The sequence below is a fragment of the Tiliqua scincoides genome, chromosome 3 (genome assembly GCF_035046505.1).
Source record: "Tiliqua scincoides isolate rTilSci1 chromosome 3, rTilSci1.hap2, whole genome shotgun sequence".
NCBI lineage: Eukaryota > Metazoa > Chordata > Lepidosauria > Squamata > Scincidae > Tiliqua > Tiliqua scincoides.
In genome coordinates, this window is record NC_089823.1 from 239,868,625 (window position 1) to 239,998,714 (window position 130,090).

The 130,090-nt window shown below is 49.2% G+C and overlaps 1 protein-coding gene across 2 annotated transcripts; it reads left to right on the forward strand.

Annotated features, from left to right (window-relative positions):
- The first annotated feature begins 8,271 nt into the window (after positions 1–8,271).
- Positions 8,272–113,892, forward strand: TP63 (tumor protein p63). Of its 2 annotated transcripts, none has more exons than XM_066618917.1 (13): positions 8,272–8,405; positions 9,379–9,511; positions 50,408–50,662; positions 89,765–89,951; positions 91,078–91,193; positions 93,154–93,263; positions 93,810–93,946; positions 97,819–97,901; positions 98,969–99,105; positions 110,569–110,726; positions 111,555–111,699; positions 112,139–112,232; positions 113,596–113,892. In XM_066618917.1, the coding sequence occupies exons 1-13, from the start codon at positions 8,332–8,334 to the stop codon at positions 113,890–113,892; spliced, it is 1,926 nt and encodes a 641-aa protein (XP_066475014.1). In that variant the 5' UTR covers positions 8,272–8,331. The 2 variants fall into 2 exon arrangements, with proteins under 2 accessions (XP_066475014.1, XP_066475016.1); XM_066618919.1 differs by having other exon boundaries at positions 8,284–8,405; positions 93,810–93,934.
- The last annotated feature ends 16,198 nt before the right edge of the window (positions 113,893–130,090 follow it).

The following is a 130,090-nucleotide window of genomic DNA, read 5'->3' on the forward strand; positions in this document are numbered from 1 at the left end:
GTAGCCGCAGTAGCCAGGGGCACCGAGGAGAAGCCAATCCTGCCAGAGGCTGGGGCCTTGGAAGGTCTGCTTGGTCAGACCCCCTGGTCTTCAATGGGCCCTCTTGGTCCCCTGCCTGCTCTCCCCTACTGCCACAACACTCCCTCTCCTTGCTTCTTCTATTTCTGTCTCTAACTCTCAAAATGTGGGTCACACTGTCACCCCACCACACTCTGCCCCCCTTTCTCTTGGCCTGTAAGGAAAGAAGGGGCAGAATGACACAGGAGCAACACATGCTGGGAAAAGCAGAAGAGCCATGGTAGGAGGTCTGGTCTAGAGGGTAGAGCCTCCATTTGCCTGAAGATTAACATCCACAAGGTCGCCAGTTCGAGGCCACCGGCACCGTGCGACCTTGAAGCAGCTGGCAAGCTGCAGCTGAGCTGTTCCATCTGCTCGGAGCGTGGGAGGATGGAGGCCAGAATGTTAAACCAGATCGGAGTGTAACAGCTCGAATGTGGTGGTTCTTGAAAGAGAGAACCTTCTTTCAATTTGTAAAAATCCCTGCGTGGATTTAATAAGCCTGCCTATGTAAACCGCCTTGAATAAAGTCTTGAATAAAGACCAAGAAAGGCGGTATATAAATACTGTATATTATTATTATTATTATTGCCCACATGCCCATCCTTCTGTCTGCATTGGGTAACCAGGATGCTCTGGGAAGGTGGACCCCTGCTCCCAACATGTTGCAGCCCATTGACTGAGAATATCTGACACTCTCCTTTGGCCCTTGAATGTGTCTTATCTTGCAGTATGCTTGAGCTTAAGCACCCACCACATGCCCAACCTGATCAGAGGCCTTTTTGTTCAGATGCACATTTCACTATATACAGTATTATGAATGGTGGGATAACTGAGGCATGAAATATCCTGGGACAGGGGGCTAGACTAGAGGACCTTTGGGGCACCTTCCTGCATGACAAAAGCAAGAGCATATCTTGTGCTTTGCTAATTCAATGGGACCAATCATTGCCTGTCTTGGCTACCCACTTGCAAGGGCAGGTGAGTAACCCCACTTATTTAGTTTGCAACACAAGCCTGTGCATGTTTGCTCAGAAGTAAACCCCGGAGTGTTCAATAGGACTGACTCCCTAGAATGTGGGTGTGTATGTTAGTATTGCCGTTTTCTTAATTTATTTCCACCCCACCTGTGAGGAAAGCTTCCAAGCTAGCTAACAAAACACCAGAACAATTCACCCAATCAAGGACACTAACTAAAATTACATTTGAAAACAAACGAAGTAAAACACAAGAGCCAGAGACAACTAGCAGGTAATGAGGCAGGGGCAGTGCAGACTCCCAGCTGGGAAATCAGGGAGGGAGAAGCCTCTTCCTTGTCTGGGTTCTGACCTTGAGTCTTGGTGTTTTTCTCTATGGGGTGGAGCTGACTTTTGCCACTCCCCTATATAAATGGGAAAGAGGGCCTTCCCCTAAGGCTGCCTTACTTGAGGTCCAAAGTCTTGGTCATAATCTGTAGTAAGCAGCGGAGAGAGACTAGTCCCCTAGGAGGTAGATAGGAACCAAAGAGTGACTCAAGTTTGAGGGTAAGCCAAGGATTTGATTTTGGGATTGAGCTTCTTCCTGACAGGCTTGTTTTCTTGCTGAAGTCATTTCTGGGCTTTAAGGCACTGCTTCAACAGTTTGGCTATTGTTGTGGGCAAGCAAAATGTACTGTCAATGTTAGTGGTTTAAAAAACAATTGAAGGCCCTCCCCTTCATTCCCTGCCTTTAATGGCAGGGAAGAGATAACTGATGTCAAAAACTCTGTGTGTCTGAATTTTTAAACTTGCAAGTTAGCCTCTGTAAAGCTCCTCTGAAGAGGTGATAAGTATAGCAAGTTGTCCCTGGAAATGCCAAAGCAAGCAAATGGAAAATAAGCTCAGTATGTTTGCTCCCATAATACAGGTGAGAAAACTGAGCCTGAACTGCAGGTTCAGTTTTCCCAACATTTGATTTCATGAAGCTGATGCAAGCCACTGGCATCTGCTTAAAAGGATATCTTTCCTAGTAGGCAAGGATGGGCAGTTGTTCAAAATTGCAAACCATCCTCAAGGGACCAAGTCTGCACACTCTCCCCAGCCATTTGCTCACTGGGGTAGCCCCTTGGGAGTCCTCCTGCATGTCCCAGAGAATGTATCTCCGAGCAAGTTGGGTCTTCTTATCTGGACAAAGGAAGTTGTCAGCTCCATTTTGTCAGTCCTGGCTGGCAGCGGCTCTCCAGAGTCCCAGGTGGAGAGAAGCCATGCCAAGTTCTGCCAGGGTGCAGCAGGAGCTCTGTTGCATGCCATGCAATGGGCCCACTCCTGATGGTTACAGTCCCTTTCTGAGATACCCAGCAGGAAGTTGGCACTGTGCTCCATGAGGGTGCTGTGATGGAACCGTCATGGAAGTTCTTGGTCACTAACCCTGATTAATTAACACCCAAGGGAGCGATTTGTGTGTGATCATTTGGATTAGGGAGTTCTCTGTTCATTGGAAACTCTGTGGATGGTCTTGAGAAAAGCCATTGCTTCCTGTACTCTGTATTTTCTGTCAGGTAAAGGTGGGCAGTCGTGATCTCTCTTGCAGGGCCACTTAAATGGCTATTAAAGAGTAAACAGGGTGACCCATTTGGAACAGTGAAAATCTGGTGGGAACGGCTAAGCTGATGATGACTTTGCTTATATTGGCCAATATGACTCTTAAGTTGGAAGGAGAGAAAATGTACCTGAGGGGACCGGGGAGGACTGAGGTTCTCATCAAGGATGCAGCAGAAGGGCTGATTCAGACATTGTCAACCAGTGGTGACTGGCATGTGTGAATGGATCCTTGCCCCCCCCTCCTCCCTTTCCTACTAGGTCTGTGTGCTTCACACATTCAGCTGCAAGGCACTGGGGTTTAACTAGCTTGTTTTGTCTGAGATGAGGCATCTGCAGGTGGGAGATTGTGTGAGGAATGCTTGTCTGCCAATATCCCTGACAGTAGAAGAATATTAGGAGTTTGGAGGGAAAGTACTGCACTCGCTGATTCCTCTTTGACATTCTCGTTTTCTATATGTGGTGATCTGGGGGGCTTGGCGAGGAGATGTTTCTTCCTCCGTGGAACTCTGAAGCATTACAGGCCAGGAACCCTGAGGACCATGTGAGGAGGAGCTGTTTGCCTTGGTTGTGATGAGGGTTTGAGTGAAGGACCTGCAGCTTTGAACCCCTGCCAAGAGCAAGGGGTGTTTGCAACCTGCAACAGGAAATCCTGTGCCTAAAGAAGCAGATGCCGTTCCTGTACTTGGAAATGGTTCTGCTGAAGTCAGCAGCAGCTGGGCCTGGGTCACGTTTCCCACTGTCCTTGGCTCTGCATCTCAGCAGGGGTTCCTGGCAAGGCGTTTGTGATTCTGTCCCCAGTCCCTGTCCTTGTACTGGGCGCCTGTCAGAGTATGGGACACCTGCTCCCAGACCCTGCTCACCCCAGGGGGCCACAGCTGTCCCTGGGCGACCCTGTGCGTGTGTGCTGGAGGGAGGGAGGCAGGCAGGCAGGCATGGGTAGAGGGCTTCTGGGGGTCCCTGTGTTGGAGACCCCAGGGCAGCTGTGGCAGCTGCAGCACATGGCCTGGCTCTCTGGTATCTGCAACACAGGGATGTGTGCTGGGTGGGTGGGGAGGCAGGAGAGGCAGAGCCTCCCCTCCAGAGTCCTTTGAAAAGCAGTGGGTGGGGAGGCAGGTGAGGCAGCGCCTCCCCGCAGCCCTTCGAAGGCTGCAGCACTGCACGAGGCGCCCAAGCACGCTCCACCCCCGCGCCCGGCTCGAGCACCTCCCACCAGGCGGCGCCTTCGCGGTCTCTGGCGGGCAGGCTCTGCCTCGCCGGGCACGTGCCGGTCCAGCCCCTGCAGGGTCAACCGGCGGCAGCGGGGGGGGGGGGGCTGCTCCTCCTCCTGCAGGCGGCTCTCGTGCTGCGGGGCGACTGCCCTGCGCGCGTCGCTCCGGAGAGCGCGGCTGTCCCCGGGGATGGGCCACCTCGGTTCTCCGAGCGCCTTCTGGCCTGCAAGGAGCGGCTGCTGCAAGCCTGCGGTCCCCACTGGCGGGGGGGGCAGGCTCTGGAGTGCCCCCCGCTGCTGCTGCTGGTGGACCTCTGCGAGGGGAGAGAAGTCCTCGTGGGCAAATCTGGGGAAGGGGATCCAACCACTCATTCCCTGTGCTGCTGGCTTTCTCCTTGCAGAGAGTTTTTGAAGCGGCAGGGCCATGAGAAGAGCGTGGCCCCTGCTGCCACCAGAGAGCACAACTCCTCCTGGAGGCCTAAGAACATAAGAACAGCCCCACTGGATCAGGCCATAGGCCCGTCTAGTCCAGCTTCCTGTATCTCACAGCGGCCCACCAAATGCCCCAGGGACCACACCAGATAACAAGAGACCTGCAAGGCTTCCTGGGAATTGTAGTTTAAGAACATAAGAACAGCCCCACTGGATCAGGCCATAGGCCCATCTAGTCCAGTTTCCTGTATCTCACAGCGGCCCACCAAATGCCACAGGGAGCACACCAGATAACAAGAGACCTCATCCTGGTGCCCTCCCCTACATCTGGCATTCTGACTTAACCCATTCCTAAAATCAGGAGGTTGCGCATACTCATCATGGCTTGTACCCCATAATGAATTTTTCCTCCAGAAACTCGTCCAATCCCCTTTTAAAGGCGTCTAGGCTAGACGCCAGCACCACATCCTGTGGCAAGGAGTTCCACAGACCGACCACACGCTGAGTAAAGAAATATTTTCTTTTGTCTGTCCTAACGCGCCCAACACTCAATTTTAGTGGATGTCCCCTGGTTCTGGTATTATGTGAGAGTGTAAAGAGCGTCTCCCTATCCACTCTGTCCATTCCCTGCATAATTTTGTATGTCTCAATCATGTCCCCCCTCAAGCGTCTCTTTTCTAGGCTGAAGAGGCCCAAATGCCGTAGCCTTTCCTCATAAGGAAGGTGCCCCAGCCCCGTAATCATCTTAGTCGCTCTCTTTTGCACCTTTTCCATTTCCACTATGTCTTTTTTGAGATGCGGCGACCAGAACTGGACACAATACTCCAGGTGTGGCCTTACCATCGATTTGTACAACGGCATTATAATACTAGCCGTTTTGTTCTCAATACCCTAATGATCCCAAGCATAGAATTGGCCTTCTTCACTGCCTCCGCACATTGGGTCGACACTTTCATCGACCTGTCCACCACCACCCCAAGATCTCTCTCCTGATCTGTCACAGACAGCTCAGAACCCATCAGCCTATATCTAAAGTTTTGATTTTTTGCCCCAATGTGCATGATTTTACACTTACTGACATTGAAGCGCATCTGCCATTTTGCTGCCCATTCTGCCAGTCTGAAGAGATCCTTCTGGAGCTCCTCACAATCACTTCTGGTCTTTACCACTCGGAAAAGTTTGGTGTCGTCTGCAAACTTAGCCACTTCACTGCTCAACCCTGTCTCCAGGTCATTTATGAAGAGGTTGAAAAGCACCGGTCCCAGGACAGATCCTTGGGGCACACCGCTTTTCACCTCTCTCCATTGTGAAAATTGCCCATTGACACCCACTCTCTGCTTCCTGGCCTCCAACCAGTTCTCAATCCACGAGAGGACCTGTCCTCTAATTCCCTAACTGTGGAGTTTTCCAGTAGCCTTTGGTGAGGGACCGTGTCAAACGCCTTCTGAAAGTCCAGATATATAATGTCCACGGGTTCTCCCGCATCCACATGCCTGTTGACCTTTTCAAAGAATTCTATAAGGTTCGTGAGGCAAGACTTACCCTTACAGAAGCCATGTTGACTCTCCCTCAGCAAGGCCTGTTCGTCTATGTGTTTTGAGATCCTATCTTTGATGAGGCATTCCACCATCTTACCCGGTATGGATGTTAGGCTGACCGGCCTATAGTTTCCCGGGTCCCCCTCTTTCCCTTTTTAAAAATAGGCGTGACATTTGCTATCCTCCAATCTTCTGGCACCGTGGCCGTTTTGAGGGACAAGTTGCATACCTTAGTCAAGAGATCTGCAACTTCATTCTTCAATTCCTTAATAACCCTTGGGTGGATGCCATCAGGGCCCGGTGACTTATTGATCTTTAATTTATCAATGAGGTCTGAAACATCTGTTGGTGCCTGGGGAGCAGCTGCTGATCTGAGTGGGCAGGGTCAGGCCAGGTGAACCCAGGCAGTGACTCCCCAGGCTCTGGCACGTGAAAGGGACTGGCCAACCAGGGGCGTGTGGTGGGTGGGGAGGCAGGTGAGGCAGAGCCTCCCCACCACGGCCCTTTAAAAAGCGCCACCACGCTCTGTGGGAAGAACCCAAGCACTCTCAAGCCACTTGTGTTGAGAGTATTTGGACTTCTTCCCTGGCGGCTGCGCTTTTCGAAGGACTCCGGTGGAGCGGCTCTGCCTCACCTGCCTCCCCACCCAACACAGGTCCTTGCTCTCAACTCCCCCCCCCCACCCAACGCAAGGTATCCAGGTGGCATTTTTTGGCCAAGGCCCTTGCAGCTGGCCTTGGGTTGATCTACAAATGGGTGTGTTTCTGCAAGGATGCATGGAAAGGAGCGAGCCTAGCACCCTTGCAGCTGCACTGCCCGTTCATGTGTCTGGTGTGTCAAGAGCATGCATGTGCGCTTTGTGGCAGTGCGTGTTGTGGTGTGGTTTGGTTTGTCGTCTTAAGTCATCAGGGGCCATTTGCTTGTCAACAGCCAGCACACAGAAACCTTCCAGGAGCCTGGGATAGTTCTAGAAACCTTGGTTCTTTTGTGGTCTGTTCGGAAGCAGGTGGGGAAGACCCTGTGTGGGTTTTAATTTGTATTTATTTATCCATAGATTCCTACCTATCTGTTTAACCTCCAAGGCAGTTCACAATGCATTTAAAATAATCCAATAACGTAAAAACAATGGGCTCTGCTTTGGGTGGTATGAGAGACAGGGAGAGGGGGCTAGGCAGCTGAACAAACCTGTGCCTGTCCAAAGGCAGGGTTGGGATGGTGCTGAATCTAGAAAGGGCGGGCAGGGATCCTAGGAGCAGGAGGTAGAAGACCTCCTTGCTTAGCCCATCTCCTCATCCTGGGCTTAGTCAGTGAACCTGGAGCAGGAAAACCTCATTTCTGTCCAGAGAACAAAGTTTTATCCCAGGGAGTTCAGGGCGGACGATCCTTGGCTCACTGGTGGAATCCGTGCGCTGGGTGGGCACCTGGGCTCTGGATTGCATGTGTTGATCTGGGGGTGCATCAGTAATGGGCTGAAAACATTTCTGCTCTGCTTTCCCATCTCATTCTTGAGCTCTCCAAAGCAACATACTGGGGGAAAAAAAACCACTAGACAGCCAAAGGTACAGTTTTTGCCTGGTTCTATTAAATTCAAAGCTCCCGTCTCTGGGATTCCAGGAGAAGGTGGGAGTTTTAAATGGAGTGTTTGAACACATGCAGCAGGTCAGAGGTAGAAATGTTGGTAGAGTTCTAAGGTAGTGGAATAGACTTTGCCTCTTCAGAAGGGTATTTATGAATATCGCACTACTGTACATCAGTCTGGATTTTTTTTTAACAGAAAGGCAATTTGTGTTTAATAAAGAGATGCAACAAATAAAATCTCAAGACATGAGCCAATCTCCCTGGTGCTATTGCTACCTTTCTACATGCAGGGACCACCAGAGCACCACCCTCCCATGAGGCTGTCCTCCCAGATTAGCTCACACAAACCAGCGCTGGCACATCGATAAAGGGAAAAGAGCACCTAAGCTGTATACTGTTTTTTACTTGGACTTCCTTCAAGGGCCTTTGGGGCCAGCAAATGAGTACTCATCTGAGGTACCGGCCAGTGTTGCATACTGTGTGGCTGTTTTGGGGCTGTGGAATGCCCATCCCCAGGAGATCTGTGTGGCCCTTGCACAAGCAGAGCTCAGGTGCCATCCAGAGAACTGTCTTCATCCCAAGGTACTAGTGGCCTGGCTCTGCTTGGCTTGATCCCTCAGACCTGCCTTCTCCACTCACAACTGGAAAGAGGGCCTTATTGGCTGCTTTCCATTTTTTTTTAATTGCTGTTTGATAGCAAGCATCACTGTGTGTTATCCCCACAGCTAAGAATGTGTGACTTCTGTATTCAGAAACACTTGCTGTAGCTGCTGGTAGATATGGCCACTGTTCATTGTCCCAGGACTGCTAGAACTTTAGACTGAGCAGCTCTTTGGTCTGATCCGGTATGGCTGTTCCTGTGTTAAGACCTTGAGTTTCCATCTAAAACTTGGAATGTCTTTGTAGGTTTGTGGACACCCCGGGCCATTTCTCTTGGACGGAGAACTATTACCGCTCCAGCATGTCACAAGGCTCCCAGACTAGAGAATTCCTTCACCCAGAAGTCTTCCAGCACCTCTGGGATATCTTGGAGCAGTAAGTAGAAAGATGGATTCCTGAGGAGGTGGGATGGGATGGGTTGGTGTGGCATCGTATTGGAGGGCTTCCAGGCCTGGCTTGCAGCAGGGAAGGTCATGAACTGATTTGGACCAGGTTTATCTCACTTTTTCATTCTGCAGGCCTAGTTCAGGTGTCTGCTTTTGTAGCCTGTACTGTGCTTGAGAAGCTCTTGGATCATTCCAAATTCTGCAGTTTAGCAAACTTGGATATATGTTACATAATTCTGCTTTTGGTGGAGAGAGGCAAAGTTGCAGAAGTCTTGCCCTAAGTCAGTTAGAGCCAAAGCAGACACGGGGCACTCATGCAGACAAGACAGTGAAAGCCCCTTTTTTCATCCCATCTCCCTCTTTAGGCTGGGTGCCTACTGGGAAGACTCTGTTATCCCAGGACTCTTTGTGTTGCAAATCTTTAATTAGCGCATTCTGTAAGTGGCAGCAAAGTCACTAGCCTTTGGCCCTGGTCCTTGAGGAGCCAATTCAGTGAAGACCGATTCTTTGGGTTCCACCTTTGTTTGCTGTCTGAATTAGCTGAGAGGAGAGGAGGAGACATTCAGTGCACGTGAGTGCTGGCCTCTCCGCTGCACCAGCTTGCATTGAAAAGGTAGGAGTTGCTTGGGGACCAGTGACAATAGTGCAATGCTATGGGTGAGCATTGTGTGAATGATGGCATAAGTGTCCACTTAAAAAGTAAACACAGGAAATGGGACCTTGACCAGTTTAGGGTACTTCTGGACATACATAGAGTGTAACATGCGAACCACTGAATGCGTGTATGAATAATCATGTGTACCAGATTGTACCCTGTTTAAGAAGTGTGACTCTGGATTGAGTGGTAAAAGGAAAAAAGAGGAGCAAATGTCTGGTCTGTTGGCTGAGAGTGTTGTGGATTTCTTTGAAGGAGCACTGAAGCATTGCTTTGGTTCTCCTCTGCTTTCTGTTGTATTTTGTAGACCAATCTGTTCAGTGCAACCCATTGACTTGAACTTCTTGGACGAGCCGGCAGGCGATGGCCCAGCAAACAAGATTGAAATCAGCATGGATTGTATTCGGATGCAGGATTCAGACACAGGCGACCCAATGTGGGTAAGTGACAAACTAAATGGGGGGGGGGGAGAGAGAGAGAAATGAACAGAAAAATGCAAGCTGTGAACTGGGGACTTCTGGGGGTCCAGAGTGGAGAGGCGTCTAGTTGCAGGGAGGCGGTCCTGGTCTGGCTTCTCTCCCTGGCGTTGTGAGCGTGTGATTGGCTGCTGGGAGCTTGCGCCTCTCTTCAGAGCCGAGCTCTGGGCTGCCTGCCGCCGCGGTGGTGGCTGAGGAGCGTGGGCCTTCCTTCCAGCCCGCTGCCTCTGAGGCACGCTGCCGCCTCGTAATGCAATTCAGCGCAACTCTGGCGTGTGGCTCTAATCTGCTGTTGACTCAAGGCCCGCCTAAGTGCTCTCTGCCCCCGTGTTCGCACACAAATATGCCACTCTCCTGGCGCTCAGCAAACGCCCCCTTCATTCAGCCCGTCACAAAAGGCTTTTGCTATGGCCAGAATCTGCTCCCTCCGGGACTCTGTGCAAACAGTTTGCTCTCGAAGCAGGGGAAGATTTGTCTTCCCCCTTTTTATGAATTGTCAAACATCTCTTGACAGGAGGCCGCCCAACCCCTCCGAGCAGCCTGGTGTTTGCTTTGCTGTTCCAGGGAAGGGAATGAGGAACCCGTAGCCCCAAGGGAGGTGTTTTGTTGTACTTAATCAGCATTGCTGCCTGAGCCCTCTTCCCTCTTTCCCCTCCGCCCTTCCTCTGCGTAGCCGCAGGCGGGTAGGCGTCTGCCCAGCACCTGTCTCCAGCCGAGCCCCTGCGGTGGCACTCGAGAAACAGAGGCCTGTGCGTGCCCACGACTTTCTCTCAGGGTTGACGAGTGGGGCAGATACACATGAAGGAATGTGCCAGAAAGAGTCAGGCACTGCTGGCGCACCTTTGAGCTGACTGAACAAGATATTGGGGCAGCCCTGATTTCAGTCTTGCTCTGGTCAGGTTGGTTCCCTTCCCCCAGCCTTGGCAATGCGGGGATGATTATAACACACGTCATGATACTCCCCTACCTGGCAGGGTTGTTGTCAGAGTCCCACGTGAGGTGCTTTTATAAAAGTGCTGGAGAAGCATAGCTGAGTCTGAGGAGGTTGGTGTAACTTGTGCCTTGGCTTTGTTAGCTGCACTGGACTCCTGATGCTCGCTCCTCCGTGAGGCGGCTGCCTTCAGAAACCACCTGGGCACCTTGGTCTGAAATGAGCTGAGTGCTTGGAGGAGTTTCTTGGCTCCCAGCAGAACAGGTACAGGGTGGGCTCCATAGACCAGATGTCCCCGAAGTGAGAGTTGTGGGGCTAGTTCACACGCAAGCATGTTCCATAATTTGGTGACTACAGTGTGGAAATGGCAACCAGATCGTGTGAATAGGCCATTGTGGATCAAACACCACAAGCAGGTTTTTTTTCTGTTCTCTGCAGTCCCAGGGCCTTTCAGAGGAGCCGGTTCACACATTCAGCTTCCAGTCATCAGGCACTGAGCAGTGATTTGTGCCCATTTCAGGCGGAACTTTCAACTATCCATAAAATTAAAGAGCCTCTATAAGATTAGAGGAAACCACTTTGTTTTTCCTCCTCCTATGTATGGCACAAAGAAAGACAGATTGGTGACTGCATGTGTGCAGGCTGGTTGTCTTCGATGATGGGGCTAAATTGTGGTTGTAGAAGATGCATCAGGGGCTACAAGTACAGTAAACTTTCTAAAGTTGGAAGAGTGGTTGCAGAGGAGCCAGAAAAATACCTCCCTGGCCCAGCATTTGACCTGGGTCTGGTCCTGTATATGAGACGAGTTGCGGACCTGGCCAGCTGGATGTGGGACTCCTCAACAGAGTTGATGGAATGACCTTTTGCTGCTCACCCTTAAAATGGCAGTATGGAGTAGCTTTGAACGCCTTTGCTCTTGGCATGAGATTAGGATGGAAACGAAGAAGAATGGAGATGTGTTGAAATATTGGTCCTTGTTGCCTGGGGCTTCAATTCGTGAAATGTTCATGATTCAGGGGAGGAGCCCTTGCATCCTCTCTCTTTGGAATGCCCAAAGCAGCACAGGGTAGGGGTAGGCTTGCTGGACATGGTGGGCGGGCAGGGGATTGGGGTGAACTAAAGCCTGATTGTAGGATGTGTTGTGGTCTCATGCAATAATAGTTGTGCCAAGAGTTTAGAGTTTTGAGAGGGTATCGTGTTATTGTTGAAGTGAGACATAGACGATTTTCTAATAAAATAAGTCATCCTTATGACATCCCTGGAGGGTTGCCTAGTTTAACCTCCACCGTGGAGGTGGTGATAGTGAGGTTAGTGTTATGGCAGAAGCAACACTTGAGCGGGGAGAGGAGGAATTCTGTTTCTGAACTGCACTATTCCTTGGCCACCTCCTCCTGCTGCTGGATTTTCTTCCCATCCTCTTGACTACCCCATGTTTTAGACTCCCAACACCTTTGGCTGGTGCTAATGGGGACAGGGCTGTGGTCATGTAGAAGTTCTGTGCAGCAGCACTTGGAAGGAGGTCAGAGACATGCTGTGTGGTTACCTCTTGCAGAGGGGCTGATAGCCAGCTTCCCTGGGACCCCAGGGGTTCCAGAAGAGAGTTCAAAAGCCCCTGGCCTTAGAGATCTAAGCTGAGCAAGGCCTAGCATAGGGATGGGGAGAAGAACCCCCCACCCTGCTTTGCCCGCCCTTCCTTTGATTTTTGGCCTCCCATCCCTACCTGCTCATCTTCCCTGCTGCCTTCAGGCAGTCTAGCCTGGCTGAACCGGTTTGACGAAATACCATCTTGCAGAAAGTTTTCTTCTTGGTCAGATCTTTCTAATTTAACACCGGTTTCATCAAATATATGTAAAAAGCTGTATTTTTAAAGACTAAAATGGGCTTTCTGTCTCTTGATTTTTAAGCCTCTTTGTCCTGCTGTGACAGAAGTAACAAGGGAATGTAGGTATCTGATTTTTCTTAGACCCAAATCTCCCTACTTTGCCACGATTCCACCAGCAGAATCACAAGAGTAGAAGGAGTCCTGAAAAATGCCTTCTTGCTTGCCTCAAAGCTTCCTCTTGGGGTTCCTCTTTCTTCGGGTGTTGCTCTGATTGTCCAGACTTCTCTCCATGCTGCTGTTCTCCATTCCCTCCAATATGTGATCCTATGCAAGCCTGCTCAGAAGTAAGTTCTGAGGGCCCAATTCAAGGTGCTGGTTTTGACCTTTAAAGCTCTATACTGCTCTGGGCAAGGGTATCTTAGAGATCGCCTACTCCCGTACAATCCAGCTCGTCCTCTTAGGTCATCAGAGAAGGCCTTTTTACAAGTGCCGCCACCTAGGGAGGTACGTGGGGTGGCGGCAAGAAATAGGGCCTTCTCAGTAGTGGCACCAACACTGGAATTCCCTTCCCCTTGACTTAAGAACTGCTCCCTCTCCTGAAACCTTTCGGTGAGGCCTGAAGACCCTTCTGTTTAGACAAGTCTTCTGAGTTCCTGGCCCTTTTAACATCTTTTTAACATCTTTTAATATCTTTTTAAACATCTGGTTATAGGCCTGATCCTTTTTAAATTTGCTGTGCTATGCTCTTTTACCTGACTACTGTTTTTATGATATGTCATTAAGTTTTTATCTGTTTTTAAATTATGTTTTTAAATTTGTTTTAACCTTGTTTGTAAGCCGCCTTGAGTCCCTCCGGGGAGAAAGGCGGGGTAAAAATAAAGTTATTGTTATTGTTATTAAGTTCCACTGAGTTTTGTGAGTCTTACTGCCAGGTAAGTGTGTTTAGGATTGCAGCTGAAGTTGCACTGAGGAAGCCAATTGGTGTCAACTTTGGAACTGAAATCTCATCATGGGAATTCTTGGGGTCACTTCCCCCTGGTGTCTCTGCAGGTTTTTGAGTCTGTGGCTCAGATCATGCGCGCTGCTAGACGGTCCACCTTTCAGTCCTGGGCACTTCTAGTTCAAGGTGGGGAAGAGGCCCCCTGCTGCATGAGTCTCAGATGGGCAGAGTCTCCGGGGCAGTCCGGAGCGGTTCCGGAGCGGCCTGGGCACAAACGACGCTCAGCAGACTCACCGGGGTGTTTTGGCTAGGGCAAAACTTGGCACAGCAAACTCAAATCAAACAGCTGTGCTCCGAGCTCATAACCTGTTGCGTGCTGGGCCCATAACCTTTTGCGGGCTGTGTTGTGCCCAGGCCGCTCCGGAACCAAGCGCTCCGGTCTGCTGCTGGAGCTCCGCCAACGGCTTGGCACGGCAGACAGCTGCACAGCTGTTGTTGTTTCTGTACCTCAAGGCCGAAGCACTATCACCCCCGGTGACAAGGAAGACTCAGAGGCAGAAGTTCTCCACCACACTTCTCCTTTACTTGTGTACAGATATTTACAGAGTCCAAGTAGTACAAACGGTACACGATTCACTCTTCCAACCAACGTAGCCTCCGGCTCACAATGTTCTGCTTCTCCCACACACTTGCTTGCCTCTGCTGGACATTTATACTTCCTGCATCCAATCAGTGCGTAGGAAATACTGCACAGTCATGCTGACTCTGCAGCTGCTGCCACACACACACACATACACACACACACTCATGAGATCACCTGATGCAATATCACCAGATATTGCATCAGCATGGAGCTCCCAGGATGCAGTGCACTCCTGGTTTGGCCAAGGCTTCAGGCCTGTTACTGTGCAGCCAGTAAATTACCTGTCAGGTCTGGGGTTCAACCCGTGACAGACAGCTGTCAACACCAGAGCCTTTTGGCCCCGAGAGCACCAGTGGCCCGATGGACTGTTGGTCCCATTCATATTTGCACTGTAGATACACACTGGCCTTACATTCATCCCCTCTCTCTTGGAAACCTGGCCCTGCAGTCAGTTGGCGCATCTAGTCTGACTTGTAGTAGCTTTCTGGGACCTCAGGCTTTTCCCAGTGCTGCTCTCCGAGATCATGCCTGGGACCTTCAGAATACAAAGTGTGGGGTCACCTGCAGACAAGCAGCCCGTCTTCAGCAAGGGAGCTCTGGATAGGAATCATCAGCAGAGAATTGCTGCTCCTTCTAAAGTTTGCTTCCCAGGATTCTTTGCAGGGCACAACAACTAAGCAGTATAAAAACAATGGAAGTTTGTAGCATTGCTCAGGCCTCAGTACAAGACGCACTTCTTCATCTTGGTTGTTGTTGTTATTATTATTATTATTATTTTATTAATTTGTACCCCGCCTTTTTGCCCAACGGGCACACAAGGTGGCTTACATCATTTAAAAAAAACACAACAACATTAAAAACAGTTAAAAGCAATTTACATAATTAACAATTAACAGCAATTTACATAATTAAAAAATCTAAAAACAAACAAACCCTGTGGACGCCAGCCAGCCTGTCAACAATTAAAAGCTTTTTGAAATAAAAAGGTCTTCAGTCCACGCCGAAACATTAGCAACAAGGGAGCAGTTCTCAGTTCTAAGGGGAGGGTATTCCACAGTTCGGGGGCCACCACCGAGAAGGCCCTCTTCCTGGCCGCCACCCCTCTCACATCTTAGTGGCGACACAGTCAAAAGGGCCCCCCCCAGATGATCTAAGAGCACGGGCAGGATTGTAGGGAAGGAGGCGGTCCCTCAAATACCCCGGACCCGAGCCATAAAGGGCTTTAAAAGTCAAAACTAGCACCTTGAATTGGGCCCGGAACAGAACCGGCAGCCAGTGTAGCCGCCGGAGCAACGGCTCGACAGAGTCAAACCAACGTGCCCCGGCAACCACACGAGCAGCCGCGTTCTCTACTAGTTGTAATTTCCAGACCGTCTTCAAAGGCAGCCCCACGTAGAGCGCATTGCAATAATCTAATCTAGATGTCACTAGGGCATGGGTTACTGTGGCCAGGTCCGCGCAGCTCAGGTATGGTCGCAGCTGGCGAATCAGCCAAAGCTGAGCAAAGGCTCCCCTGGCCACAGCCACCACCTGGGACTCCAGGAGCAGCTGTGGATCCAGGAGAACCCCCAAGCTGCGGACCTGCTCCTTCAGAGGGAGTGCAACCCCATTCAGAGCAGGACGATAGTCCAGCACCCGAGCTGTGGATTTCCGAACCAAGAGCACCTCTGTCTTATCCGGATTTAATTTCAGCTTGTTCGCCCACATCCAGCCCCTAACCGCCTCCAGACAGCGATCCAGGACCCCAACCGCCTCCTCAGAATCAGGGGGAAAGGAGAGATAAAGCTGGGTGTCATACTGATGGCAACCCACTCCAAACCCCCAGATGACCTCTCCCAGCGGCTTCATGTAGATATTAAAGAGCATGGGGGATAAGATGGAACCCTGTGGCACCCCAAACCTAAGAGGCACCCCACACCTAATCTAATTAAGTGTACGCAGAGGCATTTATTTACTTAAAAGGTGTATATCCTGCCTTGCCCTGCAGTGTGAGGTGCTCAGAGCAGCTTACACCTTGTCAGTAAACAAAATAAAACACAATCATAATAAACAGTGAGTGAAAAACAGAAATCAATAAAAGCAGCCTACGAAAAAGATGAGTAAAAATATATAAAACTATAAAATGAGAGATGAGCTCAAAGCAGCGGCAACCTATAAAGGGGACAGGCCCAATGAATTGAAAAGGTTTTGGCCCCATTTGGTTTTGGTCAAAAGGGTTTTGGCTCCAGTGGCCCAATGGCAGGCCATAGGGGAGGGTGCAGTTCTCAGCTCTAATGGGAGGGAATTCCATAGCTGTGGTGCCACAGAGAATGCCATCCGTCCCCTTGCCTTCAGCTGGGCTTCACCCAAAGCTGGCACACATAGGAGGTTCCACCCAGAAGACTTCAGGGGCAGGTTGTCTGCTGTGGAAGGAGCCAACAAGAGCATTAACAGTCCAAGCCAGCATCTTGAATAGTGGCTGCAGGAGTAACGGTCTGACAGCCAAGCTGCTGCTCCTGCTGACATTCCTGTTCCTGGAGGATGGCAGGGGCAAGGGGCCTATTTTCTCTGAGCCCAGAAAACACTTCTGAGTTCTCTCCCATGGTTGGGGTGCACATGCCGAAGATGAAAAATACAGTTGCATTTCAGCCTTGCTCTTGTGTTGGTGAATAATAATAATAATACAGGTATTTATATACTGCCTTTCTTGGTCTTTATTCAAGACTTTATTCAAGGCGGTTTACATAGGCAGGCTTATTTAAATCCCCATAGGGATTTTTACAGTTGAAAGAAGGCTCTATCTTTCAAGAGCCACAACAATTCAGATGTTTTGTTCTGATCTGGCCTCCATCCTCCCATGCTCAGAGCAGATGGAATAGCTCGGCTTCAGTTTGTCAGCTGCTTCAAGGTTGCACGGTGCCGGTGGCCTCGAACTGGCCACCTTGTGGATGTTATCTTAAGGCAAATGGAGGCTCTACCCTCTAGACCAGACCTCCTGCCCACTGTGTTTTCTCCATTTTGAAGGGTGGTCAGAAGTCATGTGTCAAGGGCTAAAACTGTACAGATTTGAGGATATTTTTCACACTGTCAGCTGTTTGCTTCTGAATGGAGATTTTTTTTAGGCACTATGAGTTAATAATGAGTATGTTGATGCTCCCATATCTAAGTCTTCCTTGTCCAGGATTCTGTGAATGAGTGAGATAGACCAGTGCTCTGACTTAGGATGAAGTAGCTCAGAATAAAGCCATGCTCTGCTCAAGCGCAGTTTTTTGGTATCCAGTTCAGAGCAGCGGTACAATGTCAGTTTAGGAGAAGCTCTGATCTCAGGATCACTTCTACAGGGAAAGGGCCCAGTCAGATCTACCAGCTTTCCCCAAAACAGAGACTTAGCCCACTTGGGGGGAAAACTCTTCCCAGGACAGACGGGACTTTCTCTCCCCGATTCCTCTGCACATGTCACTGGCTTGCACTATGAAGCAATCTCCCTGCCATGCTACTTAACACTCAGACCCACATCTTCAAAGTGCTGCATAAACATTTAATTAAAAACGATCTTGATCTTAGAGCAACAGCCTTGCAGCGGTTTGGCCTCCGGAGGTTGGAAGCAGAGCAAAGAGGAAGTGTTCGCAACGGCCTTGCAGGAAGCCTTTGCTGTGCCCTGATAGTCTCAAGCCCTCGGATAGTTTCTCTGCTGCTTAATTGCTTCTGAACGCGGCTGAGGCTGAGGCCAGAGGAGACGCCCATCCTTGCAGTCTACTTTGGTCACCTTAATGGCTCTTGAAGGCTGTTAAGTGTGGCACCATTAAGGGAATTGCTGCCTCTCTGGGCCTGTAATTCTGTGTGCAATTAAGCACACTCAGTTACGTGAACCCGTTGGAATGCGTGACTGTTCTGTGTGGATGGGATTTCTGCCCAGATCTCTTCAGGCATACCCACAAGTGACCCTGACTTAGGAACCAGGTTGCTTTGGTGTATTTGCGCCTTGCTAAAGGGCTGTAGCCATTTGGTGTGACCAGCTGGACAGCAGCCACTTGGCAAGCGGAAGTCCCATGTTCAATCACGACATTCCTTGCCAGCAGCGTCCTCTGCCTGAAACCTCAGGAATTTGCTGTCAGCTGCAGTAGATGGTCCTGGGGTGCTAATTAGATCATTGTTCAGACAGTACAAAGTACTTTCTGGTGTGGGAGCCTCAGCTCAGTGCTAGAACTCAGGCCTCGCATGCAACAGGTTCCTGATTCAGCTTCTGGCATCTCCCATGAAAAGGATCTAAGGTGTAAGAGGTCTGAGAGAGCCACTGCTAGTTGTCATGGTCTGGCAGGATCTGTAGCAGCCAGCCCTGGTGGCAAGTGGTCAGTCTCAAAGGATACGAGCGCCCCGCCCTGCATAGCTTCTCCTGGGATTTGGTTTTGCTCAGGCAAAAGAAGGCAGGCAAGAAGCTGGTACTGTGGCCAGGTCTGCTGGCCCCTTCTGTTCCTGTGTTTGAGGAGTGCCACAAACCCACGCTGCCGAGTTATACTGCAGTTGCCCTCCTCTCGAGACAGATGGATCTGTGCTCTGCCTTGGTCTGAGGCTGCTCTGTGTGTATCTTAAGATCCTCCACCACCTGCCAGACCCTTCTGTGGAGCTTGACCACTGTGCACTTCAAGCAGACAGCAGTCTTGCAGTAAAGAAAGGGGTCTGCAAAGCAGCTAGTTCATTCAGTTGGCTCCAAGCAGCATGCAGTAAGGAAAACCCACAGGTCACTAGCCTGTAGCAGCTGGGATATCTTTGTTCTTGACTTCCGCAATGACCTTTCAACTCCAGCTGAGGCAATGCAAGCCTCTGTGTTGCTGCTGGAGCTTGTGAGGAGTGTTTGGCCTGCAATGCAGCAAATTAGTAGCTTCATCTGCGTTGAAGGAGGGGGGGAGATAAGGCAGTCGGGCAATGTGGCCATAGCCTAGATGAGACTGGAAATGGAGCCTGGGAAAAAGACGCAAGTTTCTCAAGAAAGATGATTGCATATGAATCCCCAGCACTTGACAATGCCGGGGGCAAGTCCATAGAGGTATTTCTGGTTGTTCATTTCTCTAATGTGTGAACTTGCCTCTATACCTGCCCTGCAAAGGAGCAAGGCTGTCATGGCAGTGCTAAATTGCCCAATAAATGGAACTGTGGTCTGTGATTCATGCCCCAGCTGGCGCTGAACACAGACCTGGTTGGCCAGAGCGTCCACCCGGGTGCCAGGTTTTCTTGGACCCTGTTTGTGGGACTGCATCTGTGTAAGTGGTGGGAAGAGTCCGGCTTCTGGGTCCGAGGTGAACCCAGTGCCCAGAGATCCCATGGACCGGCTTGGCTGCCTGGCGCTGATGTTATGGGAAGCACTGTTTCCAAGGTGGAGATTAAAGGAGCTCAGCAGTGGGTGGGGAAGCAGAATTTGTTAAATTAGCCTAATTAGGGGTGGGAGAGATGTCTTTTCAGAAATCCAAAAAGCAGGGAGAAAATGGGCCATTTGAGCTCTTAATTAAGACTTGCACGTTTATGGTGGTAGCTTCAGATTTCCAAGGGTGGGGAGAAGGCTGGAGGTTAGGAAGGGCTTCTTTCCATGAGAAGGTGTCTGCCTCCTTGGTGCTGGGTACTCACATCTACACAGAGCCTGGATGGCCACACAAATTGGGCACAGCTGTGGTGCTTCATGGGGGGGGGGAGTACCTCTCCCCAATGCTAGCTCAGGGTAATGCTTTTATTCTTACCAGCTAACCTCCAGTCTGAAGAACTCTGGAGAACTTGGAAGCTTGTTCATGGGTTGGTCCTAACCAAGGTGTTTCCTTGCTGCAGCCTTTGTTCGTTGTGTCCTCCAGTGGCATAGCTAAGGAGGTGCAGGGGTAGCAACTGCACTGGGCAACACGCTTTAGGGGAACAACAATCTGAGCTTGACACTAGTGGCCAAAATTGTGAAAACCTTGGTATTATCAAATAATACCATCAGGTTATATACCATTTGATGCAGAAATTAATGCAGAATACAGTTAAACAAACCATGTCAAAATATCTCTGTTCTATCAAAAGTTATAGCCAAATAACCAGAAAATAAAAACACAACTGCATTATGTAACAAAAATTGGGGTTTTAATTCAAAACTGACCAAAGAGACTGATTGTTGCAAGAGCCAAAATGTGTTATGATACAGCAGGGAACCAATGTTGATATGAGTCAGTTCTCATTTCCTTGTATCATAATACAATTACCCCTGCTAACTGGGTAAAGAGGCACTTTTTTCAAATGGTGCCTCTCTTAATATTTAGACGAGGGAGAATAACTGTCCCTATTCACCCCAGCATAGTGTCTCTAATCCAATGTTTCTCAAAGTGGCTCGGGACCCACTAGATGGGTCATGAGCCAATTTCTGTTGGGTCCCCATTCATTTCAATATTTTATTTTTAATATATTAGGCTTGATGCTACCCTGGTATGCGACTGCATTTGGGGGAAATGTTACAGACCCGTACTTTTAACAAGCTGCTATGTATATTCTTTTAACTACAATAGTCAATGGGACTTACTCCTGGGTAAATGTGGGTAGGATTGCAGCCTAGGATTGTTAAAAATTTTGCTGCGTGATAATGTCACTTCCAATCACAACATCCCTTCTGGTGGGTCCTGACAGATTCTTATTCTAAAAAGTGGGTCCTGGTGTTAAATGTTTGAGAATCAATATGGGGCACACTTCTTATTTATTTACTAAATTAATTAAGCTTAATTTTGTTACTGAGGCGGGCTACAAAATCTTCTTTGACCCCCAGTAGCAGATGCCTTAGCTATGCCAAGGGCTGGGGGAGAGGCGGCAGCGGCAGAGCAAGTGGGCAGTGAGCTGCCCGGGGAGGAGGCAGGTGTTCCCTCCTTTTCACCTTGTTGAAAGCCTGAGCACGATGCCACTTCCAGAGCATCATTTTGAACTTGGCACTGGGCTACACAAGCATTAGCTACGTCACTGGTGTCCTCCCTGATGCCTGTTGCTGTCGCTCTGGCTCGGCCCCTTCTCCAACAAGAACTAAGCTGCCAAGTGCCCCTCTTGAGTCTTGCTGGCCCACTGCTGCATCCTGGTCGATGCATGAAGCAAAATCATGACGGGGTCAGGTTTGGACTTGGGGCCTCTGCAGGGGTGGGGAACCTGATGAGATGATGCGTACCTGGAGGCTGATGGATTCCTGATGCCTCTGGGGGAGCCTACTTCGCCTTGGCAACAGTGGCAAAGAGCACTCCACCTCCACGGGTGTATCTGTGCAGTGCCATCCAGTGGCTCTGTTTAGGATGGTCTTAATCCTGGTTAGGCTGACTTTGCTGAGCCGTCGGGTGGCCGCTGTGACCAAGTTGTAAATAATGTTGCAGATAAAATGGCCTCTGCTCTGTCTTGGGACATCTCCATTGCGGCGGAGTTGGGGATGATTGTGATCGGTTCTCAGCGCATATTGCCTGAGAACCTGGACAGGTTTCTTGGTGTTCTGTGGCCTTCTGTCTGTGCGTTGGATGCTGGTGTTTCCCAGTTAACGGAATCTTTTCAGGTTGGACTGGGCTCATTGGCTCTGCACAGTCACGAGTGAACGGCAATGATGCGGTCCAAATTTGCCATTCCTGGACAAGGCCGTCTTGGGGGTGGAGGAGGGATTCGGTTCCAGGTAGTTGGCTTGGATCCATTCCAGTCTGGTTGTGGGCCTTGGTATGGGACAGAAACCGCCTTGAGCACCCTTGCAGATGTCCTGAGCTGGGAGGACTCTGAAAAAGTGTGTGAGCTGTGCAAATCTTGCCTTTGCCATGAGTCACTAAGAGGCTTTGGGTGTGGGGGGGGGGCAGCGGGTGAGGCTTCTATAAATGGTATTCAGTAGGTTTGTTGTAACTTAGCAGATTGTTCCTTTTTAAATTTCTTGAAGAATAAGGAGGGTGGGGGGGGGGGTTGGTGTTTTGTGAACCAAGGTGTGTCTCTTGTGTGCCAGCTGCCCCCTTGATCATGGGTTTTGTTATACCCTTCTTTTCAACTTGGGCTGGTTTCCAAGGCAGCTTGCACTTAAAATCTGCAAGCAGTTACAAGTGAGGGGTGCAGGGTGAGTAGCTGGAGGACATCTCATTGGCATCTCCTTCAGAGTCTTCTGTCTTCTGCATTGAGTTGCTTGTGCCTACTTCTGGGTAGCTTATCCCTCTCTGCTTTTGTAACACAAGCCATGTTTACTCTGCCAGCACATCTGTGGCTCAGACAAGGAGGAAGTCATCACATGGAATGTACTGCGGGTCCTCTGTATAATGTTCCCAGACAGAGATTCTTGGGGTGGTGGTGGTGATGTGGCTGCTTCATCATTCAAGATATGTCTGGGTGGGAGAAGAAATAACTGCAGTCCATATATTCACTGTCACACACAAGGGGTGGTATTTTCCCCTTTAGCCACAAGAGTGTCATGACCAAATGTTGGACTCCTGGTGGTAGTTGGCTGCAAGGGGGATCATCATGTGTTCTTAAAGTGTCATTGCCTGGAGTTACGTAGATGTAGTTTTGTGTTTGGATTTCATGGCTGTAACTTTAGATACAATTCTGTTTCTTGACTTAGTGCTTGTAGTTTTCTTACGGCCCAAGTGCTGTATTGTGAATAACTGTTTGGGTTTGTGTTCTTTTATTGAAAACCCATTTTCAGAACATAGCCAAAAACCACCTCCTGATGACTGCAGAGAGATGCACAGCTCCGTTATTCCAACATGACAAATCCTGTAGCATTGATTAGTCTGGTGGGACGCTGAGGTGCTGAAGGGGGTGGGAGATGGGAGCACTGGGGTATGAATCTACTGCTTTCAGCCCCATCCTTCCAGCTGCCGGGCCTTTGATGCTGGGCCGAAGAGGGACCTTTCTCAAGAGGAATTCAGCAGCTGCTTGGATGACCTGGTGAAATCTTGCTGGGCTTCTGTCTGAAATCACAGGGGTTTCAAAGTGCTTTGCTGAAAGAGACCCAAAATCCCAACCTGCCCAACTAGATGCCTTTCAGACTCCACAGTCAGTGCAGGCCAGGTGACACCCATGTTCCTCTGTCCCTTATCTCCAAGTGACAGAGTTTGTCTTGAGTTTGATACTCGAAGTGTGTTGCCCCTCTGTAAGGAGGTTCCATTCTGTGCATTACGGCTGGTGGTTACAGACAGATGACAAATGTAGCTATCCCAGATCCATCTTGCCCAGAATTCTGTTTCCAGCAGTAGCCAGTCAAATGCTTCTGGGAGGCAGCAAGCCCCTCCTCCTTGTGTTTTGTTCCTCACACCAGGGCTTCAGAGGTTGACTGCCTCTGAACATGGAGGTTCTGTACTAGCCAGTAGCTGTTGATAGACTTATCCCCCACAAAGGTCTCTCATCCTAAGCCCCTGTGGTAGTGCCCCATATTGGATCATGCAATATTATCTTTCCTCCTTCCTATTCCATGAGATGATTTTGCATGGCCTGAAGCAGTCTTGTGGCCCATCCCAGCCTCCTCCTGCTCTGTCCCCTTCTAGTGTTGAGAACAATTTCTCAGTCTTGATGCTGCCACTCGCACGGCAGGCAGGGCCAGCTTGAGAGATGCATGCTCATGTGTGACACACCTGTGCCACCCCACTCCCTTCCAGGGAACCTGTTGTGCTGGTGCTTCAGTGCTGGTGGCACCCTCTGCGCGGTCAGGGCAGAGCTGTCTCCCTTTGAAGTGCACTCACCTGCACGATGCCAGTGGAAGCGTAGCGGGAAATGGCCAGGGAGACCGACAGGAGCGCTTTGTTTTGCTTGGTGCAAGCGACTGCCTTGCCTGGGGAAGGCTGGCCAAGTGCCCGTGTTTCTAAGAACTCTTATATAAATGTTTATACTTCCTGTCTGAACTGCATACAAGATAAGAGAAGTTTGCCTTATCTCTAGTTACCTGTGGAAGAGTCGCTTTGAATTGTCAGTCGTCTCTCTCTCTCTCCCTCCCCTCTGGCAGTTCTTAAATGTGCAGGGAACCACAATGCATGTTTGAGTCAAGACCTCTTCCCGGAACATTCCCTCAGCCCGGAGGTCTCCTTTCAGAGGAGTGGGGGGCTGGGTGGGTGGAAGATGCCTGGGCTTCTGGTTCCTTCTCCCCATGCTGCTCAGGTTCTTGTATTTTAGCTCAGTGCAGGTTTCTTGGCTAGGCTGAGTTGGCATTTTGAGTTACTGTGACATTGTCATATGTCGGTGACATAGTGTGCCCTGCTCTCTTGTAGTGCAGCGGAGGGGGGCTCTGAGTTACTGCAGGGAGTCTTCTCGCCTCAGATGTGTTGTCCTGCAATCCAAGCCACGCATGAGGAAGCAGAGCTGGTTTTCCAGCAGGTTCACACCTGGCAGGGAGCTGCAGCCCAACAGCTGGTGGGTGTTCTGGCCTCCCAGACACATGACCTCTTAAGTTGTGCTCTTAAAGTATAGTCATAGGTGTGCATCTAGGAAGGGAATGCATCTAAGAATTGACTCTGGGGTTTCTCATTTCTGATTATTGTTTTTAGCCCAATCTGTCCTGCATGGAACTCCTGATAGAGACTGGGGTCAGACAGGCGGAGCTTGTTTTTCCACGCACGGTGACTTCTTCCTTCTCCATGGGGGTTGAAAATGCAGCTTGGATGTGAGAGTGGCGCTCACAGGTGTGGAGATAAAATAGAACTATATAAAGGGATCGGATGATGTTTCTCATACTCAAGAGCAAAGCCCAGCTGTGAACTATTGACAGATTTCAAGATGGGAGAAATTTCTTACACCTCTGTAAATTCTAATTTAGTTTTCTGTGCACATTTTCAGTGTTTAGATTTGAATCTGGGTCTTTGGGAGTCGGAAGTGCGCTTCCGCCTTGCTATCCCCCCATCATTTTAGCTCAAGGGTTTGCAAGCAAATCCAACTTTCTTTGTGAAGTGGGAGAGCTGTGGCTCCACGTACTAAGAGATGCTGCAGCCTACGCTGCCCATTTACTTGTCTTCCTTCTGCACCATTATGGTACAAGGCGGTGAGTGGAATGCAATGTTCTTACGTAGTGGAGGTGACTAGTTCCATCTGTCTGGGGAAAGGCTGACTTGTCTCCTAGTGCAATCATGGGGCACAACCCAGCAAGAAATTCTCCTCCTGCCCAAGCCCTGTTGACAGGAATGGGGACTTGCCCCGAGCAAGTGTTTCCTGAACCTCATTTTCATCCCTATGTTTTTAAATTGTGCAATCCTCTCCCACACACCCTTCCTCTGCCCCTCCTCCTGCCGTGGTGCTATTTAACTTTCTCCTTAATCCCAGGAAGGAGGGATGCTGCGGACAGGAGGCCCCGCGAGCCCAGCTAGCTTGTTTTTGCAGAAGCCTCAGGGCGGTGCTTGCTGTCTTGTGAGCGAGGCTGCACTTTCAAGAGCAGCCCAAACTGGGCTGAAAGTTGGCAGAGCAGTTTGACTTTCTCTGAATGTCTGCAGCAGGGAAACTGCTAACCTCTTCCCGCTTTTGGTGCACGTTGGGGAGGAGAAGCCGTCTCGCTCTGGTTATTTGAACCTTTGGTGTTTGCTGTTGGGATCTGCAAGCTGCAGATCGAGTAGGGCAGGGGTGCTCAATAGGTGGATCGCGATCTACCGGTAGATCGCGAGGCAAAATGAGTAGATCGCGGAGTGCTGACCCCCCCTTCAGGTGCCTCTGGGAGGAAACGCCGGGAGTAAGGCCCATTGTACTCAATGGGGCTTACTCCCAGGTAAGTGTGGCTGAGATTGCAGCCTCACAGCCTAATCCTAGGCATGTCTACTCAGGAGTAAGTCCTGTTATACTCAGTGGGGCTCAAGGTACACCAACATACATTGCACACATAAATGTTATATGTTATGATGGCGCGAACATTGTAAAAAAAACTCTGGTAGATCTCCGGGCCTTGCTGGGTTTCAAAGTAGCTCTCGAGCCAAAAAAGTGTGAGCACCCCTGGAGTAGGGCATCCAGCCTGAGTTGAGCAAAGGCTTCCTAGCCACTGCTGTCACCTGAAAAACCCCTAAACAGTAAGCTGCTCCTTCAGCATGAGCACAGATCCGTCCAGAATAGCTGGCAGTACAACACCCAAGTTGCAAGTCTCCAGGCCAGCACACCCAGATTTAGTGTCAGCTTGCCAGTCCTCATCCAGTGTCCCACCGACATCATGCAGCGATTCAGAACTTCAGCATCTTCCCTGGCATTTGATGAGCTGGAGAAGTCGAGTTTCTGCCATGATACATCCAGTTACCTGGACTTTTGGTTTTTTTTTTTTTTTTTTTTTAAGAGCTGCCTGGGTTTTCTTCTAACAAAACTGCTTTCTCTCCATGCAGTGCCAAAGTTTGGGTGTTGAGAGTGCTAAATTTGAAATTCAGCACATTTCTGGTGGCAGTGGCAGGGGCATGAAAGCCACCATAAGCTAATTGGGTTGTTTACTTGGCTTGCGCAGTGGCTCCATGGCAACCACGTGTCTGTGGTGTTGGTTACGCTCTTTCTCCTCGAGAGGAGTGTGCTGTCTGCCTAGAGGAGACTGGGAGCTCCTTGGCTATCAGGGAAGTGGTCACGCTCACCCCCCCTTTGTGTGGTTAGCAAATACATTGGTGTTTCTGGTTATTGGGGAAGAAGGGAATTGTGGCCTGGAGGGACCTGGTCAGGACATGGAGAAAGTCACCCTTAGTCTCTCCTGGGGCTGAACTCTCCCTGCCTCCATATGTGGGTCTCTGAGTAGGAAGTACTGAACATCCAGTTCAGGTGTCTGGAGGGGACTCGGAGATGTTCTTCCAACCTTGCAGCTCTTTTGCAAACCAGCTCTGTTCAGGCTGCAGCGTCTGGGGGGAGGAATGATGTGGAAAAGCAGAGAGAAGCTGGGTGAGGGTGGGAGAGATTCACTCAGCGAATCCTCTGGTGCGGAGCAAAGGTGTGCAGAGGTTCACGGGGAAGGAGGCCGTTTCTTTCGGGCCCTGCTTCTGGACTCTTTGGGATTTCAGAGTCACAAGTGGCCCTTTGGATTAGCCCAAAAAACAGAGGTGAAGAAGCAGTCCTGGAACACTCTGCTCTATACTGCAACATAAGAACATAAGAACAGCCCCACTGGATCAGGCCATAGGCCCATCTAGTCCAGCTTCCTGTATCTCACAGCGGCCTTTTAAAGGCGTCCAGGCCAGTCGCCATCACCACATCCTGTGGCAAGGAGTTCCACAGTCATGAACATGAGCCAGTCAGTGCTGTGCTGCTGTCGGGAACAAGCTGCAGTTCTTAGAAGGCAGCCCCTTCTCCTGCACACCAAGGGCAAAGAAACCAGGAATCTTTGTCAGGCGTTTGAAATTATCACAATGCATAGCGCCTTTCGAGTCCTTAAGTCATTTGACGGACCTGTCTGGTAATCTGCAACAGCCCAATAAGGTAGATCAGTGCCTTAAGCCTCCCCTTCTTGCAGGTGAGAGGCTTAAGAGATGAGTATCTGCCTCAGGCCACCTGGCAAGTTCATGGAAGAGGTGAGCTTTGACCAGGAATTCCTGGCCCTTGCACCTTGTCTTGGTCATGACGCCATGCTTGCCAAATCTTATTAATTCTTGCAGTTCATTAATGACTAACTCCGCATACGATTATGTCTGCTGTATCTACGTAACTATCTGTGCAGACAAGGTGGGTCATAGATGTTGGCCTTTCAGGAAAGCTGCAGTAATGGAAAGACTTCTGTGTCACACAGAAAGCGTCATCAGATGGCATGTGGGTGAACTGATTGAGAATCATTGTGGCTACACTGATCTTAATGGAAAGTTCTGCATCTGCCACTAATGTTCTTGCCCCTTCTGCCCAAGAACTTGTCAAGAGTTCTGTGTAATCTGAAACTGGTCTGCTGTGGCTGTATGATTTGGGGGGGGGGGGATACTGTACGTCTCCCTTTCTTGGCTGCCCAAGATTCCTTGGATTTCTGTATCCTGGACTAAACTGTGCTAAGCATCATCAGGTTGTCTCCGGAGCAAATGAAGACCACCTCCTGCACTTCCAGGCACTTGACTGCCAGTGTTGTCCACTAGATTCCAAGCTGAATCTGAGTCTGGCTGAAGCCTTTTCTTTTAGGTAGTACCAGTGCCTGACCTGAGACCACTGCTGGATTAGACAGAAAGTCCAGCAACTCACACTACAATGGCTGAGCGAGGCTACACTAAGCAGCAGAGTCTGAAGTTGCCCTTTCCCAGTTATCACTCCCAGCACAGGGCGTTCAGTGGTACACTGCCTCTGAAGATGGCAGTTCTGTTGAGCTGTCATGGCTAAATACCTATGGATAGACCTAGCCTTGGACAAGTTATTCTGAGCATCTGTAAAATGTGAAAGGTGTATGTTACAGAGTTCTTTCCACTGGGCCATAATGAAAGCAAAATTCAAAAGGAATTTTGGGGGTCTGGGAGGGAGTCTTAGGAGAGGACAGCATTCAGGCCAGGCAATGCGTCTCTGGGGAACCTCCCAAAGCGTTGAGATGTTTTTGCACATCTTTTGTTCAGAAAGTTTTAAAAATTGGTACGGATGCTTGTACAGAATTTTGCAAATGCCGATAATTGGCAGTACTTTTGGGAGAAGGATTATCCCTTGAGATGCTTTTGACAAATGGCTCCTTTTTGTGTCTGTGTTTGTGTGTTCTGCTTCCAAACAAAAGTGACTAGCGAAAGTTGTCAGCCTGTTCCTCTGTGGCCCCCCCTGCTCTTTTGCTCCCCCTCTGGCATGTGCGCTCTTTCATTACTTCCTCTCCTCTCCTTTCCTTTTAGAGATTGGTGATAAGGATTCCTTAACCACTTAATGAGCTGGGAGAGGCCTCACTCCATTGGAGTGGAGGAGTCCAGGTGTGCAACATTTTGACAGGTAGAGCCTCGCCAAGTCCGCCCCACCTCCTCCTTGCCCAAAGAGAGGTATATAAGGGAACCTCAAATTATGTCGAGAGAGACACACACTATCCTTGCCGCCTGCAAGCAGAATCACTCAGTTTTTTCCCAGAGAGGTCTCATCGGGGGTGGGGGGTACTGGTGGGAAAGGAAAAACACCCTGGAGCCTGAGGAGGAGAGGACGGCAGCGCTGCTTAACCTCACTGCTAACATGTTGTACCTGGAGAATAATGCCCAGTCCCAGTACAATGAGGTAAGGCAGCCAAGGTCTCTGCAGACAGTTTCTCCTTTCTCTCGCCAGTGCGGACTGAAGACGGTCTCTGGAAGGCTTTTGTCCCTCAGGAACAACAAATATTTTCAGTGCTTAAACTTTGCTTAGGCTTAATTGATGGGAAGGGGAGAGAAAAGACTATTTGGATTTGTCTGGTGGACTAGCCTTTTCACGGGCTCAGAGAACTGCAGAAAACATTTATCAGGTGTTCGAAGTGCTGGGCTTTTATCTGTGTTGACTGTAAACCACCTTGACTGTCTTGCTGTTGCCATAATAGATGGTTAGTGTGAAGAAGTGTATCGAAAAAGGACGTGTCTCATTTTAAAAGTGGTGCACGCAGAGCTCTTCCTTTGGACATGAGGTGTTTGCAGATAGTGAAGTAAAGAAGTCAGTTTTCTTTAATGTAGTTAATGGTTTGCCCACCCCCGTCCAGGCGGAGAAATGCCTCTGAGTCTCTGTCAACAAGCTGTGTTTATAATGTGGCGGAAATGTCTGTGCACCATCACCTGGATTGCTTGTTTGTGGAGCAGTGATTTCTGCAAGTGAGATGCTCAAAGTGTGGACGTGAAATATTGGATTGGTTCTAAGACCAAGGAAGCTAGTGTGCAAGTCTGTCAAGGCGGCGGGAGGAGGAGGTGTGATGCTACATACTGAGGAAGTAAGACTTACTTCAGGTTGACAACAATATTAGCTTGCACTGCAGGGAGACAGCTATGTTGACCCCATCAGAAAAGAAGGCAGCCAAGCCCTTGAGTCTCTGGGATGGCCACCTCTGTTCCCTGTCCAAACTGTGTGCTTTTGCAGGTCTTGCAAATACACAGAGTGGGTCTGTTGGGGAAGACTGAAAAAAGTTGCTTTGAAGGGTGGTGATGGAAGAAGAAAGAGGGCAAGAAAGTAAATACATAAATTTCCTTGGTGCAAAATTTCCAACCAGTTTGGGTCAAGAAGCTCAAATTAGGATTATGAAATAAAAACTCAGCTGGATTAGACCAGACGTCCATCTAGCCCTGTGCTGTTTCCAGCAGTGGCTGAGAGCTGGATGCCTCTTAGGTTAAGTTACTTGGAACCTCAATGCCCTGTCTGTAAAATGGAAATAAAAGTAACATGACATGGTTATAGTGAACCAGAAGGTGTTTGCTGGTCCTGATCCTTGGGCTAGAGATCCTTACAAGCCCTCTGGAACCCATCAGACTGGATGGGGCTTGAAAAAGCATCTCTTGAGAGCCAAATTCAGCAGTGGTCCTCTTGCAGGCTCTCTTTGTAATATTTGTACTCATTGATTCCTGCTCAGTATTTCGTCGGCTGTGCCTCTGTTGCCTGCATGAAACAAATATTTAAGAGCTGGTTTTGGCTCTGCTTTTTTCATGTCTCGTTGCTGTCTGATCAACTTTCATTGCCTTTTTGGAAGGGGAGGGGATTCTACACACTTGATATTCCTTCCAGGGCTTTCTCACCTCTTTTCCTGACAGTTGACTTAGTGGCTTTCATTCATCAGCTTAAATGTTGTATACATCACAGCATGATAGCAGCACTTCTTTGTTAAAAGAAAGCCTTCAGCTCCCCGAAAACGGGTTTTTTCCCTGCTGAGTGCAGATGTGCGCACAGTGGAAAGTGTAGTCTTTGAACTTTTTTCATGTTCAAACTGGTGTCCAAAAAAGCCCAGGTTTTTAAAAAAAATCATTCTTGCCCCTGTAGTGTCATAGCCATAATTTAAAAAAGGAAAGATGCTGAAGAAAATTATATGGCAGGGAGAATTGTGGCAATTTGTGCTATTTTTGTAACATCATTTTGAATTAGGATCCATTTTTTTTTTGCAGCGCCAGGTAACATGGACATCTCTAAATGTCCGTTGGTTGACATTGCCAAGTCCTCATCGGGGCTATAAAGCCATGGGAAACATGGAGATGTAAAGTTTTAGCATGTTCAGTTGAACCCATTTCCAGAATGCAGAAGCCAAAGGCCAAGTGGACTGAAGCGAACAAAGTTTTCTAGAAAACTTTTATCCCACGTCTTTGCTTAGGGCTGAGGAATTTCTTTAAAAAGCTTTGGGGGCACTGCAGCATAACCAGCAGTGCTGCACAGTCTGGCTGTAATCCTGACCTCACTTTCCTGGGAGTAAGTCCCATTGAGCACCATAGGATTTACTTCTGAGTAGACCTGCTTAAGTTTGTGCCCTGTGACAGTGAAACAGTGCAGCCCTGGAGAGCTTCAGGATTAGGAGGGCAAGACTGGATGGGAAGGGCAAGGTCAGAGTTGGGTTGGGGGCAAGAATCCATGGATGATGGCGATGCAGGAGAGGCCAGGCCAGGATACTTCAGGAGCAAGTTCGCTGGAGAAATGAGAGTAGGGATGTGGCTCCCTGAGCAGACGGGATGGCACTACTCTGCATGCACCAGTGTAGGAGTAGTCAGGGGGGGGATGAGTTTCTGTTGAGTAGCAGGAAAGTTGGGCTGAAGTGATAAATTGTGGAGCCCTAGTCTCCCCCCCATGCTATTCCTTTTCTTGTAACTCCTGCCCCATCTGCAGTTCCTCCCCCTCCTCTTTATTTTGTGTGGATGAGAGGGATTGCCCACATCTCTGACCCCAGGTTTGCTGTGAAATTTAACCATAAGCTTGGGAGATGCTTGTATGAGTGGTATTGAGGGGCCTGGGATGAAAAGGGGGTCTGCTGGCATCGCTGCCAGTGTGCATCCCTTGTTTCGGCTGAGGCTTCCTGGCTCCGTGGGTGCTCGTGCAAACTTTGTTCCATGCACATCCAAGTCCAAATCCCGAAAGTTTGGCTGGGCTTGGGAAAATGGCGCCTCACTATGCTCGAAGGAGCGGACGGCCTTTTTGAGTTCAGAGCAGGGCACCTTAGGAGTTGGGTGACTAATCCACTTTCAGAATGTGACTCCCTTAAGTTTGGGGGATTTGGGGGGGGCAGCCAACTTCGTTGCAATAGGAGTGAGGCAAGAGGATCAGGCAGACAAATGGCACCTTCTCTGCCCTGAGTCACCCAGCACATGGCACTGGGGAGCCAATTACAACCATTAGGCAAGGCGACAAGGGAAAATGCCTCCCGAAGCACCAGGAAGGGCTGAACCCTCTGACCCTGTGGGGTGAAGGTGGGGTGATTGGGCAACCTCTGGTGATCCAGTGCTGCTCACCTTTTATTTTGGGGGAGGAAGGAAGGAAGGAGATTTCCAGGCTTGCTCAAGGAATGGAAGGATCTGCCCTCCTTCCATCCAGATACTTTCTTGCTCAGAGGGGGTTTCAGCTGCAGAGGGGGTTTCATCTCAGAGGGGGTTTCAGAGGCAGGAGGTCTGGTCTAGAGGGTAGAGCCTCCATTTGCCTGAAGATAACATCCGAAGGTCGCCTGTTCGAGGCCACCGGCACCATGCGACCTTGAAGCAGCTGACAAGCTGAGCCGAGTTATTCCATCTGCTCTGAGTGTGGGAGGATGGAGGCCAGAATGTGAAACCAGATCAAGAAAGTAACACCTGAATGTTGTGGTTCTTGTAAGATAGAACATTCTTTCAAATTGTAAAAATCCCTACGGGGATTTAATAAGCCTGCCTATGTAAACCGCCTTGAATAAAGTCTTGAATAAAGACCAAGAAAGGCGGTATATAAATACCTGTATTATTATTATTATTATTATCATCTTGAGACTCCTTTTAAAACACAAATACTATAACTGCAGAGATGTTAAGACACAGATTGAATTATTACTTATAACAGACCTAGCACAGGATGTGCATTTCTTTAAAATCCACTGCTGAAATGAACCTGGCTACTAGACAAGAGGTGAATGGAATCTTTAGGTCTGCCCCTGAGAAGCAGTTACTGGGGAGGAGGGCTTGTCTCCCTCACATACAGCTTCCCCTTCTTGGAAACAGGATGTCGGACTAGGTGGACCCACTTTGATGTGGTCCAGAAGAGATTTTCTTGTGTTCCTGGCAATGTTTTCCAAGGCCATAATTTCTCACATTAAAGTGAAGTCCATGTGTGTGTGAACCAACCTTTCATCTCTTCTCACTGAGAAGTTGCTTTGCAATGCACCTTTGCCTCTCCCCCATCTCCATGGTCAATCCCTTTCCTTGGACTGGCTAAATATTATTGGCTATTGGACTGGCTATTATTATTGATGTCCAGGGTGTATCCCCAGGTTGTCATCTTAGATCCTTAAATCTCTTGGGGTCATTTTCAACCAGAAAATTCTTGTTCCTCTTAGTGCATTTTTTGTGTGTCTTTCTAGATGTGTCTCAATTTTTGTATCTTTTAAAACAGCAGTAACCCAGGAATAACTTTTCAAGCCAGCCCCTCTTCTCTCCCCCTGCACCATGTTTTCTGGGGGAGGGGGGGTTAGAAAGGGATTTAATGACTGTATTCCTTCCATGGAATGAGCTGCACCACCATGAAGGTGTTGACAAGGAAATTGGTGTGACTGCGTAAATATTGATGCCGCTGTCACTCCTTGGCCGCACTCACACACCCCCTTCCTCTGACCAGATGCAGTAGAGCACGCTGAGATTTGGGGACGGTGTAGCCTGGCAATTGCTGTTGTGTTCATTGCCACATCACTTGAATTTCAGGCCTTACTGGGGAGCTCCGAAGCGTCTCCCAATCTGAAACAGCTCTGCGTTTGCACAGGGAACTGAAGTGGCGAAGGGAGAGCTGCTCGGTACATGGGAGTACGGCTTGACCCCAAATCCATGTGCTGTGCTCTACATTGGCCTGTCCATGCCTCTGTCTGCCCCATTTGTAGGACTTCGGTAGCTTCTCAAATTCTGTCTTGGAAATGAGCAGGCAAAAGAGTGTAAATTCTTTAGTTGTCCTGCATTTGTTCATATTAGTTTCTAGTCTGCAGTGGAATAGCTGTGTTGAATGCCATTGTCCTAATTGTTTGGCCTCTTTTGGAGCAGTTGCGGCCTTTTCTTCAACCACCTGTGTAGGTGGGTTAAGCTAGAACTACCAAAGCACACGTTTTGGGACTGGCCTGCTTGTCTTGCAATGAGTAAATGGCCAGATGGGGACCAGTGTGGAACTAAACCACTGGCCCCACCACAGTTCCAGTTTGGATCATCACAGCTCCCAGTTGCTGTTTGCCCCGGGGGGGGGAGGGGCTCCCTTTGACCCTAATAGGCACATAGCAACACAGTGAGGGTCCTTTGCCCTTTGGTCTGATTATGGCAGAAACAGTTTTAACCCATTTTTGCCCAGCCCACAGGTGTGCACATTTGGTCCCTGTTGCGTATGTGTAACGTTGGGCAGAAATGGTTTAAGTTGGTTCTAGCTGAGGAGGCCATGTGCCTGGGGAATGAGTTTTCATGGGCTGGGTTTTTGCACACTGCTGTCTGCCAAGGGTGCATCTGGGCCGTGTTCTGCATACGGCTGGATTTTGCAGTACTGGATCAGTGTGTGGCAGTGATGCTAAAAGTCAGCATGACTTTGATTGCAAGCTGTTGGGTATGTGTTGCCCTCCCCCAAGCTGCTTTAGTCTAATCAAAATGTGTTTTTTTTTGGTTGCTTTGTTTGAGATTTCTCTGATGCCTTTGCCTTGGGAAGAGTCTCCAAATATGTCTTTTAAATATTGCCTTAGGTGGAACTCCCTGGCAGCGGTACTGCAAAAAGCCAGGTGCTTCTCCAAGGAGTGACACAGGAGCTGCTTCTCCTGACTTTGCAGGCTTCTCTCCTTGGGCTTCCCCCCACCCCTTAACAGAATGTGACCTCTGCTGGGGTTCATTCCTGGGCAGGTTTGCTCGGACTGCAGGTTTCATCTCTCCTTACTGTGCAAAGCCCTTCTGGCTGTTTTGGGTTCCCTTTGGTCACCTTCCTCTGGCTGGTAAAGGATTTCTGAGAACTCCTTTTCCCCACTGGTTATGACTCCTCTGTTTGTGTGCGTAGACTTTGTTTCCCCATTGAACCCTTGCGAGCGCGAGGTGGCAGCTCTCAAGCAGGGATTACGGTGCTGCCTTTAGAAAAGGGCCCAGCGTTTCATGGGAACCTCATAAAACAATAGGCGGATGGAACAGCTCCAGGCACTTCCCGTTCAAGGGCTTTTTCTTCTGCTTGTTTCTTAGGCCTGGGTGTGGGTTCTGTGAGCCACCAGGCCTGTGGGGCTGGGCTGCTTCCCATGAGGGTGACTCTTCGCCCAAGCAGTCTGTTGGGGTTGAGTAGATCTGGGTGGGTGGCAGGGTGCAGAGTTGGGTGCCAGAGCTGGTGGCAGGCCCCCTGGTGGCTCACTGCAGAAACAGCGCCCCCCCAGGTCTCAGACAAAAGAGTCCTCCAGAGCTGCTGCCTTCCCCTATCCCCCCATGGCTCATGTTGCACAAGTTTTGCACTCAGAGGACATGGTGCCTGCTGTTTGCTTCCTCTTCAGAAGGGTGTTTGTTTTGGTTAAAGAAGATTAAGTTGTCCTAAGACCATTAATCAAAAGGGTAAAATCAACCTCTGCCGCTGAAAGTGTGAAATGGTAAGCTGTGCACTACCTAGTGGCTCAGTGTTCACATGCATGAGTATGTGAGAGAAGAGATCTATCCCATCCTCCCCCATACAGGTTACAAGTCATAGTAGTTATGTGCAAACTCTTGGTTTTAGAGCCAGGTTGCCTCTGATTGCCAGATGCAGGGGAGGGCACCTGGATGCAGGTTGTGTCTGTTGTCTTATGAGCTCGCCCAGGCATTTGGTGGGCCACTGTGAGATACAGGAAGCTGGACTAGATGCGCCCTTGGCCTGATCCAGCGGGGCTATTCTTATGTTCTTATATGGAGGCTTAGCTTCTAAACCCCTCGTGGAAGGTGCTGAAGCTTGAAGAGTGACCACCATGTTTGTGACTTGCACCAAAATCCCCAAGGCAGAGATGGAGAGAGGCAGTGATTTTGCAGGGAGAGGTGCCAGAGAGTCAGGCCCATATCTAGCAAATAGGGACAGATGGAAGCACCTGCCAGGGAGGAATTTCTAGAGTTCTCCAAAGTGTTTTGATGTTGCTGGTGAAAGAGCTCAGAGGTGGCTTGTTTGCATCTCCTCAGGGTTCTCTTCATCTCAGGGCTGCCATGAGGCCGTTTTCAGCTCACCCTGGCATCATCCTTACTGCCCTGCCCTGGATGGTGGCTGAGGTGCCACCCTGGAAGCTACAAATTATGTATTACTTTGGGGATCCTCTCAGAAGAACCTGGTTTGGGGGGGGGGGAGAGAGACACACACAGGAAAGCCAACTGGCAGAAGGTTTAGATCAGACAGAAAGCAGTCCTTCACGTAACTCATGATCAGTCTATGAGAGTCCCAACCACCATAAACTGTGGTGATGGCCCCTTACTTGATTCCAAAAATGGACTGAAAAAACTTGTGAAGAAGGCACATGTAGCACTGGCTCTAGTCATGATGGCTATGTGCTACCCCACCTGTGGCAGCTTGTTTCTAAACATCAGCTGCAGGGGTGAGAGGGTGCCTTATTCTTGCTTGGGGGCTTCCTGGAGGCACCTGGTTGGCTACACTGGAGGCGGGATTAGAAAGGTTACCTTGAGCCTCGAGGCTAAGGGCATAGGGAGAGCCCTGCTGGATCAGCCCAGAGGTCCCCCCTGCTAGTCCAGGTTCTGCTTCCATTGGCTCTTCTGGAAAGCCACACAAGGAGGTCATGAAGGCGGACAGCCCTTTCCTGCTGTGGATCTCCCACCACCTGTCCTGCCTTTCCACCTGCTGGTCATGGATAGCCATTGTGGCTAGGAGCCATTGAGAGACATCCTCCCCAGGCAGGAAGTGTTGCCTGCTGGTATCTTTTGAATAGGGTTGCTGAGAATTGAGACAGGCAGAGCATGTGCTGTGCCCCAGGCTGACACGTATGTGCCCATGTATTCTGCTCCAGACACGTATTCTGCTCCAGACTGAGGGTCTTCAGTCTGGAGCAGAACTTTGTCCCTCCGTTACCAAACTGAGATGAAGCTTTACTCAGCTCAGCAGCAAAGACAAAAGTGCGTAAACGTCTCCCCTCCCACCCGAGTCAGCCGTAATGCGTGAGGTTATTCCAGACTCCGCTCTTTCCGTCCTCACGCCCTGTGGCCACATTTTACCTGGGGTTGCAACATCTGTTCACCTTTCCTTCTTTGGGTGACGCAGACACACATCCTGGCAGGCCTGAGTAATGATGTCCCTCTACTTGCTGCAATAAAATGCAAGATAGTTTGCTGATAATCGTTTTACAGTAAACAAAAGATGCTGTCAAAGGATCCAGGTTGTTCACTGGCATCAGGTCTTCTCCCTCCCCCTCTGAGTTCCCTTCCTTCATTTCTGATCAACTGATAAGGCTTTTCCGTCTTAAAAAAATGTGGAATATGATTTTACTCTTTAGTTAGAAATCATCCCAGTTAGAAATCATTTAGTTAGAAATCATCACAGCTTTCCTGTGCCCAAACCTTGGAGGGAGATGGCCACAGCTTCCCTGGGTTTGTTTTGGCAAGTCATTTTATCGCTTTGCAGTTGTTAGAGTGAGAAGGCAGCTCCCTTACTTATGAATGCAGAGGGCTTAGCATTTGTTTTCAGGCGTAGACATTGGTTGCCTCACCTAACTTCTAATTTATGCTTCTGCACAGCAAGTTGGGTTTCTCTTAAGCCCATGTCACATTCAGCTATGTAGAGATGAACACATGATCGTGTCTGCTGGTCCCGTCACTGACCTTCAGACGTGCATCAGATCTCCTGGTATCATACAGAGATACTGTTGTATGTAGCCTCTGTTCACAGATTCAGAGACTGGCAAGAGTTAGTGTAATTCAGTAGATATTGATAGGGATTCAGAGAGCCCAGATAGTGCTATGGTTCTGGTGCTGGACTGAGACCAGGCAGATCCAGACTCATATCTTCACTCAGCAATGAAGCTGCCTGAGTGACTTTGGGCCAATCACTATCAGCCTGACCCTACCTCACAGGGTTGTTGTGAGGACATAAGGAACCTTGTACACCACCCTGAGATCTTTGGAGAAAGGGCAGTATTGAAAACGCTGAAAATAAAGAAATTGCGGGTGTCCCAGGGCCAAGTTCCATCTCTGTCCTGGATTCATCAGGTGCTTCTGGAGAAGCCTCTGCCTCTTGGACGGTTTCTCTGTCTGTGGTAAAATAGTAATAACAGTGGACTACCTTGAAAGGACTATTGATGATGATGAGCCCAATGATTACTTTTTGCATGCTTAAGTACCCGTAAATTATGTAACTGAACATGATTGATCAACAGGCCTTCCTGTGTTCTCTTGAGGTAACCCATTGCGTATTGTTCTCCTGAGCTTCCTTGGACTAGAAGGAGTTGTTCTTGACTCCAGTTCAAGTAGCTGATTCACCATCTCATTGCTCTTTTGCTACCTGCATAGTGTGGACAGGATGATCCTCTCTTTGCAAAAGAATAAATGAGCACAAATCTAGCATCAGAAATGACACCTAGAAACCGAGGGTGGGTGGGGAGGTGGATAGAAGGACATTCAAGAACTTCAGCAGAAAAAGGAAATTGGACAGAGAATCAACAGAACTAGAGCTCATCATGACCCTCTGCGGGTGAATAAGGACAGTGGATTTTGAGAATAGTAAAGATTTTAATGAACTTGAGTTTAAATCCTAAACTCGCTTTCCCGAGAGTAAATCCCATTGAATAAAGCAGGACTTGCTTCTGAGTGAACATGTATAAGAGCATAAGAACAGCCCCACTGGATCAGGCCATAGTCCCATCTAGTCCAGCTTCCTGTATCTCACAGTGGCCCACCAAATACCCCAGGGAGCACAAAACTGCACTGTAAGCAGTGCTGTGAGATTATTGCGGTCTTTGAATTGTCCCCATCCTTATCTTGGCCCAAGCATTTTTGCTTCCTACCATCTGCCGTTCCTGGCTTCAAAGGTTTGAGGTTTTTTATCCCGTCAGGACATGTGTTCCTGTATGCTCATAGGTGCACACTTTGGTCCCCTTTGGAGCAAACACTTTGCCCCTTTGGAGCAAACACTTTGGTCCCCCTTTGGTCCCTTTGGAGAAAGGCAGGGTAAAACTGTAGTAAGTAAATACACATGCACATGCCTGCCGACTGAGGATGTGAACCTTATGCAGAAAGATAGTCCTCGGCTTTCTGTTTTTAAGAAATATGGTTGTCTTTTAATATTGTGATCAGTTGCAAATATCAAATGATCTTTGTGATGGTCTGGCTTTTAGAAGTTTACAGCTGTATGAGTGAGTTCCGCAAGATCATGGTATATTTTAATAATAGTTTTAGTTGGTTTTCCCAGTTTCAAGAGACACTTGGCCAACAGTCTGAGGCAAAGAGGCAAAGAAGGAAGGCCCATAGCCAGGGAGACAGACCAGGGACAGACTGCACTTGCTCCCAGTGTGGAAGGGATTGTCACTCCCGAATCGGCCTTTTCAGCCATACTAGACGCTGTTCCAGAACCACCTTCCAGAGCGCGATACCATAGTCTTTCGAGACTGAAGGTTGCCAACTAGTTGGTTTTATTTGTTTTTATGAATTATGTGGTTTTGTAATTTTACTGTTAATTCTGGCCTCATCCTGTTGTTCACTCAGTTGTGTGCATCCTTCACAGTGATGGTGCTGTGTACCTGTAAAACTCTGGCACAATTTAGAGGTGAGTTTCTAAATGTAGGTTTGAATAGTATCTGAATATCCTTTTCCCAGTATTAATGTGAGATGCTGTTATATAAAAACACACACAACCATCCAAATATTGTTCTGTTGTTTCTCAGTAACTGTTTTGTATTGATCTCCTCTCTTATGCTGGGTTTGTTTTGTTGTTTCTTTCTAAAACTATAATAAATTGTTAGAGACATACAAATTTTAGCTGTAATTTGTCCCATATCCCCTCTCCTGTTTCTCCACTAGGAAGATGACTGGTGTGTGTGGTTTCTTTGATAATCCTGACCTTAAACAAGCTGTATCTTTATTGCAAACCTAAGGCAGGTGGTAGAAACCAAAAATGGCAAGCATTCAGCCCCTGGGGCTCTGTTGATTTAGATGGAACTCTGCTGCTGACAGGCTCTCTTGGAAAGAAAGGAAGAAGTTCAATTGATCTTATGTTGTATAACCTGACTTGAGTTAAAAGTGGCTAATTCACAACTCAGACAGCGCTGGGTGAAGGTTTAACTCATTTTGGAAAATGTGCCTGGAGTTTTTGAGAGAAAATGTTAGGGTCCTTGCTATGCAGCTGTCTTGTTCTGTTCTTTTGTGCACATTTTCTAAATTAAAAAAAAATCATCATGTTTGCTCATTTTATCTCTGGACTTGGATTGCATAAGAGCAACTGTACCAAATAATAGGTTTTATATATTCCTCTCTCACTATCTAAAGCAGAGGTGTCAAACTCGTTTCATACAGAGGGCCAAAGTTAGCATTCATTTTATTTATTTATTTATTCACATTTTTATACCGCTCTTCCTCCAAAGAGCTCAGGGCGGAGTGCACAGCTGCTCCCCTCCTTTTGTCCTCACAACAACCCTGTGAGGTAGGTGAGGCTGAGAGAAAGTGACTGGCCCAAGGTCACCCAGGACGTTTCGTGGCTGAAGGGGGATTCGAACCTGGATCTCCCAGGTCTACGTCCACCTCCCAAGCCACTACACCACCCTGGCTCTCCGCTGGGGGCTGGAAGTGACAGCATTAAGCAGAAAGCAGGTGATTTTCAGAAATAAGCACTTTGTTCTCACATAGCAACTCATTAGCTGCAAATAACAGAAGAGAATGTGGAATCTTATTCTTATTTTCAAGATATGAGAGAACCTAATTATTATGCTGGGAAAGCTCAGTTATAATGGGGAGGACAGATAAATTGCTTCTGGGGGGCATTCAACCCGCAGGCCTTACATTTGACACCCTTGGTCTGACAGTTCCATTTCTACTTGCAGAGTGCCTTTAATTAATGGAAGTGGTTTAAGGTGCACTCTGGATTTAATGTTTCAGCAACATGTTGCCAGTGAAAATCCTCTTTCTTTGGTCGTGTGGTAGAACTTGGCTGTGCCAAATAGATGAATCTCTTGCCTTGTTCTGTAGCTCTGCTTCCATGAGTGGCTCAATTCAGCCATTATGCCAGTGCCAGACCATTGTTAAAGAAACCTAACCAGGGCCTAACTTAATGTCTTGAAGGGTCCCCCTCCATTGGGTCATGCTGCATGTTTAGGTGCATTTCAAGTTTGGCCCTAGGACTGAATTTCACTGATGCTGTCTTAATGATAAGCCTTTCCTTCAGCACTTTGGCATCCACCCCCTTTTTTCCCCTCCTGTCCATGGCCACTCCCTAACCTGGCCAACCCCAGAGGCCTCTGCACCACTTCCCTCTTGCCTCCCCCCATAGCAGAAATGCTGTCAGGGAGACTTTGGGGTTTGCAGACTGGCGTCCTTTGCTCCCAGTTCTGTTTCATGGCAAAGCGCAAAGTAAAGCCTGCAAGACAAGTGACTTGGCTTTAGAACATCGCTGTCGGTTTTGGCATGGAACAGCCCTGGATGCCTGGGAGCAGATCCATCACACAGGGTTGATACGTGGTGTTCACTTCTTGGGTGTAGAACCTCCTTTTTTGCTGTATTGGGAGCAACGCTTTAAAAGGTACACCTTGTATTGGCTGATGGGGGGATTGTACAGTTGTACTATTCGCAGCTGTGCGTGGAGGAGGGTTGCTTGTGAAATGCCCCCCAGTGAAGTCGGGCAGACCCCCGCCAGAGAGAGAGAGAATAATAACTGACCCCTTGTCTCTGTCATGCCAATTTTCTGTGTGCAGGGTTCTTATACGGGCACCATTGTGAAAGATGTGATTTCTCTAAAACGCCCCCCTGCCATGCTGTGTTCTGAACTGGTCCAGTCTGGCACATGCTGGGTCACCTGCTTCTGTTAAATGCAGAAATGTGGACTGGCTGCCAGGATGTCTGTCATCAGATATCCAAGCATTGGTAGAGCTGCTTCTGCCTGTAGAAACCAAAAGGCAGGGGAACTTGTGAGTGTGCAGAGCTGGTGCAGCTCTGGTTGGGGGAGGTTGGAGCACACCTGCACTTTAGGGTGGGCACCACCTGTTGTTGGTTTTTTTAAACTATAGCTGCCCCCCTTCTTACAACCAGCTCTCATTCTTGAAGTGGAGGCTGTCATAAATGAAAAAGAAATCCTGAGTGGGGGCAGAACACCCACTGACCCCACCCTGGCTGCAGCTGTGGCTATGCTGAATTTCATCCTCTGGATGCTCCCTGCCTGTGGCTTTGACACAGCTCTCCAGCTAGAGCTGGCAAGTATGTGTGGAAGCTGGGACTCAGCAGGCCTTGTGCCCTAGGCCTTGCGACACCTTAAAGCAGCAGCAGGGCTGGTGAACCTCAGGCATGTGAGATCAGTTTTGTGTTCTGCACAAACCTCTGTGTGTTGCATTAGGGCTCCACCAACTGCAGAACCTGGGTGACTGGATCCAGGTGCCAAATGGTGACTCTGAGGGCAGAGCTGATAGCCCCTAGGCCATGCACTGGGGTGTCCTGTGAGTACAAGTGCAGCTTGGGGTTACTACAGATCAGGGATTCTGGCAGTCTTTCTTAGGGAGGAAAAAGTCTTTTGGTGCTTTCAATAAATAATTGGATGTCGAAAACCCTTGATGACCCACTTCCAGCATTGCTGCCTTCCAGTTCACCATTGGAAAAATTCTAACTTGGTCAACAGCCAGTCCACGTTCACCCCAAAATCATTCCAAATGCCTAATACCACAAGGAAAGATTGTGTGGCCTGATAAAACAGAAGACATGACAATAACATATCAATAAAGTAATGCAAATAATAAAAAAGCAAGGCAGATGGGTGGAGGGGCAGAGATGTTACATGGTGGAGGAAGAGTGAAGAGGGCCGTGTTTGTGGTGGAGGGAGACAGTTGAACGCCAGTGACCAGTGAGGGAGAATCCGGAGAGTCAGCATCATCTGTATCCATTTTTTCTTCATCCTCAGTTGTTTTTTGGTTACACAGACCTATCCAGATGTGGTTGACAAGTCTTCTTGGTTGGCAAAGCCAGTATGAAACTGAGCATAGATGTGGACTACCATCAGGCAGTGTGTCTCACACAGCTGTTTGGTTACCTGCACATGCCCAATCTCATCTGATCTTGGAAGCTAAGCAGAGTCAGATTCTGGTTAGTACTTGGATGGGAGACCGCCTGGGAATACCAGGTGCTGTAGGCTTATACCATAGTCTTTCGAGACTGAAGGTTGCCAACCAACCAACTAGTTGCAGTCTCAGCTCACATGGATCTGATGCCGCCTCCTGGACCACTTAACTGAAGGAGTCTTGACAGCTCGAACCTGTGTGTGTCTGTTCAGAAGTCACAGTGCATGTCCACCCAGAAGTAAGTCCCATTAAGTTCAGTGGGGCTTGTTTCCAGAAAAACATGTATAGGCTTGCATCCTAAGTCCCACTGAGTTCAGTAGGATCCACTCTTGCCTCAGTGCGTGTAGGGTTACAGCCTAACTCATGGAAGTTCACAGTACTATGCAGTTCTGCCTCTTGGAGGAATGTAGGGTTTTAGCATAGCTGTGGTCAGGGACGTGCAGTGGGTGAGGAGACAGGTGAGGCAGAGTCTCCCTGCCAGGCGCTTCAAAAAGCGCCCCTGCCGTTCTGTGAGGCATGCAAACATTCCCAACCCATGTGATCCTGCACATCCCTGGTTGTGATTGGGCACTAGTATCCTCATCCACCAAAGTAGCAGCTAAGATAGGAGCATGTGCACTTTCCAAGTCAGATCTTATTTTAAAACTTTTATTACTACTTAAAATTGCCACTGGGTCCGTTTTCCCCATAAAGCAGGTTGGAGAGCCTGTGGTTCAGAGACAGTGGCTATGACAACCCTGTAATGTGGTACATTCTCAACATTGCAGGTTACTGGTAGAGCTAAGGCTGGTTTAAATTTCTAGTCTCAATTCACGTCTCCAGTTTCTAAGTTGCCCTTCAGCAAAGATCAGTCTTTTTGAAATGTCCCCTTGCACTCGGTGCAGACAAAAAACCTTGTGCTTTACTCACTTGCATGTAGGTGTAGCACACTTTTAAGTGGTTAGAAACTAAAAACAAAACAAAAAAAGCAAAATCACACTTTCAACTATAAAATACAACCTGAACTGGAAAGCGCACAAACTCCTGCCTCTGCTTTGTGTCTTGTCACATTCTCTGGGCTCTGTCACATTTCCTGCCCAGAACCAACAACTTCATAGAAGAACTGATAAGGTTCATTCTTGGACCTCTGAATGGTCTTTTCACAGGGACCCAAACCTTTTCCTGTCCCCATGGACCACGTCTGTGAGAGCGGAAGAGCCTGTTATCACTGCTTCCCTCACAGATCAATCCCACTGCTGCCTTTCCTCATTGGCCAGAAGAATGGAAGGCAGGACCAGGCTCTTCTCATGGCACAGTTCACACAGAATTACTGCCTGCACATCCGGCTTGTATCTTGGCTTCCAGAGCACCTGGAGACTGCAAGCTTGTGACATGGTTTAACTTTCCAAGCTTGCTTCCTGCTGAAAAATGCCACCCCATCCTGAAGGTGCGGTTGCAGCAAATGATAGCAGCGATTCAGTTGCAGCTCTTCAAATGGGATTGAATAGCTGTTTCTGGGGTGTGTGTGTTTGTGTCTTTGTGTGGATTTTCAATGGGACAACAACATGGAAGTAAAGGGTTAACTACCCCCACTTTCCCCCATGTTGGAACTGCACAACTTGTGACCAAAGATGAGCGTCTCGATACACAATGCTGCATTGAACATCATGTATGGCGTGGCCCTGTGGTATTGACACACCTGCGTGGGAGAGGATAAGCAGTGAGATGCAATCTCACAGCATCTCTTCATGTGCTTTCCAGTGGACATGGTTTGCGTGTGCATTCAGCGGCCACTCAGCATAGAATAGTCGAGCAGTGTGCATGTGTGTGCCTACACAAATATAGAAAAGGCACATGCACCTTTTGCTGTTCTGCCTCTGAGTCCTGTGTTGGTGCAAGAGATCAGTGGTTGTTCTTGCTGCTGCAGCAAGAAGCATTCTGAAGTTACAGGATTTTTTGGTTGGCTGGAGATCCTGCTAACTTGGCCTTTGGAGCGCAAGGAAGAGATGTCTCTATCTGTCCATTCAACTGCTTGTTGATGCTGTTGTGAGATTCATTAAGGGGAAGAGATTGATGGGGCAGCCACATTAACAATGATGACCCACATATGTGGCATGCAAGGTCTTTATGGGCTCTGCGTGATGTCATGCTTCTTATTTAAATAATCACTTCAGGAAAATATTTGATATGTTCAAATCCCAGACAGGTTCAGGGCAGGCTTGGAGATGGGGCGGCACAAGAGTCCTGATGGCTGCAGCTTTGTGAAGAATTTAGTATTTACTTCACCTTTTGGGATGAGAGGGTTTTTTTTTGGCTTCCCCAGGCAGGTTGGCCCATCTCCTTGTTGTTAGTATAGTTTGGACATTTGCTTTAGCATTCAGCTTGGGGTAGCAAGACCTCCTCCTTCAGGGATTTTGAAATGTTGCATTGCGCTTGTGGATGCTCCCACAGAGGCCCATCAGAACATTGGTCCACCGGCCTAGTCGAGCATCTCCTGTTTCCTATTGAGGCTTCCCAGAAGCTCCACAAATTAATCATGGAGGCAACAGCCCTGCCCTACTGTTTACTACCCCTGTCTTTTGATTTGCAGGGGTTTGCTTACTTCCTCTATACGTGGAGATTCCATTTGACTATAAAGGCTGACATGCATTGAGATTTAATCCTTTCTTAACACCGTCTAAACCATTGCTATATCCAGTCGCTCAATCACAACTTGCACCGTACAAATTCATTTCCAGAAAAGTGGGTTGAAGCAGGTGTGGTGCCCTGGTTGGGGGGCTGCCTCTCCTTGTATCCTTGTCCCACTCAACTCCTGTGTTGCCTTGCGAAGAGTCAGGAGCAATGTTGCTGCTACCCACAGGCCTGTGCGACGTGGGAAGGAACTTCAGTTCCTTATACCGAGCATCTTGTAAGTAAGTTCTAGAGGCCGCCTCATCCTCTTTGAAGAAGTAGCAGCTGGGAAGCCACTGCAGGATGGTGGCTGCTGTACCAATGAGAGTAAGATGTGAACAGTATCACAGAGAAAGGTCCTACCTGCCAGTTTTGTCTACAGGACTGAACACCTGAGCCTGAATGGTGAAGAAGCCTCTCTGGTCTGAGTGTCATTTTGTGTTGCTCTTTGGATACTTGCTTTCCCAGATGTTGCTTGTGGCCCAGGCTGTCTGCCCACCAGTGGCCCCTTCTCTTTGCCAGCTTGGGAGCAGGAGGTGGGGGCAGGGAGGGATGCAGCCAGCTTCTACACTTCAGTTTGACCTCAGGTTTTCACTTCCTTTCTGGAAGGGATTCATCTTCTTCCCCCCCCCCCCCATTTCCTTTTCTTCCTTGCAGGGAGCATCCCTGGGCTGTCAGGCTTCCTAACTTAAGGGTTTTCCTGGAGCTGCCTACCCCCCCCCCAACACAATTTTTTGGGGCTTTTTAAATTGAGCTTTTAAGGCCCTCCAGATAGTGATTGCAAATTCTGGCCTCTCCTTGTTGCCAGAGGGAGCCCTGCTTCAGCTTGCCTGCAAGGGCTGGATCCTGACACAACTTTCAGCTGCCTCTGTTCTGGAAGCAACCCCTCCTGTCTCGGGGTGTCCCACCCAGGGTGTTCTGAGCTAGGTGGCTCCATGGCCGGCACAAGCCGGCAAGACTCATGCCTAAGTGGACCTGACACTCCAACCACGCCCCCACTGTGACACTCTGATGGAAGAGGAAGAGTGTTATTCCTTATGCTGCACATGTCTTGCCATTGTGCAGTGGCCCTGGTTGTCTGCAATGAACTGGTCTGCTGGGAAGGCCTGGCTGGCAGAGAGAACTGAGCAAGTCGCTGCTCCCAGTTCCACATGTAAGTGTAGCTGTGAACTGACCCTTTCATCTTGGAGCTTCTCTGCTTGGTGGGGGAATGCTCATGAGTGCACTGGATACCTTAAGGCTGCATTGCATCATCTAAGCAGCCTGCCTGATTTTGCAAGTAAACAGACAGCGCAGCAGATTTCTCTTCAGAGCGAGGAGCTGCAGCTCTTTTGTTCTCCGAAGTACAACCCTGGCTGAAGCAGGAGAGGGAGATGTTCTGGTCAGAAGTCTGGGCGGCTGCTGCCAAGGAGGCAAATTCCATGGGGCTTTTGTCCCCTTCTAATTGTTCTCTTGTCGGAAGGCGTGTGCCTCTGAGAGAGTTATCTGATGGTTAGCCAGGGCTTGGAGCACTTCAGAGGCTGACCCCTGGGTGGAAGCTGTTCCCTGGACCCCTTCTGACCTGGGGCTCTGCCTCCGAGTTGCTCACCTCAGACCAGGGTGCATCACCTGGACTTATTGCTGCACCTGCCTGGGAGGGGGACTCAGGTGGGGGCAGAGGGTTAGGCCAGCAGGGAAAGAAAGGCAGTCTACCAGCTGCTCCTGTCAAGGAGAGGATTAATGGTTATTTAAATAGCAAGCAGGGAGGTGGTGGGAGGCCGTGGAATGTGCCGGAATCCATGCAGTGGAATGACTGTTCCCCTCTCCACCATCTAGACAGATGGCTTCTGGCTTGCACGGAATGAGGAGGCTGCCATAGTTCCAGTTTGTTTTCCTCTTTACTATTATTTGAGATGCATAAACTGCTCTGTCCAACACTTGTCTCAGAGCTTCTTGGAAAGGCACAGCCATGTGAGTTGCATGTATATGTTGTTTCTGCAACACTTATTTAGACTCCATGGGTAAGAGACATCTGTTGGAGTGAAACCCATTTAACAGTTACTTTTACTGTAACCCTAGGTGTCCAACATTTTTGGCAGGAGGGCTACATCATCTCTCTGACACTGTGTTGGGGGCTGGGGAAAAAGAATTAATTTACATTTCAAATTTGAATAAATTACATAAATTTACATAAATGAATATATTAGAGATAGAACTTATATGAATGAATGAAGGTCTTAGAATAGCTCAAGGCCTATAAAAGGCCTGGCACAAAGCAAGACTAGCCTTTCCTTTACTGCATCACAGACGTGAAACAAGAAGCAGTGGAGGGAGCCCTCATCCCACAGCTCACGTGAGAGGTCACCCTCACACTGAGAGCAGTTGCGTCGGGCCAGTGTGGGCTCCAACAAATCCCTGGAGGGCCAGAGGCTCATTGGAGACTGGAGGCTCCCTGAGGGCCACATTGAGAGGCCTTGAGGGCCACAAGTGGCCCCAGGGCCAGGGTTTGGGCACCCCTGCCCTAAAACATAAGAAGAGCCCTACTGGATCAGGCCAAGGGTCCATCTAGTCCAGTTTCCTGTATCACAGTGGCCCACCAAATGCCCCAGGGAGCACACAAGTCAGCAGACACAATCTGCATCCTGGTGCCCTCCCCTGCATCTGGCAATCAGAGGCAGCCTGCCTCTAAAACCAAGAGTTTGCACATACCTACTATGACTTGTAACCCGTAATGAACTTTTCCTCCAGAAATTTGTCCAATCCCCTCTTAAAAGCATCCAGACAAGATGCCATCACTACTTCCTGTGGCACAGAGTTCCACAAACTAATTACACATGGGGTAAAGAAATATTTTCTTCTGTCTGTCCTAACTCTCCCAACACTCGGCTTACGCAATACTCCAGGTGTGACCTTATCATCGATTTGTACAACGGCATTACAATATTAGCTGCATTATTCCCAGTGCCTTTCCTAATGATCCCAAGCATGGAATTAGCCCTCTTCACTGCCGCAGCAGATTGGGTGAATACTTTCGAGCTGTCCACCAGCACCTTGTTCCAGGCCCCTCCTTGGCTTTGTTCATCCACTGTATTTTTCCACATTTCAGTGGGTTTCACAGTTGCAGCTGAAATTCATTTAACTGAATGCACTGACAGGTGTTCACACATTCTACTAATGATTGTTTTTTAAAAAAAATGTTCCCCTGTTTCATGGGTGCTGTGGTATTGGGGCGGCGGCAGCGGGGGGGGGGGTTTGAACAAAGTGAACAAATTCTTAAGGAGCCTGTCTTCATTTATCAACATCAATTCCTGAAGCAAATCTCAACCGGGGGGGGGGGGGTGGACTGCAGGTAAGGAAAGAACTTTCGTCTTCCCTTGAACCCCCATTCTGACCAGGATAGCATGCATGTTTATACACCCCCCCCCCCGGTCTGGCTTTTTTTTTTTTTGAAAGAAAAGGGTTGCTTCCAGTTGACAGTGCGCCTCTTGCACACATATTTGTGTGCATGCATCGTTTGGTTAAGATGAATTGATTAGGTTTCATGGTGGAAGCCAGCTGCTCTGGGAGGTAGGAGGTTCTAGGTTAGCAACTTGGCAACTTCCCTGCTGCAATTTTGCACTTGTTCACCCATCCAGTTCACCGGATAGTAGCTTGGTGAGGTGGTGACTGGCACGTGTGAATGAGCAATCAAATATTATTCACCACAGGGAACAACTTTCATATTTGCCAAGGTCAACTCAAGTCACACACTTCATGCACTCCGCCATGGAAATCGGGCATAGTCTCTGCCAGGGCAAACCAGACCTTGGATCTGACGAAGCTGGTGTGTGACTGCCCTCAAGACTCCGAGAATGTCTGTAAAGCCCCCTAAGTCCACAGGAAGGCTGACAGTCGTCTGGCCCTCCTTTTCTGTGGCCCTGGTCAGACTGTGGCACTCTCTTCCCGCCTTCCTTCCCTTTCCACAGGTCCTCTGTCCTGGCAGGCGAGGCGAGTTCCTGCTGTTTACATTTGGCCCGCTGAGATTGGGGTGATTGATCATGCCCTTTCTTTGCTGATTTTTGTTTTTATATGGTATGATTATTTTGTTCACCCCTCTGACTCCCTGGAAAGGTAGAAGAGGGAGGTATGCATATCTTTTAGGAAGTAAATAAAATAAGCAAACCTGGCAGATATTTTCTTGGGGAGCTTACAGTTGAAATTCTTGCCACCAGTAATCCTGTAAAGATAAAAAGCCAGATATTTTTGTATTTTGAATTGAAGACCAGCCTTTGTCTAGGACTGCTTAAAATGGATGCTCCTCTCTGCCATAAAATGGTGGGAGGCATTTTCTTTCTTACGAATTTTGTATACAGTATTTGTATGTGTGTGCTTACCTTGACTTTTGGGAAGCATTTGAGTAAGTTGTGAGAGGTCAGGGATTAATGCGTGAGTGGTGAGGAAGTGTTAGAGTCATGGGAAGTGGCGAGGCCAAGAGCCAGGGCCAGGTGGAGGGCGGTTCTGAGGTGGTACAGACTTTTTGGCAGGGGACCGAACTCCGTGGCTGTTGTCATGGTGCTAAAAAAAATCAGGGATCACTTTCTGAAGACAGTTTCAGACTTCAACCATCTTGGGACTGCCTGAGGTCTAAAAGGCCCAGACACGCACAGTTGAGCCGTTGTCATCAGTGCTTTCGCGAAGAGGAAGCTCATTGTTTTCCACCTACTGATGTTTTCTCTCTTTTCTCCTTCAGCCACAGTATACAAACCTGGGGCTCCTCAATAGCATGGACCAGCAGATTCAAAATGGCTCCTCCTCCACCAGCCCATACAACACGGAGCATGCTCAGAACAGCGTGACGGCACCCTCGCCTTACGCCCAGCCCAGCTCCACCTTCGACGCCCTCTCGCCCTCCCCAGCCATCCCCTCCAACACAGACTACCCAGGACCCCACAGCTTTGATGTCTCATTTCAGCAGTCCAGTACTGCCAAGTCGGCAACGTGGACGGTAAGATTATTTCAACCAAGAGTTGGGTCTGCTTGGGGGCTGTTGAGAAGGCTGGTGGGCAGAAGGAGATGCTGGGGAAGCTGTGAAATCCAGTAAGGTCCTTGCAGCCCAGATGGGAAAGGACTGCAAAGGGAGCCTGTGGGTTGATCCAGGTTGTGTTTTCCCATGGATTGGATCGGACAGCTTATGTGTTGGAGACTGTTGGGAACTCGAGTGAGAGTAGGAGGGTGGTGAGTCAACAGATTGCAACAAACTTATTCCTAGAAGCCTGTGGAAAATTACCATCCCTCTTTAGCAACTGCACAGAGTCCTTTGGTAGCCAGTGTTCATGCGTTTTGCATGGGATTTTTAAGCTCCTTTACAGATCTTTCAAGAATAAGCACTTTGTGGCAAATGCTGGAGCTACTTTACTTGATGAGGTCCTTTCCCAACAAGTCACCTGATGGGTCAAAAGTCTTGAAGAGTGACAAGTGTCCATGTTCACCTGGGGTTAGGTGTTGGGGATTTTGACAGCACCCTCTGCTTCCTCTTCCTCGCCCTTGCCTTCTGTTTTGCAAACGAGCATGAGGTGGACCTTCAAGATACGGTCAGATGTTTTGGTCTGGAAAGATTGCAGACTCTCCTTTGCTGTGTTGAAGGCTGTTTCGGGCCACTCTTATGCGCAGAGGTGGCTGCTTCCCTCTTTCCTTGAATTCAGATAGCAGGAGCAAATGAGTTCCTGCATTATTTCCAGTGAACATACTGTGATTTTGCAGACCACTGTTGTGCCTCAATAAGAACAGTTCATGCTGTAATGGAAACTGTAGCTAGGAAGGCACGTGTGGCGCAGTCCAAGCCAGAAAGCAAATGCCATGACAGGCCTTCTGTGGGCTAATATGGAAGGCGAGGGGGTGGATCGGTGTCCTGGGTTTTTGCCAGGCAATCTGATCACATCCCCTGTCGTGCACTAAACCCAGATTGCCCAGTTCTGGTTGGTCTGCATTCTTTATTCTCTTGACGGTTCCTTCACAGCACCGCTGGGTGAGTGGTGGAACATCAGTCTGCTTTGAGATCGTCCATGGGAGCAAAGGTTTCCACAGAATCAAATGGCCATCTTGGACTGCTGCCCTGAGCACACTCACTAAGCAGGAAAAAGCCTCACTGAGTGCAGGGTATTGGATTGTGCTGCTGTTCGCTTTTCAGGGGTTGGCACCTGCCCACTGCAGCTCCTCTGCAGCCACCTTTGACTCTCTGGGATTGTGTTAATTGGCCCAGAGTCAGAAGGCATTAAGATCTCATCTGGCTACTTAAGTAGTCTGCTCTTTCTTTTGTCTTCAGGTCCAGAAGTGACTTCAGGGTTCCTGGATGAATACCTGTCATCCCCTTTTCTCTCTAATGACAGTGTAGGAACCAACCCAACTGGAAGGATCTCTTAGGTTACAATGACCCATTAAAAGTTTAATTGCATGATGCCCCACCCTTACCATGAGTCCCGAAATGTGAAAGTGCTCTTTCAGGTTCTTGTTGGTTGTTCTCAAAGGCGTTGATTGGGAGACATGGGCACGCTGTGCCCTGCCTCCTCTGTTCCAACTTCTTCCCTGCCCGCCTCTGTGACCTGTTGGGCTGCAACTAGAAGTCATTAAGTGGTCTTGCTGGACAGCAAACTGTCCCATAAGAACATAAGAACAGCCCCTCTGGATCAGGCCAAAGGCCCATCTAGTCCAGCTTTCTGTATCTCACAGCGGCCCACCAAATGCCCCAGGGAGCACACAAGACAACAAGAGACCTGCATCCTGGTGCCCTTCCTTGCATCTGGCGTTCTGACATAGTCCATTTCTAAAATCAGGAGGTTGCACATACTCATCATGGCTTGTAACCCATGATGAACTTTTCCTCCAGAAATTTGTCCAATCCGCTTTTAAAGGCATCCAGGCCAGATACCATCACCACATCCTGTGGCAAGGAGTTCCACAGACTGAGTAAAAATATTTTCTTTTTTCTGTCCTAACTCTCCCAACACTCATTTTTAGAGGATGTCCCCTGGTTTTGGTGTGGAGAGAGAAAAGAGCATCTCTCTATCCACTCTAGCCTTCCCGTACTTAATTTTGTAGTTTCAATCATGTCCCACCTCAGGCTCCTCTTTTTTAGGCTGAAGAGGCCCAAACGCTGTAGCCTCTCCTCATAGGGAAGGTGCCCCAGCCCAGTAATCATCTTAGTCACTCTCTTTTGCACCTTTTCCATTTCCTCTATGTCTTTTTTTTTGATGTGACCAGAACTGGACACAATACTCCAGGTGTGGCCTCCACGTGTGAATTTGTACAACGGCATTATAATATTAGCCGTTTTGTTCTCAATACCCTTCCTAATGATCCCAAGCATAGAATTGGCCTTCTTCACTGCCGCCGCACATTGGGTCGACACTTTCATCGACCTGTCCACCACCACCCCAAGATCTCTCTCCTGATCTGTCACAGACAGCTTAGAACCTATCAGCCTATATCTAAAGTTTTGATTTTTTGCCCCAATGTGCATGACTTTACACTTACTGCCATTGAAGTGCATCTGCCATTTTGCTGCCCATTCTGCCAGTCTGGAGAGATCCTTCTGGAGCTCCTCACAATCACTTCTGGTTTTCACCACTCGGAAAAGTTTGGTGTCATCTGCAAACTTAGCCACCTACCTCATTGCTCAACCTTGTCTCCAGGTCATTTATGAAGAGGCTGAAGAGCGCCGGTCCCAGGACAGATCCTTGGGGCACACCGCTTTTCACCTCTCTCCATTATGAAAATTGTCATTGATTCCCAATGTCCCGGAAGGCAGCTGCACACGTCATGGCAAGGAAAGCTCAGAGATTTGTCAGTTGTTACTAAAAGAATCAGGACAATGCAAAAGCTGCAACTGCAAGAAGAATAAGGAGGGCATCAATTGCAGGTCTTGCTCTTCTGTGGAGGTCATCCCAGACACAACTGAGTGGGGCTGAAGATTTTCTGCTGCTCTGACCTGGTGCTCTCCTGCGTGGGCCTTGATGTGTGAAATAAGAACAGCTTGTCCTCATGGGCTTGGATGGGCACAGAACGGCGCTTGCCACAGGCTAGAGGCCAGCACTCTTTCTGGTTCCATTGGTTTCCAACTATCTCAAAATGCAGGGGGTGGTGTTGTGCCTCTCGGGTAGGATTTTTTTTTTTTTTTTGGTGTAGGGATCTTTTGTGGCAAAACTGTGTATGTTACTTTACCTGTGGTAGATAGACAGGAATGGGACTGGAAGTGGTTCTAATTACCCATGGTGGGGGGGGGGGAGCAGCTGGTCTGGCTTGGGTCTGTGGTGTGCAGTGGAGGGGGTGGAGACAATGCCCTTCCCCCGCTGTATTTCACTGGAGACTTCTTCAAGGTGACTTTTGAAGCAGCTATCTGTATTTTGACATGTCTTTACACACGATGGCATCTCACTGAGGCCTTGTTGGCACCTGAGGTTCTTGCTGTAGAGACCAGTGAGACCAAAGAGCGGGACAGTCTCTGTACTCCACCCTCTTGGTCATCCTCTGTCAGTGAGGGCTCTGGGCATCCTAAGCAAGCCGGCAAGCTCAGATGTGTATTGTGAGGATCCAGGGCCAAAGAAGTAGCTCTGCAAATAGGGGTGCTGTTGTCAGCAGCCAACTCTGGCTTCTGACATGGACCTTCTTCTGTAGCACGGATGTCTGAAGCTGTCCTGAGCTCCAGTTCCTTCTGATTTGCTTGGCAGTTGTGGGGGGGGGGGGAGATTTGGCAGCTGAGTATGCATAGTCTTTGTGGAGAGAGGTGTAAACAGAGGCTGGAGGTGTCTTGCCACTGCACTGCTCCCCACAGGTTGCGCATCCTGATCCATTGTTAGTCGACATGCAGATGCCAGCTCTGTTCTGTGCTGCACTTCCAGGCTTGCAGCTGCTTCTTCAGAGAAAAGCACCAAGAACACCCATGTCAGTATTTGAAAAATAGCCTGTGGCTTTTCCATGAGTATCAGGTGTGTTGGGGGAGACAAAACAGAAAACTGTGGACATTAAAGGAGTCATTGTGGATACAGCTTGTCATACAAGGATATGACAAGGACCCCTGTACAAACCAGAAGGCATGAGCGCACTTCCCTGGTCACCACCTCTCAGTGTTTTTTCCCCTGGTTTCTGTGGTTTTGCTCTCAAGTAACAGCAGATCATGATCTGGTTGTTCAGTTGGATTTTTCTTGTGCTCCCCCCATCTTGTATGCTCTGTTTGAATTGGTGCCTTGTATAAAAAAGTTGTCTTTAATTATTATTGTATATTTTTGTTAATGTTGATATATTGATAGTTGTGGTGAATGTACTTCACTATAATAACAAAATAATCCTTTTCCAATTTGGGGAAAATTGTTGTTGTAAAAATTGTAACAGTTGTTTTCTGTTACATCTGAACTAGTCCTTCCAAACCAGAATTGTTTCCAAACCAGGAAACAAGTCCTTCCAAACCAGAATTGTGAACTATGGTGTGATCCTGGTTTGCAATTCTAATTTGGCGGAGTTGTGCAATTACAATGTGTTGGTTCAGAATTTATTGGTAAATAGACTTTGGTGAAAGCAGAAGTCATTGCTTCAAACAATGCCAAGGGGAAGGGGAGGAGAGAGCACCTGTTTTATGCCCTGCCAGACTGAGGCTGGGCGTTGCCTGTGAACTTTCGCTGTGTGCCTGACTTCTCTCAAAGAGAGGAAAAACCCCTGAATACAGATGTGGACAAAAGAGGTGGGGGGGCTGCCTCTGGGACGATCCAGTGGAACACAAGGCCGGCCTCGTTTACGGGACCAGCTTACCTTTTAAAAGACCAGTCTTGCAATAGGTGTGGCTCTGAAACTTCAGCCAGGTGAACTCAAAGGATGTTCAGGCTTCCTCCCAAGGAAGAACAATTTTCTAGGAAAGTCAAACTGGTTTCTAGACAACATTTCTCTGGATGTTTCAGCCCATCCCTTGGTTGTAACATGTGACTGGAAGCGCTGCAAAAAATGTGTAGAAACAATGTTGCAAGTAGTCGGATGGGGAGGGGGTGCGCGGGAGAGAATTCCCAGCACACGGATCCATGCAGGGCACGCATTGCTGTGAGGTCATCTGAAGGGAGGGCTGCAGCCTGCTCCCAACGGGGCGTTGCCATTTTGTTGTGGGATCTTTGGACTTGCCAGATTCCCAGATACAGGGAGGCAGCCTCTGTACCTCTCTCCTGGTCTTGTTCCCAAGTGGAGGAAAACAAGATTTTCCAAAGCTCTGCACCTTGAGCAGTTGTTTTCTGCAAGAGGAAGAGCCGTGTGCAGCTCTCCCCACCCACTGGACTGGGGAAAATGCACAGATGTTTCCCTGAATGGGATTTGGCAATCACCTCTCACTGGCAGAACCAGTTGCAGGCAAATCTACATAAAGTAATTAAAACAAACAACCATTCTCCTCCACCCCCATCCTCCAGGTGATCTGAAATGCATATCAGTCTTCAGCTTGCAGGAGGTCGGGTGTATGTAGCACATCTCCTGCAAACCTAGCTTTCTGATCCCAGAAGTATTTCAGCAGGTTTTGTCCTGCTCTGTTTCTCAGACAGTTTCCCCAACTTAGGATAGCGCACTTAGTGCATTTCTTCTCTGAATTTACATGAGAACTATAGCATCTCACTCTTCCACCCCGAAGAGTGGCTTCCACAGCTCCAGCGGCCAAGATCTACCCACCCACTGGGTGTGCTTCCTGGTTGGAAGGAGAGCAATATGGGGAGATCCAGAGGCAGCCTCTTGGAGGAAGGGGGCAATCATTCAGTGTAGTATAGGGGGTGACTGTGTTCAGCTGCAAACTGCCCCAGGGACTCCGGCTCCTGATTTGGCCTTGAGGTTGATTCCTGAAGCCTTTTCCACAACTGGATGTAGCCACAAGGCAGTGGAGGTTTGAGGTCAGAGTTTCCTTCTCTTAGATGAGCTGCCTTCCCAGGCTGAGGAGCCTCATCTACCCAGTGCCTGTTTAGTCGCCTCCTACGACAAGTACCGCCAAACTGGGGTTGTGGAGGGAGAGGATTGCAGAGGGAGGAGCGAATTGTGGAATGTGGAGGAGTGAGGGGGAGGGCTGGATTGTGGTGGGTTGAGAAAGCAGAGGGAGGAGAGGATTGTGGGATATGGAGGGGGAGGGCTGGGTTGTGGTGAATAGAGAAAGCAGAGGGAGGGGAGGATTGTGGGATATGGAGGAGTGAGGGGGAGTGAGTGAGGGTAGGAGTCGCTCTGGCAATTCCTGTGCTGCGGCTGGAACCAACCGTATTGGCTTCTGCTTTTCCATTGGACCATTCCAGCAATGTGGAGAGGGTGGATTTGCTGCATGGGAAACAGTCTATCCTCCATACCCACTTTACCCAGGCCTCGTGCATTGGAGAGGACACTCCAACTTCGCCATACGGCGTCGGCACAACATGGCAAGCAGCAGTTTACCGGTTATAAGTCTTTGCTCGATTGGCGTAGAGCGTGATGCCAGGGGCTGCTTCCGACAGTGGAAGAGATTATTGCATCTCATTGGGCAGCTACCACCCGCCTTAAGCTAGGCAGTCCCCAGCCAGTAAGGTGCTGCCTCGCCACAGTCCGTTAACCTCATGGGGTGCATGGGGTTTAGGGTGAAAACTGACAAGCGGATCAACAACTCTGCACCAGGCAACAGAAAACAGAAAACTCCTGCCCTAAAGCTGGGCACCTGGAACATTAGGACAATGATACCTGGCTTCTCTGACGACCTGCAAGAAATAGATGACGCACTCAAAACAGCTGTCATCAACATGGAGCTGAGCAGACTGCAGATGGACATCATCGCCCTTCAAGAGATGAGGCTGCCGGATTCAGGATTTGTCAAGAAGAGAAATTTCTCATTTTTCTGGCAGGGAAAACCACCAAACGAGACCAGGGGACATGGTGTTGGCTTAAAGGCGTCCAGGGCAGACATCATCACCTCAACAGATGGGAAACCTTGGCCTCTGAGCATTCTGCTTGGAGGCAGTCTGTGCAGCATGGCCTTTCCCAGTTTGAAGAGACACTTGGCCAACAGTCTGAGGCTAAGAGGCAAAGAAGGAAGGCCCATAGCCAGGGAGACAGACCAGGGACAGACTGCACTTGCTCCCGGTGTGGAAGGGTTTGTCACTCCCGGATTGGCCTTTTCAGCCACACTAGACGCTGTTCCAGAACCACCTTTCAGAGTGCGACACCAGAGTCTTTCGAGACTGAAGGTTGCTAACAGTATGGGGGTGACTGGATGACAGAGTTGCACCCATCCATGCCTGTAGCAGAGTTGCTCACCCCAGCAGAAGCTGACTGGAAGGAGCTGAGACCAGTGAATCATGTTTTGTGGGCGCTGCAGGGAGCCTCTTTCTTTAGAGATGCTTCGCCGCACAGCAGCCTTTAATGTCATGTTTCTGGCACAGTCGTGTGCCTCGACTTACAGTTTGGGAATTACTGTTCTCAGGTCCGTTACTTTGTTCCTTTCTCTGGTCTTCTGCTGGCCAATGCCAAACTTGAATTGTAAAGTGAGTTGAGGGTCCTGAAGCAACCCATCCCAGAGGAGGAGCAAGCAAGCAGAGGTCCCAGGGGCCCCCAATATGCTCACATTCAGAAAGATTCTCCTCCCAGCTGCCCTCTTCTTCAGCTTTCCCTCCCATCCAGACACGTAACTCTCCCTGCTGTCAGTTGCAGCCGCAGTCAAGTCGGGGTCCCCTCCTCCTCTGTCATTGCCCTGGCAAGCCATGCAGCAGAGGGCAGGGAGTCTTTTTTCCCCCTTCCTTCCTTCCTTAGTACCGCTGTGTGCCTTAACATACACAAGCACTGAGAAGTTAATAGTTGTTTGTGATGAGTACAAAAATAGCTTCATTAACAAAAATCCTGCAGTGTGTTGATAAACAGAGAGTACCATCCAATTTGTGGGCTTCTTTGAGGTTTGCACGATGTATCCCCTGCCACTCTAAAACATGATGACTACCTGGAAAGACTGGAAATTCAAACTCGTGGGGGTGTTTTGTGAAGAGACATTTCCCCCTCCTCCAGGAAACTCTTATATTTAGTGCTGCTGGCGAGTCCTGTGAGAACCAGTTCAGGAGGGGACCAGTTATTCTATTTTGGTTTTCAGGTTCCTAAACTGAATTCTCTAACTCTGGAGCTGTTTGGCTGCTTCTTGGAGGAGACACCCAGCAGGGCTGCTGTTCCCATAGAAGCCTTTTACATGACAAGCGTGTTCCTCAAGTGTCACTGCGCACCTCCCCTCTGAGATGGATCTTGTGCATGAACCTGCGCTGCTGCTGCTGCTTTCTGCCCATTTCCACAGCTGCTTTTGTGGGCTTTATCTGCAGTGCAGTTCTACAGGTGGTTCTGGTGCTCCATTCCTTCACAGGAGCTTGATATCATTGGCAGCCAGGGCTCGTGGGTAGGGGCTTGTCCCTGGTCCCTTCAACCAGCTGGACGAAGAAGTCTTGGGCCGCTCCAGGCAGTGACTCTCACCACTGGTGACGGCTTTATTCCTGTTCGGCGATCCCAAATTCCTAGCAGGTGACCAATAGGAGGAGCTTTCTGCTGCTGATTGGTTTGCCCCTTAAGTGTTGCAAGGCTTGTGGACATGAATCTCTCACTCCTGCCCTGGCTAGTAAGTGTGACCCCTTTGTGAAGTGGAGGTCAGTGGCCACCTATGCATTGGAAGTCTTGGCATCATGGAAGACTCAGTAGGGACTGACCCTGTTCAAAGAGTGGGTGGTCAGCTAACAGGTATGGCTCTCCTTCTGCTAATGAAATATGAAATGTGGTCAGAGCCACTTCTGGTGAGAACCCTGGGGTGGCTTCATGAACTGAAATAGAGTCTTCCTCCTCCTCCTGTTCATCCACCCCGACCCTTCTTGCCATGAAACGAACTCCATCCAATGTGCTCAGCAAGTCAGCCTTGCTGATCTGCGGAATGAAACTGAGCAAGCGGGGTGGAGGCAAAGGTTGAGGGGGACTTCTCTTCACGCACAGTTGTCCAAGGGGTCAGCAAATATAACTTGATGCAATGTGCTCATCTCCTCTGTTGTCATAACCGTGTCTCAGATTGTTGGAAGACAGTCTTGTTGTGGAGCCTCACAGCTTGTCTTTTTTTGGGTACCTCAGTTCAAACAGTTAGTTGAACAGTTTCAGGGTAAGTTGAGAAGGGGGAATCACATGGAAGAGAGGCAAGAAGGTTGGGATGTGATGAAGTTTTGACTGCCCTCCTTCCACTGGGAAGAGTTGGGAGATTTTTCCTGGGGTACAGGGCATAAGAACATAAGAAGAGCCCCTCTGGATCAGGCCGTAGGCCCATCTAGTCCAGCTTCCTGTGTATCACAGCAGCCCAGCAAATGCCCCAGGGAGCACAAGAGACCTGCATCCTGGTGCCCTCCCTTGCATTGACATTCTGAGGAGCTGACCTCTGTTAATAGAAATCTGATGGGTTTCAACCTGGGACAGAGACCATCCCAAAATTCCCTTTCAGAGAAATCAGTCTGGCTCCCTCTTTGTCTTCAGAGAAGGAGTGAAGGTGTGCCCTACTCCTTCTACTCCCTATCCCTGGATTGGGAAAGGAAGAGGAAGGCAGAGCAGAAGAGGATGTGTCTCTCAGAGAGGTGAGGGGTGGGCTTTCATATCTGACACTCCCCTACATGTTTTCTTTTTGTGCCACCCCCCTCTACTTTTGCCAGTCCAGGGCATAGGACGTACAGAGCCTGGCACATCTTCAGCTCTTGTAATGCCGTCTCGGACACCAGGAAGACTCTGACCCTGGATGATGGCCACCTCCCTGTTTTTGTCTCTGTGCTGATGACAAATATTTGTCAATAGCTCTGTTCTCCGTGAGTTTAATCCTTTTTTTTAAAGTCACCTAAGCTTGTGGTTCTCAGCATTTCTTGAATTGCTTAGTCACGCTTTGTGGGAGGAAGTGCTTGGTGCCCACAGATGTTCTGTAGACTTGTTGTAGTCCATGTTATGCCCCTCGACTAGGCAGTATCATAACACTGGGGAAAATGAGCCAGCAGACTCACAAACTGGGACCCCAGCAGCCACATAGAGATCTCCTGCCCTGAGTTAGGCCTTTGGTCCTCCAGGCCCAGCAAGGTGTTCTCTGACTGCTCTTTCCTGTGCCATTCACAGATGGAGATATGTGAATGGTTGTGCGAGCTTTTTGTGCCTGTGAGGCTCCTGTGTGGCTATTCAATTTTGACCCACCAGGGCAGTAATTTTTGAGCAAAAAGGTTGGTATTCTGAAAGACTTGCCTCTTCTTTTCAAGGTCATAGAAAAATTAAAGTATATTTTGCTGTTAATGGGAATTGTTTTTGTCCAAGGAAGAAGGAAAAGTATTGGCTAAGTACAATTGTTTCCAATGCCCAACCTTATTTCCTGAGAAGGGCTGCAGATACTTATAAAATCAACTTAGGGAATGTTTCTCTATAGATAAAAAGTGAAAAGTGGAAAGAGATTATTTGAACCAAGCACACTTCTGTGCCTCTTGCAAAGTTACCAGGAGAATTAACAAGGGCCAGTCACAGACTGGAAAAAGGGGCCAACTTCAATTAGAGGGAGAAGAAAAGACCCATGCATTGGGTTGTAGATTATACAGCCCTCTTAACTCTCCGGGGATAGCTGGGACCCGAAGACACCCAAAGGGGCAGATGTTCAAGATGCTGAGCATGTTAACCACGTTGTCTCAGAGTTTGCTTCCCTCTTTAGGCTTTTTCCTTTTGCTTGCTCTCATTTAAAGCTTGGCCTGCTCTGACTGTGTAGTTCACACACGTGTCTGCAAATCTCTGAATCTTCTCTTGGAGGGTGCCACCTTGTGCATGTGAGTGTGTCGTCGGATCAGGTGGTGTGACACGGGGGGAGTTGACGGGGTCAGCTGGCCTCTGAGGAGTGCATGTTTCTTACAGAGCACAACAGTTTTTTCTAAAGAATTTCATTTAATGGGTGATGAGATAGCGAAGGGAGCAGGACACAAGAAGGGAGAATTGAGCTCAGTCCTGCTTCAATGGCTAACTGATGGTCTTCAGCAGGGGTGTACAAACATTTTGGCAGGAGGGCCACATCATCTCTCTGACACTGTGTCAGGGGCCGGGGAAAAAAAGAATTAATTTACATTTAAAATTTGAATAAATTTGAATAAATGAATTTATTAGAGATGGAACTTATATGAATGAATGAAGGTCTTGCAGTAGCTAAAGACCTATAAAAGGCCTTTCACAAAGCAAGGCCAGCCTTTTCTTCACTGCCACTGCTGCATCACAGATGTGAAACAGCAAGCAGTGGAGGGAGCCCTCATCCCACAGCTCACACAAGAGGTCGAACAGTTGGCTGTCACACCGAGAGCAGTTGCGTTGGGCCAGCGCGGGCTCCAGCAAGTCTACAGAGGGCCAGAGGTTCATTGGGGACTGGAGACTCCCCATGGGCCAGATTGGGAGTCCCCGAGGGCCGCAAGTGGCCCCCGGGCCGGGGTTTGGGCACCCCTGGTCTTCAGCATTTCTTGGAGTGATTTTGGCTTTGGAGTGTGATGTGAAAATTAGCCCAGAGTAACTAGCCAGTGTGCAAGCCAGATCCTAGCAGGGAGCCTTACAGCAGTTCTCCAGTTTGATTGTATTAGTTTGGTCTGTTCTACATTGTGTAAGGTGCTCTGGGCACTTCAGAGGTGGAAAGAGACGTTGAGCATTACAGGATGTTGAGCCTTAGTTCTGGACAGGATTCAGGCTTCTGGGTGGGGGAGCCACATTTGTGAGCCTGCTGCCAAGAACAGCCTAGTGTACCTTGTGGATGCAGGCTTGGTGTAAAGTAGGGGGTGGGTTGGGGACTCTCTTGTATGGCGCTAGTGGCTGTGCTGGAAAAGCAACAGTCACTTGCAGTGAATTTAGGGGCACAGCTGCGACAGGCTGTGCATTGACTTTAGTGCAAAGGGTGACCACCATTGGTGTGAACACATCCTTGAGTGGTGGGTCACTGCTTGGTTCTGCACATCTGAAGCCAACAAGAGTGACCTGCTTATGGCTGAAATATTCACAAGCCCTGTTTTAATTTTAGGCTGGAAGAAGGCCAGAAATGCGATTGGAAATCCGACCCTTTTCTCATTCTAACATTAAGGGCCACTTTGCACATTAAGTGTTTCAGAGGTGTTCCCAATCCTGACTGCAGCTTCCTATCAACAGTACACTAAGTGGCAAGCCCTGGGCTTGCTGCCACATAATGCATGGTGTTAAAGACTCTGTCACATGCTTATCTGTTTCTCCTTTTCCATTATGACTGTCCAAAGAGCCGTGTTTGGGTCTTTGAAAGGGAATTAGATAATTCATGGAAGAGGAGGCTCATCCATGGGTAGTCAAGCTCCATGTACAATGGCAAAATGTGTGTGTGTGTGGGGGGCTGCTTTTGTTCCTGGCTTGTGGGCTTTCCAGAATCATCTTGTGGAGGACATAGCATAAGAAGAGCTCTGCTGGATCAAGCCCAGGGCCCATCTACTCCATCTTCCTGCATCACACTGTGGCCATCAGTTGCCTCTCAGAGCACACAAGACAACAAGAGACCTGCATCCTGTTGCCACTTCCTTGTGTCTGAATTCAGCTGGAGTCCTCTTCTGCTGAAGGCAGGCGGCCTGCCTGCTCTTACGTTCGCTTCACTTTCCAGGGTTCTGCCATCCTGACAGCAGAGGAGCCGTCTCGCCGCAGTGGATGTGGGTTTTTTTTTCCCATGTGCCTAGTCTGTGTTCCCATGCACGCATCCTATCAGTTCTACAGTGGTGTTCAGCAGCGCTTTGTTCGCGTTCCTCTGAATCTCTGTTTGGGTGCTCCTCTTAATGTCAGGAGTGTCCAGAAGATGGGAGCTGACTGGGGACTGTGCTGTTGGCTCCCTGCAGGCCATTGTTGTCTGTGGAAAATGTGAGTGTTTCTACCACATCTGTTGCTTAAGAGTCCAGAGCTGTGGACTCATCTGCCAGCTGCCTCTGAGGACAGTGCAGCAGGCTGATTGTGATGCAGTGGGGTGGTCAGGAGTGTGGAACAGGTGCCTTAGAAAAGCCCAGTTTTGAGTCTTGGGCCAGTCTATCCTCACAACAGTGGCTTGAGCTGAGTGTGTGGCCAGGTTCATCCTCTGCTGAAACAGAGACACCTGCGTTGGCTGGGTCATGTTGTGAGAATGGATGATGGCCGGATCCCAAAGGATCTCCTCTATGGAGAACTCGTGCAAGGAAAGCGCCCTATGGGTAGACCACAGCTGCGATACAAGGACATCTGCAAGAGGGATCTGAAGGCCTTAGGGATGGACCTCAACTAGTGGGAAACCCTGGCGTCTGAGCGGCCCGCTTGGAGGCAGGCTGTGCAGCATGGCCTTTCCCAGTTTGAAGAGACACTTTGCCAACAGTCTGAGGCAAAGAGGCAAAGAAGGAAGGCCCATAGCCAGGGAGACAGACCAGGGTCAGACTGCACTTGCTCCCAGTGTGGAAGGGATTGTCACTCCCGAATTGGCCTTTTCAGCCACACTAGACGATGTTCCAAAACCACAATTCAGAGTGCGATACCAGAGTCTCTCGAGACTGAAGGTTGCCAACAACTGAGAAGGCCCTATTTCTTGCCGCCGCCCCACGTACCTTCCTAGGCGGCGGTACTTGTAAAAAGACCTTCTCTGATGACCTAAGAGGACGAGCCAGATTGTATGGTAGTAGGTGATCTCTAAGATACCCTGGCCCAGAGCAGTATAGGGCTTTAAAGGTCAAAACCAGCACCTTGAATTGGGCCTGGAAACGAATGGGCAGCCAATGCAGCCGCTGGAGAAGCTTACTGACAGAGTCAAACCACCTGCCTCCAGTAACCACACGGGCCGCCGCATTCTGCACTAGTTGCAGTTTCCAAACCGTCTTCAAGGGCAGCCCCACATAGAGCACGTTACAATAATCTAACCTTGATGTCACCGTGGCATGGATTACCATGGCCAGGTCTGCATGATCCAAGTACGGCTGCAGCTGGCACACCAGCCGAAGCTGAGCGAAGGCCCCCCTAGCCACACCCGCCACCTGGGAATCCAGGAGCAACTGCGAGTCCAGGCGAACCCCCAAGCTGCGGACCTGCTCCTTCAGGGGGAGTGCAACCCCATTCAGCGCAAGCTGATAGTCCAGCACCTGCATCGAGGATTTCCGAACCAGGAGAGCCTCTTGTCTTATCTGGATTTAATTTCAGCTTGTTAGCCCCCATCCAGATCCTCACTGCCTCCAGACAGCGCTCCAGGCCCTCAACCGCCACCCTGGAGTCTAGAGGAAAGGAGAGATAGAGCTGGGTGTCATCGGCATGTTGATGGCACCCCACTCCAAACCCCTTGATGACCTCTCCCAGTGGTTTCATGTAGATGTTAAATAGCATGTGGGACAGAATTGAACCCTGTGGCACCCAAACCTCAAGGGCCCCAAACCTCAGTTGACCTGAGAGTGTTTCCATATCGTAGGACAAAGACTGTCGCTTTGTGGCAGAGCACGTGCCTTGCGTGTGGGAGACTTCAGGTTAGCCTAGCTTTTTAGGCCTGGTTTTTGGCTTATAGAATGAAGACAGCCATTTGTTCTTTGCCCCAGGACAAGGGAGTGCATCCCTGTTGGTTCTGCTGTGCCTCTAACAGCTTTTTTACCATTGCTAGTGGGGACCTTCTGGACGCTTCTCTGGCTTCTGGGTGCTGACCAGAGATGGTTATTGGGAGCATGCAACTTTGTGACAATGTCTGCACTGGGTTTCGGTGTGTGTTTTGCCCCATTAAAAATGCTACTTCTGGCCTAAAGCCCTGTATGGCTTGGGGACAGACCAGACTGTCCTCCAGTATGATTCTGCATGTTTCTGGAGATCTTTGGACAGCAAAGGCTGTCCTTCATATCCTGCCAGTACCTGGATGTTGGGACACAGGACAGGACCTTCTCCATGGCCACGCCACTTTGGAATGCCCAGCCAAGGGAGGCTAGTCTTGTCCTTTTTGGTGGACCTTCCATCTCTGTGAGGGAACGTTTCTTGTTAGACCAGCACCTGGCCTGTAGAATTATGGACTGTTTTCAAGCTCTTAGTTTTAAGTCATTCAATCTGCTCTCTCTGCACCTCTGAATTTTTGATTCTGCAGATTTTATTTATAATAGATTGTGCTGTGAGCTGCTCTGAATGTTCTGTTGGAAAAGTGAAATGGATACGCTTCAAATAACAAATCAAAGGTTGCACCACAAACAATAATGGTGTCTCCAGGTGTCTGGGAACCAAATCTTGTCGTGATGCCAGGCCAAGAAAGCAACACGATGGGGAGGGATAAACCATTCGATACGGAGTGTCTGTTTGGGAGGGCTGTTCCTTACCCTTTCACTTGTAGTTGTGACACCCTTGGGATACCTGACCCCTGCGTGCAAAGGCTCAAACCTCTTATCTGCTCAAAACACCATCATAAGAACATCCTTTCAGAGGCATCAGCCTTTCACTGTAAAAATGCAGCTAGTTTTGTACATGTGACATACAACCTTTTCAGCTGAAAAGGTGTGTAGCAGTGTTTCTCAAACTGTTAGTCAGGACCCACTAGGTGGGTCATGAGCCAATTTCAGGTGGATCCCCATTCATTTCATTTTATTTTTAATAGACTTGATGCTACTATAGTATATGACTGCATTTTGGGAAATGTTACACATCTGTACTTTTAACAGGCTGTTATGTACATGCTTTTAACAATGGTAGTCAATGGAACTTACTCCTGGGTAGGATTGCAGTCGAGGATTGTTAAAAATTTCCCTGCTTGATTGTGTCACTTCTGGTCATGACATCACTTCCTCCTGACAGATTTTCATTCTAAAAAGTGGGTCCCAGCGAGAGAACCACTGGTGTGTAGAATTGCCCCTGTGTGTCCTTTCTGAAGGCATGCCTGCCCTGCAGTTTGAATGCCATTTCAGACTGATGTTTCCCAGGTGCAAGGGTCGTTGTTTTAGTTCTGAGAAGCAGCTGGTGTGGTCCTGGGAGCTGCACCGCTAGCAAAGCGCCTTCGGCAGTGTGAGGGTGAGTGGCAAAATCATTGACTTTCCCTGTGTGCTTCATTTTGCCAGGGCTCTGCCAGCAGCAGCAACCTCAGCAGTGCTCCTGGTTTTCTTGGCAGTCAGTGCTGCTGGTCACTCTGTTTTTCCCCTCTAGATCAGGGGTGTCCAAAGTTTTTTGCAGGAGGGCCACGTCGTCTCTCTGACACTGTGTCAGGGGCCAGGGAAAAAAAGAATTAATTTACATTTTAAATTTGAATAAATTTACATAAGTTTTCATAAATGAATATATTAAAGATGAACTTATATGAATGAATGAAGGTCTTGCAATAGCTCAAGGCCTATAAAAGGCCTTGCAAAAAGCAAGGCTGGCCTTTCCTTTGCTGCCTCTGCTGCATCACAGACGTGAAACAGCAAGCAGTGGAGGAAGCCCTCATCCCACAGCTCATGCGAGAGGTCAAACAGTTGTCCTCACGCTAAGAGCAGCTGCATTGGGCCAGTGGGGTCTCCAACAAATCTTCAGAGGGCCAGGGGCTCATTGGAGACTGGGGGCTCCCTGAGGGAGAGTCCTCAAGGGCTGCAAGTGGCCCCAGGGCCGGGGTTTGGGCACCCCTGCTCTAGATGAAGGGTCATTTCCTGATGCATTCTAGAGGGGATAAAGAGCCTTGAGCACTCCTTGGATCACCACTGCCCACAAAGGCAACAGCGGTGCCCACCCTCCAAAGCAGATGTTAGAATAGGCAACAAATAAAGATGAAGAGTTTGAAGCTTTTGGTGGTGCCAGTGCAAGTTTGGTTTGGGGTGTTTGCCATGACCACCAGAACCTCTTAGCACACAGGAGGACCCTTTTGGATTCAACCAGATGATCTATGAATTTCCAGCATCCTCTCTAATCTGCCATGTGTTTGGGGAGGGGCAGGTAGGGGCCTCTGCAGTAGTTAAGCCAGGTTCCTGCCACAGTCTCTTGCCACCAGATTCCAGAGTGACCCTTGTCCTGCCCTGTAGCAGCTGTTTCTTCATGGCCTGTCCCTTCGCTGTCCTTGTGCTCTCTTGCGGAAGGAAGGTGGTTCTCCGTTGCTCATAGCATAGTCCTGAAGTCACCTTCTCCAAGAGATGACAGCAACACAGCTGTGCTTCCTGTTGGCCCCACCAGCACAACGACCATGTCGCAGGATTCTCTGTCTGGGAAGCAGAACTGCTCCATTTGCTCACTGACTCATCTGTCCCTTGGTGAGCTCATGTCTGTCTGCTGTACCCTACAGTGAGGGAGGGAGTGCAGTGAGGTGTTTAACCCTGTAGCCAACCTGTGTGGAGCAGACGTGTGCGTGTTACTCAGTTGCATTCTGCTTTCAGTTCTTGCTGGGCAGCCCTGAGACTATCCTCAGGTCCTGGGAAGCTGCTTCTTCTGATGGCTGTTGGCACTGCAACCCACATTCACATTTTGCGTGTTTCACTTTGTGTGTTTTGTAGTGAAATGCAGCAGTTGTGAACAAAGGGCCAGCAGGCAATAGGAGCCCATGTGCAAGAATGAGAGCTGGTTCCCCTTCCATGGGCTGCCTATTGAAGAAGGTGATTATCTTAAACTTTGTGTGGTTTTTATTGCTAGAAAGACCCCCAGGGCAGTTCACAACACAACCAAATATGGTGAGTTGGAGGTGTGCTGGCGGTTGTGGCTACATTGAGACTTGACTCTGCCAAAGAGTCGGTGGATTAATAATTGAGGGCCAGCTTGTGGTGACATGGGCAAGTTTAGTCAGTGGACCGTAAATGGAGATCACCCAGGGTGGTGGTTTGGGAGCTGCTTTGGTTCTGGTTCATTTGAGCTTTCCATCTCTGAAGTTGACCGCGTGTTCTGCCTCTTTTCAGCTTGCATTCCCAAAGGGTGTTCATGTGATAGGAAAGGCAACAAAAAATAGTCCAGCAGGCTGTTCCTTTCTAGCAGGGAGTCCTTGGTTTATTTATTCCATGAAAGACATTTGCATTTCCTTTAAAAAAGAAATGAAAAGAGAAGTGCCTCTGTGGTTCTGATAATGTGCTGTTCCAATTGAAGTGCAGGTATTCGTTTTCTAAAGAGAGATGAACAGGTTTGAAGAAACTTTGGCTATGATCCAAATGTGATAAATCACACATTTTATCTCATGCTTCCTCCAAGGAGTCCAGGCCAAGGTACATGGTCTTTGTTTCATACATCCCCTCATTTTGTCCTCATGACAACCCTGTGCAGTAGCTTAAACTGTGCGGTGACTGGACCCCAAGGTCACCCAGTGACCTTAGTGGCTAAGCAGGGGTTTGAACTTGGTCCCCCAGGCCCTGGCCTGATACTCTGCCTCCAACCCCACTGACGTTAATTCTGCTGTTGCCACCCCGAATCACCTGCTGAATTTTCTTTCCTTTGACTTGCGAGTTCATCAAGAGTTAAAAATAAGTGATTAATTTTTTTAGATGCTCTGAGTTTGGGCTGCAGGCAATGTAGGTGAAATGGTGTGTTTTGGAGATGAATGTTCTTGCAAGGGGCAAGACGTAGCTTGCAGGGGAACATCTGCAGCCAATCCGTTCTGCAGGAGACGTGTTTGTGTCCTGTTGCCTGCTCAAACATGTTGTGGAGCGGCAGCCACTGCCAAAAAAAAAAAAGGCTAAACGGGAAAGAGAGTTACTTCAGTATTTGCTTAATAGCAGTGATTTTCTTTCAAAACCCCGAGGAACTCTGAATAATTCTTTTGGCTGGTTTCCTTTTAAAAAAAATTGGAATAGAGCTGGGATTGCAGAGAAGTTTGGAGCATAGAATTGTCTTCCTCAATGGAAGCATCCCGCAGTTGGGGTGGTCTGACGTCAAGGGCTGGCATTGCTTATGGGCTGGGATGGTGGAGGGGAGAGGCTTCTTGGGGGAGCTCGTTCTAACGCCACCCGTGTTCTTTGTGATGGTGTACGAAATGAGACAGTGAAGTACAGTGTCAAGTAAGACTCCATCTAACTTTGCCGCAGGCACACCCCAGGGGTTCAGGTGCACTCTTTACTGTCCCTCTGTTCCTCGTGGAGCCCTCAGAAGTTCTTGAGTTTGTCTCCCCCCTCCCATTCTCATGGCAACACCCCATTTGCAGCTTCTGTTTTAACCTCTTGACAAGGTGGTTTTCCCTTTGGGAATGTAATGTGTGAAGTGGCCCTTCACCACCACCACCATTGGAAGCCACTCTTTCCTCCTGCTGTTGATTCTCCAAGAATATCAGTGAACAGCAGTTAGTTGCAATGAAACCTTTTCTGGGTCTGAGCCATTCACCGCATTCCTCTGGGCAAACTGATGTGGGCAGTTCCTGTCCTCCTTTCCTTCTCCCACATACCCAGGACCATGATGCAAAGCAAGACAGGGTGAAGGGGAGATTTTTGGCTGTTGTACAGCTCTGTGCCTGTGGTGCAGGGACAGGAACTTCCTTGCACTGGACCTCACTGCCCCACACGTTGTGGTTCAGCGCTATGATGGCTTCAGAAGGCAGTTATACTGACTCCTGAAGGAGTAGAGTTTTAAGGGCTATCCGAGACCTCCAGGTTCGAAAGGTCTATGCCTCTGAATGCCAGAAGAGCAGGAGCAGGACACCCTTGTGTCCTGCTTGTGTGTGCCCAGAACCACCTGGTTGGCCTGCATGAGAAATAGGAAGCCACCTGCTCAGGTTCTTAAACGCTGTTTTGCAGAGGGCTGCGTATTCTGTGAGGGTGTGTGTGAGTGTGTGTGTGTGATGACACTCATTCGCCACCACCTCCTTCGGGGAGCGGGTCTGCCCCCCTTCATCCGAGGCTGTGTTTCAGCATTGCTGCCTTGAGCGACCAAACAGCCGTTCTCAAGAAATCTGAGGGTTCCAAAATTTGCGGGGAAGATGTCTCTTTGTTTTGCTTGGGAGAGTCTTTTTCAGAAAAGGGAGACAGAAAAAGTGATGGGTGTCTTGAGCCAGAAAACCTTTGCAGAATTTATGAAAATTGTAGGGTTTGAGTTTTGCTTTTATTCCCATGTGTGCTGCATAATGTATTTATTAACTTTTGTGTTTTTTGCTCCAAGTGCCCATCCCAGTTGCCTCCACCCTCTTGGAATCTGCACATCAAAACTCTCTCTCTCTCTCAGGTGGATGCCAGCTTCTTTCCTCTGATGGGAGCTTTACACTGAAGCTCCTTCCATCTCCTGTCCAGGGCTGTTCCATTCAGACTGGCTGAATTCTTTTGACTCTATCAGTAACGAAGGATTCCACTGGCTGCATTTTGTTTTTTTCAGCTTTCTCACGTTACATTTTCATTATATTTTGTCATGGAGCTTGTGGTGAAGCGCATGAGGTTCCCAGGAAATCTCCCCTCCAGGCACCTGCCAGGGGGAGGCTTGCATCACCTGCCCCATCCTCCTCACAGGGCACCCAAGCTGATGTCCCTGGGAGTTGTCCAGTGCTATCCTCATGTACCTCAGTTCTGAGAGGTAGGCTAGACTGTGAAAGGATGGCTGGCTCCAGGCTATCCAGTGATCTCTGTGGCTAGTCAGGGAGTTGAGCCAAACCTGAGTCCAGCTCACTGGCTTGCTGGATGTTTGTTATTCTGCAGTTGCTCAGTGTGCAGTCAGTGTAGACCCACATTAAGTATTATAGTTAATATTTGAACTTCATATTCAGCTGGATCTCCTGCGTCAGATTAGAACAAAGAAGATCTGAGTTCAAGGCCACAAAGTTCACTAAGTTGCCTTGGGCCAGTAGTGTGTGTGTGTTTGTGTGCATGTACATAAAAAAGAGAGACACTCTTTTCCCTCTCGCATAACACCAGAACCAGGGGACACCCACAAAAGTTGTTGGGAAAGTTAGGAAAGACAGAAGAAAATATTTCTTTACCCAGTGTGTAATTACTTTGTGGAACTCCTTGCCACAGGATGTAGTGATGGCATTTTGCCTGGATGCCTTTAAGAGGGGAATGGACAAATTTCTGGAGAAGTTCATTATGGGTTACAAGTCATGGTAGGTATGTGCAAGCTCCTGGTTTTAGAGGCAGGCTGCCTCTGATTGCCAGATGCAGGGGAGGGCACCAGGACACAGGTTGTGTGTTGTCTTGTGTGCTCCCTGGGGCATTTGGTGGGCCACTGTGAGATACAGGAAGCTGAACTAGATGGGCCTTTGGCCTGATCCAGCGGGGCTCTTCTTATGTTCTCATGTTCACACTCACACTCAGTCTAGCTTCCCTCATAGGCTCGTTGTGAGGATGAAACGCAGGAAGGAAGAACCATAAGAATCTAAGGAGAGTCATGTTAGATCAAACCAGAGAGCCCACTTAGTCCAGCATCCTGTTACCACCAGCTGCTTCTGAGAAGCCCACAGCAGAAGATGGAAGGCAGACCCTTCTCTCGCCATTGCTTCCCTGCCGCTGGTATTTGGACACCTGCTGTGTCCAGACCTGAAAGTAGTATGTAGCCATCACAGCAAAAACAAAAAACAAAACCATCAGGGAGGCACGAGTCCTCGTTGCATTAAACCCATAGCTGAGTCCAGCTTTTGTGTTCCAAGCCCTTTGCGAACTGCCAGTTTGACCTCTCACAAAGGCTGGAATGTGCCCACAAAGAATTAAACTTTTGCTCACATCAGCTGCTTGCAAAAATTCACCTGACAGTGGTCTCTTACGATCTGGATCTGTTGCTTAGGTTGTGAAAGTCCATGCTTTTGTGGGTGAATTCATGCTTGATGCTGCTCGACTAGATTAGAGCAAATGGGTTCAGTATTTCAAACTCTCCCAGTAGGATCCCTGCAACATCTGTAGTGGCTGTCAGTAGAGCAATCCTCTGTGATGTGGTCTCACCCATTCTTCTAAAGCCAACTCAGCAAGTCGCTGCCTCCCCTCCTTCTGGACCCAAAAGATTAATGGTTTGCCTTTAGTACTTGGAGGATGACCTGTTGCCATGTAGTTCTGCCTGTCCCTTGAGAACTGCTGAGCAGGCCTCACTCCACAGACTTCCATTGCAGTTGGTATGCATGTGGGGAGGGCCCTTTTCTGGGGTGGCCCCCAGGCTTTGAAGCTTCTTACCATGGAAGGTTTAAAAGCCTTTTTTAAAATCAGGCTTCTGATAGACAAGTGGATGGTTTCATTAGTGCAGCATTCCTGGTTTTATTATCTCGGATCTGTTTGGGTTGTGCGTTTTGCAATATTTTATTGACTTTATTAACTTGTTGGCCTCTGTGAGGACTTGGTGCAAGGTGGAGTAGAATCTGAAAAATGAAAATATTTTCTTTTGTCAGTTCAAAATCCTCCTGCCCATCAGTGCTCCCCATGAGACATTGTGGGTGAAGGGCCTTCCTCCTGTGGCACTGCAGTGTTCTGGCCCTGTATTGTGGCAGGTAGTTGGATTCCACATCCCTTGCAGCCAAAAAGAAGTTAACAATCTGCCGGGCTGAGAGAGAGGAAGAACCAAGAACAACCACAACTGAAAAGCCAGAGGGTTGCGATAAGCATCTCGAGTCGCACTGCATAATTTGGGAGGCACTTAATTGGAACATCTGATTAGGCTGTGCATCCCTGCGGGAGTGGCAGCCCCCACAGCCTTTCAGTGGAAGGCATTGTATCTTGCTTGGAACACGGCTGATGGTGGAGTGGTGCCCGGGCTTTGCAGCCACCCAGCCCCAGCAGCCTGCCCACCTTCACACAGGCTCCGTCGTTCGCTCGTGGAAATGTGACGGGAGTTGCAAGATGCGTTCTTGCTGAATGCTGGGAAGACCCAAGGATAAGCTGGCTAGTTGAGAAGCTCCTCTAGCTGTGGTGCTGGCTGTGGGGACCAGTGGTCTGCCTCGCTCCAAGACTGCCTCATGCACGCGTGCTGCGGTTCCGCCATGTGTGACCTTGTCTGTTTGAACAAAGGCCGCACTTAAATCGGAGGAGGAGCAGCTCAAAAACCAGAGCAGCTCAAAAACTTGTTATCTGGTGTGCTCTTGTTATCTGGTGTGCTCCCTGGGACATTTGGTAGGCCGCTGTGAGATACAGGAAGCTGGACTAGATGGGCCTATGGCCTGATCCAGTGGGGCTGTTCTTAGGTTCAGAGTGGAATTGCTGTTGGCTCCTGCTGAGCCTCAGGCTCGGAAAGCAGCAGACTTGGGGTCCAGAGCTGAACAGGAGAGGTTGTGCCACATAGCACAACCTGTTGATCTTTGAAAAGGTCAACAGGCATGTGGATGCGGGAGAACCCGTGGACATTATATATCTGGACTTTCAGAAGGCGTTTGACACGGTCCCTCACCAAAGGCTACTGAAAAAACTCCACAGTCAGGGAATTAGAGGACAGGTCCTCTCGTGGATTGAGAACTGGTTGGAGGCCAGGAAGCAGAGAGTGGGTGTCAATGGGCAATTTTCACAATGGAGAGAGGTGAAAAGCGGTGTGCCCCAAGGATCTGTCCTGGGACCGGTGCTTTTCAACCTCTTCATAAATGACCTGGAGACAGGGTTGAGCAGTGAAGTGGCTAAGTTTGCAGACGACACCAAACTTTTCCGAGTGGTAAAGACCAGAAGTGATTGTGAGGAGCTCCAGAAGGATCTCTCCAGACTGGCAGAATGGGCAGCAAAATGGCAGATGCGCTTCAATGTCAGTAAGTGTAAAGTCATGCACATTGAGGCAAAAAATCAAAACTTTAGATATAGGCTGATGGGTTCTGAGCTGTCTGTGACAGATCAGGAGAGAGATCTTGGGGTGGTGGTGGACAGGTCGATGAAAGTGTCGACCCAATGTGTGGCGGCAGTGAAGAAGGCCAATTCTATGCTTGGGATCATTAGGAAGGGTATTGAGAACAAAACGGTTAGTATTATAATGCCGTTGTACAAATCGATGGTAAGGCCACACCTGGAGTATTGTGTCCAGTTCTGGTCGCCGCATCTCAAAAAAGACATAGTGGAAATGGAAAAGGTGCAAAAGAGAGCGACTAAGATGATTACGGGGCTGGGGCACCTTCCTTAGGAGGAAAGGCTACGGCGTTTGGGCCTCTTCAGCCTAGAAAAGAGACGCTTGAGGGGGGACATGATTGAGACATACAAAATTATGCAGGGGATGGACAGAGTGGATAGGGAGATGCTCTTTACACTCTCACATAATACCAGAACCAGGGGACATCCACTAAAATTGAGTGTTGGGCAGGTTAGGACAGACAAAAGAAAATATTTCTTTACTCAGCGCGTGGTCGGTCTGTGGAACTCCTTGCCACAGGATGTGGTGCTGGCGTCTAGCCTAGATGCCTTTAAAAGGGGATTGGACGAGTTTCTGGAGGAAAAATCCATTATGGGGTACAAGCCATGATGTGTATGCGCAACCTCCTGATTTTAGGAATGGGTTAAGTCAGAATGCCAGATGTAGGGGAGAGCACCAGGATGAGGTCTCTTGTTATCTGGTGTGCTCCCTGGGGCATTTGGTGGGCCGCTGTGAGATACAGGAAGCTGGACTAGATGGGCCTATGGCCTGATCCAGTGGGGCTGTTCTTATGTTCTTATGTTCTTATAGCGCCGCTGTGAGATACAGGAAACTGGACTGGATGAACCTTTGGTCTGATCCAGCAGGGCTCTTCTTCTGTTCCTGATTGCCAGGCAGTGAAGGCAGTCTGGGAAAAGGGGTTTTTGAAGTGAAATGCTGGCATCCTGAGAAAGGTTTGCACCAAGACCCCATAAACCTTTTGTGCCTTCTGCAAATGCACACTTAAACCCTGAAAGAGAAATAGTAATCCAGACTTGCTGGGCACATTTCACTGTGTACATCCACAGATATGTGCATCTGCAACATAGTATATACAATGTTGTATATGTATACAATGACTGCGTGGAGGGCAATGCCATCCAGACTTCAAGGTATACAGGATGAATAGGATTCTTTGAGCATTGGTGCCTCGTATTGGACTAAAGTGTGTTTAGGGAAGCTGAGTGGTGCTTTGTTGCCACCCCTCGGTTGATGAACTGGCAAACCCCAACTGGAGCACCAAGGCTGGGAGTGGCTGGAAAACCAGGCTCCTGTCTCTTTGGTCTGCCGCAGTCTGACTATGCAAAGTCATCTGATGTATTGCCTTGTGGGAGTCCTCCCCCCAACCCTGTAAGGTAGGTGAGTAATACCCTCATATTGGAAATGTGACAGACTGATAGTGCAATCCTGAGCTGCACATGGGCTGGCGCAAGTCCCTTGCGCTGGCCCAGGAGGGTTGCAAACGTACCGTAAGGCACATTTACGCCTCCTTGAGAGTCGGCAAGGCCGGTGTGCAGAGGTGCGCCAGCCGGCAGGCTGCCAGAAGACTCTGCACCAACAGAGGGAGAGAGACTTGCGTCGGCCCAGGTGGGCCAACACAAGGCTCTGGGGTGGGCGGGGAGGAGGCGGGAGGGAAGCGTTCCTGAGCGGAGGGAGGGCAGGCAGTGGGTGGCCCCTGGGGCGGGCATGTGGGGAGCAGAAGGCGGGTCTGGGATCCAGTTCTTGGGGAGTTCAGAGCGGCTTGAAGCCGCTCCACTCTCCTCAGACTTGTGCCATCTCAGGAGGTGGCACAAGTCTGAGGAGACCCATTACGGCCAGGATGCCTTACCGGGGGTAAGGGGAAGAGTTTCCCCTTGCCTCTGGCTGAGCAGATTCTGGCCCCTATCCTGCGCTGGATACAGCGCAAGCCTCTTGGCTTGCCTGTTCCAGCACAGGATAGGATTGTGCTCTGAGGCTGAGAGGGGTTTGCCTAAGACCACCTCAGGAGAATCCATGGCAGAGTTGAGATTCAAGCCAGAGAAGTCCTGACTCACAGACCCTTAAGGCTGCAAGACACATCTGGTTCTTGATCGTCCTCTCTCTGCCCTATTTAAAGGATGAAAACAAACTTCAGTTGCATGTCTCATGGATCATGACCCTTTGCCATTGCAGTGGAGAGGCTTGGGAGAATACACAACAGCAGGCCTAAACCACGATTGTCCTGTTGTTGTGTTCCAAACTTTGTTACAAAGTATGTTGTTGTTAATAATAATAATATTGGACACAAGCTATAGCTCTGCATCATGTCTGAATTGAGCTGTTACCAAAATCAGGGTTCCTGCATTTCGGAAACAAGTTTATTGATGACGAGGAAGAAGCTGCCCAAGAGTGGGAGGCTCAATCAAGAAATATTCTGGTTGCATTCTGTGTTCTGTAGGAATCCAGGGAAAGCCCTGCTGGCCCTCTTTCCCACAGTGGCTTGCCAGCTGCCTCTGGGAAGCCCACAAGAGCAGGAGAGGCCAGCATCCTCTTCTCCTGCCGCTGGGATCCAGAAGCAGATGGCCTCTGAGCCCCGACGTGTCATGGCTGGCAGTCATGGATGACCTGTCCTTGATGAATTAGTGCAGTCCCCTTTAAAAGCCAGCTCAGCTAGTGGCCATCACCACAACTTGTGGCAATGCATTCCACAGGCTGAATGTGCTCCGTGTGAAGAAACACCCTCTTCTGCCTGCCCTGCCTCTCTCATAAGTCGGTTTTGTTGGATGACCCTGATTGCAGTGTTGTGAGAAAAACCCTTGTGACTAAGTCCAGGAAAGTTAATAGCCCAGAATTTACATACCATTTTTAAATGAAAGATCCTCTGCAGAGTGAAAGGAGGTGCCATAAAACTGGTCCTGTTCTTCTGCAGTGTGACTGTTGCATTGCGTATCCTTGTGGAGAGGATGCTGGAGAATTGGTTGGCTCGCGTGATGTGTTTGTCAGAAACATGACATCTATATCTTCTCGAAATAGGTACTGACAGCTTTAGGCTTGCCAAACTACAGTTCCCAGATTTATTTGGAGGAAGCCCCATAAGTTGAACTGGTATCAAATGATGTAACTTTGTGGGGTAGTTACATGTGATCTGTTGTTTGACCTTGGGCAAGTCACTATTTCAGCCCCAGTTCCTTAACTTGGACTTTCAATTTGTAATGTGACCCTAATACATAATGTAACACATCCAAATGTGCTTAGGATGAGTTCTCCAGCAGAGTTCTCAGTGTCAGTTTATGAGAGTACCCAGAGTCCTAGCAATGGTTGCCTGAGACAGCGAGCCTGGGTCTGAGGGAAAATCGCAAACTGCCTTGCAGCCTGATCCCAGAACCCAAATTGCCCATCTGCACTGTGTCAGTGGGTGGTTTTGGAAGTGCTATAGTGTGGTAAGGGAGGGACACGAAGCTCAATGAAGGAGTCTGTCTGCAATCATTTGAGAGTCCTGGATCTGTTCATAAGTCGTTCTGTTCCTAAGTATAGTTATGCCCCCACTCTCTTTGACGTAAGCTGTCAGTTTCACTTGGGGTGCTGTCCAGGGATGGGTGGTAGATGGGGAGGCATGTGAGGCATAGCATGTGGGTTATGGGTGCTTGCACACCTCATGTGGTGGCAGCAGCGCTTTTCGAAGGATGCCAGTGGGGAGGCTCTGCCTCACCTGCCTCCCCACCCACCACATGTCCCTGCTGCTGTCAGTTTCAGTGATGTTAGCTGCAAACTGGAAGCGAGAATCGAAAATATTGTTCCCAAGCTGAATGTTCATAAATAAGGAAGCATCTGTAATGGGTGCACTTTCTTGGCCTTTCTCTGTAACATCCAGCATAGAACTGCAAAGAGCCAACCAGGAAGCTGTGCTTCCTTTCAGTCTCGCATTGCGTAGCATCTGAAACATCCCTTGTGTGGGCACTTGGATTGATTGTGAGGATCATCAAGGATCGGAAGAGAGAGGGAAGTGGCCTTGAAACAAGGCTGACAAGGCTGTACTCAGATCTCAGGATTCCTAGGCTGCTGGTTTGGAAGGAAGGCTGAAAAAGGCAGTCCCAGTCCAGACCGAACAATGCTGCTATGTGCATGTGAAAGAGTGCAAGTCAAACTACAAAAAGTTTTCACTAGCTCACCTGCCAGTTAAATTCTGTTGCCCAAATGGAGAAAAAAAGAAGCAACATTTTAAAGTTTCAGTGCTTGATTGTCTGCAGGTGATTTCTCCCCTGCAGGCAACCAGAAAACCAACCTTTTTTTTTAAAAAGCCCAGTAAAAAAAAAATTGCTTTAATGTAGCTTATTGCCTTGTTCATCTAGTGGGTTATGTTGTTTTAACTTTATTTTTCCAGATGATGAAAACTTCGGCTTGAGGGAAATGACTTCCCTTAATGGAGACCCAGATGGAGATCTGGAGAAGGGCAGCCTCTAAAGGGCAGTTATTCTTGTGGGTGCTTAGCAAGGGGGTGAGTTCCCACCTCCAGGAATTAATTTCTTTAATGTCAGACTGGGCAGGAACTACGAGGCTGCCATCCAAGCAACAGGGTAACAACAAGTATTCATTAGCGATCCTCCAGCACTCTGAAGGGCTCACTCTGTATACGTGAGTTCAGTTGTCCTTCCGTGCAATACGTGTCAGCATTATTATCCCCACTGGGCAGTGCTGTGGAGTGGGGAGCTGGGGCTGAAAGAGCAGCTTAGCTAAAACCAGTAGCATATCTGGGGCAAGATGTGGGGCTTCCTAGCGCCTGCCTTTATACATTATGATGTGTCAATGTAGTGAGGTGGGCAGCTGCCGCCAAGAGGCTTCTCCACCCTGGTCGTTGGTCTGAATTTACCTAGAATCCAGCTGGGATTTGACCTGGGATGCATCTGGGATGCAGCCTGCCCACCGAGGTCTGCAGTTGCTTTATTTAGGATTAGAAGACTGGTCAGTTCAGAGCCCTGTCCAGTGCTCTTCAGTTAAGGGGCTCCTTGTTTAAAGTGGAAAAGGAATCTGCAGCAGCTTGGAGGAAACAGCTTATTTAGAGCTAATGCTAGAAACTGGGAATAACTTGTTGAGGAAGCGTGTGTGCGGTGTGTGCGGAGCCAAGGAAAAAGCTTGTCGATACATGATCATGGATCTCGTTAGCATCTTGGCAGTGATCAGTGGAAGCTTGCGAGGGCCTTTGGCACCAGGCTCTACAGTTGCCTTTCCTGTGAAGGGTGGAAGGATGAGCCCTCAGTGGAACTCCCTGGTAAGCTGAAGGCTTAGAAACAGGAGCACCTCTTGCAAGTGCTGCCTGCATGTCTCTTTGGTGCTTCCACGCTCTCGGCTCACCCCCAGTTGGGCTTGTGCTGTGGAATTGGAGCAGGGACTCGCTGGGGGTGGTTGGCTTGCGTGCGCGGCAGATGGATTGGGCTGGATGCGGGAGGCATGATGCTACTTGCAAAGTATGCGCAGGACAAGAACAGAGGCGCCGAGTGCTTGAAAGCTGCGGAGTGCTGGGTTGGGACTTGCCTCCCCATCGGAGCCTGCAGGGCTTGTGAGGAAATTGGGGACGCTGCCACTTGCTCTGAAGCGGGGCCTGATGGGGCCTGCCCTGTCTCGGCTTGGGGGTGGGAAGGAGAAGGGTTAACCTGTGCAAAGTCAACAGGAAGCACACCAGCAGCAGCCTGAATGGTGCAATTTAGGGACCCTGCTGTGTTGCTGAGGCTTCCTGAGCCAAAAGTGGCTCATCCCCCCCCCCTCAGCTCACCAGGCTGCTTGTTTCTCAAATGGTGGAATAGTTTTGCAAGTCTAAAGACCCTCTTCACACACCGCTGGATGTGATGCGGGAGATCCATGGTCAGCATTTCCTGTACTGACAAAGAAATGTGTGTGGTGGGGACTGGATCAGAACCTTGGAAGGGGGGGTTAACTCTCCCTCCCGTGCCACTGTCTCAACTAAAATGCCCCCTGCCCCAGCTGTTCTTAACTGTCCTTTCCCCTTCCTGCATGAAGTAATCATACAAGCTCTCCATATGTCAAGCAGCAATTGGGGGGATGTTCATTGAGAAAGTAGGGAGAAAGGATTAAACCTCCTTACTCCAGCACTGCAGTCCTGATCAAATCCACCCCTCCCTCCATATCTGCTATTAAAGGATCTAAACAGCGGCCCAGGGGATCCTAATCACATGCCTTCTGTGTCAAATCTGGTGGCATCCTTAGACTGCAGTTGTGTGTCATTTTTAAATGTTCTGATGAAATGTGCCCTGCATGCAGAAGAACTGGCACATAGACTGGGAAAGGGTTTGTGTGACTGTCTTCTGGATGAGCTTGTTTACTACATGGGGAGATTTTTTTAAAAAACAGTGGGAGCATTTATAAATATGACCTCTTCCTCCTCCACTACACCCTGCAGCCTGGAGTGGTCCAGTCTAGAAGCAGAGTGTCCTGTTCTGCATAATGTTTGAAATGACTCTGAAGGGCAGTGTTTTTCGCTTCCGTGCAGAGAGCACATGAAATGGCTCCCAAGAAGCTAAGTCTTCCCGTTAAAAAAGAACAAGAAGCAGTGGCGTAGCTGGCCCCTCCCTTTGGAGCCATTCCCAGCTGGGGGAGCAAAAAGTACCTTTAGCATGTAAATCTGAGCCGTGGCCCTTCTCCATGAGTGACCAGAATGAAAATGGGGGGGGGGGGGGAATCTTCCACTGATATTGAGTGGCTTTAAGCAGTGCCTCCTCATCTCTGGGACTTATTGCTGCAGGATGTTGTGAGGACCACTAGCATAAATAAGTGTTGCAAAGGACTGCATGAAAACCCATAGTGAATGCCTCTTGTGTCTGCTGCTGAACCTGTTAGTCTGAGAGGTGTATCTTCTGTGCTCACAGAGCAGCCTGACTGCCAGATTCCCAGGTCTGCTAGACAAGGATGGATATTTTTCACTCTACCCTGCTTGTGACCTGTCCCGGCCATCTTACCGGCCACTGTTGGAGGCCTAGTCAGAGACCAATCAGAAGGTCACCCTGTGTTTGGATGAGACCAGTACAGACTGCAGCTGCATGAGGCAATGCTTCTCAGCATGAAAGGGTTTCCTGCACTCAGACAAAGGCGTGTTAGGGAGGAGAGTTCTGGCTGGTTCTGTGTCAGAACCTGGATCAGTCCCCACTGCAGAATAGAGTGGTACAACCCTTGCAGCTGGGTTTCCCGTTCCACTGGTGGGAGTGAGACAGCAACTGGAAAGGTGTGCAAGATGGACCAGTGATGGAGGTTTGTCTGAGTGTCATCAGACTCTTGCTTTGAACATTCTTCTCTGTTGCCTTGTGCTTTGAGCTGAGCAGATTGTCCTTTGTAAGTAGCTGTCTGGATTCCAGCAGCTGTGAGTGTCAGACAGAAAAGGTTCCAGAAGAGACCTTGGAGACAAGGAGGTGGAGCGCAAGGAGCCCGCCTGCTCTTTCTCTCTCCTGAATTGGCTCCCCGGGGCTGTCTTTCTCCATCCTGCTTGGCTGCCTTCCTTGCCACCACTCCCCAGCCCGGGCTCAGAGAGCTCTTGCAAAGGCCTGTGTCCGTGCCCCTGCCCAGAGGGAACAAAGGAAGCGGTGTGACACATTCCTAGCGGCGTCTGCTGCCTGCGGTTTCTGCTGTGTCAACGTTTCCCCTTCCCGGCCCACTGCAGAGAACTCCCCCCACCCCCCTCCCCTCTCCTCTCCTGTGGTTCGCGGCAGCGTGCATCTGGGGGGCCCCGCATGCCTGATGTCAGTGTCTTCTGTGGGCGCAGCCAGGAGAGGAATGTGCCGCTCCCAGCTCCCGCTCAGGTAATTAATCCCCACAACTGACAGGTGGCAACAGGCGGCCCTTGGCTGGGTCGCTCCAAGGAAGGCTTTTCCAAGCTGCTCGTCACTGCTGCTCTTCCTCAGATGCACCTGGCAAGAAAGGGAAGATGGGGTGGCCTGGAGGAAGCTGGCTCAGAGGCCAGGGGATGTCTTCGGAAAAGGAGCCTCTAAACGGGCGCCAGTGGGTCAAGGACTTAGGGTGGGGGTCCTCAGGCAGGAAGACCTTCGTGTTCTCATCCTTCACTTGGACCCCGACTAAACTGGGGCTTGCTGCTTCCACTGACAGCCTGATGTGGCTGCTGCGAGTTGGTGGCCTCCTTGTGACAGTTTCTGGCCTGCAAACCACTCAGCTCAAGAGGAAGGAATGCAATCTCTGGCCCCTCTCTTGAGGCTTCTTCCCACCAGCTCTGTTGTGCCTGATCCCATCAGCTGCCCTGGAAGTGGTCCAGGTGCCTGATTTTGGCCATTGTGAGCAGCATTCCTGTCAGGCAGACCAGTCTTGGTATCCCCATATTGCAGTCAAGGTCACTGACAAAATGGCCATTCTCACACGCAGTCACCCTGGCCCAATTCTCACTGGGGCGGTCATCCCGTGCGAAGGCCAGCTGCAAGTGATCTGCTTCTCTGTACAAAGCAGTTTCCTGTGTGAAGAAAGCCAGCTTTTCTCCCCAACACGCTAGCTTTCAGTGCATGGGGACTATGTGTCTGGGGGTACGTTCCATGATGTGAGCCCCCACCCCACTGGCATCTAAAGCAGGAGAGTGGAGAGGCAGGTTGGGCGGTGCATCAAGAACGAAGCCAGAGCTACTCCAGCATGCTTCCTCCAGGTCTACTTGGCCATCCCCGAGGTCTGTGGAATTCTGCCTGGATTACCCCCCTCCCCAGCCAGAGGGGTCCTTCTTGGGGTCTGGCCCAAGCTGAGCTGTAGAGCTGTGCTTCATCTTTTAGCACTGGGACCCACTTTTTAGAATGAGAATCTGTTGGGACCCACTGGAAGTAATGCCATGACCGGAAGTGACATCATCAAGCAGGGAAATTTTTAACAGTCCTAGGCTGCAATTTTAACAGTCCTAGGCTGCAAACTCACATTTACCCAGGAGTAAGTCCCATTAACTATCATTGTTAAAAGCATATACATAGTAGTCTCTTAAAAGCACAGAACTGTCACTTTCCCCAAATGCAGTCGCATACCAAGGTAGCATCAAGTCTAATATATTAAAAATAAAATATTGAAATGAATTGGGAACCCACCTGAAATTGGCGTGCAACCCACCTAGTGGGTCCCAACCTACAGTTTGAGAAACACTGCAGTAGAGGATCAGAAGGACAGGCACTCTCAGTCACAATTCTGCCTGTGTTCTGGGTGGAAAGGTTTACTCCCCGTGCTTTATTCTCTGCCCCCCCCCCCCCCCGAACACATGCATGGTCCAGTGTCTGCTGCCTCGTGATGTTTCCCAAATTCATTCATTATTCCTTGGGTTGGAATGCAAACCTCATCAGTTTAAAAGGCTCCCCTTCACTATGAGGCCCATAAATTCTTCTCTGGCTTACAGTAAAACATGCCCTTTTTGCTCTTCCCTGTCACCTGGAATAGACAGTCTTCCCAGGTTGTTGAGCGTATTGGGTGGGAATATCCTGTCATTTAGGATTCCTCTGCCACTGGAGCTACAGCCACCAGGTTTGTAGGCTTGGTGCTCGAGGGCACTAGCAATTACAAGCACCAGTTGAATTCTTGCAGGGGGAATAACTTTTCTGAGGCCAATTATTGGTAATGTCTTATTGCCGGAGGCTCATAAGCTCCAGGCTCCTCCTTGTGAGTCCCAGTTGAAACCAGACCTGGGGAAGTTTGGCATCACTTTGCCTGCCGCTGCCCATAATTCTTTCCTTGGGGTCTCCTGCCTGGGCTGCCACCTGCTGCCATGTGTGTCTGGAGCCCTGCATGTGCCCACTCAGTACCTTTAAGATGCCTGCAGCCTGAGCATGACTTAAGAGAGAAGCAGTAGGAGGGAAGGTTATGGAGTTGATAATCAAGCAGGCGCTGGCTCATGTGGTAGCCCAAGAAGGGATTCTTATCAAGACCGGTGCTTGGTTAGCCTGCAGCGAATGGCTGCGATGAGCCCTGAGCGTGTGTCTCTTCCAGGAGCCACACGACGTGCATAAGTGGTGTGCTGCTCCTTCAGGTTTGCACAAGGCCAGAACACATCGCTCTGGGAAGGGAATCCGGATGGCTCCATCGCAGAAACAGATCCGCTTCATCCAGGTGTCCTTTTTTGTTTTTCAGTTGACAGCACCCTGTTGGAGAGCTGAGTGCAGTTTGTTTTGGGGAGAGTTCATTCTTTTAAAGCACAATGGCTGTACGTGTGGGTCTTTGCAAACTTTTGTTGACATACCTTGGAAGGAAGAAGGTGGCTTGTTGAGAAATCAGGCAGGTGTGAGCTGATGCTGGCTGGTGCAGGGCGTGCGCGCAGCAGCCGCCCAGCCAGGATGCCAGAAGCATGTAACATGGTCTGCCTCCTGGGGCAGGTGGTGAGGGCAGGGCTGCGGGCACTGGAATGCAGTTTTTTCTTGTAAACCGTATTATTAGACCAGGGGCTGGAGCCCTGTTGTTCTCGGCAGTCTCCCTCAAGAAGACTGCTTATTTGGGCATGATGTTGAGCGCTGGAACCCCAAGGAGGGGGTGGAGGGAGGGCTCCTTCTTCCCCAAGAATGTCTGCCTAGGGCTGTGTTTTCAGGGCAGTTTATTTTACCAACAAACCTCCTTGCGGAAACCTAACCGACTGCTGCCCTGAGCCAGGGCTTATCTTGTGAGCTCTCATCCCCGTTGCCTGTTGAATCCTAGAGTTAGCAGGGACCCAAAGTGTCTTAACCCTGCAAAAAAGAAAAATGGCAGCCGTTGGCCATTTGGGCAGCCCAGTTAGCTTGAGGGACCAGCTGCGCCCTGTTCAGTGGGGGGGGGAGGGGGTCAGATGGCTTCAGTAGGGAAAGGGAATTTAAACCCCTGCATAAGCCTCCTGATCTGCAATATGTCTTCTCAGACCTGTGTGCATTCCATAGGATTGGGCTGTTAATGTCAGGGTGGGGGGAGCTACCCCCAGATCAGTTTCCACGTTGGTCTGTTGTCTCCATTGCAGCCCCTCTGATGCAGTGGGGTCTGGCCTCCCCGCCTGCTGCATAATCATGCATGGCACCCTTCAGTGTGACACATAGCTGTTGGAAAGGTAGGAATGGAGGCTAGAGGGGCGCCCCCATTTATTTTTTGACAGCAGGGCTTTGCAGACCGATTTATATGAAGCATGAAGGGACAGTTGCCTCTGGGTGACGTCAGGGTCAAGCCTCTGTCTCTTCCCCCCCTTCTGAGGTGAAACTGAGCCCCCCCCAGGCTTGGCTAGAGCCCTCGGAAGCCCATCCAACGTTTTACACAGCCTGCCTCTAGGAGACCTGAAGCCAGTGGCGTAGCTGGAGGGGGGCGGAGCACTCAGTCTTGCAGGGAGCCTCGGGGAGGCAGGCAAGCGGCCGCTCCCTTCAGAGCCATTCCCGGCGGGGGGAGCAAAACGGAGCTGTACGGGAAGGGAATCGCTCTGGGAACCGTACCCCTCCGTTTTGCTCCCCCCCCCCAGGAATGGCTCTAAAGGGAGGGGCTGCTTGCCCGCCTCGCCAAGGCTCCCTGTCAGACGGAGTGCTCTGCCCCCCTCCAGCTATGCCACTGCCTGTAGCTGCCGTCCTGTCCCCCAGCTACCCAGCAGCCTGCTGTTTGCCTGTCTGGTGTGAATCACGCCCCTTTCCCTAACTTGGCCTGCTGGCTTCTTGAATTTCTCACCAAAGATGCAGTGAATTCTGAAGGGGAGGGAGGATTTTTGTGGCGTTCTCCTTCCTTAAGTGACTTGAACTTAGTCGGGCCCCTTCCAGCCCCTGGAATGTATACCAGCTTTGGGGCAGGCAACTGATTCTGTGGGCTGGTGGAGGTTGGCTGCTCCCACCCCAGGCAGTAGCTCTTGTGGTGCAGTTGCAGCAGCCGCTGCCTCTTGCAATAAATCAGTCCGAAGTGCGTCCAGCTCTTTAGTACTTGTAATATTTACTCCCCCACACACAAGCACACAACCCCCCGTCCCGTCTGCACAGCTACCCCCTCATCTTGTCTGAGGTGCAAAAGCTTCTGTATCCTCCAGCCTTCATCCACTGATATTCTTGTGTGATGCTGTTTGGTCCCTCTTACTGGAGGCTGCCCCAGGATCTGCTTCTGCATTCAAAGCTTGTGCCCCTGAGCCACGGGCCCCTCTGCCACACATCCCACGAAGTATAAAGTGCCTGTTTCCAGGTAGAGAAATGTGATGTTAAGCGCATGACTGGACTAGGAGGACCTCCCATGGCCTGTCTCTTGAGAATTTCCTGTTGAGGCACCTGGCTGACCTATCTGGGCAGGAGGTCTGGTCTAGAGGGTAGAGCCTCCGTCTGTCTGAAGATAACATCCACAAGGTCGCCAGTTCGAGGCCACTGGCACCGTGCGACCTTGGAGCAGCTGACAAGCTGAAGCCGAGCAATTCTATCTGCTCTGAGTGTGGGAGGATGGAGGCCAGAATGTGAAACCAGATCAGAAAGAAACATCTGAATGTTGTGGTTCTTGAAAGATAGAACCTTCTTTCAATTGTAAAAATCCCTTTTTAATAGGGATTTAATAAAGCCTGCCTATGTAAACTGCCTTGAATAGTCTTGAATAAAGACAAAGAAAGGCGGTATATAAATACCTGTTATTATTATTATTTATCTCCCCCCCCCTTTACAGTGTTACCTGACTTTGAGGGTCCAACCAGGATCTTCCATTCTCCCCCCCCCCCCCCCAACTCCAGTGGCAACTGTTGGATGGAAGAAATGAAATGAAGCGTAAGTGCTGGGAGAATGGTTAACTACCACCACCACCCCAATGCTGGTTTCCTAATTTAAATCTCCCCAAGCTGCTTCTGGCTCTATTGGAACAGACATACAGATGTCATAGGATACCTGCCACTGAACTTTCCTCTAAAATAGCACCTTTTAGTGGAGAAGATTTTAATGGTGTGGGGGGGGGGAGGGTTGAATCTTCCATTGTTACCCAGATGGCCACCGTCCCGGTCTGACTCATGCACCCTGCAGCTACTGATAACTTTTTAAGAATGCCAGAAGATCCGAATTGCAGCTCTCGCACACTGCATCTCATTGACCCAAAGATCAATCAATGCTAGAAACCTACCTGTTTTCTGAACATCTTCTTCTGCCAACTGGGCTCACTGACCTGCGGTCTTGCTTTTAGTGTTTATTTTCCCCCATGAAGAGAGCTTCCTGATGAGAAATATTTGGGAATCGTTTTCTTTTCAAAACAACTTCCTGTTGAGTGTCGCAATCTGGTTTTTCTTTTTTCTGCCTTTTTTCCACCTTGCCTTGCCTGGCACGCTCCTGTTTCCGCAGGCTGTGTTAAACCTTTGTGTGCATAATCCGTAGCCTGTGGGCAGGAGTGAGAGAATAGGTTGTGAAATCTGACATTGTCACTTTTTAAAGAGGGTTTAAGGCTTGAAATCTCTACAGTGCCATTTGTTGGGATGACCTAAATCTTTTGGGCATGAGGTGGGTGTGGGTGTGTGCTGGAGGACGCACCTTTGTGGAAAAATAAGCAACACACAAGTTCCTAATTCTTGTAAATGGTTTTTGTGCAATTCCTTTAATTTTCCTGATTCATGGTTTGTCTCCTGCTCCACTGAGCAATGCCTGCACGTAAAGACCTTCCTTCTCCACCATGGAGATCTGTCACTAATCCCTTCCAGTGCCACCCACCTGCCTAAGTCTTCTTGCCAGGAACTTATTACCTGGCACGGATGTGATGGGCAGACTTGCCTCTGTAACATGTGCGTTCCTGTACAGCCTCTGTCTGAGGGGTTTGTGTTGAGCCAGGAGCTGATGCACTCACAGGCCGGTTTCAAGCAACCTGGCATCTCTTGGGCTTGTGCTGCTGCTTCCTTGGAAGAAACGAATGTCTGGGAGGGAGGAGATGCCAGCTGCTTCTGTGGTTGCCATGGCCAGAGAGTCTCAATGCACCCTGCAAGCTATGGGAATCTCTGAAATGACATCTTGCATGTGTATGTTTGGGAAGTGGGGGGGGGGGAACTATGAGACCTGTCCAGGATATCAAACCCTTATGACTGGGATGGTGCATAGCCTACAGTTCTGTGTGAGTGCACAGAGAATTCCTCACTAAGTCTTGTTTAATACTACCTGACCTATGTGGTGCTTCTGAGTGTGCAAGGCACTTCCAAGGCCGGCCCAGCCATGTAGCCAGTATGACCCATTGCTGCTGTGGGTGCCCTGCTCCCACCCACCTCTTCCCCTTGCCTGCCACCTCCTTGCCTGCACCACCCAGCTGCCCCATCCTCTGGCTGGCAGAGAGAATGCACGAGCAGAGAGGTTCTACTCCAGGATGCTCCCGCCCGAAGTGCTTTGCAAAAGTAGCAGTGGGGCAGGCTGGCAGGTGATGAAGTTTGCGCCAAGGAGGTGGAGTGTGTGTGCTGCTGCCGCTGGCAGAGTTTGAAGAGGGTCTGAGCAGCTGATGCTTTGGGCCACCCCTGAGCACCTCACATGCATCTGCTTGAGGTAATTGTTCCAACAGGCCCTGCAAGGTGAAATACGATTTTAAAAAAATTCTGTCCGCATTTTGCACCTGAGGAGTACTGAGGCTGAGAGGGAATGACTTACCCTTACTTCTACCCGGAGAGTACATGGCAGAAGCAAGACTTGAACCTGGGAAGCCCAGATCTGCATCCCAGTCTCTTAGTTCGTCCTTGTGTATTGTATCTTTTTGAGGATGTGAAGGAAATGCCTGGGGTTGGAATGGGTGACTTCTTCATCTGGGGAGGGGGCTGGGTCTTCCTCCGCAGTGCTTCTCAGCAGGCAGTGTTACCTTCATCCAATAGTATGGACGACAGGGGAGGGAACTGGCCTGAATCAGAAAAGGGCTGGGAGATTTCATGCGCCAGTGAGCTTATTCTCTCTTGTTGATTGTTTTGTTCTTATTACCTGCCCTAAGGTTTTGGAATGGAGCACTCTATAAATGTAAATAAATATATGTGATTGTCAGAGGGCCAGAGGGGAGTGATAGAGATATCGCTAATTGGCAGGGCACCAGGAAGGACAAAAGGAAGTGGCTATTCATGCAGTGTCTGAATAGCCTATGTAACTGATTGCCACCAGATTAATGTGTTTTTTTAAAAGGTGACATAAGTTGACAGATGATGCACCCGAAAGCTGGACTGTGGAGCTTCCGGAGTTACCAGAGGCCAAGGATAAGCAGCCTGTTGATGCCCTGCTTGTAGGCCTCTGAAGCGCACGTGGCCTCTGCCTGGTGGGCTTTCAGCTTGGCAGACTTCATGGACCATGGGTGGAGGTGTCTCCTATGGAGATAGACTGAGACAAGTCTTCCTACTTGTGCTGAAGCCTTGATTCAGCTCTCTTGGTTCTTTGCATCCAATGCAGAGGAGTGACTTGGAGTTCGTGGTTCTAAGAGTCCTCAGCAGGATGGCTGCAGCTCAGGTTATGGGGACTCTGTGGGGTGACCTCTCATTTGACCTCCCAAAGCCTCTGACTTTGCCATCTGTCTGTTTTCCTAGTACTCAACAGAACTGAAAAAGCTGTACTGCCAGATTGCCAAGACGTGTCCCATTCAGATCAAGGTGATGACTCCTCCTCCTCAAGGTGCCGTCATCCGCGCCATGCCAGTATATAAGAAGGCTGAGCACGTCACCGAGGTGGTCAAGCGCTGTCCCAACCATGAACTAAGCCGGGAGTTCAATGAGGGTGAGTTGGACACTCAGCACCATCTTCGGTGATTTCCTCATTACTTGAAAACTTCTGGATTTGGGCCCCTGAGAAACCTGGGAAGAAAAGATCAGGTCTTTTTGCAACGGTGCAGGTGGAGAAGGAACAGTTCAGGTGTTGCATCTAGCACAGCCAGTTATCGTCCAAGGTAGAGTCTGTATCACCTTTCAAAACCAGCAAGTACAGAATATTCCAGGCAACTGCTAAAGCAGCCACATTCAGCACTCCTTCATTCCCTTTGCAGTCTGCCCCATACTCAGTTCTCCATACTCTAATGGTAATGCCCCATACTCTAATGGTAAAGGGAAAGCTACAGAGAATCTTGTCGCTCCTTAAAGACTAGCAGCAAATATGAGGCTTACAGTGGTGTAGCTAAGGCATCTGGCAGCTGGGGGGTGCAAAAATTTTAACACCCCCCCCATTTTTACACACACACACCCATGCATCAGAAGTCCTCTTAGCAAGGCCTGAGGAAGCCCATAGCACCCCCCTCCCCAAATTCTTAGAAGTCCCTAGAAAGATGGTAGAAGGAAAAAAGACAGAAGTACTTAACACTTTGGGGTCCCCTGACACCATATATGTGTCCTGGGTACCCAGAAGAGATTCTGGAGCAGCCGCTAAATGCAAGAGGAAAGGGAGAGGAGGAGTTGAGCAAAAGAAGGCCTCTTAGAAGCCTCTGTTTCTGGTTTTCAGAGGTCTCTCAGATACCCCCTCAAGGTGTGACACCTGGGGCACTGTATCCCCTGCCCCCCTTAGCTACACCGCTGGGTGCACATATGTTTGTAGAGGAGTTTGCTTGATCAGACTTGCAAGAAGCTTCTCTTCAATTCCCAAGGCACCTGTCAGAGTTACATACTTGCTTTGCTGAAATGACCATAATAACCCTGCAAAATCACTGGATCTCGCTGTGAACAGCAAGGTTGTGCCTCTATTCTAGGACGTGTAGCCATAGTCTGGCCGTTGTATTGTAGGTAGCAGAGTCTCCAGAATCAGCCAGAGTTGCCGCAAGGAAGAGTCAGTGCACCCCTTTTCTGGGACTGAGGTGTCCATGTGTCTTCTTCCTCTTTGCCGATTCCTCAGCTGAATCTTCTTTGTGCTTCTGTAGGCCAAATAGCTCCTCCCAGTCACCTGATCAGAGTTGAAGGAAACAGCCATGCCCAGTACGTGGAAGACCCCATCACTGGGAGGCAGAGCGTCCTTGTGCCTTATGAGCCACCCCAGGTGAGCAGGGAGGGTGGCTCTTCTCTACAGTGTTGCTTTCCGTTCTCTTCAAAGTGCCTGAGGTCAGGGAATCGTCCCTCGTGGCTCAGCACCAGGGCACACAGCTGGGTCTGCTAGATGTACAGCCTGGGAAAGGAAAGAATAACCAGCACTGAACTGGAGTTGCAGGCCATCATCTAATCAACACATCTTAATTGATTCATTGTATGAGTTTAATCAGCTGAACCTGCATTAATTTGCGCATTAATAGAAACATTGGTTGGGAAGAAAAATCACCCGGTGGTCACGTATGCACAACCCGCCCACTCCAGCAGGCACAGACTAGGCAGACTGAAGTGCCCTCCTGTGTGCATAATGGCAGCAGCAGTGGAGGGGGAAGGATCAGGGTCAGGACCGTGATGTGTTAGGAGGGGGCATTTGGCCCTTTTCACTTGTGCCTGGGTCCTTGCAAAAATGGCTCTCCTGAGGCTGCTGTTAGCGCTAGAGCTCAGGACTCACCAACCTAAGACCCAGCACCCTACACTATTCTGAATGGGGACTTGCCAAGCTCGGGCAGGCAGCTCCACCATTCCCCATCCAGTGTGTGGCCAGCTGAGCGGGAGGCCTTGCCACCTGAGCTGAACTCTGCATATGTGCATCCAGGTGCTTGGGACCTGGGTGTTCCCCAGTGACATGCTGACCTCATCGCTGAACAGCCAGCCCCTTTAAACAAAAGGTTGCTGACTCCTGACAGACGGAAGTTCTCAGTTCTCGTTTGCGCTGTGGTCTCTGTCCCTCCTCAGCCGTCACTCTGCTGGTATTTAGGTACAAGGTGAGAACACTCATGCACCAGTTTAACATAACTTGTAATTTGGCCCTTAGAAGAGGCATTCCATACTGTGAGAGAGAGAAGGAATGCCTCTTTTGGTGCTAGCTGCCTTTAAAAAAATGCCTGATTTATTAGGAGAATGTTTTTAATCAGTCAAAAACTCTTTTATTTTAGTCATTTAATCTAGCAGAAACATTGACAGCATTGCAGTCTGAGACATCAGCCATGCTGAGAAATGTGATTTTGCTTCAGAACTAGTGTTTTTATTAATGCACAAATACTGTAAATATTGTTAGTAACGATAAGGTTTCTGATGTCAGGGGGGTGTTGCAGACACACAGTGATGCATAACTGTGGTCTGATTCAGGCCTAAGTTTCTAAGCTGTCATTTGGAGGTGGGGAACATGCCACAGTTGGCTGAGCTCTTGGCCTCGGCCGCTCCCTTGCATGGTTTCCTTGTAATCCTTTCTTAGTGTTGTTCCCGCTGTGGCTGCTTGCTTATTTTTTTAAAAAAGATTTTTTTTATGCCATCTTTCTTCGTAACTTAAGGCAGCTTGCAGCACAAAAACAAGAAGACACAGAAAAACATCGAAAGCAAAGAACTAAAATATTAGGTCAGCAGCATCAAATCACAAGAAGGGAGAGACAAAAACAGCAGTTAGGTGTCACAAGGAAAGGTCACCCAGAAGAGATGTGTCTTTAGCTTTCCCTGAAATTATGAGAGGGAAGGAGTGAGATGAACATCTGGCAGGAGGGAAGTCCGAAAGGAGGACACCAGCACTCAGCAGGTCCTGTTGTGCAACCCAGCCAGCCACACCTCAGGCAGCTTGGTCAGTGCTAAATACAGTTAAGTCTGATGTGGACACATTTTCACAAGTGATCCTGGAAGAGAGGGAGAATGCCCCAAGTAAGGCGCTTGTGGCATCCTCTCATTCTCTAAGCCCCGGTTTGGAGATTGGGGATGCTGCATCTACAAGTCTGTGACAGGGCCCTTGAAAAGTGGTGGGGGGGAGGGTTGAGTGTGAGGGGCAAGGAAAGAGGCAAAACACATTAGGAAGACATTCAGCAAAGCCAGTCATTTGAGCACTAAGCCTGTTCTGTGTCTCAAGTGAGTCTCACTGCTACTTTTTCTTTTGTTTTCCTTCTCTGCAGGTTGGCACAGAATTCACAACAGTCTTGTACAATTTCATGTGCAACAGCAGCTGTGTTGGGGGCATGAATAGGCGCCCTATTCTCATAATTGTGACGCTTGAAACAAGAGAGTGAGTAGCAACAGTTGGAGGCCAGTTTGGCAGGAGAGTCTGTCTGTATGATGTCTGGGCTTGAGGGTTTTAATTGTAAAGCCGGAGAATTGAACTCATTAATACAACTTTATTGATTGGTTTTAAAATTAACTTTTCTGTTCCAATAAAAGAGTCACCAGGGTAGCTAATGATTTCAGTAGAAACAGTTTGACAGATACTTGAACTTTGTAGACTTGAACGTACGGAGAGGAGGGTGACCCCCACTGTCTTTGCCCTGTCATGGCATTTGGTGGGCCCCATCTGCACAGGCTCCAACCTTGCAAAAGCACCTGAGGGTCTGGGCTGTGCAGGCAGAACCCATGCGTGTGGGGACCTTGTCTGCACAGCTGGGGGCGCTCGGGGTTGCCACCCTGACCCCCCACCAAATGCTCACAGGTTTCTGTATGGCTGAGTGGAGTCCATGTCACACAGGTGCCCCTTGAGTCCATATCATGCGGTGTCTGCTTTGGTGCCAGCTCTCTGGGGGCCACGAGTTAACAGCACTTCCATTTCTCCCTCCTTCAGTGGACAGGTCCTGGGGCGTCGGTGCTTTGAGGCTCGGATCTGTGCTTGCCCCGGCAGGGACCGCAAAGCAGATGAGGACAGCATCCGTAAGCAGCAGGTCTCCGACAGCACAAAGAATGGTGATGGTACGAAGCGCCGTAAGTAGCTGGGGGCAGTGCCACTTGAGACTCTGGCAAGCATCCACAGGGGGCAGGGGGTGCATTATCTGTATGGTGGGGCTGTAGGGTGGCTTGCAAGCTTTGGAATCGTGCGAGACCTTTCGGCAGGCTTCCACTTTCCTGCATTCCTGATTGGATGTCATAGGGTCATTCTGAGAAGCAAACCTGTCAGTCGTATGAACTAACAGAGACTGGGGCAGGCAGATGCACCTATGTGTGTTCGAGGAATTGCATGCACTGAAGCAGACCATGAGACAGCAGGAGTTAAAAGCTTGAACTGAACTGAATAAAAGAGAAGGTGTTTCAGACCTCGTTGATAAAATTAAAGATCAATAAGTCACCGGGCCCTGATGGCCTCCACCCAAGAGTTATTAAGGAATTGAAGAATGAAGTCAAGAATCTCTTGACTAAAATATGCAATGTGTCCCTCAAAACGGCCATGGTGCCAGAGGATTGGGGGATAGCAAATGTCATACCAATCTTTAAAAAGGGAAGGAGGGGGGACCCGGGAAACTATAGGCCGGACAGCCTAACATCTATACCGGGTAAGATGGTGGAATGCCTCATCAAAGATAGGATCTCAAAACACATAGACGAACAGGCCTTGCTGAGGGAGAATCAGCATGGCTTCTGTAAGGGTAAGTCTTGCCTCATAAACCTTTTAGAATTCTTTGAAAAGGTCAACAGGCATGTGGATGCAGGAGAACCCGTGGACATCATATATCTGGACTTTCAGAAAGCGTTCAACACGGTCCCTCACCAAAGGCTACTAAAAAAACTCCACAGTCAGGGAATTAGAGGACAGGTCCTCTCATGGATTGAGAACTGGTTGAAGACCAGGAAACAGAGAGTGGGTGTCAATGGGCAATTTTCACAATGGAGAGAGGTGAAAAGCGGTGTGCCCCAAGGATCTGTCCTGGGACCGGTGCTTTTCAACCTCTTCATAAAGGACCAGGAGACAGGGGTGAGCAGTGAGGTGGCTAAGTTTGCAGACAATACCAAACTTTTCCGAATGGTGAAGACCAGAAGTGATTGTGAGGAGCTCCAGAAGGATCTCTCCAGACTGGCAGAATGGGCAGCAAAATGGAAGATGCGCTTCAATGTCAGTAAGTGTAAAGTCATGCACATTGGGGCAAAAAATCAAAACTTCACATATAGGCTGATGGGTTCTGAGCTGTCTGTGACAGATCAGGAGAGAGATCTTGGGGTGGTGGTGGACAGGTCGATGAAAGTGTCGACTCAATGTGCGGCGGCAGTGAAGAAGGCCAATTCTATGCTTGGGATCATTAGGAAGGGTATTGAGAACAAAACGGCTAGTATTATAATGCCGTTGTACAAATCGATGGTAAGGCCACACCTGGAGTATTGTGTCCTGTTCTGGTCGCCGCATCTCAAAAAAGACATAGTGGAAATGGAAAAGGTGCAAAAGAGAGCGACTAAGATTATTACGGGGCTGGGGCACCTTCCTTATGAGGAAAGGCTACGGCGTTTGGGCCTCTTCAGCCTAGAAAAGAGGCGCCTGAGGGGGGATATGATTGAGACATACAAAATTACTAAGCGTGCAGTTGGTCTGTGGAACTCCTTGCCACAGGATGTGGTGATGGCGTCTAGCCTGGACACCTTTAAAAGGGGATTGGACAAGTTTCTGGAGGAAAAATCCATTACAGGTTACAAGCCATGATGTGCATGTGCAACCTCCTGATTTTAGAAATGGGCTATGTCAGATGTAGGGGAGAGCACCAGGATGAGGTCTCTTGTTATCAAGTGTGCTCCCTGGGGCATTTGCTGGGCTGCTGTGAGATACAGGAAGCTGGGCTAGATGGGCCTACGGCCTGATCCAGTGGGGCTGTTCTTATGTTCTTAACTACAATTCCCAGGAAGCCTTGCAGGTCTCTTGTTACCTGGTGTGCTCCCTGGGGCATTTGGTGGGCTGCGATACAGGAAGCTGGACTAGGTGGGCCTACGGCCTGATCCAGTGGGGCTGTTCTTATGTTCTTAACTACAATTCCCAGGAAGCCTTGCAGGTCTCTTGTTACCTGGTGTGCTCCCTGGGGCATTTGGTGGGCTGCTGTGAGATACAGGAAGCTGGACTAGATGGGCCTACGGCCGGATCCAGTGGGGCTGTTCTTATGTTCTTAACTGAATCACTCAGTCAACTTGAGAATATTTATAGTCCATCTCTCTCCTAATAGCAGTGCCAACATCCTTGCTAAAATTGACATTTTAGTCCTGCTTAGATAAATGCCCATAATTGGATTGGTCTCCAGAGAAACATTTACAGATCATATATTATTGCAGTTGCTGCTGGATTGAATTTCTGAATGTTTCTGAATTGTTACGGGTTTATGGTAGAAGTGTGATATTATTATGGTAGAAGTGCTCAGTGGCAGCATGTCTCTGAAGAGTGGTTGCTGTGGGGAGGGAAGCAAGGGAGAGTCCATTCTCTCCCATTCTGGAGCTTTCATTCTCTGTTGGAGTTTCCTGGAAGCAACTGGCTGGCCACGTTGGCCAGATGCTTCTCTGATGGTCTCCATGCTGCTGTTGTGTTCTTATGCTTGTGTAAACAACTCTCTTCAGAGCAGATGTGAATTTGTTGTCCTACCCGTTTGAAGCAAAGTTCCAGGATGTGCTGGACTGACCGGGGCGCAACTTTCCATGATTAGAGTCTGTGCGTAAATCCATCTGATTAGAGATGAGCCCCTTGTTTCACATAAGGAAGGTCTCAGGGTGTTGGGGGAGGCAATCCCAGGGTCAGGCCTGTGTATCTCCAGGGAAAGACCTCTGCCTGCAGCACCAGAAAACCCTGAGTCCTGAGGAGTCTTCCTGGGCAGCAAATTGGGCCAAGAGCCTGACACACTGCACAGCAGCATTGTACCTCTTGTGTGCCGTGGCTGGTGTGAGTATGTACTTCTGGCTGCATTTGTGATGGTTGAGCTCTGATCCTGCTGTTTTTTTTGCGCAGGCTTCAGCTTAAAAGTTATGTTGTAGGTGGCCTGGAGGTATTCTCTCCAACCCCCCCACCACCACCACACTGAATGCCTGTTTTGCAACTCTTCTATCTGAGGCCAGCGTTGCCACTGCTCCCAGCTGTATTAGTGTTGCAACATTCGCCTTGTAGGAAAGGAGGACACAAGCAATCAAGAAGAAACAGGGTGCTGTGCCTTCCCTGTTGATGGATGCCTTGGCTGCTGGTCTCTACTCTGTCATCAATGCGCTGCATGCCCATTGCTTAGTCTGAGGCTGTCTTTGGGCATTGTTTTTCTGATTATTTTGTGGGTGGGGGCAGAGTTATTCTGATGTCTGCATGTGTGCTTTAATAAATCTATGAAGCCTAACAGCACCTTGCAATGTTCCATAGAGCTGATTGATTGCAAAAGTGTTTATTGGCTAGACTAGGGGTGTCAAACATAAGGCCCGAGGGCTGGATGCGGCCCGCGGAAGCTTTTTATCCAGCCCTCAGGCTCTCAGCTGCTGAGCAGTGCTGAGGTGTTACTGCTAAAAGGGCAGCCTCCATGAAAATTGGGCTCTGCCATATCTTGAAATATGATAAAGGTTTGCGTGTTTTCTCTTCTGTCAAAGAAGATTCCTAAGTGAGAAAAAGTGTTTATTTTTGGTTATGAGTTGTTTAATGACATGACTTCCAGCCCAATGACATCACTTCCGGCCCTCAGCAGGCATCATGAATGCCATTCGGCCCTCAGTATGAAATGAGTTTGATACCCCTGGGCTAGACAGTGGTTAAACTGAAGCCATTTCTGCCCAACGTTGTATATCAAATAGGGATCAAATGTGTACACCTGTGGGCTGGGCATAAATGGGTTAATATTATCATATTGTTTTTCCCTTCTCAGCTTTCAGACAGAGCACGCATGGCATTCAGATGACATCTGTCAAGAAACGGCGCACTCCAGATGATGAACTGCTCTACCTACCAGTAAGTGCTCCCTGCATGATGCTTCTTTGGCCTTTTCTCTCCCCAGAAGGAACTGGTTGGGAGAAATAGACCTCCCCCCTCCCCCTAAGTTCTTTGGTGTGTGCTGAGGGCTTGGCGGAAGGGGGGGGCTCAGTCCCACTTCAAGCGCAGGAGCAGCGAGGGTTTTTCTCACGCTTCAGATCTTCCCAAACAACTGATGTGAAGCGAGAGTTGTGTTGTGCCCAGAACTGGGGAAGATCAGGAACAGTGAGGATCTCTCTTCCTTTGTCTGAGTGGCAGAAGATGAGAAAATCCCTGCTGTGTGCCCAGCCTCTTTTCCTACAGTGACCAACCTCTGGGAATCCCAGCATCACAGGTGCTGGAACACACCCCTCTCACTGTGGCCTCACTGCCACTGGTGATCAGAGGCTACGTTTGAGCTCGGAGGTGGTAGCGCTAGTCATTATGGCTAATATGTGCATTGTGACTTTGTCTAATTCCCCTTTAAAACTGTCAGCGCATCCTGTGGTTGTGAGTTCTGCAGATTCATTGTGTTCTTTGTGAAGAAGTGCTTTCTTTTGTCCAACGCAAATCTCTCACCAGTCAGGTTTATTGGTTCTAATATTGGGAGGAAGAGAGAAGAACTTCTCCTTATCCACTTTTTCCACACCATAAATAATTTTATAAGCCTTACTCATGGCCTCAATCCCCCCTTTAGTTATCTTTTTCTTCCTCGGAAAGCCCCCAGAGTTTCAGCCTTTCCTGGAAAGGAAGGTACTCCACTCCGTCTCAGGTCCTCTGCACCTGCTAAGTGAGGTTGGTGGAGACCACGTATAAGGGTTGCCTATCCAGCCTTGTCAGATGTGCAGGTCCCTTCCCGTTCTGTCCTCCTTAAGAGCTTCCAGAAGTACTGGGCTGTGCACAGCCAGGAACAGAATGTTCATCCAGAGAGTCCTTGGCCTAAGCCAGTGTAGGCAGCCTCTGTCTTCCCACCTAGACCTCTGCCTCAGAGTTGCAGCTGAGAGTCCTGAAATCCAGGCTTTTTCTCACACCTTTGCTTGCATGTTTGAACGCTCTTCTTTGTCCAGGTGCGAGGCCGGGAGACCTACGAAATGCTGCTGAAAATCAAGGAGTCTCTGGAGCTTATGCAGTACCTTCCCCAGCACACGATTGAAACCTATCGGCAGCAGCAGCAGCAGCAGCAGCAGCACTTGCTACAGAAGCAGTAAGTCCCTGGGCCAGCTGTGCATGTGGTGGTGCACAAGGTGTGTACATTTGTGTGTATGAAGGAGAGAGCCAGCCAGGGAAGTGGAAGGTGGCGGGGGGTCTCCACGTGACGAGGAGAGGCTCCCCTTTTGCACCACCTGGCAATGGCATGATCTGGCTTTCAGCAGCGAGCTTCTTCAATGTGGTGGGTCGCGGCTGAAAGTTCTGATTTGCTTTTTTTCTTTTTGTGGATTACTATTTTTGGACTTGGAGAAAGATTCTTGAGAGTTTCCAGCTTAAAACTCATTTGCTGCATTTGTTCTCTGGAACCGTGGTCCAGTGAGGCTGAGTGTGCCGTGTATGTGTACAGAGGAGGAGAACCAGGCACATAACTGGGGGTGGCCAACTTTTTGGTTTAAATGTCAAAATTTAGCATGAAAATTGAACTTTCTCTTCAGCATGGATGGATGCCCTTTGGATGGGAGTTTCAGTGGACAGCATGTTTGCTGCATGTCGCATGTAGAGGAGGTGGTTTTGTGTGTCTCTCCAAAGAGCTTCTCAGTTCTTTAAGCTAAAAACAGGGGTTCTTGCCTGTCAGGGCCAAGTTCTCCTTAGAACTAGAGCTGGGACACAGTGTTAAGGGCCAGGCTTTGAAAGTTTGGAATTCTGGTCATTCATACACGAGGGGAGTGGACTGCCAGGGCAGTTGGTGGAGAGATGCAGGGTGTGCAATGCATTTCTCCCCACGCTGCCACTCCCCTGAACTCAACTCAGGCTGCCTCTGTGGGCTGGCGCTTAATTTGTCCCCTGGGCGAAATCCTTCTATGTCACTAGTGAACAGGGAGGGCGAGGGCCTGGGGTGAGAGTGAGGGGTCCCAGGGGGCCTCCGGAAGGACTCTTCAGTCCCTTCAGACATTCTGAGCCACTTCTTTCCGTGGGCTGGTACAGGAGAGAGATTTTTGCTTTTGAGTGTTTTCAGGAGAGAGGCAGCACTTGGGAGCTGGCTTCTTTCTGACCTAGGTAGGAATGATCTCATAAGAACATAAGAACATAAGAACAGCCCCACTGGATCAGGCCATAGGCCCATCTAGTCCAGCTTCCTGTATCTCACAGCGGCCCACCAAATGCCCCAGGGAGCACACCAGATAACAAGAGACCTCATCCTGGTGCTCTCCCCTACATCTGGCATTCTGACTTAACCCATTCCTAAAATCAGGAGGTTGCGCATACACATCATGGCTTGTACCCCATAATGGATTTTTCCTCCAGAAACTCGTCCAATCCCCTTTTAAAGGCGTCTAGGCTAGACGCCAGCACCACATCCTGTGGCAAGGAGTTCCACAGACCGACCACGCGCTGAGTAAAGAAATATTTTCTTTTGTCTGTCCTAACCCGCCCAACACTCAATTTTAGTGGATGTCCCCTGGTTCTGGTATTATGTGAGAGTGTAAAGAGCATCTCCCTATCCACTCTGTCCATCCCCTGCATAATTTTGTATGTCTCAATCATGTCCCCCCTCAAGCGTCTCTTTTCTAGGCTGAAGAGGCCCAAATGTCGTAGCCTTTCCTCATAAGGAAGGTGCCCCAGCCCCGTAATAATCTTAGTCGCGCTCTTTTGCACCTTTTCCATTTCCACTATGTCTTTTTTGAGATGCGGCGACCAGAACTGGACACAATACTCCAGGTGTGGCCTTACCATCGATTTGTACAACGGCATTATAATACTAGCCTCTATCTGACTTAACTCCTCGGTTAGGAGGGGCCGTTCGGGTAGCGGTATCTGCCCGAGGTCTTCTGCCGTGAAGACTGACATGCTGACATCTCCAGACTGACATGCTGCCCTCCATCCCACCGGTCAGCCCTGCCAGGCAGTGTCCTGCTCTCTGCCTGTGTTGCTCTATAAAGGATACACGGATGGTGGCACATGCATAATAGTATTGCTCCAGACAGGCGTGTCATTCCCCTCTCTGCCAGTCAGGTATTGACCACCTTGAGACAGAAGATGCTTCAGCCTTCCCTGCAAAGTGAGCAGCTTGTACAGCTACAGCAGTTGAACGTGAAGGTCCAGTCTGTGTGGCGCATAAAAATCCAGGCTCAGAGGAACTTAGGTAGAGAGGGGCTAAAGTAGATGACATTCAGCTGACCAGGGAGAGCTGGATGGTTGGTGTGGGGAGGTGCAAGCAGAATACAGAAATGGGTAGAGTGGGAACAGTTTTGCCCTGGGACTATGTCCGCAACTACCCCCCAGAGAGGCCTGGTACATCCTCTTCGGGGGATCTCTGCTGGCATCTTGTGAGGAGCACCCCTCTTCAGCTCTGGGCATGTCTCCAGCCCTCATGCGGTGCACTTGATTGTGGGTGCTAAAAAGCTGGTTCAGAGCTTGGCTTGTGGGCGTTCTGGCTTCCTTTTGGAGGTTTCCCCTTAAAAGCAGAGAGTTTTCCATAGGGGAAAAAAGTTCTCATAAGCAGAGTAAATGAAGGCCTTTCCGCTTAGTGCTGACAAAATTGTTTTGTGCTAATTACTGTTTTTTGCTCTCCTGGTAGGCAAAATTGGCATTTTAAGGTTATGATAAAAGACCCGCCCAGCCCTGGTCCAAGTGCCAGTGAGCCCGAGATCTGCTTATTTAACGGAGCTGCTTTCAGCAGATCTCCTTGCAGCCATTCCTCTTAGTAGGGGAGGCGGGTGTTGCAGTCCTGTACTGAGTCTCTGCAAGACTTTTCACACTGAGTGGGACTCTTTTTGGAAAGTGGAACTGGAGCCCTGCACTGCTTTATCTTGCTGAACTCTCTTGTTGCTAGAAGCCAGGATGGGTAGTCCAGAAAGCCTTGTGCACCCTGTTGTGCCCACCCTCAGTATTCTGCCCTGTTGGCCTTTCCAAGTGTCCCCCTTGAATTTCTCAAATTGAGAGATAGAGACCAACAGCGCCGCGCTGGGTCTCTGCCATCTGGGATGCTGGAGCAGTGCAGCTCCTTCCTGGAGTTGGGGCTCTATGGCTGTGTGTCTGATGGCTGTGGAGACATGTTTCCCAGGAGTTCCGCAGTCCCCACTCAGTGAGGTTCCTCTTCCATAAGGGAACTTATCTTTAGTAGGGTTTGGCAGGCCACTAGGGAGTGGAATGTGCTTGAAATGTGTCTGATTTTGCATGGGTTTATTTAACCCATGTATGGTGTGTGTGTGTGTGTGTGTGTGTGTGTGTGTGTGTGTATACACACCTACACACAGACTAGACACACTGCTTTAAATGATATTGTTTCTCCCTGGCTATGTGTGCCTTGGTGTCAGTTCTCTCCCCCCAAGCCCCACCTCAATTGCTGCAGTCTTCTTTAGTCAATCAGATTTTGACTACATTATGTAATTGACAACCTTGAAGTCAACTGAGATTGGGGTCAAGTCTGATCAATGTAAACAGGTGAATTTTTTATTTTTTTGTAAATAGGACTGAAAAATAGTCACAAAGGTGTGACCCTTTTTTTAACAATGGTGGCACCTCCTATGAGTGGTTTTAGCTGAGCCCTAATTGCTGCAACAGAAGTTCACTTTGTCCCTGGCAAGGCAAGCAGATGTTCTGTCCCTTGGAAAATGGCAAGATTACAAGTAGATCTCTATAAACACACCTTGACTCACTGTAAAAAAGGTATGTGGGTCAGAGGTTTTTGCTGCCTGCCCAAGATAGCAACACCTGGGAGTTGTGGGGGTGAGGGAGCTGTTTGTCCCCGGCCAGGCCACAATGTGGGCTGCAGTTTCTGCCTATGGGAGAAAAGAGGGAAAAGTGGGACTTGCAGAAAACAAGCTGTTGATCATGTGAGGCGTCCTTTGGCATAGTCCAGCTCAGTCACTCTCCAGCATAGCCTTGTTGCCAGCCAAGCTCCCTGTGGTGCAGCATAGATGCTGCAGGCTGAACCCACAGCAGCTTTCTGCATGCAGAGCATGTGTTTCACCACTGCGCCAGGTACCCCCCCTCCTCTTTCAGGGGAATGTCAGAGAAGGGGGTGGAGTAGGCTTTGACCAGTCATGACAAAAGGGTCACAGAGTAGCTTGTGGTAGCTGCCCTGCCTCCCCCCAGAGCTTGGTGGCAGAGCCTGTAATTGTGTACCTGGATTGGTTTGGAAAGAGGAGGTGGAGGAGATCCTCTAAAACTCCCTCCTCCCAAAGGAGGGAGAGATCCTCTAAAATTGCCTTTTGCTGCTTGAAGCTATCGACCTTTTTCTGACATCCTTTCTTGCTACGCTGCCCTCTGCCTTTTGTGTGTGTGTGTGGTTTTCTGCCTGTTCATGCCAAAGGCCTTCATGATCACAGGAACTGGTCTTAGCCATCAGATTTTTCGTGTTTCAGTGTGGCCATGTCCAGTCATTCAAACTGAGACCTCAAGCTGAGGTCCCTTTCCAGACTGTCAGGTGCTGCATTCATCCCAGTGCCACAAGCTACAGTTTGGTGGCTTCCTGTTGAATTTTGAGAGGTGGAGGGAGAAAGAGCTTTTCCAGACTTGGCTGTTTGAAGTCAGCTGAAAGAGGCAGCAGATGACTCCTACCTCTGGAATCCCGCCATTGCCCTGGGGGGAGATACTTAGCATCCCTTTAATAGAGCTTCTTCATCATCGGTATTGGGCTTCCTTTAATATCCAGCCAAAAAGCTTCTTTGCTCAGTTTCAATCCATTAAGGAAGGTTTCAGCTGGTGCAATCTAGATCTTTGCGAGCATTGCTTGCTCTGAGATAATGACTCGATGTTTGACTTTTGCCAGGTATTTGAGTCTCTTTGATTTGCCAGAAACTTCCTAAAGACTCAGAGATGATAATTATGGGAGCTAATTTTCTTGACAATCTTGTGTGGACCAAAAAACTAGATAAAAATGTTTAAATACATTAATAAAATAAATGAACAATAAGGTCACCAGGGCTTCTGTCCACCCTTGTAGTGCAACGTGCCTGCACTTCACAGCAGTCCTTCCAAGAAGACCCTGAGGGTGTGGAAGGGAGAGGAAAAGGAAGTGACAAGTGTCGACTAAACTTTCCCACCCCCCTGGCCACACCTACTTCCTAACCTGTTTTCTGATTGTTTTCCCTTTTCCAGACTGTGATCATGAAGGGTTTTTTTTTCCCCCTGTGTGTTTCCTCACAGCTCGTTCTGATTCTTCATTTTCTTTCCTTTCTGGTTCCTTCTCTGCAGTCTCCTCTCAGCCTGCTTCAGGAGCGAGCTTTCAGACACGAGGAGGGAGCCCCCGAAAAGAAACGAAGCCATTCTCAAACATTCCAGTCCCCCAAACCCTTCAGTCTGTTTGTAAATCACGCAGGTCGGATGGGGGAATGTCAACCAGCTCCCTGATCTTAACATAAAGGGCTGCCACGGAGCAGAACTGCTTGATTGCATCAGCGAGCAAACTGTGGTGGGGGGGGGACTTTTGAAAAAGTGATACTTCTTCAGGTCCTCCTTTAGCCATAGATTTAGCACTGCAAGGTCTGGAACCATCTCAGCACCTTCCAGGGCTGTGAGATACGCTGCTTCTCTTCTTGTCCATCCTTGTGGTGCACTTGTGAGAATTCTCAGAAATGCTTTCTCTGAGCAGGTCTCAGTCTTCAAGCTTTTGAACTTCTTAACTTAAAGACATGTGTTTATGCACTGAGACAAAAGTGCAACTTGTGACTGAGCGCTTATGTCAGTTGTTAATCTCAGTGCTTTTAATGCTGGTCAGAGACTAGTTGTGCAGAGACTTCATGCATAGACTCCATGTTTCTGCTGGGCAGATGTTTCTGCTGGGAGCACATGTTGGGGAGGCTCAGTTAATGGTGCTCCTTACGTTTGCATCATCTGCACATAATTCACAACTTTTCTACCTTGTTTTAAAAAGATATTGTATAAAACCTCTTAATGAGCAGAAAAGGTTCGCTTGTTTGGGGCTGTTGTAGATTCCGGATTCCACTCTGAAGCACTCATGTTTCCCATGTGGGGCTACCTCAAAGCCGTAGCACAAGAGTTGTCATAAATGAACCTCCAGTTCGAGCAAGACTATGATGGTGATGGCAGTAGGGCCCAGAAATTAAGAGTGTCCCTCCTGGGCCCTGTTCTGAGCCCCCTCTATGTATTGACTATTCACTTTTGAATCCTCTGTTCATCAGTCCAAAATTTTGGGTGTTCATTTCAAACTGACCTTCAGAAACTGTGAAATTGTGACCATTGAATAGTTGCCTTTGAAGTTCCTGTTGGTAACAATTAGACATGAGCAGATTTATCCCATTGCATTCCGCTACTGTTCTGTGGGTTTGGTCTGCCTCGCCATCAGTTTCCTGTGTGAAGAAGGTGCGCATAGAATCCTGTGGGGAAAGTGAGGGGGTTGCTAATGTGTTAGTGCTGTTCCCATGCACATCAACTCAGAAGTAAGTTCCAATGTGTTCAGTGTGACTTACTCCCAAGAAAGTGTGTATAGAATTACAGCCTCAGAATCTAAAAACTCTGGGAGGATTTTGTAAGCGTTCTAGTAGTGATGCAGACGTCACATCAGAACTTCTAATTTTTAGGGACCAGGGCCGTAGAATGAAGATTATGGCCGTTTTCCCAGAGGTTTAAGAGAGAAGAAAAAATCCTTGTGCATCTCTCCTGGTGCAGACTGATGTTGCCTCAAGATTCGGGCATTTGGGGGCCACTGGAATTGCTATGGAAGGATCAGTTCTGATTTTCATAGTGTTGGCAGATCAGAAAGCTACCTTGCTTTTGGATAGTTACACAAATGTAACGATCCAAGGGCGAGCAACTTAGAGCTGCATGAGTGCACCTACTCTGGTGAAAATGTGGATTCTGAAGTAGATGGAGCAGACCGGTTGGGGAGTGACTATGACTCCTCCTGTATGCCAGACCTGGTGGGAATAACAATCACAGCCATGCCTGTCTTGTGCAGTGTTAATTCCCCTCCATATGTTGGTTTAAGGCTGTTTCCTGTATTTTTTTCCCCTTCTACAATCCTATAGAGCTTTCTCCCTCTGTTTTTCTGGTCCGTGCTTCCTGCCCTTCCAACTACAACTCTGTTGCACAACAGACGTGGCAGGGAGCCACCAGCCAGGCACAGGCTAGGGTGTTGCTCAGAAGGGAGGGCTGGAACAGGTCGCGGAGTCTCTTTCTAGGACCTCTTCCTAGCCTCTCCTGCAGTTCAGTTGTGAAGTGGGCAGCCTGCTACTCTTCTGGCACCCTCGGGCAGTGTTTTTCAACTCCTTTCATCTCACAGCACACTGACAAGGCACTAACATTGTCAAGGCATCACTTTCTTGACAATTGGCATGGCACACCATACTGCTGGTGGGAGACTCACATACCCTAATGGCCCTACTAATAAATGGCCTTCCCCCAAACTCCAGTGGCACACTTGCAGACCACTTGCGGCACACCAATGTGTCACAGCAGACTGGTTGAAAATTGCTGCCCTAGGAACTGAATGTGCAATGAATTGGCCTGGGAGTTCAAAGCAAATCAATGGCTTAATCTTTCCTGGAATTAGCCAGCACTCAGTACTGTGTGCGACTTGTGCGGTGGTGTAGCTGGAGGGGGGGCGGAGTACCCAGTCTGGTGGGGAGCCTCAGCATGGTGGGAAAGCAGCCCCTCCAGGAATGGCTCCGAAGGGAGGGGCCACAGGCCCACCACGCTGAGGCTCCCCGCCAGACTGGGTGCTCCGCCCCCCCTCCAGCTACACCACTGGTCTTGTGTACTGAGTCTGGGAAAAACTGAAATGAGTTGCTCTGGTGGAGAATCCAACCACTCGTGCCTTCTAATCAAAGATAACAGGTTTCATACTGAGAACTCCTTCCTTTTTTGTCTTCCTCTACAAATGTGTGGTGCTGATTTTCAATAAATGTTTGCATTTTGAATGACAGCTTCATCTCTTCTTTCCGTGTCTCTTCCTTGTTTGTTTTACTGCATCGTCTTGCTAGACGGAACTGAACGTTCTTGTTGCCTTATCACTCACCCTTCTCTCTCCTGCACACACGCCCACCTGCTGTTTTGGATTTGTCCCGTTCCATAGATTCCTCCAGGATGGCCCCAAAGTGCACAGATGCTTCTGTTAAAGACATCTGCATAGCTAGTAGCACTAGACCTGTGCAGGGTGCTTTCCAAGAGGGCAGGTCTTTGTCCCAAGGAGCCTAAATCTGCCATTCAGCTCAGAAGAGACCTCAGAAGCCGTGGCAAAGAGGGAGGAGTGTTTCAGTTGCCTGCACTTAAGTTTGCTTACAGGAGGGCAGAGGACTGAGGAGCTGTGCCAAAGATGGCATAGGAAGATTGAGTTTTGAGGAAGGGACAGGAGGCCTTTGCTCTCAATTTTCATGAGAGAGAACCTGAAATGAGAACTTGGTTTGGGTGGGGAGCTTCTCAGCCCTGGCCCTACTCCTCAACTACTCATTTGATGGCTGTTGCCCTGATATGGGGTCCAGCCACCCCTCTTTGTTTCTCCTGCATGCCGCAGAGAGGGCCACAAGGCCTCTTGCAGAGACCTGCTTTAGCTGTCACGGCTAAGGGCATGAGCTGCAGGCTCTGCTTCTAACATGGCCTCGTGAGTGATGAATTTTTTAGGACAGCTCTGTAATTAAATTCAAAAAACTTGTCTGCCTGCCAAGAAGTTCCTTGCCTACTTCATGGGACTTTCCACTGGTGGGGGGGGGGTGCTTTTTCCCTTTTTCAAAAACTACTTTTAGTGCTGTTGCAATTCAGCTGCTGCTGGTTTTCTGGGCTCCTGCTGGGAAAGAGTTAAAGCGGAGACTGCCCTGGGAGGCCTAGCCAAGCCGCCTCCTCTCAGGCATAGATTTGCCCCCAAAATAGTTCTGCAATTGGAGGATAATGCCGGCCTACAAAACCGGGCTGTTGTAAGAATTGCTATTATAATGTTAGCAGTGTTCGCCCTCTCTTCTAGTGTAAGTGGTTTGACTCACTTACTTGAGTCATCCAGAAGAATAGCTTTGCTTGCAATGTTTGGCAGCTCCTTGCCTGGTTGAGGTTCAGTGGCCAGGTTGCATACACCTTTGTATACACCTTCAAAGAATTCTTTGGAAAGGTCAATAGGCATGTGGATGCAGGCAAACCTATGGATATTATGTATCTGAATTTTCAGAAGGCATCTGACCCTCACCAAAGGCTGCTGAGAAAACTCCACAGCCAGGGAATAAGAGGGCAGGTCCTCTTCTGGATTAAGAACTAGTTGAGGAAAAGGAAACAGAGTGGGTGTCAATAGGCAATTTTCACAATGGAGAGAGGTGAAAAGAGGTGTTCCCCAAGGATCTGTCCTGGGACCGGTGCTCTTCAACCTCTTCATAAATGACCTGGAGACAGGGTTGAGCAGCGAGGTGGCCAAGTTTGCGGACAGCACTAAACTTTTCTGAGTGGTGAAGTCCGGAAGGAGTTGTGAAGAAGTTTCAGAAGAATGTTTCTAAACTGAGAGATGTCAAATGCACTTAAATGTAATTAAGTGTAAACTGATAAACATTGGGACAAAAAAAATCAAAATTTTACATGCACACTGATGGGTTTTGAACTGTCTCTGATGAATCATGAGAGAGATCTTGGGGTGCCAGTAGACAGCTCGATGACAGCTGCATTGATTAGATCTCACCTGGAGTACAGTGTCCAATTCTGGGCACTTCGCTTTAAGAAAGATGCAGCCAAACCGGAGCGGGTTCAGAGTAAAGCAACAAGGATGATCAGAGGGCTGGAAAACAAGCCTCACAAGGGAAGTTTGAGGGAACTTGGTATACTCAACCTGGAGAAGAGAAGATTGAGAAGGGATATGATAGTGCTTTTCAAATATCTGAAGGGCTGTCATATGGAAAAAGGGACACATTTGTTCTCACTTGCCTCTGAAAGTAGAATTAGATCCAGTGGGTACAAACTGCAAGAGAAGAGATTCCAATTGGACATCAGGAAAAAATTCCTGATGGTTAGGGCTATTCTATTGCTGAGGAAGGTGGTAGACTCTCCCGCACTGAAGATCTTCAAGTAGAGGCTCGACAAGCACGTGTTGGAGATGCTCTGGAAGGATTCCTGCTACCCGCAGGGGGTTTGAGTAGATGACCTATTAGATACCTTCCAACTCTGTTTCTGTGAAAGTGTGTGAAGGCACTGAAGAAGGCCAATTCCATGCTCAGGATAATTAAAAGGGGATTGAGAATAAAACAGCCAATATTATAATGCCATTGTACAAATCAATGGTAAGGCCACACCTGGAGTATCGCGTCCAGTTCTGGTCGCCACATTTCAACATAGTGGAAGTGAAAAAGGTGCAGAAGAGAGCAACCAAAATGATTACTGGACTAGGGCACCTCCCTTTGGAGGAAAGTCTACAGTGTTTGGGGCTCTTCAGTCTAGAGAAGAGGCACCTGAGGGGTGAACATGATTGAGACATACAGAATTATGCAGGAGATGGATTGAGGGATGTTCTTTTCCCTCTCACAGAACCCCAGAACCAGGGGACATCTGCTAGAATTGAGTGTCGAGCAAACAGAGGAAATATTTATTTACCCAGCGTGTAATAAAACCTTTTCTAATTGGGTAAGAGGCACTTTTTCAAGTGGGTGGTCCTCTTATTTAGCAGGGGGAGAGTAACTGGCCCTCCTCACTCCAGCAGTTCTTTTCTAGTGGCTGTCTGCTGGTGTTTTGCATCTTTTAGATTGTGAGCCCTTTTGGAACAGGGAGCCATTAGTTATTTGATTTTTTCTCTGTAAACCGCTTTGTGAACTTTTGTTGAAAAGCGGTATATAAATACTGTTAATAATAATAATAATAATAAGTCTGTGGAATTCCTCGCCACAGGATGTAGTGATAGTATCTGGCCTAGATGCCTTTAAAGGGGGATTGGAGATATTTCTTCTTTAAAAAAACCTGCATCACAAGTTACAAGCCTTGATGGCTATATGCAGCCTCCTGGTTTTGGAAGCTGATTACATCAGAATACCAGGTGCAAGGGAGTGGCATCAGGCTGCAGGTATCTTGTTGTCTTAAGTGCTCCCTGGGGCATTTGGTGGGCCACTGTGAGATGCAGGAAGCTGGACTAGATGGGCCTTTGGCCTGATCCGCTAGTCTCTGCTTATGTTCGTGTCTCCATCAGTGCTGCTGCTATGGCCAATCACTGTTTAACCCATTTTTTCCCAGCCCACAGGTGTACACATTTGGTCCCTATTGTGTATATGCTGTGTTGGGCAGAAATAGCTTAAACAGTAAATGGGGGTTGGGGATTTGGGAGGGCTGAGGGAGCTGGAGGTGAGTTCAGATGGATTCAGAAAAATGGGGGGGGGCTGTTTTGAGGCAGTAGCTCATTCCAAAAGGATGGTTCAGTCTATAATTTGTAGTGAAGGATTCTGTCCGCCCCTTTTGATTTGCTCTAAATTGAAGTCCAGTCACACTGTGAAAACCAGCTGCCTTTTGAACAGCTGCCAGTCTAGTGCCAAGTAGGAGATTCAGAACCAGCCTTTTCCCTCCTCGCCTGAACTTGACCCTTCCGGTCTCTTGTGTCTTGCAGAAACTCCATCCAGTCTCAGGCCTCGTATGGGTCCAGCTCTCCTCCACTGGCCAAGATGAACAGCATGAACAAGCTACCCTCAGTCAGCCAACTCATCAACCCACAGCAGCGCAATGCCTTGACTCCCACCACCATCCCTGACAACATGGGAGCCAACAGTAAGCCAGAGCTTCCTTAGCTGCATCACCTGCAGTCCTGAGGGACTTGCTCAGGGAGTGGTTTGAGCCACTTTGTAACAGGGTTGCAAACAGGGTTGTAACAGGATCTGTGACAAAGAAATTTGTGTTCACAGGAATTGGCCAGAGTTGGGGGGAGGAATATTCCACAGGGTGCAGGAGAGCCAGCAGGTTCCAGAGTCCCCACAGCCAGCCTCTACAAGACTTTCTGGAGGCTTCTAGAGCCTTTCATGTTCCAGTTGTGTCACTGATATGCGCCCCCCCCCCCAGACCTTCCTGACTGCTGGGGCCTTAAGCAGCACCACTGCAGAGCTAATCTGAGATGGAATTTTCCTGCCAGTGTTGAAGCTTAGGAAACTTTGTCTCTCTAGGACTAAGCCAACATGCCACCCCCATTCTGCTGTCCCATGTGCATGGTGTGTGGCTGAGGGGAAAAATCTGGGGGTATTACCAGCAGCAGCTGCATCCTTTGGGGGTGCCAGCAGACACTGTTTTATTTCCCGGGAGCCCCTTTAGAAGAGCAGTCAGTGATCCTCATCTAGTACTGTTGCCGGGGGGAAGGGGGGCTTATAGGAAGTCAAAATGGCAGCCACCAGCTGAGCAGAGCATCTGCTTTTGCTGCTGCAGCTAAAGATATACGAGGAAAGGGAGAAATCACATGCATTTGATTCTGGTAGTTGAGCAGGAACAGGAAGACCTGCCGCCTGAGTCCCCTGTTATCTCGAAAGGACACTCCAGGGTCTTTGGGCGCTGAACTCCAGCTATCTACCTGTCAGTGACCCTCTCCCCCTCCCCTTTGTTCCACAACAGTTCCTATGATGGGGGCCCACATGGCGATGGCTGGCGACATGAATGGACTCAGCCCCACGCAGACACTGCCCCCTCCCCTCTCGATGGCATCAACATCCCACTGCACCCCCCCTCCTCCGTACCCCACAGACTGCAGCATTGTCAGGTAAGTAACTAATAGTCGTCAGCCTCTTGTGTTGCCCACCTGTCCCTTGGCCCCGGTGTCTCCACTGCGGTTCATTTGGGTCACATTCTTCCGGAAACTGTCTTCGCGCCTCACTAGACTCCACCCCAGCCAGGTGCCTCGACTCACTTTCTGAGCCTCTGCTTGTCCCAGCCCCTCGCAGCGAGCCCTGAGGCTTCCCACATCACTTGTGGTATCAGTTCCTAACCAGTTTTCCTGCTGATGATATGCACAGCCAGTGAGATGGAATGTGGTGCCTCCCTGCTCTCCCCCCCATCAAAGCTATTGCATAGCAGGGCGCCTGGTGTGGTTCTTGCCGTTTTGGGGCTGGTGCAATCTGGGTGACCTTCGTGTCTCCGTCTCTCCCCCTCTCTCGTCTCTCATCGCTCTCTTTCTGTCCTCTTTCCTCCTCCTCTTGCAGTTTCTTAGCAAGGCTGGGCTGTTCCTCCTGCGTGGATTATTTCACGGCGCAAGGGCTGACCACCATCTATCAGATTGAACACTACTCCATGGATGTAAGTAACTCTTGCCCTTTCGCTTCGCGGGGGGGAGGGGTGTCTCCGCTGGGTGGTTTGCAAAGCCAAACTCCCGTTGAGACTCGCCTTATGCTGCAGTCGCATGTAGCAAAGTCCCAAAAGTCCCTTTCAGTTGCAGAGCACCCTCGGAGAAGGCTGTCTGGCTCACAGCAGGGGCAGGGTGCTGATGTCTTTCCTTGCCAGCTTTTTCCACTGACCCTTTTCCATAAGAAACATTTGAGCTCCAGGAAGGAGGGGGTTGCATGAGAAGGGTTAAGTGCTGCCATCCCTCCTCCCAAGGGCACTTTGTGATGGAGAGTGGCTTTGGGGGCTTCATTGCTAAGCCTAATGTGTCCTTTGCCCCCAAAGGCAAGTGGGATTGGATTCTGTAGAGGCTTTTGGCCTTGTAGTGGGAGTTTCAGCTCAGTTTGGCTCTGAAATCCACAGTTTCTCTGCCTGTAGTTTCTGTTCAGGGGATTTGGAACTGCTTCGCATTGGTGCTGATCTGAAATGAAAGTGATGGGCCTTCTCTCTTCTACAGTCCCCTCCCCCATCTTCCTTTCTGCTTTTACTTCTACATCCTAAATCCAAAAAAGTTTGGCTTTGCTGTGCTGTGTGGTGTGCTGTGCTAGGGAGCTTGACCTGGGAGACCCCGGAATCTTACTGGGCTGAGGATCTTTTCATTTTCCTCCTGATCTGGCTGAGATTCTTTTTGCTTCCAAAGCTAATTGCTGTCAAAAAGACCAGTTTTATTTAAGCAGTTTCTAAAGGTGTGAAAAAGGTTGTAATCCTTTTGTGATTTGCAAAATGACTTCCCTTCAGACGCCTAGAAATGTTTGGCCTAAACCAAGTCTTCCAAAAGCGTCTCAGACTCTGTTTAGGCGGCATTTAGCAGCAGCTGTAAAGATGGCAAATGCAAAGCTGCATTGCTGGGTCCTGAGCCTTTGTGAAGGAGCCTGTTTCCTCCAGTGCTAACGACCAAGGCTGCCGCGCTTGGAAGTGACACAGAACCTGGGGTGCCTCTGGATAGACTGGCTTTCCTGGGCTCAGCTGCAGGATCGGTTCTGCAGGCCCTGCAGTGTGAGGAGAGGTTGGACTGCACCTGTCCACATGTCTGGGGCGGGGGCAACACAGGCCCAGAACTGACTTTTCAGGGACAGTCTAAGAACAGGCGCCTGCAGCCCTTTGCATGATGCCCAGTTCCTTGGTGAGGCCTGAAAAATATGTTACTTACACCTAAACAGGACTATATGAAGTGGTAATTTTCTGCTTGGAGCTCTGTCAAAATCTCAAAATTATTGTAGTGTTACTGCTAGGTCATTATTAGCCTGAGTCAGTCTCCTCCCCCCCCCCTGCATTCTAGGATTTGGTGAGTCTCAAGATCCCAGAGCAGTTCCGCCATGCCATCTGGAAAGGCATAATGGACCACCGGCAGCTCCATGACTTCTCGTCCCCACCTCACCTCCTGCGCACGCCCAGTGGCGCCTCCACAGTTAGTGTGGGCTCCAGTGAGACTCGAGGAGAGCGTGTCATCGATGCTGTGCGCTTCACCCTCCGCCAGACGATCTCCTTCCCTCCCCGTGACGAGTGGAGTGACTTCAATTTTGACTTGGACGCCCGCCGGAATAAGCAGCAGCGCATCAAGGAGGAAGGGGAGTGAAGCGGCAGGGTGTGGCCGCCTCTGCCCCTCATCCACACCATGGACCTCTTGGCTGCTCTGACGTGTTTTGCGACCCTTAGATAGTGTGGGGGCAGAAGGAGAGAGGCGTTTTCGCTCTCCAGCGCTAGCTGTACCTGCAGGTCTGCGGGCCTGTCGGGGGGGGCCGTTTTCTATTTTCTCTTAAGCCATAGCTTTTGTGGGGGGAGGGGTGGTCTTTATGGCCTTTGTTCGCTGAGGACTGACACATTTTCCTGTTTCTGCAAGTGAGAAGGGATGGTTGGGGCAAGCAAAGGAAACGTTTGGAGAGTTCTGGCTTCCCAAGGTCATGGCACTTAATTCTCTTGCTTCTGCTGAACCAAATGTGCTTCCATGCCCTCAAGTTGCAAGTTGGCCCATGGCTCATAACTTCTCCACACTACGCGCTTGCAGCTGGATCAAATATCACTTGCAGAGTTTGATCTGGACTCTTTTCTGAATGTTGTCATTTCAGGCGCCTTTTGGAACGCTTTAAAGGCAGCCCATGATTTGGGGTTGTCTTTTGTCGTGAGTTTGACTGTTGCAGAGTTGAATCAGGTGGATTTGCCTTATGGGGTAGTCAGTCAATATGGTAGTAAGCCTGTATAGTGCCTTTCAGCCAAGCCAATGGCAACCACAAAGACAGAGTAGCACCCGTGAGACCACATGCACCTCAGTGAGGCACCTTCTCAACTTGCCAACTTGTAGCTGCATTTGTGATAATTCAACTGCCTGGCTTATTGATAAGCCACTTCCATGCGCAACCCACCTGCCTGACATGGAATGCCAGGCATAGTCTCATGGCTGCGCAGTGTTATAGCAGATCTGCTTTCACGCCCCTGCTTTGATTTGCAAGTGCTGAGGCTGAGCTGAAGTGTCATCCCCCCCCCACACACACACACACAGAGAATGGTGGCAAAAAGGGCAAGCTGCGGGGGAGGCAATTATTGCCCCCCCCCACCTTTTGGCTCAGCATTAATTGATTTGAGTCTGCCTAATATTCTGAGACTTGTCAACTTGACATTCAAGTCTGTGGCTAAGTTTAGACAGGGATAAGATTGCTTAGGGAGTTAGCCATAAGAATAACATGTATTAAACCAAATTTTCCCACATAGTCCAGCTGGTGGAGGTATAATTCCCAAGGTATTGTCAGGGGCTCACTATGGTACTCTTGCAGTGGGAGAGTGCTTGAAATCTGTGCCTGCGTGGCAACTCTGCCCTGGGCTTTCTGTGTCCTACTTCCTCATCACGTGCCATCACCCCTTGCCAGCACAGCCATGCCCCAGAAGGATTCTCCCAGTGATGAGTACTGAATTGTCCCTAGGAGGTGGAAACTGATAGCTGCGGTCGTGGAGGTGAATTGTCACAAATGTCCCTTTCAAGCATTCTCCCCAGATGCAACATGTTTACCGGCCCTATAACTCCCCGAGAATTATGCTGTTCTTTAAAAAAAAAAAAAGGAAAGGAACAATAAGCCGGTTTGCCTGTGAAGTGTCAGCTCCTGTTTTTCGGAATCAGTGGGAGAGTGTTGGCCCCATCCAATCCAGTGAAACTCTGAGAAGGACCTCAGGTAGGAAGACTGTTCGCTCAACAGGTCGCTTTGCTGCATCTTCTATTTGAGGTCTCCAGAAACCCCTGCCACCTGGTGCTTACAGAATCTGCTGTGAAGCAGCCACACGAGCATTTCAATGGGAGGGTGTCTGTATCTGTCTTGGTGGTTTCCATGTACTGTATCTGTGGAGGATTCCTTAAGTGCGCCGTCTTGGAGTCTTGTCCACTTTTGCTCCAGGTTTTCTGTCTGTGAGCCACTTCTTGTGAATAATCTTTCTGCGGACTCTGCACTCGAGTTAGATGCTGACAAGCTGCTTTTTCACTTTGCCACTTTCTTGGGGCTGTTGGTTCCTTTGGGAAACGAGTTCTCCACTGTGTACTTACTGCAAAAGTCAAGTGACATAAGGGGGGGAAATCATCTGAAACCACCAAATTAGCCAATTCCAAGAGGAGCCAAAGTGGCTTGGAAATGTTTTATTTCTGAGTTTTGGCTTCTGCAAGGAGCTGCACCAGCTGTCTGTCTCTCAACACATCCAATGCTGCGAGCCTCTCCTGGCTGCCCTGGCCTGTTGCTGATTGCCAAACACACATTGCAATTTTGTGCAAAGGCGTTCTCATCTCCTCAGCATGACGCGAGATCTTTTTCCTTGTACAGTTTGTAAGTATAGCATCATTTTGTATGCATAATGCGTTTGTTATTTCTTGGTGTCTCCATTTGTTGATTTCTTTTTAAAAAATGTTTATTATTGTCTCTTCTTGGGATTTTGGGCCTTTCAGAACCACATTTTTTTGTATTTTTTTGTATTTTTTTAAATCCTTTTTATGGGAAAGGCTTTTTGCATTATGACTTGCTAGGTGCTCGGGGGTGTTCATGTTATTGCAGGGTCTGCATTAACACACACACACAGTGGGAGGCAAGAGTCCTAGATTTCAAAGTAACTTCATTTGCTTGGTTCACGTGGCACCATTCACGGGTTATTCATGACTTGTAAAAGTATTAATTTGATGAAAACACTCTGTTAATGCCAGTGTAAATAAAAGCCACATTGCAAAAGCAACATTGAATGTTTCTAGCATTTAAAGTGGTCTCGTTTGTGTACTGGTGTGGTTTGGTTGCTGCCCAAGAGAAGCTGTGGGAGTTGACAAGGTCATTGTAGAGAGAGGACAGGGCTGGTTTAGAAAGCACGATGACCCCTGAAGGGCTCAGAACTCTGGAGGCTTCTTTGGCCGAGCCGGAGATTTCAGGGCAGCGGAGGGGAGGGAAGGGTTTATCCAGCATGCCCTCTTAGTATGCACGGGAAGCCAGTTCACCAAAAGCGAGGAACCCATGATTTCCTTTCCAAAAATAAACAAAGCACACTCCAGGTCATGGACTTGTGTCCTTAATATAGCAATGGATGCATTATTGCACTTCAGCAAAAATGAAAGCATAAATTGCAGCAAAAATAAAGGAATAAATTGCCACACCTTAATCTGATGGCATAGAATAGGAAAAGTCTCAAACTGGCCAGGGTCCATTTGGTCTGTCATCCTGTTTCCAGCAGTGGCCAACCACATGCCACTTGGAAGCTCAGAAGGCTCCTCTGCCAATGCTGCATCTTGGGGCAAAGTCACACGGAACGACTGGCTACTGTTCCTCAAGGGGGGGCGGTCAGTAGCCAGCAGCTGCTGAGGGAAGCCTGGACTGCTCTGCGGTGGTCAAAGGAAATGTTGAAGACAGACCACTGCTGCAAAATAGTTTGTGGTGAAGAGGGCAAAGAGACTCGCCCTCTTGAACCTCTCCAGTCTCAAGTGTGGATGAAAGTTCTCAGTGGAGACCTTTCAGTCCAGCTCTCTGCACATATTTGTGCTATCATGTGTGACTGAATCAAACCAGGTTGATACTGCTTCAAGCACACTGCTGTCCAAATGTGGAGGAGTTTTGACAACTGTGTAAAAACAGTGAGTTGGTGACTGGTGTCTGAATCAGCCGCTAGTGTGCAGACCTGAGGCCGTTGACACAAAATTGAGGTGCTGACCATGGCCTGAGCACATAGTTGGAAGCCACTGAGACAAGAGCACTGTGGAGTGAAAGAGACGTTCAGAGGAAAATAATTGGTGCAATCCAAAGCGTTGATGTGCTCGCCGAAGGGCTGATGTGTGACTTGTGAAATATAGCTACTGTACAGGATGCATCCATACAACTCTGCATGCTGCGAAGGAAAGGAAGAGGCCTTCTGCCATCACATGAAAAGTGATGTCATTGGGAGGAAAGGGAGGTTGCATCATCGTCTTCTGACACAATTCATATTACTGTGATGGAATTCCCTGAGGGAGGCAACTAGTGGTGGCATCAAATCAGTTGGCTCCTTTGCCCTCTCTCTCTCCCCCCCCCCCATGGGCATATGATCATGCTTTAGAAGATTCAGGGTATTTACAAGCTGGTGTGCCTGTCACAGAGGGCCCTTGAATGCACCAAGGGCAGACCTCACGCACCATGGAAATGTGACCTTTACAAAAAGCAAATGCTGCAAGATCAGCTGTTGGGGAAAGACAAATCTATGGTTGCCACATGGTTGCTCACCTGGATTAGGTTCACTTGCACTCACGTACTGGGTTGGAAATGGCAGTAGTGGCTCTGAGCCAGGATCACAAAGATGGAGTCTGGACATGCACAGCATTTATAACATGGTGGTGGAGTGGGAGGCCGTCTTTTTCTCTCAAATTTTCTCAGATGACTCCTGTGATCTGCAACCCAATTATGATTAATCATCGGGGAGGGATTTGACCACTAGCAATTACTGGGGCCAGGCCTCCTGCACTCGCAGGGAGGATCCTTCAGGGACCAGGTTGAGAAAATGTTTACATATCCATGACATACAGTCAACTATTGTTGTCCACTGGTGTTTGGTTCCTGGAAACCCCAGCTGATTGGGAATCTGCAGATAGGGAGTCATTGATCCTATGGGGCTCGGCTAGGGGGAGAGAACGAACCTGCCAGATCCTCAAAATGCAATCCTTCAAAGTTGTGCCCACAAATTGTGTGTGGGAAGCTTCAGAATGGCACAGGATTGCTTATGAAGGTCTCCCCTGGCATTCTGAAGATACCTGTGCCATTTTGAAGCTTCCCACAGCCATTTTCAAGCCACACTATTCCCAGATCCCATTTTGGAGGTATCTGCTTGCATTTTGATCACAGCTAGACCTTCAAAATGGTGTGGAGAGCGTTAAAATTGTGCCTGCGAATATTGCAGAGACCTTGAAAATGGTGCCGTGAATAGCTTCAGGATGCCCACAGATAGCCTAGAACAGACTGCAAATAAAGCCAGGTGAGTGGCAGTCCTGCTCCCCACTGATCAGCAAATCCGTGGGTAGAGAGGATTATTATTAACATATACCGCTTTTCAACGAAAAGTTCACAAAGTGGTTTACAGAGAAAAATCAAATAACTCAATGGCTCCCTGTCCCAAAAGGGCTCACAATCTAAAAAGATGCCAATGAATACCAGCAGACAGCCACTAGAACAGACAGGGCTGGGGTGAGGTGGGCCAGTTACTCTCCCCCTGCTAAAAAAAGGAGCACCCACTTGAAAAAGTGCCTCTCATGCAATTAGCAGGGGTATACAGGATTGGCTATAGGGGTAGCAGGATTGGCTATATGAGTTCTGGGTGAGGCACTTCTTCCATTTCAAGCCAGAAAATCTGTCTGCCATAAATGAAATGTTGGGGAGTGCAGGCATTAAGCTGCTGCTGAAGTCCCAGCAACCAGTTTGTTTTCTAATCTATCCAAAACTTGCTTTGTTGCAATACCTTCCCAGCTTTCATTCCTTCGTCGACAGGCAGTCTCAAATGTTGGCCCTTGACCATCTTTTGCTTCCCAGAATGCTTTGCCTTTCTGTGGCCAACCCACCCAACTGAAGCTTTGACACACCCTTCTCCCACAAGTGGTGCCCATTCTGGCTCCCCGGAGGGGAAAATGGCAATTAGAACACTCTTGTCCCATAGCCAAGCACCACACTGAGTTCCTCACACAGTTCCTTCAAGGGCCTGATCTTCTTGGGAACCGGCAGTTCTTCCGCAAAGTACTTGAGAAATGAAGTAAGTGGTGGAGATACAATGAAGATTTAGGGCCTTATTCATGCCACAAGCATGAAGTTCGTACAGGGAAGGTTTCTGAAAAATCCTTACGTGGCCACTCCCAGGGCGGGGTGAGTACTGACTGTGATGGAGCTGGCTTTCAGTGCATGTTCAGGGCTGACAGGAGACTCTTGCATCCCCAAAGCTTCGTGAATGACACAGCCTTGATTTTTTCTTCCGAAATGCCACCTTTTAGGATGCTGTCTGCTTCTGGCTTGTCTTGCTGCAAAACATACTTTATTGTATAGTTGTGGAGAGGGTGTGGTGAGTGTGAGCAAAGGAAAACAGCTCACCCCGTAGGAAGGAAAGCATGTGGGAAGAGGTTGGAGGGGCAGGTGACAGGCAGGGGCTGGTAGGCAGGCACAGAGCACTCTGTGCCCGTTTGTCACCTGGGTCCCATGGCCCAAAGCAGCTGCTTCAGCTAGCCTTCTGGGTGGGCCACCCCTGCGCAGTGGTTCAGAAAGTCCCCCACAGCCCGTGAAGCCTGGTCCTGACCTGGAAGACCAGTTAGCCCTGCTGGTAATCCTTCCTTGGGTGGTAACTGTGGGCCTGGAGCATGGGCAGCCTGCCATGTGTCTGACCCAGTAGGGCAACGCGTGCCAGACTTAAGCTTCTTTTCTCCTCTAGTGCTGGAGTCAGACGCCCTGTCCAGAGCACATCACTCTGGTGACAGCAGTATTTCTCATGTGTAGAAGACAAAGGAGTATTGCAAGATGCACCTGCACGGCTGACAGGTGCCTGCAGTGATCAATGGAGTCATGAATGTGTCTTGCAATCCCATTGATGAAAATGCAGTCATGGGCCAAAGGCTTCTGGGCCAGATTCCCAAGCATTAGTACATGGAGTGAGTTTCTGTCGTTTTGCAACACAACACAACACAACAATGTTCAGCCCTTGTGGGAAGAAGCTGCTTTGGAGGCAGTCCATGTGGAAGCAGTGCTATGCGCAGGGCTTGGGATAGTCCTCGATGAGTTAAGCGCCCCCAGGGGCAGGGGCATGTTGCTTGCCTCCCCCAGCGTGCTGTGCTGTGCTGTGCTGTGCTGTGTTCAGGGTGCATGGGTGGTGCTTCAGACTTGTCGTGATGAAGCCAATCAGTGAGTTTTGACTCAACTATGCAAAAGCACAATCTAAGATGGCTGTCTCCTGCTGTACATCATATAAGTGCATGACATGCATATATCTATCACATTTCTATACTGCCTTTCCTTCAAGGAGCTCGGGTGACGTACGCAGTGGTGTGCTTTCATTCTTACACCAACCCTGTGAGGTAGGTTAGGCTGAGCGGTAGCGACTGGTCCAAGGTCATCCCACTTACCCATTTTGCAATATAAATGATACATCTGGATGTGCATTTACTTGTAATGCACTAATCACAAATGTGTTGGTTTGGTTTCCACCTTCCTCACTGATTCAAAGCTCTGTTCTATCATCCATCATTAACACACACAGTGTATTTAGTGTTTGGCAGGTTCCTCCTCGACCGAGATGACTTTTGCTCACAGGCAGGCACGGCTTCTGTCAAACTGCCGCCTGAGTGACGCAGATCAGCCAGTCCTGTGTTTTCTCCCCATCCTTTACACAAAAGGACCCTCTTGCTTGCATTAGTGCCTGCGTATTCCATCACTGCCTCCCCCCCCCCCCCACTGCTTAGGGAAGTAGCTGAGTGGGCATGCAGAGGGAGGTGGGGCTTTAGTAAGATGAAGAGCCCCCCCTACTTAGCTGGAGCTGTGGGGTCACTGCCTTCCTCTTCCTCCTGCCAGCCCTGTTTGAAAGAAATGGGGTGGCCAGTGCATGCTGGGAATTTCTTTGCCACCTTTTATTCCATGCGTTCAAGGGACCATCACGAGTGCTGATTTTATTCTGCAAAGTGTATAAAAGAATAATAAAAATAAATCAGCCTGAGCAGATACAGGAAAGGCGAGGGAAAACAAATGTCCTCACTGCCTAGCTAAAGTCAGACCATGGCTGGGTCTCTTGGGGAAGGAATTACACAGCTGGGGGCTTATCTCTGAGAAGACCCTGCCCCAGTTCCCCACCCCATGAGCGTCCACTGGCAACAGGATGTGAAATACAGCCTTTGGTGACAAATGCACAGTTCGAGCACATCCATATGGATGGAGATGGATGATCCTTCTGCCCCAGCCGTGTAGGACTTTATAGGTATCAAAAGATGCTAAAAGGTCTAGTAGACCTGACATGGATGCACAGCGCACCCTCTGTCCAGTCTCCAGCATTTCTGTCTGAAAAAATGTTCCTGTCTCAACATTTGGTCTGAAACTAGACTGAAGGGTTCCAGGTTTATGTGTGTTCATACAGATCTGCAGATCAAACACCAATTTTTGGAGAAATCTGCACCCTGGGAAGCCAGGTTCAAATGCACAGACTGCCAAGAGGTGACCCCACCCAGTATATTTAGTCACAAATGCACATTTTAACAAACCCTCAGCTTTCAGAATTTCTGCTGGGAACCACATCGAATACCAATATCTCAACAGCCTCTACTGCAGTTGCAAATCAACAAGGAGTGCATCTAAGTGCAAGGCACTTGCTCTCATTTATTTTTTCAGGGTCTTTCCAAATAGCTGGATTTCCAGAATGACAACGATGATCTAGTTCTGCAGCAAAAGAGATTAATGGTTATAAACTGCAGCATCAACATTCAGACTTTATTTGAAATTGATGGATACCTGAACAAAGGGTGCTGTGAACTTTCTTCGAACACTGATGTAGGCATTCTTCAGGGCCAGCAAAATCAATGAATTGGAGGGCACTCAAAGGAGCATTCTAGAGGGCTGAGACTAAATGCACAGCAGCTACCATTTGTCCCAGAGTTCCCCTGTATTGCTGTATTGTCATGGGGCAATGTTCCTTGGGCTTTGCAGCCTGAGACCTGCGGGGGGGGGGGGGGTCAGACCTGTGGGGCCCCCTCCTGGACAAGCCCTTGTGGCCGGAGACTGGGGAGCAGCAGCAGATATCCAAGAGAGCGCTTGCTGTGCAGGTGGGGCTGTCTGCTGCTTCTTCTGTGAAGAGGAGTTTGGGAATCCGATGATGAGAGGCCCTGCCTGGCGCAGGGAAATCACTGCCATTTGGAATCACCCAACATGCAACGGGGCTCGGAGGACTGTGCTCTTGTGCCAAGTCAGCCAGCTTCCTCTGCTACCAGGGCTCTTAACCACAGCTGCACAGAACCCAAAATGGCACCCAGAGATTGTGCCAAGGACTCCCTTTCCTTGCAGCAGTTCTGACTGTGCTGAACTGCAAAGGGGGAGGGCAGATGTTGTCCCAGAAGGACACATACTGCAAACTGATCTGACCCCACTACACTCAGCTGCCAGAGGATGCTGATTAGACTAAAACAGTTTTGCTGCAGGGGCACATGCGCTAATTAAAAGCAAGCCGAGATTCCCTTTGTTTCGTCAGAATCTGCCCCAAAGCGTTTGCGCTTCGCAGACTTGCATGACCTTTCCTGCAAGAACCTGGTGCCCTGCCTCTGTCAGAACAAAGAGCCCGCACTGACACACCAGGGCTGAGAAGGCTGGAGTCATTGCAGGTAGTGACCTAATTCTGTCTTTTTTGGAAAACTCTTCTTGAGGTTAAGAGCTTGAACTCGATGTTCCTGGCCTTTCCAGGCAACCCAAAGTATTTCACCACTCACAGCCGTCATTCAGACATCATGCAAACCTTCCAGTTTCACAAAACTTGCTTTTTTTGCACTCCCAAAAGTTCACTGAAGTTTGAATGTTGGCATGTTCTTGTTGAGCCTGTGAAGTTAGTAGTAGTTGGCAACCTTCAGTCTCGAAAGACTCTGGTATCGCGCTCTGAAAGGTGGTTCTGGAACAGAGTCTAGTGTGGCTGAAAAGGCCGATTCGGGAGTGACAATCCCTTCCACACCGGGAGCAAGTGCAGTCTGTCCCTGGTCTGTCTCCCTGGCTATGGGCCTTTCTTCTTTGCCTCTTAGCCTCAGACTGTTGGCCAAGTGTCTCTTCAAACTGGGAAAGGCCATGCTGCACAGCCTGCCTCCAAGCGGGCCGCTCAGAGGCCAGGGTTTCCCACTTGTTGAGGTCCACTCCTAAGGCCTTCAGATCCCTCTTGCAGATGTCCTTGTATCGCAGCTGTGGTCTACCTGTAGGGCGCTTTCCTTGCACGAGTTCTCCATAGAGGAGATCCTTTGGGATCCGGCCATCATCCATTCTCACGACATGACCGAGCCAACGCAGGCGTCTCTGTTTCAGTAGTGCATACATGCTAGGGATTCCAGCACGTTCCAGGACTGTGTTGTTTGGAACTTTGTCCTGCCAGGTGATGCCGAGAATACGTCGGCATACGTCTGTGATGTTATCTTCTTGAAATATCCATGTCTCCGCAGGAGAGAGAGAGAACACAGATATTTACACTAGACAAGAGCCCTACTGTCTGCCCAGGGGTGGTCTGTCAGGTCTTGCACCCCTTTTCAGAGTCACTTTGGGAAACCCTCCCACAGGACATGTAAGCAAAGAGCCTTTCCCTGACACCCTCCCCTGAAACTGGTCTTCATAGAAGATCCTGTATAGAAAGGATGCCTTTGAATGGGGAGTCCTATTTAGCCATCGTGGCTACCTACTCCTCAGAGCCCACTCTGTCCATCCTCCTCTTCCACAAATTTCTCAAATTCCCTCCTAAAGCACTCTTAGCTCTTGACCATCCTTTGCTCTGCCCTTATTCTCTTGCCAATCCGCTTCATTGGATCTTCGCTCCTAGTCTCGTCCTACCAGTGTGCTAGCAACATCTAGCAAATTTTGTTCTTTAGCCTTGTCCTGGATGTGTTGAAATAATATTACCTAGCTTAAGACCTTAGGTGGGAGAAACACCTTCTGAACTCCACTGAGACAGGACTGGAGAAATCAGGATTAAAGTAATGAATTTATTTTATTTTAAGTAGTTATATACCATTCCAAACAATCATACAGAGATAAAAAAATTCACATCCTCAAGAAAAATAAATTTTCCTCCTTTGCAAATCTAGAAAACTTTCCTTTTTTCTCCATCCCACAAGAGCTACTGTCTGTGGTAAGTGGTTTGAAACTGTCACTGCTTGTACAAAAAGTGGGAGACCAACTTGCTCCAGGCCCAGGGATTTTGGGAGGTGCTGGGGTTCAAACTCTCACCACGGTGGTTTGTGATCCTTTGGAACAAGCCGCCCTGGGAGATCTGGCTGAGCCCAACAGACAGGTCCTGAATGACTGGGAGGGTTGATCATTTGGGGGCCTGACTTCTATTTTGAAGCCCTTAATGCCTAATTTGTGTTTGTAGGTGTGTTGAAGAATGCTGGGGTTGTTGGATTTTTCTTTACAAGTTTACTAGAGTTGCAAACAAGAGGCAGGATATGGTGTTTCACAATAAATAGGTCTGGATTGCATTTAATATTCTCTAATTTTTATATTAAGGGAGGAGGGAGAAAGAAAAATAACACTGAAAGGCTCAGTAATGTAAAAAGCCAAAAACATGTTTGCAACATACGCAGAAAACTACATACAAGCAAAACAGGAGGTGTGTTTGACACTCAGGGAAAGATCTGCAAAAGAAGGTCAATAGCTGGGGCTCTGCTCTGGCATACATGCAACTACTCAGGTGGCCTGTTGAACACCTTTTCCTTGCAAGCCCAGCCCCAGATTCTCGGAGGACAATTCTGTGAGGCACCTACATATGGTAGGCTAGTGAAAATTAGGCTACACTTCCCAAAACCTGCAAGCAACAAGTATTTGGGGACAGAGTCCAAAATTTTGGGAGGCTGTTCTCACTGCAGTTGCCTGTTCTACACTACTTGTAAAAGAGCTACAGGGGCCTGTTCTCCATAACTCCACCCACAGACTTGGCATGGTGATTGTCAGCCAAGCGTTGTAGGCTCCTCAACTGTCACAGAGGAGACAGACATGCAAACCACGGGGTCCTTCCCTACTTCACACCCAAAGCCAAAAAGCTTTCCTTTTTTGGGGCCATAAACAAAGGCCAACTCCACCAGTGCACCAAGAAGAAAGTGAAAAATGTGAACCTCCGCCCATCCAACCAGTTTAAACCATGAATCAAGGTAAACAAATGAAAGAGTTGGCGTGGCTCAGGCAGTCCTTTGCCAACTGTGGCCTCCTCCCTCTTGCCACAGCAAGGGCAGAGGAGATGGAAGCAGATAGAGGGGCTGGTCTGAAGAACCTGCCACTGGGATTTCTTCAAGTTGTGCTGCAGACAGCATGAGGCCTCAGGGTCAACGGAGACACATTGAGTTCTTCCATGGGGTGTGCATCATGGTTGCACGGGTGGTTTCTTACCAGCTAAGGCTGTTGCAAACATGTTGCAACGTTAGCTTTTTGAGAAGAATGCAATGGTCTTGCAAAATCCAAACCAGAATTGGAAACGTGGCCAGTCCTGAGTGCTGGCAGTTGGCCTGGACAGGGCTGCTTACAGGGCACTGAAGCCTGCGTTTTGGAGACTTCCAACTTGTACAGGAGGAATGTGAGAGCCAGTCCTGCTCTATGAGACCTCCACTGAGGGTGGGTACAAAACCCTGGGTTTTATTCTAATTCCATTTGGTTCTGTCTACATGGCCAGGATGCTGGGCTGTTGATTGATTTGTTTATTTGCTACATTTACTTAATGCAGCTGCTACATCCCACACCCAAGAGGGCCAGCATATAGAAATAAAAACATGGTCATGCACCAGTTCTTGAAACCAATAAGGTGAGACAGTTAATAGCGGAGCTGTGGTCAAAGGCCTGCCAAGCAAAAGCACTGGACTGCTATCTGCACAGGCTAAATAGTCTCCCTCCCTGGGCAGGGAGCTTCATAGCCTGAGGTCCACCACAGAGAAGACCCTGGCACGTGCTCCCACTTCCTTGCTTCAGACAGGGCTGGGGTTCCTCAGCCAACCGTGGGTGAGCAGCAGGGTGTTTGGGAGGAGACAGGCCTTTTGGCGGCCTGGCCTTGACTGCTTTGGGGGTGGCTCCAGTGAAAGTGTCCTTATTTTCTTGAGAGTTCTTGGTGGGCCAGTTGGTGCTCAGTCCCTGCATCGAATCCTACCCATGGGCACAAGCTGGCAACCGCTGCCCTGGAGGGAAGGAGGGAACATGAGAACCTCTGATGGTAGAATGATGAGCTGCGTCTGAGTCAGGCGGTTGTTTCCCTCTCCTACCTGTTTTTATCACCATGGGAACCTGGCATCCATGCTGTGGGCGGAGGTCACTTTGCAGCAGCTTCAGCATTTGACAAGTCCCCCCCCCCCCCAAAAAAAAAAAAAAAAAATGCTGGTGATGGAGTGTCAGGTGAGGGCCAAGCTCCAGGTACAGTAAGTCTTGCACAGTCACTCCTGGGTGGGCACACATGATAATGGTGAGCTCCCAGCAGGGTATGTCTGACTCATGTTGGGAACGCCGACATATTCCCGGCAGCGGGGCCAGGCCCAAGCAGCAGCTGATCTTCTTCGAGTGCAAAGAGGCAGGCAAGCTTCAGGATCACTTCAAAGCCAGGGGACGATTCCCCTCCACTGCCGGAAGAGGGAAGGAAGGAAGGACCACCACTGTGTAGGAACCAGACTTCTGCTGAGTGTGCCAGTTGGGATGTGCTCTTGGAAACCAACATAGTTTTATGTGGCTGGACAAATTCCCCCCCCCCCAATACCCCTTTTCCAAACACTGTGTGCTCTCTGGCTCGAAGGGGCTGCCTCTGCATGGCACCCTCTCTCTCTCTCTCTGTCATTTTGTTGCTGTTGTTGTTGTTATTATTATTAACAGTATTTATATACTGCTTTTCAACTAAAAGTTCACAAAGCGGTTTCCAGAGAAAAATCAAATAACTAGATAGATAGATACTTTATTAACGGTCATCCGACCAGCTAGTCACAAAACAACACAACAAAATACACAAAATTAAAACCAACATCCCTTTATACATATATAAAATCATAAAATCATCAATTTATACTCTCAATTTTCTTTCTTATCAACTGTGCAGCATGACAGAAACAGGCCACCCTGAGCGATATATCAGGATTTACATCAGACAGCAGAAAGGCAAGCTGCTCCTCCACCTGCATTCCCGTTACAGCGCCAAAAACCGGGGGATCAAATAACTAAATGGCTCCCTGTCCCAAAAGGGCTCACAATCGAAAAAGATGCAAATGAATACCAGCAGACAGCCTCTAGAACAGACAGTGCTGGGGTGAGGTGGGCCAGTTACTCTCCCCCTGCTAAAAAGAGGAGCACCCACTTGAAAAAGTGCCTTTTACCCAATTAGCAGGGGTTAGCCAATTTTGTTGGTGATGTGCATGACTTTGCTGATGGCAATCTGTGAGGTCACTGTGGAAGATCTAGTAGCATCCCACAGCCAATCAACAAAATGAGGATGAGAGAGAGAGAGAGAGAGAACCATGCAGAGGAAGCCCCTTCAAGCCAGAGAGCACACACTGTTTGGAAAAGGGGTGTCTCATTTTTCACTTTCTTCTTGGCGCACTGGTGGAGTTGGCCAGTGCACACAGCCAGTCAGATTGAATTGCCTGGAGGGTCACAAAGTCCAGACAGTGAAGGAAAAGGAAAGTGACTCTGGAATAAGTGGCAATGAGGTGACTGAGACAATATAAATATATGTGTAGCCTCCACCCCACCCTTCTGCTCCTGAAAATGGGAGGCATTTTTGATTCTCTGGTTAGTTACTTTAAACTAGGTGAGTGTTTGCGAGTAGCATTAAGAGGGGCTTACCCTAAGAATCCCATGAAGTGCCCCCCCTCCACATTCTGGGTTGACATTTCAGGTTTCTTTGTGTGCATATGTGTGGGGGGCACAAACAGAATGTTTCAAAGGCCTACTCATGGTTTAAGGATAGGGGAAGCATTATGGGCTGGTTCCTGTGTTTGTTTGGTTGTCCTGCTGCTCTCTCACGCTGTAGTGATCACACTTCTGCTTTAATGTTATTTGCTTGATTTTGTTAGGTTTCTCTGTTTCTGCCAGTCACCCGGGTCCTTCCTTGATTGGAAATACGAGATACGAATCCTATGAAACGAACAGGTGAGAACAGCCCTGCTGGGGCAGGAGGGTTAAATGTAACCCGGGGTGGGGTCAGGGGTCAGTGCGGGAGGGCAGGGGCTGTCACCCTGAACCCTAAGCTCCAGCACCAGTGCCCTGTGTGCCACCAGGGGAGAACGTGGTGCCCAGCCCTACCGCAGGACCCCCAGCCTCTGGCACTGGCATTGATTTGAATTCACCAGGCCAAGCTTGCTGTGCTGCAGCTTGCATGACTCTTTTGCAGCAGCATTGCTCAGCTTGCCTCCTTCCCAACCCTGCATCACTCCACCTGGGAGCCGGCAATCCCTCCGTTTCTCATGTGCCTCAACCACCCACATTATCTCATTAGCAGATCTGGCCCTGGACTTTTCTTTGTGTACTTTTCTGGGCTAATCTGGGCCAATGGGATTTTCCTGTGGTGTCCATCACACTGTGCGGCTCCTTTACTCACAGGGCTCCCTCCTGTGGATTAGCGCACCTTGCACATCTCAGCAAATGGCCTCCAGGGGACCTTGTCTGTCTACACCAAGCACTGCTAAAGAAGCTGAGAATAAATTTTCTTTCCGACTTGGTGACTACTCGGTGGGTTTTCTACAGAAATGAGCAAAGAAAAATGCGGTTTTGGAGTCCTGCATTGCCTGTGTTATTGTGATTGTTGTTTTAGGTACATCACACTTCACTGAGGGCCCAGTCCTAACCAATGTTCCAGTGCCAATACAGCCCCGAGACAGGAGAACAAATGTTTGCTCACCATTGAGAGGCCTCTGTGACTGTGTCCCCCCCCCCCCCCCGGCCCTGTTGGCACAGCTGCATCAGTGCTGGAAAGGCGGGCCAGACTGGGCCGTGGGTTGGACAGGCAGAGCAGACAGGTCCCTAGTCCCAAGCAGTTTGCAATCTAAAACCGACAGTGGAGGAAGTGGATAAGAGAAAGAGAGGGAGGACAGGCAGTCAAAAGCTGGGTGGGAGGAAAGTAGGCAAATGCTTGGCACTGCCATTGGGAAAGAGAATTAGGAAAATGTGTCCAAGTCCACATGGGTTAAAGACAACATGTGCATTATTAGGCATTTGCTGATCGCTGGTTGAATCTTCTCCAACCCCAATTCTCCCACGGTGGCACTAAAAGCTCCTCTCCATCCTGGAGGGACTGCAGCTGCTCTGTTTTGTTCAGTTCAGTTTTTGGCAGCTGGTCATGGATCCCACCCATGCGCCCCAGTTTCAGTTGTTCAGCAAACTTGTTCCTGTTCCCGAAGTTGGCTGCCGGTCCCTTCCTTCCTCTCCCGTCTTGCCGCAGTGTTTGAGCTGCGCTGCGTGGTCTGGTGCAAGTCCACAGGAGCATAGACGTGAGCGCACCATTCATCTGCCTTCTGCCCGTCCATCTTTTAAAAGTTTCTAGCTCTGATGGGTGTTTTGAGCAGCCTCTTTAAGGAAGAAAGCTGAGAAGGCCTCCAGAGGCGGCAGCCACGTGAGAGTGGAAGAGAAACGGGTTTTGGTTTG

Coding starts and splice junctions, on each gene's coding strand:
- TP63 (XM_066618917.1), top strand. CDS start 8,332: ATGTCACAAGGCTCCCAGACTAGAGAATTCCTTCACCCAGAAGTCTTC. Junction 50,663..89,764: donor CCAAGTCGGCAACGTGGACG/GTAAGATTATTT, acceptor CTGTTTTCCTAG/TACTCAACAGAACTGAAAAA. Junction 89,952..91,077: donor AAGCCGGGAGTTCAATGAGG/GTGAGTTGGACA, acceptor GTGCTTCTGTAG/GCCAAATAGCTCCTCCCAGT.